Genomic DNA, 144,179 nt, shown 5'->3' with positions numbered 1-144,179 from the left:
CCTTTACCCTGCACAGCCTGTAACCCACTTTTCTCTTCCCTTTGGCTCTGAGGGAGAGATCTCCCCTCTCCCCCTTACGCTTTCCCACAGCTGTTCGGTTTCATCCCTCTTCTGAGTCCTTCAAAGCCCCTGATACAACTCACAGTTATTTCACTTATTGTTTTACATATTCATTTTTGTCTCCATCTCCCACACCTAGATTATAATTTCCTTCAGGACAGGCACCCTGTCTGACTTACGTTCCACAGCACACCCAGCACAGTGCCTGGACATAGCAGGTGGTCACTAAATGTTTACTGCTTAAATGATGACCGGTTTGGCAGTCACTGTGTTAAACCTTTTTTCTTATTCACAGTTCCCTCTACAGTTTGGCCAAGTGATGTTCTCAGGTTTGGTTGTTCGATCTGTGCTTTTTTAAAGGCCTTTCATTCCTCCTGCTTTTTGTTCTCAGTCTCCTGGCCATTTTGATGCTCATTAACAAGCCTTATCATGGAGTGGGTAGAAAAAGACATTTGCTTCTCTTTCACTGAGTCCACACAAGACTTGGTCAGACCAGAGCTCTAATTACTGGCTAAGCTATCATGTGGGGATTATTTATGACTCCAATTATCCATGAGATTTCTGTCCACTCAGAGCAGGCAGTCGTATTGGTCAGAATAGGCCGACTGCTTTAACAAATAACCCCTAAATCTCAGAAGCTCAAATGAATGCCGTAAAAGTTCGTTTCTCACTCATGAATGTCCTCCTCCAAGGAGTGACTCAAGACTCCTTCTATCATGTGGCACTTCCATCTTCAACACCTGGCCTCCCAGGTCACCCTGATGGACAAAAGATCATGGGAAGACACCTGGACACCTCCCCCTCTTGGCCAGTAGTGATGCACACAGCTTGCACTCAGTTCCATTAGCCAGGTGGTCACATGGTCCCACGGCGATACAGGGACTGGGCAGAGGCATCAGAGATGGACCCTGTGGTGGGCAGCCGTGTCCAGCAGTAGCTCTCACAAGGGGACCCTGAGAGTCCCTGCCGTGGCAGCAGATCACAGCCTGTAGGAGAGAAAGCTCCCATAACTCCTTGACCTCCTGCCACTTCTCGTACCCTCTTGGAAGAGCCAAGTGCCCTACCAGCTCCAGGGCACCATCCACACAGCTACCACTCCCCTGGAACTGTGTAACGTGCAGCCCTGCACACGTAAGAGCACGAGAGAATTTTTAGGTACCTTCCACTTCCCTTGTTCATTGTATCCCTCTTCTTGGCTTTTCTCTGGAACGCTCTAGCAGGTAGCAGCGCCCTAACATGGCCCCACTGGCTGCCCCGCGTCCCTCAGTATCCTGCCAGGCCTATCAGCCCCAAGAGGGCTCCATTGGCAAACGGTCCTTTTTGCTCTCTTCTCTCATCAAATTCCCCCTTTTCAACGTGGCTTAAATTGGGTGCTTGGAAGAGAGAAGTCCTACTGGGTTTCCTCCCAGGAAGTCATAAAGGACTGAAAAGGCAACACAACACAACTCAACTCTGAGACACTTGCCTCTAAGCAGGAGGCCAGGGGCAGACACAGATCCGTGCAGACAGAAAGGGAAGGACTTCAGGCTGCCAATGGTGAGGGTCATCCGTTTTGGTGGGGAGGGCTTCCTGGTGCCCCTCAAATAGCACCAGGCAACGCCCTCTGTTTTGAAATGTAAGTTGTATGACTATTCAGGTATGGTGAGGCCAGCAGATCAGGAGACAACTGCTATTGTAAAGTAAGACTCACGGTTTCCAAGGGCAGGGCCACACGGGGAAGTACCAGGTGATCAGGAGGCAGAGACGGAGGCGGGGATGATGGGGAAGGGTCTTCACTATGGTTTACCCGCTGGCGGGGATGGACAAGGCAGGGGAAGCAGGCTTGGGCTTGGCTTTGGGAATAGTTCAGCAGGCTCTGGGGTATAGGCTGTCCTGAGTTGTCTGGTTCCTAGGCCTGGGGTGATTAGGGCCGGGGACTAGTGGCCCCAAGTGTAAGAGCCCGATAGATAAGGGAGGTGGCTAGGATGTGGGTTGTGGGCTCTGGATTGGTTGGTTTGTATTTGAAAAGTGTTCTCACAGGCCAGTTGCTGCTTCTTTCTAGGAACTGCTAACCCCGGGAGGGGCAGTCCCTCCAGGAACAGCAAAGCCCACAGGTCAAAGCACCAGAAAATACAGAAACTCAAAGAGTTGATAAATACACATCCTCCAATTAATAAGCTAATTAATGCAGTTCAATAGATGACAGTCCCGTCTAGTGACAAGAGGCACATTTGGGGATAATGACTTGCCCTACAGTCCTTTGTGCTGACGCCTCCCACCCTTCCTCACACCCCCAGCCCACGAGCAAGTCCAGTGGGCTCCAGCTCCAAAATGCCCCAGACCTACTTCACGTCTTCCATTCCCCCTGCCCCACGGTGCTTGCCTGAACCATTGCAGAAACCCTCTACCTGGATGTCCCCTGCCCTCCATCCCGACATAATCTGTTCACCAGAGTGGCCAGAGAAGGTATTTTGCTATTGCTTGGTTTTGTCCGTTTGCAGTTGAAAGGGTTCTTTTTTCCCACTTTTGTTTCTTCTGCAGTCTAAAGAGTTCTTCTGTAAACTTTCATTATAGCAATTTTCAAGCACACACAAAACAAAAGTGAATGTAATACCCCCCCTGAAACCCCAACACCCGGCTTCAATACTTAGCAACCCACAGCCAGTCTTGTTTTAACTAGACCCTGACCCACTTCTCCCCTCTTCCCACACTATTTTGCAGCAAATCCTTGACAGCAGAGAATCTTTATAAGCAAATCAGATCTCGTCACTTCCTAGTTTAAAAACCTACCAGCGCTTCTCAAGACATTGACAGTGAAGCCCTAACCTCACTGGGGCACTCAGAGCACTGCTTGACCACTCGGATGGCATCTTCTCACTCCGCTCCAGCCAGGAGACCCTTCTGTTCTTGGACTCGCTGAGTGGATGCCTACCTCAGTGCCTTTGCACTTGCTGTCCTTGCTCCCTAGACAGCCTACTGCCCCACATTTACGTGGCTGGCATCCACATCTCAACCCAGACACTCCCCCCCCGAAGGACTTGCCAGTTCTTCCCTCCTGCACACCACTACCATAACACTCAGAAATTAGTTCACTCGCTTGACAAATATGCTTATTCTAAAATCAAAGCTCCAGAAAAGCAGAACCTTTGTCTATTTTGTTCAGTGTTAGAGCCCCATGGCTAGACTAGTGCTTGGTCTATAGTAAGCACTTACAATTTGCTGAGTAAAGCCAACAAAAAAGAATCAAAATGGAAACTAATAACTGTAGGGCAGTTTTATTTTTCTTTTTAAGCAGGAAGTAATAGGCAATCTCTTATATAATCCAATCTACAGGAGGTAGAGCCACATCAGTGAATTATTTGAAGCATGTTGGGCTGATTCTTTTATATTTTTTAAATTTTCATATTTTGGCCATGCCATGTGGCATGCAGGACCTTAGTTCACCAACCAGGGATTGAACCCGTGGTCCCTGCATTGGGAGCGTGGAGTCTTAACCACTGGACCGCCAAGGAAGTCACTAGGGCAGTTTTTAAAAATAAACTTTTCTGGTGTTCTTATAATTAATTTAACTGATTTAATCAAGCATCATTTGTTAGGGAAAATATATTTATACAAATTTGTGTGGGAAAAAAAACACCTCTTATTGCTGTATCTGTAAAAGATGCTAAGTGACCTGAGGTTTTTCGGTTGGGTTGGTTTTTGTTTGTTTCTTTGTTTGTTTGTTTTGGCTGCACTTCACGGCTTTGGGGATCTTAGTTCCCCACCCAGGGATCAAACCCGTGCCCCCTGCAGTGGAAGCACAGAGTCCTAACCGCTGGACTACCAGGGAAGTCCCAAAGTGACCTGAGTTCTGATGCTGCATACAGGGAAAGAAAGTCAGGGGTGGAATGACTATTTGCAGTGCTTGCAAGTAGCTCATGCTTCCAGCTAAAGTGAGAATGGAGGAACCCGTGGCTTATAAAGTTCAATTATATGATGAGACTACACTCTCCAGCTCTTAATGCCATGCCAGGAGAAAAAAAGCCTCTAAGGAGACAAGAGTAATGAACTCTGAAATGAGAAGTAAAAGATTAAAATTTAGGTTCATTCAAGAAAAGCCTCCATTTGGATCCTGATTGATGGCATGCAAATTATAAAGTGAAATTGCATTGTGTTTTTAATTATTTCATATCCTTTTTTAAACAAACACCCACATAATGTATTAATCGGTGAAAATCCATTCCAAAAACCCCTCCTTTCTTCCCAGCCCTGCACCCCACGCTCTACACCTACACAGCCCCGCCCTCATCCACCGCCTCTCCCCGACCTCCCCTGTCTTAGAACCGGGATTCTCTCTTCTTTCTGCCTGTAGGAACTTTTCTGTAGAACTGGGGTTCTGTATTCCTGAATGTGAGTGCCTATTGCTTTACACAAAGTACGTGTAGTAGAAAAGTTTCACGTTGATTAAATTTGTATTCATCAGGGGCTCTTAAACTCCTTAGAAGGGTGTCCTCTTACAAAGCAAGCCGCGCTCCCTGTAACTGCTCCTTTGTTCGAGGCCACAGGCTGGCCTGATGGAAAGCAGGCGGGACCCCGGGCCCACGTGGGCTCTCCCCTCCCGGCTCAGGCCAGCCTTCAGACAGCTGGGTGGGTGACAGGGTCCCCTCAGCCTTCTCCCACATGCCCCTCGTCTCTCAGGGAAACAACAGCATTATTGATTCGGGCACTTGTAGGAATGAGCAGGGCCTGGGCAGGCTCCCAGGACATAAACCCTTTGAAGATAGAGAGCTCCAGGCAACCAGGAGCCCTCGGGGGCCCCGGGCCCAGCAAGGAACCCGTGGGGAAAGATGGGCCTGGCTTCCTTAACTCCATGCCTGCCCCAGGCCTCCTGACCTCAAGGCCCTCTGTGGCTGGGCTGGCCTGGGCCAGCCTGGGAGGTTTGGAACACAAGTTTCTCTGAAGAAGGCACTTTGAGTTCTGTGGTTGGCATACATCCAAGACTTCGTATACATGCAATGTCACTTTGAGCATTTTTCTGAGTGCCAGCAAAAGCCCTTTACAGGACTAACTCATTTAAACCTCACAGATCTCTGTGAGGTGGGATTAATGTCATTTTACACTCAGTTGAGGAAATTGAGTCATGGAGAGGTCTGAAACCTACTGACATCATACAGCTTGTAATAGGGGGAGCTGGGAATGTACTCTAAGCCATTTGACATCAAGGTCCAAGTTCTTGACCACTGTGGAGCACAGAGCCAGCACAGATAGAGATAAAAAACATAGACCCGCCCCCACTCTGTGGGATCAAATCCGAGCTCTGCTGATGTTCAGCTGTGTGACTTTAGCAGGTTGCTAAACCTCTCTGTGCATCAGTGGCCTTGAGTGCAGAATGGGACTCATGATAGGACCTGTCACACGGGTTTATATGAGAACGAAATCAGGTGCTATATGTCAGGGCTTCAATGGTGCCTGGTAGATAATAAGTGCTCTGTGTCTGCCTTTGTAAGTCCTACAACACCACTGCCCAGCTTGCCGAATCCTGTTTTTCTGGCTCCTTTCCCCACCTGCTCATGGAGGACACCTACCCCCTGCAAACCCAGGCCAGTTATTTCAGGCCGGGGGACTTTCTGGAGGAGGTCCTGTTAGATGCAATTTCCGAGCTGCATCTCTTTCTCTCTGGCTGGACATAGTTCAGTGATGTCCACCTTCAAGGATGCTGCCTTCCAAGGTGCCTAGAACCTTTTCTCCAGGGCCTGGTAGACATGGTGGTCTCCCCAGACGACGTGGTGCCCACCCCCATCCCTGCCAGATGGGCGACTGGGCCCTGGCGCTCCAAGGCTGAGCCAGCTCTGTTCTCTGAGCCCTCATTGTGCCAGAGCCATATGGGACCAAGCTGGGCAGCTTGCCTGAGGGGCTTGCAGAGTACTTAAGGGAATTGGCTTCCGATCTGTCCTCACAGAGTCCATGAGCTCATAGGAAGCTGGGCTCAGGGTCACATCCGAGGCAGAAATTAGAATTAAGCCTTCGCTGCAAATGCCTGAAGCTCTCTTGTCAACCCGCACCCCCAACTCACCATCCCCCTCCCCTCCTGCGCCCACACCCTCCCTCAAACCAGGGGTTCTCAACCTGACTCAGAGCCCCCTGGGGTGGCCTGGGAGGTCTGCATTCAGTGAAACTGAGTGTGTGTGTGTACATTTCCTGGGAAGACCCCCAGAGTTATGGTCATGCTCTCAAAAGGGGATCATGATCCCCCAAATGCCAAGGAAGCTGACTTCCATAGGGTAAGTCAATCTGTTAGGTTCGTTCTCCAGGAATGGCCCAGAGATGGAGTTAAGCGTGCAGCCGAGAAACTCCTGTGGGAGGGGAACCATCAGGCAAGAGGAGCATCTCAGCAGGGATTCTGGAGCCCAGCCCGTCCAGGAAAGGAGTCGCGTGTTGGGCAGAAGCACTGGGCCTTTGGACCACAGCCTCGCTCTGAGGTAGGCTTGGGCCGCCCGAAGAAGAGTAGAACCAGGTTTGAAAGCTGAGGCATGTCCTGGAGAAGCTGACAGCTGGAGGCTGTCAGCCAGCCGTGCTCCCTGTAACTGGGCCTCATGCCCTTTCTAGAAGGGGATCTGGGCCGTGCATCTCTGTGCCTGCTGCGTGCTCTGGGCAGCCACTGCACAGTCCATCTGACTTGCCCAGGCAGATCTGATCTGACTCCTACAAGTGGCCCGGCCTAAGCCAAGCTGGGCCCCTAACCCCTGACTTAGTGAATACCGGGTCCCAGAGTCCTGGGCCCTGATCTTGACCTGGGGAAGAGAACTAGGGGGATGAGATGCTGGGTAGGAGAGGTTATAGACAAGGGAAGCCCTTATCTTATGATTGGATTGTATACACACTGGTTGTTTGGAATATGGAATACATTTTCTCATGCAAATTCTATTATAAATGTTTCCCGGGGCTTTTTGTGTGTGTGTGTGCAAAAACCTATTAAATTCATAATGATGTTGAAATAGTAAGGAGGGTCATCGGTCATCCTGAACTCCAAGACCTGGAAGACACCAAGGGAGATATCCTCTGAGTTGCCCAGGGAACCCTGCACAGTAGAGGACAAGGAGAAATGTGCCAGCATTAGGGGGTAGAAGCAGCTGCGGTGCGGAGCCAGGGGCGTCCCAGGGCTTCTGCGGCGAAAGCAGCAGAGAGACGTAGCGCAGGGATGCAGAAGGACCAGTGGTCTGAGTCAGGGAGGAGGTCCCTGCGGCAAAGGCACGCTGCCCTGCAGGGAGGGTACGCCGCATCGTTCTTAACCGGGTTCCTTGCCTACCATCAGCCCAGGCCCCTTTGCGACCACCCTCACGGAAAGGCTCAGCCAGGCTGGAAGGAGAACGCGAGACCCAACAAGCTCTTGGTTAACCTCTGGATTGCCGGGGCCTCTCATGCCAGAGTGCCGGGAGCCTCAGGAGCCCGCCCTTGGGGGACGTTCTGAGAGCGACCACTAGATGGCGCGTCCGCCCTTCCCTACTCCGGGAGCGCGGGAGCCCGGGCACTAGGCGAGGAAACCGGTCGTTTAATTGCCATTTAATGAGAAGGCTGATCCTGATGTGCCCTCCTCCTAGGGAAAGCTCCAGGCTTCTATCAAAGGGAACAGCTTATTTATACTCTAACATGAAGAAGCATCAATTAAACACATTTAATGGGACCAGAGGGGGAAAGCATCTAAGGGATGGAATACAGACTTGTTACCGTTTAAAAATACCAAACCGCCCATTCTGGTCTCCGTGGCATGTAGATTGGACCTGGGATGGGTCTCAAGAGTGCCTGGATCCCACGGAGCCCCGCCCCCTCCCCAGACAGGCTGAAGGTTGGGGGCTTGTCCAATACTCCACACCCATCAGGTGATCTTTGCTTCATACTCAAATTTTCTTATTAGTCCCACTCGGACACTCACATGGTCAGGACGTTCCTTACAACGTGGGGATTGAAAAATACAGTCATTGGTGATATTTTCTGTCTACTTGATCTGTTGGGCAGATTCTGGAAGATGCCATTGTCTGGACCAAAGTACACAGATCCAAACTGAATAAGTGTGTGCCCAGGTATGTGGTATGTAGGAGCGGACTGTGCACCAAGAAAAAACTGAAGTCCTAAGCAAGTTTCACAGTTCTAAACTTGAGGCGATGCTCTTAGGGTGGTGGCTTAGTACATTACACCGATGGGCGGGGAAAGGCCCTCAGGAGAAATGCCTGCCTTTCCTTGGTTTCAAAAATAGTGACCTTGGAAGTAACTGATCCCTTTTATGTTAAACACTCATCTGTTTCCCTTTCTTCGTTAACCCTAGTGCCAAACTTGTGGCCCATTGGAGGGAAGTCTATAACCCTGAAAAGTATATTTTCTATTTTTTCCTTGCTTCACTCCTGGCTCCATTGTATGTCAACCACCCTTATCTTTCCTTTTTCACTTGCTCCTATTTTCGGTGTATATTAAACTTATATTTTGTGTCTCCTCTGTAAACTCCCTTAAATCCTTCCTTTGTGGAACAGAGAAAAATGCAAATAAAATACAATGGACATCAGACGCATTCTTTCTGTGGCACAGCGTTAGGTCAAAGGGCTCCTGAGTATTTGTTGCCTGTACTCCTTTGTAAGAAAAGAGAATTTTAAAATTCTCTGCCAGCCTACCTGAGTGGTGACATTTTCCAATGCTGTTTATTTTACTCACCAGCATCTTTAATTTTGCTTAATCTTTGATTTGGACACCTCCAAGTTGTGTCTTCTAGACTTTTCTCTTTTGTATGTGATACACAAAGCCTAATTTTTCTGATTTTCTAAACTCGGAAAGTATATTCTAACTTCTCAGAGGACTTAGGTAGCAGATTCATTTTTAAACATTTTAGATTGGTTTACAATCCTATTATAAACGATTGCTGAACTTTTTTGCAAATTAAATTAAATTCATAATGATGTTGAAATCATAGGAAGGGTCATTCCAAGCTCCGAGGCCTGGAAGACCCACAGCAATACCATTTCACGAGTCTGCCTGGTGCCGTGGAAACAGGAAGAAACAGAGAGAAAGTCATGGCGGGTTGACTCGAAAACTCAGATATCCCCAAAGTAATACACTTTTTTGGCTGCTGTTGCTATGACAGATATTGAGACAGTCTTTGAAGGTCTCAATTCCTGAATCTCAAAGATTCACCCCCAAAATCTGAACACAGTAAGCACTCAGTACTATTGTTCAAAGAATAAATGAGTTCACACAACCAAACCAAGAAGCTGGGGAAGAATGAATGAATCTCCTGGGTCAGGCCTTGGCAGTTCCATCCCCCAGGTCTCCAAGTGGGACTGGCCAACTTTCAGGGTTATGAGGATTCGCTAAAATGATGTTACCGTGGTTTTCTCAAGGAGGAAGTAACTAGGCAGGAAAAGGCCAGTCTCTGGGAAAGGCAGCTTTGAAGGAGAAAGATCTGGTGGCCCAAGAAGCTTCTCTGGGAAAGGGCCTGGAACATTGCTGTTTTATCAAATGTGCCCCCTCCCTGCCCTCTCCCCTGACCTCCCCTCCCTCGGGTGTTAGTAACTTGCTGTATGGATGCCAGCAACGCATAACACCACCATCCCGATTCCCATGCCTACTTCTGAATGCTTGTCCTGAGAGGTTTTCTGTTTCCAAGGGTTTTATGTCATTGGCCCAGCCTAACCGTTTAAGAGAACAAAGAGGGTAATTAGTCTGCGGGTTTGGGCTGTGTAAACAACTGATTTCTCTAATTCAGCTCAAAAGCTGGACTTGCCAAAGACATACATTTTTACTGAAAATATGCACTTAGATTAGAAAATTTCACCCATTGGTGTTTTTTCAACTCAACAGACGGGTCTCATTCTCCCTGGCTCCTGTTTCTTTTGCTTTCTCTGGGATTCCTTTTTCAGGAGTTTTGAGCCCCCCAGTGCTGTAGGGCTGGATTTTACAAGAAGCAGGCAGTGTTTGGTGTGGAGGCCTCTCCACAGGCTGGAAACATTCACTTTCCCATCCAGCCTCCCTCCCTGCCAAGGAATCAGCAAGCCTGGGGGAAATGCTTTCCCTACTGTGTTTACAAAGCACTAAATTTTCAGTCATTAATTCCCTTCCTCAAGAAGGAGCCTAATGGAGTTTTCTACTAGTCACCGAGATAGCTGTTATAACCCTGAAAGATCAAGAAAGCCAGAAGGGCCTGAAGTGAAGTGAGAGACAGGGGACAGACTTCTCCCACTTCAGAGGGAAATAGTTTGAATATCTCAGTCACTACCTCACGCACTTGTTTATTTTCCTTTCGAGAACGTTCAGAAGTGTTGTGTAGATGGAGCCCCATCCTCCCCCGTGCGTGCGTGCGTGCGTGCGTGCGTGCGTTCTTTGTCCTGGGGCTGCTGGCTAACCTCTTCCCACTGTGGCGGGGAGGCTCGGGGTCTTGACCCCCCAGGGGCAGGCACCAAAGCTGGGGTGCCCAGAGCGCCATACAGAAAGGGCCCTGTTTTCCCGGTGCTCAAATTACTCCTTGGAATCCAGGCTTCCAGGCAGACCCTTAACCCTCTCGGGGCCAGCGGGCTGCAGGGAGCCGTCCTGCTCTGAGCACATGCCTGTCTATCTCTGGGTGAGCCCAGACTGCCCTCTCCGGGCTCTGGGGCAGGAGAGGGACACTATTCTTGGTGGCGACACTGCTCCCTGGGCAGAGTCACAGGAGCAGCCCTGCCCCTGGGCCCCCTACAGCTCTATGATGAGCCCAGGGAAGACTCCTCTTGACTCCAGTGTGGATTCGTCTTCTAGAGAATGCCCTGAGACTCCAGGTGGCTGTAAGTGTTGCTGTGGGCAGACTGGAGGCAGTGGAAGCTGTGTTGGCAGGAAAAGCAGCAGTGTTCAAAATATGGCCCATAGGCCTCCACATCAAAGTCACCAGGAAAATGCAGACTCTCCCCCAGCGTCACCAGCAGCCCCGCCACCTCCAGAATCAGGATCTTCCCAGGGATCGGGGGGTGACGGGCCTTCGACACAGGGCAGAGACCTAAAGGGTGTCTGCACCAGCCTCTGGGTCCCCGAAACAGGCTGCCCTCCTGGGCTCCCGTGATAGTCTGAGCAGACTTTCTTCCAGCTGTAGAAATACCAGGCTCCCCGGGAGGGAACGCTGCCTGGAGGCTGCAAGGGACCTCTGAGGCGTGCCCTCCCAATGCAGCGGTCAGCCGGCTGTGCCTGCCTCCCCTCCGGACTCTGAAATCTTCTTGTGTGCGCTGGTGTTGTTTTCCTCTCCACGCCCCTGGGTGGGATCCAAGAGAGAATTCGAATCCTTCCAGAAATCCCTCGATAGCATGGATTTTGGTTACCCTGGCGATGGCCTCAGTCCCCCTGGCTGCCTGTTTGGCATTGGATCTGGCCCTATCTTGTTCGCATCCCCAGAGACACTGCCATGAACCTTCTCTGGAGGAAATTTACAGAGAGGCCTGAGGATCAGGGCTGCCTTTAGTGGAAGGAATTCCCTACCTCTGACTGCCAAATGAAGCCAGGGCCTCTTGGCCACGGGGGTAGCCCTTGAGACCCATCTCCTCAAGGAGACTTTCGAAAGGATGCTGGGACATTCTTCCTGTGTGAGCCTTTCCTCTGTGCCATGCCTGTAGAAGCAAGGAGCTGGGAGCCAAACCCTGGCTCCTCCTCTCATTCCGCGTGGTCTTAGGTACATTACTCACCTTCTCTGAGCCAGAGATTTTCTTACCTGTAAAAGAGAAATAATAATAACAATAAGGATAATGTTCCTGCAGCTTTGAGATGATGTGAAACATGTCTGACCCTCCCCCCATCTGCCTATAGCATTCGCACCAGGCATCCAAGCCGGGAACTCAGGTACTGGGACACTCAGGGAAATGGTACCAGGGAGCCATTCTAATTGCCTACGTTGACATCCAATCTGTCACACCTGATGTTTATTCCTGAGTTTGAGGGGAGATAATTATTGTTTTGCGGGGAGGTGGTCTGGCTGCGCCGCGCGGCATGTGGGATCTTCGTTCCCCGACCAGGGATCGAACCCCTGCCTCCTGCAGTGGAAGTACAGAGTCTTAACCACTGGACCGCCAGGGAAGTCCCCGAGGGGAGACAATTATTGTTAGATTTTTAAAGCAACAGTTGCCCAGGCTGTTGACGATACCTCCCGTCAAGGCATATGCTCCACCAGGCTAGGGAGCGGATGATAACCAAAGCCGTCTTGCTTCTTGGATTTTCTCCTGAGCCCTGCCGTGCTGGGGTGACTCTGCACATAGTAAATATTTAAGCACGTGTCTTGTGTAACGGTCACCAATCTGGATGCAGAGGGAGCCATGGAGCAACACACTGTCACCTGCCTAAGCGTCCCGGCTTCGAGAGAGACGGTGTTGATGCCAATACCAGGAGTCTCTTGGCTACCAGGGGCTGATAGGTGGCAGAATTCTGTTAATTGTCTTGGAAACAAATCCTTGAATTGGGATAGAGAGAGAGAAAGGAACTGTAATTAAAGCTTCCCTTGGGCAAAATTTCCCAGTGATGGGAATTAACACATTTCTTGTGTGCCCGTTAAGCTCCAGGCTCTAAGCTGAGAACTTTACATATACAGATCTTCCTTGACTTACAGTGGGGTTACGTCCTGGTAAACCCATCGTAAACTGAAAATATCTTAAGTCGAAAATGCGGTAAATACACCTAACCCACAGAACCGCATAGCGTAGCCCAGCCTACCTTCAACGTGTTCAGAACACTTACGTTAGCCTACAGCTGGGCAAACTCATCTAACACAAAACCTATTTCAAAATCAAGTGTTGAATATCTCATGTCATGTATTGAATTCTATACTGAAACTGAAAAACAGAGTCTGGGTCCAGAATGGTTGTAGGTGTATCAGCTGGTTACCTCTCGATCACGTGGCCGGCAGGGAGCTGTGCTCGCTGCCACCGTCCAGCGTCACCAGAGAGGCTCGGGCCACAGATCACTAGCCCAGGAAAAGATCCAAATTCAAAATTTGAAGTTCTTGAAGGTTTCTACTGAATGCAGACTGCTTTTGCACAATCGTAAAGACGAAAAATCATAAGCCGAAACATTGTAAGTTGGGGACCGTCTGTATTGAATCTTTTAATCCTTACAACAGCCAGAGAAGGGGCTCTTATTATTGTCACCAGGAAATGAAGGCTCAGAGAGGTTAAACTGTCTGCTCAGAGGACGAGGGGGCTAGAGGATGAGGCCAGAGTTGGGAGATCTGCCGATGGGGAGAGGGAATCTGTGCTGCTTTTTTAACCCTGCAGCCTTGTCAGTAACTTACCTTCAGAGACTTAGAGAGAAGTCTCGTGTTGCTCGGGACGCCTCCAGGTCTCTCCCAGGCCAATGCTAAACCTCTGATGCCTCCTGGATGCCCACTGGGCCAATATGTTCTGTCTTATCTCAACGTATATATTTATTAAGACTCAAGGGAATGGAAGGACAGAGACAAAAGCAAATAGAACAATGCAGGATTAAGGGACTGGGCGGTGAACAGGACCAGGGAAGCCAGATCGTAAGAGACGTAGAGCCTGCTTTGCCCTCACCTTCCGTCACCCCGGCCCCTGTGCCTGCTCCCTCCTGAGCACCCTCCCTCTGCTCCTCACACAGACCTCAGGGGTCACCAGCCACAGCAGACCCTTCCAGCCTCTGTTCCCTGCATCACTCGCAGCCACAGCTACGTCCGCAGTTCCTTCTCACACAGCTTGGTGCCTGGGCTCCCTAGTCACACCCCCACCGAGGAGTACAGCCTGCTCGTTCCCTGCTGGTTTAGACTCCTTTTGCGTGGCGTCATAATCGCATATTTACACATTTGTCCCCCGCTATGAGCTGCACGCTCTTCAGAGGGTGGATCTTCTTGTGTTCATCTATGCTCTGCGCGTATGTCGTCCAGGGCTTGGTGCCTGGAAGGCGCCCTATAGATGCCGAATGGCAGAGGAATGAATGCATAGTGGCCTGGAAAGAGAAACTACGCATTTCCAGTCCATATTCTGTGACAGGAAGGGTCTGATCATTGCTTTGTTGCAAACTTAATGCAGTACTTTCTCACTCAAAGACAGTCGCTATGACTTTGTTTCCTCAGGTGGTAAATAAGCTTACACTGGCTCATAGATATCTCCTAAGGAATAATCAGGAACTAAATAATAACCTCATGTTCAGAAGATCATAGGAAAATGAGAATAAGAAGACCTCTAGAATTCGAAGATAAAAAAAAATCCTGGAAAAGTAAAGTTTAAAATCTTCAAGCAGGTATTTTAATAGATATTGGGACAATTCATTTCCCTTTTAAAGAATCACTTCAACTCCGAAATGTTTGTTGAATATCTCCCAAGTGCTTGCCACTATGAGGAAAATTATCAAGATCGCCTGCTTACAAAGCGCTTTATACTTCTCAGCACACTTTCACAGAATTGCTTCTGTGTTTCTGAGTTTCCTCACTGTGGCCGGCAGAAGAGTGCCCTCAAGATGCCCACGTCTTAATCCCTGGAAACTGTGAATAGGTGACCTCTCATGGTAAAAGGGACTTTGCAGATGGGATTGAGGATTTTGAGATTGAGATTATCCTGGTTTATCCAGATGAACCCAGTGTCATCACCAAGGTCCTAATAGGATGAAGTCAAGGGGTCAGAGTCCATCCTAAGAGATGAGGTGAGAGAAGCAGATGGTTGGAGTGATGTGGCCGTGAACCAAGGAATGCAGGCAGCCTCCGGCAGCTGAAAAAGACACAGGAAGGACCCTCCCAAGAGCACCCAGAAGGACTGCAGCCCTGCTGACACCTTGACTTTAGACTTTTGACGTCCAGAACTATGAGGTAATGAATTTGTGTTGTTTCAAGCCACTGGGTTTGTGGTAATTTATGACAGGTAATTTAATACACACATCTTTTTTTTAATTAATTTATTTAATTTATTTATTATTTTTGGCTGCATTGGGTCTTCATTGCTGCACGCGAGCTTTCTCTAGTTGCGGCGAGTGGGGGCTACTCTTTGTTGCGGTGTGAGGGCTTCTCATTGCGGTGGCTTCTCTTGTTGCAGAGCATGGTCTCTAGGCGCACAGGCTTCAGTAGTTGTGGCTCGCGGGCTCTAGAGTGCAGGCTCAGTAGTTGCGGCGCACAGGCTTAGTTGCTCCGTGGCATGTGGGATCTTCCCAGACCAGGGCTTGAACCCGTGTCCCCTGCATTGGCAGGCGGATTCTTAACCACTGCACCACTGGGGAAGCCCCAATACACACATCTTTACAAGACGCAGATAACAATAGTACATACTTACCTCATAGGCTGTGCTGTTAGGTGAGACACATGACAAAGACAAGGCCATTTAGTGACTTACTGTTACCAGAGAATTATTATTTTGTTGTTATTTATTTGGGAGGTCTTATCCCGTGACGTCAGCAGATCCACCTTATACTCATGAAATGAACCCGTATTAAGTCCTTACTAGACACCAGGTCCTGCAGTAACGCCAGGGACCCTAGAGGAATCCTGGGAGCTCCTGGCAGGAGGCGAGGCAGACACCTCAGCAAGGACAGCCAGCACGGGTGACAAGACCAGTTAGCAGTATCCCCAAGATGGGAAGGGCCCCAGAGGAAGGAGAGTGGGGCTAACTGGGAGGTCCCTCTCATGAGGAGAGCCTTGAACTAAAAAAGGCAGACAGCAGAGACCACCAGGCAGCCTGGGGGAGGGAGGTGCAGGCAGGGGGAGCCAGGGAGCCCCCCGGGGGTGTGGGAGGGGGTGGGCGGCTGGCCAAGATCCCACAGCTGAGACCTAGACCTTGCGTCCCCTGCACTTTCTGCTGCTTTGGGACACTGCACGTATGACTAAGCTGCTGGCGGCCCTCAAGGAGTATATCGTCTACAAAGGGACCACCAGATGCATGCTGAGGGCACAGTTTAAATCAACCATAGAAGTCCCTGTTTGAGAGAGTTTCAAAGTAAATGGAGGGGAAATTCCACCAGAAAGATGTATAAGGACTGGACGTGGGGAAGAGTTCAAGAGGCAAGGCTGTGAGTCAGAACTTACGAGGGGAAAGGGAGTAGATGGGGGGGGGCTGGGATTGAAGGAGGAACCTTCCTTCTCAGTGTGGAGGCTGGTCCTCCCGGAGGCTGGAGGCTGGGTGAGCAGCCCAGCACAGAGACCCCCCAGCCTCTGGGGACGTGAGGATGACAGGCTGAGTGCACAAGGTCCCATAGGGCCTGAAAGCTACTTCCAGCTGAGACTTTAGGCTGAGGGCGTTTGGGAAGGCCTGCTGAAGGGTTTTTGAGTAACAGGATGAGATCAACGTGTTAGGGATACTTATGGGTCTGTCTGTAAGACGGGGACTTACCTTTCTGCTGCCTGCTCCGTTGTTATTTGTTGGACTGAATTAAGATTTGCAGGATGGATTGAAAGAACGGGGAGATCTGACATCTGATCTAAATCCCACGTGCTCAGTCCTCACGGGAGAGGAAGCTAATGGTTGCCAGCCTCCATAAGGACCACAAACCCTAGTATTCACAAGAGGTTACAGAGTCGTCTCCAGCTTATCTTTTCTTGTTGTTGCCTTTCATCTTTCCTCGCAAATACTAAATGTTTCACTAAGTGCAACATGAAATAACACTTTTTATACTGAGTATTGGCTATTTATAACTGAGTGTCCCTGAGTCTTGACCCAGTTATAAAACAGGAGCTTGAACGTGTTCGTTCAGTGCCAGACTCTGATGGGAAGAAGCAAAGTCCTGCTTGTCTTCTGAGCCTTCGCTTGGGACGATCGCCGCCCAAGCCCACCCCACGTGTCAGGAGCTGCTGAAATGAATGGGTGCTCAGCTGCCAAAATGTGCCCCAACTTGTGCACCAGAAATAATAGTGACAATATGACGCAGAACACTAAGAATCTGTTAACAAGTATAATAGCAAGAAATGCAACTTGAACTTGGACAGAAGGAAGAGCATCGGTTCATAGACCCAAGAGACAGCAGGAGCACGGCGGGGACCACGGGAGCAGGGTTCAAATTCAGACCGAACCTGCAGGCCCCTCTCACCATACGATGCTCTCCGCATTTTGGTTTCATTGTCACCAGAAGGTGGTGGACGCTTTTCTCCAGGAGATGGGGACCATGACCACCAGTGGCCCCCAGACTCTTCTCCTAAAAAGGAGCACCTCTTCCCCACCAGCTGTCATCCAGATGCATCTCAGGGAGGGGCTGGTTCAGACATCCTCCCTTCCAGGGGAGGCAGAGACCTAGAGAGGGAGGGATGACAGCTCCCATTCGGGGACGAAAGTCAGTTCCATCAAAGAGGGGGGGCCGGGCAGCAAGAGCAGGAAGGAGTCATTCTGATCCAGGACGCAAACTTCAGTGTATACACAGCAGCTTGTGGGGAAAGCAGGCCTGGGAGGGCTCTGTCATCTCCCAGATGTCGTCACCGGGGTGTCCAGGTCCTGTCCAGCTGCCTCTGATTTCTGCCAAGAGCCGCCACTTACCCTCCACTCCCCTGAGTCAGTGTCCCTCCCTGTGTGTTAGAAAGTCAACCCACCCCCAACCCCTGCCATGGAGGTCACAGCAGGCACAGCCATGAGAAAAAATGACAGAGACAAATATAGACCTAGCATTCTGGTTAGTCAAAGGATCACGGAAACCTGTAGCTTAAAAATGGCAGGTGTGGGTGAAGTCAGATGAGGAAGGCATCAGTGGTGCTTCAGAAGTTTGCAGACACCTCCCCTAAATGACTATGAATTTGGCACCCATGGCAAAGGGTAAGTGATCCATCGAGTCACTGGTCTTTGTACTGACCAGTGGTTCGACCTTGACCACGGACAATCCCACTTGTTGAGAAAAAGGCCTTGCAGAGGGGTAAAATGTTGATTTATTTTAGGGATAGCACAGTTGTATCTGTGCATTCTGCATTCCACTGCTGTTAACACCAGTGCCTGCCCTGCTGTTTGCAATTGTTTTCAGTCCTCTGGCACCATTGATCCCTAATTGACCCCAGATTCTTGAGTGCCAGGAGCCTGCCCCGACTTGTGTCTGGCTGGCCCGCTGCGCACGTGTCCGTTGGTGGCGTTCCACTGAGTGCAGCCTGGAAGGCCACCCTCCGAGCATGAGCCAGCTGAGCCCTCGGCCGGGAGGTCAGCCTTCTCCAGGCCTCAGCGACAAAAGAAACTCCCTGTAGCTAAGACACATATTTCCTCATACGTAGAGCTATGCAACACACAGGCCTTAATTTCCTGGCTCTCCGGCCAATAGAAATTCCGTCTGAGCTTGATGATTGGATAGCTGTCTGGGCTGGTTGTGACCTAGAGAAATGTGGAAGGTGGGGTGGCCACACTCACACAAACTCTGCCCCGTCACCCCAGGGCGCACCCTGAGCCTCAGCCAGCTGGCTTTCAAAATCTCCCGTGGGTGAGTGGGTGCCTGGCTGGGCACAGCTCTCCCGCCTCCCCATCCCTGATGACGGGTGGCCCTTGAGTCATCTGGTGCACAGAGCAGAGTGGGTTCCTGCATCGAGAACACGCCCTGCACACGGAGAGCAAACTGGAGCCTCCCTGCTCCCAGCTGGCCGTGTTGGAGCAGCCTGGGGCCTCAGGGCGTCATGTTTGCTGGGGACCGCAAGCCGCAGTGTGCTCAAAGGTGCCTTGGCAGCCTGAAGGAGGCTGCATTTAAGCCCTGCATTAAAACAACAGAGACTTGAGGCCCGTGGTTTATTGGGTGTTTCCAATAAAGATGCAGGGCCCAACGTTCCCTGGGGAATCCACACGGCGCACATTCATCTGGCCACATCTGCACTTTTAAGATCTTAGGCAGATCCAGACTGGGGGGCCCCGTGCCCTTCCAAGCATCCTCCTGGTCTGTGTTTGAAATCAAAGCTAGATGGTCCGATCCAGACAGGAGGAGGAGTGGTGCTGAGCCTCAGCAAAGCATTAAACGCTCAGAGAGGCATGGCTCCTTGATTGTAGACAAAAGTTTGTTTTCCTCTTAAACCACGAACCTGGAATGTGCTTTCTGATGATGATTACAGGATGAATCAGCACTCAGGTGATGGAAGCCAGGCCCGCGCTCTGCTCACGGTATCCAGGCTGCGGGGCATCTGTGGCCTAATGAGATCCAGCAGCCCTGCTCAGCTTGCCAGTGGGCGCTTGGGGGAAGGGCGTGCAGGCGCTGTTCTGAGGGGCTCCCTGCCCAGCTTGGGGGCTCAACACTCCCACTGCCTGACCCCAGGGCCCGGCAGGTGTGCGCCAGGGTCAGCCGCTCTCACACATGGATGCCTGGCTCAGGCGATAGGACGAGTGTAGTACCGAGGCCAGAGCTTTCCCCAGCTCAGACCATGACCTAATCATCTGAATCTCTCATCATCACGCTAACTGTCTGCAAAATGCAGGTCAAGTGGGCTCCTTTTGCACCTAGTGGAAACAATGTCTTCATTCCATACACAATGAAGTCCCAAGATAGCTCACCTACAATAATGTAAGATCGGGTGGCTATAAAGTGAGGGGTGATTGATCTCCTGCCCTCTGCACCGAGCTCACCTGGTCATTTCACCTACTCCATTAGGACACAAGCCCACATCTTATGAGACTGAATTTGGGGGGCCCTGCATAGGAATTTACTATATTTATTAAGAACCCAAAGTATGCAGAGAAAAAGGCAAAGCATGCAATACCACCCTCCACCTGCTGTCAGGGTCACTCTGGTGAGATGCTACCATCAAGGGCGTTTCCACCTGAAAGAGTTCAGATTTGAAACGCCCGTGGTCATTGTCTCTAATCAGTGGCCCCCCAGGTAGCGGGTCAACAGGTGAAGGGGATGCACGTGGCCCTGGGGATGACATTTAGCCATCAGAGGTGCACAGGTGAGGGGTGGAAAGACAGCTCAGTGGAGAAGTCGAGGCAGAACGCTGTTCTGGTCCTCACAGGACAGTAGACCCAGACCTGGCCTTGTTAATAAGCTGCCTCATCACACAGCTCCGGGAGGGAAATGTGGCCACTGATGAATTCTCTGCCGTTTTAGATGGCAGGTGAGCGAAGCCGCCAGGCCCAGCTGTTCCTTCCAGCCTCATCTTCCCCATCACCATTATTGGAGCCATTGGTCCTGAGACAAGAAGCGGCCTCGGGAGGCTGGACACCTTCTCATCACTAACCTTGCTTCCTGTCACTGTAGATGCCGTGCTTAAAGGAGCTCTGGCTCCTGAACGAGAAAGAAAAGTGCCTTCTCTGCAGCTTCAGCACAAAAGATGACCTTCAAGAGGAGACATCCAGCTGTAGAGGGCATGGGAGGAAATATTAATATTCACAGTTAATATTCTGCAGACTTTCTGGGAAAGAAATCACAGTACAGTTTCCACCTGGCCACTCTCTTGGAGGAAGTTTGCTTCACTGTCCAGAGTCTTGACCTCTCCAGAGGGGCAGCCATCTCCAGATGTGGCCACACGGCTGCTGTGGTCCTCCTGGAGACATCCTCAAGCAGACAAGTCAGCAAACTCAACCTCCTCCTCAAAAGCAGCATCTTCTCACAAACAGAATGTGAATTTCTCCCTGCCCCCTGGCTTCGCCCACAGGGAGTTCATGCCAGGATATCCTAGAATGTTCCAGAACTCCCTGGGAATTCTGGAATGCCTATTCCCTCCAGCTAGGCAACCCAGCTCTCTGCTCCAGGCACGTGCAGCACGTGCAGGCTTCAGGATCTCCCCCTGCCTGTCCTTGAACGAAACTCGAGACTGGATGTGTTTTTTTGTTTGGTTTTTTTTTGTTTGTTTGTTTGTTTTGCAGTACGCGGGCCTCTCACCGTTGTGGCCTCTCCCGTTGTGGAGCACAGGCTCCGGACGCACAGGCTCAGCGGCCATGGCTCACAGGCCCAGCCGCTCCGCGGCATGTGGGATCCTCCCGGACCGGGGCACGAACCCGTGTCCCCTGCATCGGCAGGCGGACTCCCAACCACTGCGCCACCAGGGAAGCCCTGGATGTGTTGTGTATGTGTTACCTTCTGTGCTCAAATTTTCTTGCTACGCGCTACATCCTCCCGGCCCTGCACTTGCTTTTCCTCTAACTTCTAATCACAGTCCACAGTGGCTGTGGGCAAGGCAGGAGACCCCACCTGCGAGTCTGGTCAGCACCTGGAAGCAACTGCGAGTTATATGCATCTCCTTTACGTCCTCAACATTCTATAGAAAAGCTCGACACAGCTTGTACCACATTATATGGTGACTGTTGCTATGCCTTCGCCTGGAAAATATGAACTGTCATTTACTGAGCACTTCCTACGTGTTAGTGTTTAACATACATTACTACCAAACCCATAAGATAGGTATTCTTTTTTCCCTATAACAGATGCGAAAACAGAGGATCCAAAAGGTGAAGTAACTTCTCTAAGATCACTCAGCAAAGTAGAGAGATCAAGCATCAGCTGGTCAGGCCTGGCTTCGAAGCCAACCTTCTCTCTATGACCCCCACCTGCCCGGCAGCGTCTTAGAAGCCTGAGGTCTGGGCTGAGTCTTTCCTTTCTGTCCTGGAGGTTTGCCCCAGGACTGAGGGGTGTCCTGGGATGAGGGGCTCTGGGTGCTGAAACCGGGACCGTTGGTCACCCCACATGGGGATGTGGATACCTGGACATTACCATGGCCTCAAGCGTAGATGCCGGGCTGCGTGGACCAAGGGGAAAGATCACGGCCCACAGGACGCCCCCTGCAGGGCAGGGACCACAATGTAAAGTTCTCCAACCTCTGAGAAAAGTTCCAGCTGGTCTCCAGGCCAGAATATAATAATCATGATCATTTGGAGGGTGCACACAGGACTTGTCAGTGGACAAGGTTTGCCAAACATTAGAGAAACATCCTGGGGTTTTTCTCTTTTTTTTTCAACGAATCCAAGAAATCTAAATCTAGGTAAAATTTTTGAAAGTATTCATGCATCCTTTGGACTCATCGTCCTCAAGTGCTCATCTCTGAGCAGGCTTCAGGGTCCACAGCCACCTGGAGCTTGATCGAGAGTCCTTAGGTGCTCCTGCTAGAAGGCCACCAGCAGTCCCTGTGCCACTCCCCCCCATCCCCCCCACACACACTCACCCTGCACATGACCTTGTCAAAGCCTCTTTGAGCTTCTGCAGGCGCCGTTTAGACCAAACCTTTCCCCTTCCTCCTGAAACCCTACTCACCCTGCGGCCTCTCCTCCTCCCAGAGCCTTCCCACCACCTCCTTCCTGCCTGGGTCCCATGGGCACTGTCCCTCTGTGTGGATGTTTGTTTCACTCCCCATCCAGGCTGGGAGCCCTGCCAGGCAAGAGCCAGTGACCGTCTTCTTCTGGGGTTCCCAGCATCCACGACAGTGTTTAGCATACAGATGCTCAGTAAATGTTTCTTCCAGTGAGATAGAAACAGAGCTCTTCGGGGCCTGCTGGTGATGGAAACAGCCCAGCTTGAAAGGCGATCTGCTCCACGTTGCATCCACAGGTGGCTCCAGGCTTACTTACAAGCACAGAACTTACTGTCAGCTTCGAGCCAGGGCTGCTGGTTCCTGGCTGTGGTGGAGGCCACCCCACGGTTGCCATGGGAACCAGCCACTCACAAAGCCTCCAGGGAGCCCTGAACTCCACCCCCAACTCCCTGCCGATGATCCGCCTCAGATGCTGCCATGGGAACTTCCCAGGTTCCAGTGCCTCCCTCCAGCCCATCCCTTAGGCCAGAAGATGGGGGCTGGGCTTCGGTGGGGCCCGGACCACGCCACCTACAGCTGCTTTTATGGAAAAAGGCATTCAAAGTTCCAAAGAGACCAGCCAGTAAATGCACTGCTGGGGCACATCCTGTCAGATGAAGTGTCTTCACACTTGGCAGTGAGTTGAAAAGGGCGAGAACCAAGAAGCAGGCAGGATGGGGAAATCGAAGAGGGATCAGTTCTCCTTTACCCACAGGGTGGCTTTTGGGGTGTGTGGGGAGGTCTGATGCTGGGAAAGGGGCACCAGGGAAGGTTGTCAGACCTGCCAATGGTGGATCCCAGCAGAGGTTTTACCAATTGACTTTGAGAAGCGTCTGTGGAGTATTTCACAGATGAAGAAGCTGAGGCTCAGAGAAGTTAACCAAATCCATGTTCTTATCGTCTTGGGCCTCTTCCAGGCGTGGTCTTATAAGTCCCCCGTGCGTGCCTCCATGCTCCCCTGGCCGGCTGGAATGATGAGGACTCTGCGCAACCTTGGAAGTGACCAGTGACCTGGTGAAGAGGAGAGCGCCTCTGCCAATCCAAGCCCCTGAATAACTGTGCCGAATCGGGCTGCCCACCAATTTCCGCCCCTGCGCAGGAGTATGACCCGGATAAGAAATAAACCTCTCGTGTGACTACACATGGGGTCTGTTTGTTACAACAAGTAGCTTTCCTTAACTGAACAATGGGACAGGAAGCTTTCGGCTTCCTTGTACTCCATGTCACAGGACTAGTTCCAGGACAACTGGTGGCATCAGAGGTATGTAGGCTCAGTTGGAAAGGTCCAGAGATGCTGGTATGTTCATCACGATAGCTTCTTCCTGTGCTCTGGAGGATTTCCAAGGAGTTGGCTCCAAGACAGAGCAATAATTGTTCACATAACGTGTTGCCAGAGAGATTATGGCTTTGCTGCATGGTATCTGGTACTTAAAAGGTGTTCTATAAATACTTATTGAATGGATGGATAGATGGATAGATGGATGGATGGATGGATGGATGGATGGATGGATGGTTGGATGGTTGGATGGATCATGGCTTCTACTGCAGGGCAGGGGAAAGAGGGAATGTCCTAAATATAGACATGGGAGTCTAACTGAGACATGAGAAAGAAGGTAAAGAGAGAGAGCTGGTCACTCCAGTGACAGCACCCTCTTAGGGTATGTTGGCAAGTCCCACTGGGTGAAGAAGAACAGGTGACCAGAGGTGGACAGGCCCAAGGAGGCGGCAGATGTGTGGCGTGAGCGAGTAGCCCCTGCTGCTGGAACTGCTTCCCACCCAGCCCCAGCCAGGGCTCGGGATGCCACTTAATCAAATAAAAACACAGACAGTGTGCCCACTTACATTGGAATTTCAAATAAACAGCTCTTATTTGTCCTTGTGATGCTTGGGACATACTTATACCAAAATACTATTCACTTTTTTAAATCTGAAATTCAAATGCAAATGGGTGTTCTGTATTTGATCTGGCAACCCTAATCCAGGCTGCCCAATAAGTGATCTTGTATGGACAAACGGGGGAAACATCTGACACAGGCTGATCAAAGACCACTGTTTCAGGGCTCAGCAGTTGTTTGCTTCTTCTTCTTTTTTTTTTTTTTTTTTGCGGTACGCGGGCCTCTCGCTGCTGTGGCCTCTCCCGTTGTGGAGCACAGGCTCCGGACGTGCAGGCTTAGCGGCCATGGCTCACGGGCCCAGCCGCTCCGTGGCACGTGGGATCTTCCCGGACTGGGGCACGAACCCATGTCTCCTGCATCGGCAGGCAGACTCTCAACCACTGTGCCACCAGGGAAGCACTTGTTTGCTTCTTCTGAATAGCCAGGAGGTAGAAGACCTCTAACAACTTCACTGGGCCTCTTCTCTGCATTTTGGAAAGTATTCTAGGTACAGAAAATGGCAGGTTTGTAAATAGTGGTGTAAATTAGAACAGAAAAAAAAAAAAAAACTCAAAAAAACCAGAACCAAACCAAACCAAACCAAAAAACCCTTTGGCCTTCAGTCTATTAGATCCAGAGAAGAAATTCTTCCAACCCAGTGACAGTTTATTAAATGTGAATCATACAGCCTCATTCAGAATAGAATTTATAGAATGGGGAGAACAAGGGGCCTTTCTGCTTTTAACCTTTGGAAGAAATCTCTGCGTGTTTTTATCAAAATTCTTAAAACAAACATTTTTCACATGTAGTTATTGTCCCTATCAAAAACTTGCTGTTTAATAAATAAATCCATTGTCAGTGCAGAATTCTTTGTCAACATTTGTGAAGATGCTGTTTTTCTCCCTTTAGATTCATTATTTTAGTTTATTTTCCTAATATTCCTGGGAGCCATGGGAGAAAGTTCTAGAAGTAAAGAGAGTCTAGCCTCACCCTTTCCCCCCATACTGATCACATTACAATTTTACATTGTAAAATTTCCAACATTTTCCAACGTTATAAATTGTTCCGGTGAAGCATCACAAAACCTGGTCTACTCATCGCTGCCTTATCTATTTCAGTCTCTCCATTTACTCTGATCAGTAATTAAATTGGATGTTGCACAAGATGCAAAAGTGTTTAATACATACTCCCTGTCCTCATGAAGCTTTCCATCTACTAAAGAAAATACAACATCAACGAACGCTTCTGCCACATAAAAGAAGGAATTAATCTATCAGTATTCACCAGGTGTCTGCTATATTCACAGCCCGCTGCTTGTGGTTGAAAATACACAAGAGAAAGGCAAGACAAAGGTTTTCATCTCATGGAATTTACAGTCTAGGCGTGGAGATTTAGAGGAGACATATAGTGGAGAGTGGAGATGCTCTAGGTGTTTGAAGAAGGAGGAAGCTATTCATTATTGAAAGGTCTTCTTACCGTCCTCCAGCCTGAAATGTCTCCCTTCTGCTGTGGTTCACATATGTATTGGGATTGGGAGTCCCAAGGAAGTTGGGATCAGGCAAGAGGATGTGAGTAGATCAACATGACCATGACAACCTCTGAAAAACGACCCCAATGCCCACTGGCCATGGACTGACAGTAGGAGGAGACTTTTCCTAGGAGCTCAGGCTCAGAGCTCGCATCCCCTAGGATTGGTGGTGGACGGGGAATTAGGGCCAACAGGAAGCTAAGACATCTTGATGTCTCTTCCCGTTCATTAGCTCCCAGCTGTGATTTCCCCAGAAGTAACCAGATAAAAGAGGTTTTGCATTTGCAATGTGGAGGCTTTGGAAAAATCAATTTCCACACCAATTTCTCTCTCAGGTCTGATATTCTAACCCGAAATAGGTTCTCAATTCTGCATACCCCAGCATTATAATGGGAAATTCATGAATTTCTGCATTTATATAACCAAATCCTCATATTATAAGGAGCAAAGCTTCAGTGCTCACAGGAACTCTTTGTATAAGGGGCAGATGAGCCTCAAAGGACAATCAGGCATTTACTTGTTTTAGCCTCATTTCTAGAGTGTAAGGAAGGCAGTAAAGTGGTGGATTGCTGGGCATGTGTACGTAGAACATGGTTCACATTTTTGCAAAATTTATACACCTCTTTCTATAAAAATCTCGGGCAATTCTTAAGATAAATGTGTATGGCTTGAGAAGGGATCAAAGAAACCATCTATTTTCTTTTTCGTACGAATTCCTGAAGTACTCTTCCATGAAGACTCAAGATACCTCAGAAGGAAGATGGAAGGACAAAGTCTTTCCAAAAAAATGTCTACTTCTTCTATCTCTCCTCATCTTCTTTTTCAAGTCAGTTTGCTTTACCGACAGTAAGATATTTCAATTATCCGTTCTGTCAACACCTCACCAAAGCCAAGGTAAACATGATCATTTTGCTTTGGTGTAAATAAATATGGGAGTAGATTATTTTTTCAAACAGCCAAGGACCATAGCGTTAGAGGTCACCTGTAAAGTCTGGAAGGCCTGCAAGGCCATTATCAGGAAAATTCCCTCAAGTCACATTTCTTTAACAAACAAACAGTAAGCAAAAGACCTGGATTTTTCTTTTTCACCGGTGTGGAGCCATCCTGTTCTTTGAGCCCGGTCCTAAATTGGGAAATACCAAGGGTCAATTGATTTCTTATGAATGTGATTTTTCTTACCTGACATATTTTCCATAAATTAGGACAATGATGCTAGGTTTTTAGATTAAAAGACCCAGTTCAATATGTCTGTCCGCCGAAGAGGACATGAAGCATTTGCTTTGTGCCTCCATCAAGAAGATGACTTAACAATGAGCTGCTGTCAGACGAGGCGTCTGGATTCTGGCTGAGCTGATTTAGACCCCCAGGCTGAAAGCCTTCAAGGACCCTTAGCAAGTCCCTTCCCACCCCCCATCCTCAGAAACAACATGAACAACATGGAGACCCACACATGTACGTTTTGAGGATAATTTCGGGGTTTTCAAGCATCCCCACCCCAGAGGTCCAGACCCCAAAACCACATCTGAGCTCTGTGATGCAGGTTACTTACTTGCTCTCTCTAAGGCTCACTCTCCTCCTTCGTGAGCGGGCATGTGATAACGATACCTTGATCATCAGTTGACTTTAAAGATTAAATGAGCAGGGCTTCCCTGGTGGCGCAATGGTTGAGAGTCAGCCTGACGATGCAGGGGACACAGGTTCGTGCCCTGGTCTGGGAGGATCCCACATCCCGCGGAGCGGCTGGGCCCGTGAGCCATGGCCGCTGAGCCTGCGCGTCCGGAGCCTGTGCTCCGCAACGGGAGAGGCCACAGCAGTGAGAGGCCCACGTACTGCAAAAAAAAAAAAAAAAAAAGAAAGAAAAAAAAAAAAGATTAAATGAGCAGATGTATCTGAAGCTCTCAGCACAATGCCTTGCCCATAATGAAAGCTGGTCGTTGTTAGCTGTTATTTTCATGCCTGGGCCATGAGTTTAAGATTCCTTGGTCAAAAAGAATAATATAGGTACTTTATAGTTTATCTGTATCAATATATATATTTATTTATTTATTATTTATTTCTGGCTGCGTTGGGTCTTCATTGCTGCGCACGGGCTTTCTCTAGTTGCGGCGAGCGGGGGCTACTTTTCGTTGCAGTGCGTGGTCTTCTCAGTGCGGTGGCTTCTCCTGTTGCAGAGCACAGTCTCTAGGTGCGTGCGGGCTTCGGTAGTTGTGGCGCACGGGCTTTGTTGTTCCACGGCATGTGGGATCTTCCCAGACCAGAGATCGAACCCGTGTCCCCTACATTGGCAGGTGGCTTCTTAACCACTGGGCCACCAGGGAAGTCCCTGTATCAATTTTTTTAAATCTATATGGCAGGTTTTATGGAGTAACAGTTAAGAGCATTAGTTTACTTTAATGTCCATAGTTTACTTGAAAATAGCTTGACATCGAGAATGGAAACATGAGTTTGTATTATTTGAAGCCTTAACTCTTGGGGCATTGAGTTGCTGTAATAGAAAATTCAGCCTCCGAGAGCGGTCAGCTGGCAATATATCAGAAAGATGTCAGCTCTTCAAATTTCAAGCACCACCTGAGGCTTTGCATATTAAGATAATGCATGTCAGAAATGAGTTTTTATTGGCAAAATGAGAGACTCGTTAGTCTACATGATGAATATCAGAAATAGACTCTCAGTGGTAGAATTAAAGGTATTCAAGTTTGGAGGACTGGGTAAAATACTGTAAAAATGCTCCCCAATGCATGCTGTAGGACCCAGTGCGTCTGGGGTCATGTGCATAGGGATGATACTGAGGCCAAAGACAGTCCTGTGAGCTGCCATTGGTTAAAATTTCTGGTTGCCTAATGCCTGTTCTAGGGCCCTACCTCTGCAATATTGTTGCTTGTGCCTCAGGGGACATTTTTAGTCAAGAGATAGAATCCATCAAGCTCACAGTTGTACGAATTGTCCTGGGCCTGCTTTCTAAAGGAATCCTTGTTTAATAAAAGTCTGTATTTGTGTCCAAATTTGGTCCGAGAATTGCTTTCCTAATATCATGATAATGAGCACCTTCAATGTCTCAGTGATGTCATAAACCCAAATTACCCAAGAGTGGTGCTCAGCCCAAATGGATTAAATCAGTTCACAGTAGCTTTTTTTTTTTTTTGTCTCCTGTGACCCCCACCGCGCAGCCTGCAGGATCTTAGTTCCCTGACCAGGGATGGAACCTGGGCCCCAAGCAGTGAAAGCACAGAGTCCTAACCACTGGATCACCAGGGAAGTCCCCACAAGAGCTTTAAGATAAGATAGACCTGAATTTGACTCTCAGATGTGCTACTTCCTAGCCCTTTGACCTTGGGCAGATGTCCTTACCTGTGGGTCATTAAAGGATTAAATAAGATAAGGCAGACAGAGCACATGCACAGTACCTGGCACACAGCGAGACAGTAATAAAGGCATCATGGTGGTTATGATCAACTGTTTAGGGTTCTCATTTCTCCTAATTGTAATTGGCTTTCCAACGTCTTTAGATGTTTTTGTTTGTTTGTTTGTTTTGTTTTTTGCGGTACGTGGGCCTCTCACTGCTGCGGCCTCTCTCGTTGCGGAGCACAGGCTCCGGACGCGCAGGCTCAGCGGCCATGGCTCACGGGCCCAGCCGCTCCGCGGCATGCGGGATCTTCCCGGACCGGGGCACGAACCGGCGTCCCCTGCATCGGCAGGCGGACTCTCAACCACTGCGCCACCAGGGAAGCCCTAGACGTTTATTTTACATGACAATTTTACACAGAACTGTAAGTCGAAAGTGCCCACTCTTGGGCTCTTGTGACCTACATTGCTCAGGTGCTTCTTTTACCTCTTGGAGTCTTTAAGATCCCCATTGGGATGAACATTCCTTGTGGGCAGGGATCTTGTCTCTTAGTCACTGTTGATGCCCGGCACCTGGACCCAGGCCTGGAATGTGGCAGGGGAATGATAGGGACCTAACTGAACTGTGCATCTTCTCTTATCCAAGCTCAAAACCAGGAGTTCTTTATTCTCCCTCTTCTTTCCCTGCTCTCATTCCACCAACCATGCTTCCCGTTTGTTGTTTATTCATAATGTTACATCTTCCAACCTCTCAGCTGCCCTCTTAGTCCAGGCACCATCTTGCATTTAGACCATTGACATCTTCACCTACTGATTATATCCAGCTTGTTTCTCCTCCCGTGTCTGGCTAGTTCTTTCTTCAAACTGTCTTCTACAAAGCAGCCAGATTATTCTATTAGAACTCTGCACAAATTATCTTTCTCTCAAAAAACAAAAAGAAAAACACACAAAAAAAACGCACTTTCAACAACTCCCTACTGAGACCATCCAAATCCCACAGGCTGGCTGGCAACTGGAGTCTCCACGACCGAACCCATGGACCTTCCTTTCAGGAAATCCTTCACTCCAGTCACAGTGGTTTACTCATTATCTCTGCTGACCCCTGTGTTCACAGACCAGTGTCTCTCAAACATCTCCACCAAAGGCTCCCTAAACTCCAGAAGAGGGTGGCTCAAGTACACAGAGGGAGATGCTGCTTCCAAGTCCTGTGTTTTATATAAAAAACTCATATGAATTTTGCATTCATAGCACATAATAGATCCATCTGTGTTTGTATTAATATATAAACATCTTAGATTATAGCCACTCTGTAAAATTGGATGAGTCCAATCTCCAGGGTCCAAGAAGATGTGCCCAGGTAAGCCGATGGTTTGTGAATCCTCTAGCTTACCACAAAGCACCATTTTCCCCACCATCACAAGCCCACAGTCTGTTCTCCTGGCTTCCCTCCTCCCTACCCTGACTATTTCGGGCAGCAGTCACCGCCTCCTCTGAGATCCTACTCACTGTAGCTTGAACTGGGGACCATCTTTTCATAAACAATTCTGTTCCCCCCAATAAAAGGTAGGCACTTGGAGACAAAGACCCTCTGTTACACCAGTGGCACGAAGCTCTGAGCGCAAACAGCCCTCAGCAACATCTTCTGTGTTCCTCATATGCTTTAAAGTGTCTCTTTAACATTTCCATTTTACATTGACTTCTTTCTTTCTTGTCTTTTCTCCTCTTTCTTTCCCATCCCTTCAATGGCATTTCTTTCTCCTTCTCTCCTATTTCGGGTCTGAGTGAACCAAACACTGAGTTCTCTCTCAATGGTAGGAGTTTTTCTGATGCTATGCTTTAAAATGCTTCCAACAGAACAATATAAAGAGTGATAAGAGTAACACACAATGGCTTATTTATTTGTTTGTTTGTCTGTTTTTGGCATTTTATCAAAGGCAGGCCCTGTGCTCAGAGATTTATTTGGCTTGTTTCATGATAACACACCAGCTGAGAATCCCTCTCTGAAGGAAAGTGGAACATTTCAGAAAAGTACACAAGCAACTCTCAGCTTCCTGGAGACCCACTTCCTTTCTCTGCCCGGCCTCTCCCATTTCATGTTTCAGTAACAGCCCCACCGAACGGAAGAATGAAGTCAGGGAACTCATGGAAGGAGGGGCTTTGAAACAGAAGGTTAAATTGAGATGAGCTTCAGTCATTAGCTCTGCTTTCTGTGGTCCCCATTAACCCAGGTGATTGAAAGGGCAATGGAAGGATGTGTCAGCTGAATCACAGAATGCTATTGAGGTTTTCTTCCACTCAGTGGGCACGAACTATACACACACACACACACACACACACCCCTTTCCCTCCGGCCCCTCCCCCAGCCTTTTTCAGAGGCTGGAAATAACAAGCCTCATCCAGCCGCATGGCGTCAGTCACGCCAGCCAGCACTCTTTTCATCTGTCACTGGCCAGCGCATCCATAAGTGTAAATATAATTGGGTTGAGGGAGGGAGGTAGTGTGCCCAGTGGGCGTGGCCTCCTGGCTCCAGGTGAGAATCGGCCTTTCCAGACAGTGCTGTGGCCACCGTCAGGTTGCCATAGCACTGACGATGAGAACCGAACATACACGCACAGAAGCAAGTAATCACGCACCAAATGTTCATTCTTTTGCTCTCTTGTTGGCTGGCTGAGCAGGTATTTATTCGATGGAATTCTGAGAAGGCTTATGTTTCATTATGTTTATGCAGTGGTTTCCAGTCTATGAATAGCATGTCCATTTTTGCAGCAAACTTCCTCAACCATTAAGGCCAATTTCCATTAAAAATTGTTTTCAAAAATTATCCAAAGAGAGACAGAGTTGTTGCTTTTCTATAGATAGAATTTCTGATTTCTTTGAAGCCTATGCTGACATCTTTTAGGCCAGCAGGAGTGTGTCAATTTGCGGAGCTGCAGGAAATTTTAATACATATGCTGGTTACAATCTGTACTACCTATCAGCACAGCATCTAAGTGCATAGGCCAGGGTAACAAGAAGAAAGGAGGGTAAACTTCTCCTGGGACTCTGGTCTATTTGTGTGCCAAGCGGAATTTTTAATTTGGAGAGCAATTCTGCAGAAATGAACAGAAACTGCTATCTAAACATTTTAATAAGAATAAGCCCCTGAGCCAGTATGCAATCGAGTGCAGTGCTTTCTAGTAATTTCATTTATACAACAACTCCACAAGCTGTTTCTCTCTCCATATTCAGATAACCCTCGCCTCTAGGGTGACCAGAAAAATGATATTTTAATAATGTGCCACATCTGTGATCAGAAATACTTAATGAAACACTCTCATGATCATATGGGTAACAAGCTTCAAAGAACTCTTTTCCAGATTTAGACAGGACCTGTTTCCTTCTTGTGGTAATTTTTCAATTTCGTCTGCAAGGAATCGTTACCCAAAGACACGTGCTTGGCCTGAGGTCCAGCATTTTTTTCAGCTAGAAGAACTTTCTGGCTCCCACAGAACTTCTGGACCTGTGCTGTCCAATGGAAATATCGATACGACGCAAGCTGCATATGGAATTTAAAAATTTCTAGTCATCACATTAAGGAAAGTAGAAAGAACCAGGTGCAATTAATTCTAATTAATGAATGAATGCATTTTGTTTAACACAACATATCCACAAGATTATCATTTGGATGTGTAATCAATATAAAAACATTCTTAATGGGATATTTTACATTTTTTATATTACGTCTTCAAAATTTGGTGTGCATTTTCCATTTACAGCCCATCTCCATTCCGACAAGCCAAGTTCAAGGGCTCCATAGTCACGTGTGGCTGTCATATTGGGTGGTGCAGCCTTAGAGCAAAGTGCTCCTGAAAAGGTGGTCTGCAACCACTCACATCAGGAAAAACCTGAGAATCTGAATAAGAAGGTGCATTCCTGGGCCCTGTTCATGACCTACCAAATCATATCTCTGGGGATGGCACTGAGGGATTTGCATCTTTTAACAGCTCCGTAGCTGGAGCTTTGCTTACTAAAACTTGAGATCATCCGTTAGGCTCCCCGTCCCAACTCATAGTCCTTCAGATGTCACCACCACAACCCTCACTGTTCCCGACCAGGGCTTCTGGCCTTCCCCAGGCAATAGAAATTGACTAGAGGCCAGACAAGAAATTCAGGCAAGGCTTTACCGGGGCCACTGCTGCAGCAGCGGGGAGGGAGAACTAACAACAGGTTCCCTTGCTTGTTCGTTCCCGAGGCGGGGCAGGCTTGTTTCTTACAGGGCGTGAGAGTGAGGTGTGTCCAGGGGTCGGGCCGGAAGGGTGGCTTAGGGAGTTTGCCCACCCCTTAGGTGGTGTTGTGTGCAGGGGGAAGGCTCAATACCCTGCATTTGCTCCAGACTCTTCAAAAGTGGCAGTTGAGTTTTTTTTTTGGTCTCTGTATCTTCTGGGTCCAGAATTTGCCCCAACTGCGCATGCACACAGTTCTTTTTAGTCCCATACAGTTTCTTTCTATTCTGTAGCTCGAGGAGAGGTGTGTCCACGTGCAAGCACTGCAGCAAAGGGTCCAGGTCCCAGGCCTGTCTCACCACCACACGTCATGTAAACCAGGAGATACAACCTCCCACCCCAGTCTATTCTGTTATCGGCTCACAAGCGTCTCTTGAGCACTGATCACGCTCCAGCACTGTTCTCGGCAATAAACAATAGGGGTATTGCTCTGGGGTACTTATTGCTCTGGGGTAGAGCAGTAAACAATAGAGGCAGTGGCGCTGCCCTTTGGAAGCTTACATTCCAGTGGAGGAGGCAAAGAAGAAACCAGGGAAGGGGTAAAGCAGTGGTCTGATTTCTGGTGGTGATGAGCACGGACAAGAAAAGCGGGAAGGCAGGAGGACAGGGGGTGGGGCGGAGGAAGGATGGGCTTCTAGGCAGGCGCAGTGCGGTGGTCTTGGGGGCTCTGGGAAGAGATGACCACAGACACTGAATGAAAGGATGGAGGGAGCCCCGGAGCAGTCTGGGAGGAGAGCTCTGCGTTAGAGCCAGAAGCGCGAGGCCTGTGACCGTCAATGCACTTGACCTTAAACAACGAAGTGTGTGGGATTTCGTTCTGCAGCAACGGAAAACGAATGCAGTAAGATAACGATAATGAATATAATAAATATAGCAATAATAATCTTCAGCACTTATTATCTGCTAAACATATTCAATTGCTTTATCTCTGTTCCTCACAACACCCCGTAAAGCTGGCACTGTTATTAGCCCAGTTTAGCACATGCAAAAGTTGAGGCTGAGGAAGACGGCATACGGGACAGCAGGGGTCCAGCCGAGGCCGGAACTCTGCAGAGAGTTTGGTCACTGCGCAACGCTGCCTCCTATTAGGGGCGGGGTCCCTCGTGCAGGAGCTCTGCGCCTGAGAGCCCCTTATTCACAATGTGGAGGAGGACTGCTCTACGCGGGTCTCATCCCCCCGGTGCCTCAGCCCTGCCCGGCCTGCCCAGGCCACGGCCTGCAGAGCCTCCTCTGCTGGGCCACCACATTGCTTCCTCTCCTGCCCTCTGCAGGCCCCATGGCCAGTTTGGCCTCTGGGAGCTAAGGTGTCCCTGGGCTCCAGTGGGCATATTCTGGCCTAGCCCACCCTTAGGGTGACCGACTCTTCTTGGTTTCCCAGGACTGTCCCAGTTTTAAAAACAAAAGCTCCACCTTCCAGGAAAGCCCTTGGTCCCAGGCAAACTGGGATGATTTCTCACCCTACCATCCTCTGAACCAACCGAGGCTGAGGTAGGCCCAGGGGCCACTTGTATCCTGCAGCTTGCCGTGACCTTTCCTGTCACCAAGAAGAAAAGAAAGGCCCGGCTAGGATATTGAGTCCTGCTCCCGCCCCGAGAGCTGAGAGCAGAAGCAGCTCCACTGAGGCAACTGGCTCCTGCTGGATGGGGGTCCTCAGCCTGGACCCTCAGACGGGCTAGGGAACCATGACCCCGTGAGGACTGTTCCCGTGAATTGAGAGACCTGCTTGCCTTGAGCATCACACATGCAACACATTGATGCAGACATCCCTGAAGCCAGACTCCACGTCTCCGTCCGTTCTGCTCCCAACAGGAGAAAGCCGGGGGGAGAGGTGGCCCCCGTCCTGCCTCGTCCTCCCTGGGATGGTGACCATGATGCAACTCGGCTGGGGGTAAAGGGAACTCATCTACTGCTGGTCACCTCAACTGAGAGCTCAGTCCCGACGAGCTGGCTTCTCTCCATTCATTGGGTGTCCTAGACTCCTGAGAACACCCTGCTGTCTTCCAAATTGTGCTCTTTTTGTCAAGGGACAGCAGGTGCGACAGTGGTTGGACCACTACGAATCTGTACCTGATACGGGCAATGGCTCAACACACATACTTTATTAAGTATTACCAGCCAGTGACTCATGAACTCATGCACTTACTTATTCATTTGTTCTACTAATATTTGGGGACCCCTACGATGGGTCTGGCATCCTCTTAGGCTCTGACACTGAGTTACAGCACATTTTATTTTATTTTATTTTATTTATTTATTTATTTTGCAGTACGCGGGCCTCTCCCGTTGCGGAGCACAGGCTCCGGACGCGCAGGCTCACCGGCCATGGTTCACGGACCCAGCCGCTCCGCGGCATGTGGGATCTTCCCAGACCGGGGCACGAACCCATGTCCCCTGCATCGACAGGCGGACTCTCAACCACTGTGCCACCAGGGAAGCCCTACAGCACATTTTAAACTGAATGATACAAAGAGTGCTGGGCACGATGCAAGCACATAAAGATACCAACCTAGTTCTCATGGGGTGCGGGTAGGGGGCACACGTTCAACAAAAGATTCTTAAGGAAACAAAAGATTCTTAAGGAAGTCTGTTTGTCCATAGGAAGGACTGCTTGTTTGTTTTTGCATTTATCCTCAATTTATTTATCTCATTAAAACCGTTAGAAAAAAAATCTTAATCTCATACGACTCACGCCTACTGTCCCCTACATCACCGTACAGGACGTTAATTTTTGAGTTCCCAAATAGTCTGAGCCATTGGGTGCCTGCTATGTGCCAGCCTCTAAGCTTGGCACAGGAAAAGCAAAATAAATAGGAACATTCAAGAGCTGATGGTTTAGTGGGGATGGGTGGCACATACTAAAAACACCTTGACATTGTGTTATGGATTTGCTGTGGTTGACACGTGCATAGGGTGCTATGCTGGGGGTCAGGGGCAATACTAGACCAACCTGGAAAAGGCAGCCTTCAGTTGTGTCCTGTCTCTTTCTTTGTTTAGTGGTATTTTTTGCCACTTAAATATTTTCAAATAATACATGAAAATATAAATAAGAGATTAACACTTACTCCAAATCTCTTCACCCAGAGATAATCACACTTGACCACTGGTGACCTTCCAGGTGTGTGTGTGTGTGTGTGTGTGTGTGTGTGTGTGTGTGTGTGTGTGTGTGTGTGTGAAGACAGCGTATTTTTTATCATCATCATTAAGGTCAAGGAAAACAAAGCAGTTATTCAACTGTAGCAATTTACCCACGTAAAACTCAACCACCAGCCTCACATATGTGTCTGCATTTTATTTTAGGAAAACATAAATCGGGTCACAAAACATCTTCAGAAAGCAGGATAAGTAAGAAACACACAGACGGGATCTGAAGAGCAAATCTGGTACCACCATCATGTTCCGGGGCGGAGCTGACATGAAGATATTCTCTTCCAGGAAAAGTGAGGTTCACTCAAGCTGCAAAGCCCAGGGGGTCATCAGATTTACAGCATCATTTAAAGGGTTGAGTTATGATGGCTTCTAGGTATTAATTAGCTGAGCACACCCACCCAGAATTCAGTTAGGGGATGAGAAGGAGGGGGGAGATGGTGGTGGTGACTGTCTTGATGTAGTTTTCAAAGTCACTTCCGAAAAAGAGGATGAGGAAATAGTTGACTATCCCAGCCAGGGACATGAGGAACAGGAAGAGGATGATGCGTTTCCCAAATATGTAGCCAGGTGTGCTGGAAAGAAAGTAAATAGAAAACTGTAGAAGCAGCACAAATGATACCAATTTAACAAAAAATATTATCACTTTGAGATACAGGGGGTTTAAATTACAGCTCCTTTTACTCTAGAATGCTCCATTTACTTCATATGAAGGATGGAAGTGTCTTAGCTACTATTAGTCATTGAATCTATTTCAAAACCAAGCTAAAGGGCCTCCCTGGTGGCGCAGTGGTTAAGAGTCCGCCTGCCGATGCAGGGGATACGGGTTCGTGCCCCGGTCTGGGAGGATCCCATATGCCGCGGAGTGGCTGGGCCCGTGAGCCATGGCCGCTGGGCCTGCGCGTCCGGAGCCTGTGCTCCGCAACGGGAGAGGCCACAACAGTGAGAGGCCCGCATACCACAAGAAGAAAAAAAAAAAAAAAAAAAACCAAGCTAAAGGAGCCTCAAACCCATCACCATTAGGGCTCTTCTCTCCGGCTTCTCTGTGCCATCGGAATGCCAGCTCCTGGATGGCATGAAGGAGGTGGCTTCTGCTGGTCAGAGGGGTTCTGACCAGGGACTGGGAACCCATGGGCTGCCTAAGAGGAGCTGTGCTGGCCAGTGTGTGGAATGCAGGACTTTCAGTGCCTCTATGTGAGAAGGATGGTTTCAATGAGCCAAGAAGGCTGGTGGAATCTAAGAGGTGCTTTGGCCTCTGAGGGCTCCATCTAGTCTCCTGAGGCTGCCTGGGAATAACTCACGCTCACACTAAAGAGGGCCGACCCCCAGCGCTGGAAGGCAGGCCCTTACAATCTAAGTGAATCCGGGGAGGGAGACTTTTCCTCGCCTTCTCTCAGAGGCTCGAAATCCTAAGCCGCTTAGACAGAGCATCAGCTGGTGTCAGGAGGCATCTCCCCAGTGACATGTGACCACCTAGCTGTGCACAGGAGCTGCCCTGGCTTCCTCTCTCCCCTGCAGCTTCCTCCTATGACGGCTGTGGCTGGTCCATCTGTGCAGCACTGGCATGTTTGGAAAGTCCAGCCAAGTGAGCTCTAAGGCTGTTAGTAAAGACCCCGGAGAGGGGCCCCTGTGGCAATCGGGAGTGCTCCCCGAGATCAGCCAGCTCAGCTAAACAGATGCCTTAATGCTGCTTGGCCCTTGTTTGCTACAGTCAGAGAGCAGAATGTGGCTTCCATAGGTTCGACGTTAGAAATTTTATCTTTTTGAAAGGGACCCCCAAGGTTCATAAGGCAACTCCTGATATTCCTGTGTCGAGAATTTGAAAATCATTCCACAGTTGAGTATGAACGTCCTCGTTGCCCACAGTGTCCCGTGGACCAGCAGCACGGAAACTTGTTGGAAATGCAGAATCCCAGGTCCCTCCCCAGATCCACTGGGTCAGAGTCTGTGCCACTGACAAGCTCCCTCTGTGACTCCTGGGCCCAGTAAAGTCTGAGACACACTGCCAGCTCCTTAGCCGGCTGTGTTCCTCTCTCCTTGGTTTCCTGTTCACAGTCCTGCTCATGAAGTGACACATTCTAGCTCTTTGTTGGGGAAAAAAAAGTTTGGTCCCAAAAGAGAGTGTCAGGAGCTGAATTGTATCCCCTGCATTCATGTGTTGAAGTTCCTAAACCCCAGTACTGCAGAATGACTATTTTAGAAAGAGGGTCTTTAAAGAGGGGTAATTAAGATCAAATGAGGTCACTGGGGTGGACCCTAACTCACCATAACTGGTGTTCTTATTAAAAGAGGTGAGGACATGGACATGCACAGAGGGAAGACCACTGAAGACAAAGGGAGAAGACGGCCGTCTGCAAGCCAAGGAAAGAGACCTCAGAGGAAACCAACGCTCCTGACATCTTCGTCTTGGACTTCCAGCCTCCAGAACTGTGAGAAAATGCATTTCTGTTGTTTAAGCCCCCCAGTCTGTGGCACTTTGTTATGGTGGTCCTCAAAGACAAATACAGAGAATTGCCTGCTAATGCTGATAAGGAATTGAAAAGAAAGCAAAGGAGTCTATTTTTCAGCCAGAGAATAGAGGCTTCTGAGAAATTAAATTGTTAAAAGTCAAATATTGTAGTGACTCAGATTTATCACATGAATGAGGCCACCATATGCTCATTACAGAAACAAGGAAAAGTGATTTGTGAAGCTATTTCAGAACGTGCTCAAGATAAATCTGTGGTGAAGGATGAAACAGGAGTACCTCCTGATGAAACAGTGGTGTTCTTGATTTGGGTAGGATATTTCTAAGGATTCGAGGCGTATCTCCCCTAAGGAGATGGGTCTATGGTGCTGTAACTCTTCCCAGACAAGAACTCAGCACGTTGCCATGTGCAGGGCTAAGTGTGTACAGGGGTGTCCCCAGCTCTGGCCTTTCATTCACTGCATTTTTAAGTCTCAAGCTTGGAGATAGGCTTTTGAAAACTGTGTCCATTATCATTTCTGTAAGCTCAATATTTGGGGTCCTGCACGGTGCCCCTGACTCTGGGAGGTTGCCAGGTCTCTGCCATGCTTACTGTTATCACCTCACAACTGACACAGTACCTGCTCAGAGCAGGTGGTCAGTAAAGGTCCTGAATGATGCTGAGTGAACGAGGGGGGCGTGGGCAATGAGGAGAAGGTGGGCTTGGGTAACCCGAATTCACAGGCCTCGAGTCGCAGCCAATCTTTGCGCAAACCAGCTCTGAGCTGAGAACTTCAAATTGCAAAGAGGAATTTAGTGGGAGCTCCAACAGGGAACAGGGCTCTGAGGGACAAACAGATAGAGCAGCCTAGATGCAAGGCAGGTGATAAAAGGCAGAGAGTCTTGTAACATCATGCCAACTGCCATTGAGTTTGGGCCCAGATAGTAGCTCAGAATGAAAGGGGAAGAAACTAAAATTCATCCTACACTGCAGTGTCGTTAAGGATGCTACTGATGACCTAATCAGGACAGGGAGAGAGGGGTCACCGTGTCAGGAGAAGGACTGAGAATAAGAGCCATAACTTCTAGGAGTAAAGGAGGGAGATGTAAAATCCTTGCAGGGCAGCTTGAAGCCGGAAGGTGAAGCTTTGGTGAGGGAGATACCTCAAGGAGTGACTTACCTACCCACTGGACCAAAAATGACACTGGAACTTCTGCAGGGAGCAGACCCAAGAGATGATCTAGAGCCCAAGGGAGAAAGTTCTGGGGAAGGAGCTCACTGAGCAGTAACCTCCATGTGTTGGTGAGGCCAAGAACTAAAGCAGGTCCGGAGGGCATTAAGGCGTCTGCAGAGTCCAAGGGTGACACAGCCCAGGGACAGAAGGTGGGGGAAGGAGAGGAGTCTACAACAGAAGAGGGATTAGCAAGTAGTTTCTAAAAGGCAGAATTAAAAACCCCTTGACCTGGGGACTTCCCTGGCGGCCCAGCGGTTAAGACTCTGCGCTCCTAATGCAGGGGGCATGGGTTTGATCGCTGGTCAGGAAACTAAGATGCGGCATGGCCCACGGCACAGAAAAAAAAAAAATCCCCTTGACATGACCACAGAGGCTCACAGCTACCTCAGGCTATATTTTGGTCTAAATTAGGACCAGACAGTTCATCTAGTGTATATCATTTCTGCTGATGACAACTGCCCAGAACACTGTGTTGAGAAAGTATCGTGAGGCCATGCTTGGTCTCGGCGGGAAGGAGCACCATGATGATTAGCAATGCATATGCAGGGGTGGTGAGAAGGGTCCAGAACTGGCACAGACCGTGGGCTAAGCAGCGATGGGATCTTCTTCCTACCACCTAATGGGGGAGACCAGGGAGGGATTTAAGAGCATAGGCCTCATTTCAATGAGGTCCAGAGACGTGTCCATTTTTTTTTTCATTTTTTTTGATGTTGGGGGTAGGAGTTTATTAATTTATTTTTTTGCTGTGTTGGGTCTTCATTTCTGTGTGAGGGCTTTCTCTAGTTGTGGCAAGCAGGGGCCACTCTTCATCGCGGTGCGTGGGCCTCTATCGCGGCCTTTCTTGTCGCGGAGCACAGGCTCCAGACGCTCAGGCTCAGTAGTTGTGGCTCACGGGCCCAGCCGCTCTGTGGCATGTGGGATCCTCCCAGATCAGGGCTCGAACCCGTGTCCCCTGCATCAGCAGGCAGGTTCTCAACCACTGCGCCACCAGGGAAGCCCCCATTTTTAAATCTATATCCTGTTGTTTGTTCTTGTTCATTCCCTAGTAGTGACTACCTTTGAAATGAAAAGAGCCTGTGGGTAAATGGACATATTTCGTCATGTCCCACAGAGTGTCTTGGAATTAAAGCAACTTTAAGGGAATTCCCTGCTGGTCCAGTGGTTAGGACTCTGTGCTTTCACTGCCATGGCCCCGGGTTCAATCCCTGGTCGGGGAACTAAGATCCCGCAAGCCACGCGGCGTGGCCAAAAAAATTTAAAAATTAAAGCAACTTTAAGATCTCAGGCAAGTGGTGACGGATACAGAGGAGACCAGTGACTGGGCTGAATTCCTGGGACTTTGGGGGAGGAAGATGGGACTTTGGGAGAGCCAGCCGGGAGAGCAGGGCCCCTCATTTCACTGATAGTTACTCTGCCGCCTTCGACTCTGGACAACAGGTAAACCTCTGGGGAAAGGCAGAATAGAGGTTTTCCAGGATAAAGAAGGATAAAGAATATCACTGAGGACAGCGTTGATAAGGATGTGAGAGGTAATGGAGTTGTGGGTTTAGAGGATAAATAAAAACGTCGCTAGAGAGGAATGAGGGGGAGGTGAGCTTGGAGGAGACTTGCTGGGGCACCAGCATTCCTCTCCGGCTGCAGCTGACCATCCAACCACCCGAAATCACTCAGCTTCGCAGGCCCCTGGGTTCCCCAGAAGCAGTGTTTTCACCTGGTGACCTTCTGGGATGGCACTGCCTTCATCACCGCCGAAGGAGGCTCTCTGAACGGAGAGTCCCTTATCCACTAGAGGGGGCGCTATTGTGAGAGACAGAGAGAAGTGAAGCCACACAAGGGAGAGACATGGAGCAGGAGGCTGGGGTCAGCATGTGGGCGGAGCTCCCAGAGCATCTTCCCGGCCTTCAGAGCCCATCAGGAATTCTGATCACTCAGGAACTAGTGGAAATTGTAGCTCAAACATTTCTTCTTCAAGTATTATCATTCATTTTACTAAAATCCAGCCTTCCCAACCCAGGTCTAGGGAAAGTACAGTTGCCGCTTTGGGCGACGTCTGTAAGCAGCGCAGGGGTGACTCTATCCACTGGCTCCGTCTGATGCCTGCTAGCGCATCTAACTGTCTCAACATTCTTTCTGCGGGTCCCCGGATGATCTGTTGCTCAAGAGAGCTCCTCACAAGGTGCAAGCTTTCATTCTCGTTTCTCAAGGCAAACAATGAAATGTTTCACTCACTGGAGGCTTTGGGAAGCCAGACAGAGACCGTCATTCAAGCCCCAGACTCTGCAGGGTGGGAGTAGAGGGTGTGGGGTTGCAAAGAATGCATTAAAGCATCCTTTGTGAGCCCAGCACCGAGTGGAGGAATTTTTTAATGGGAAAACTAGTCAAGGGCCCCAGCTGTATTTCAGAACCAGCAAAGCTCAGGGAGAAAAGGACGAGGGACCCTAGTTGACCTCTGCCCTCCCACCCTGAGTGGTCCCACAGGGCCTTAAATGGTAGACAGAATACCGTTGTGAATGATCACTCTTCCAGCTGGAAAAGTACGACTCCCTGCACGGTTCTTAAACAGTCCCAGTGGCCTACCTCTGCGTTCTCTCCCCCAGGTAGCCAACAAAGTACTTCTGCCTCACAAACAGGTACATCAGTCCGGCGAAAGCTGCAGGAACTAAGTGGAGAAAGGAAAACACCTCGCGTTAGTGTCGCTGACCCCAAAGCATGCTAAGTTAACCCAATATTAATACAGTCATTATGCAATCAGTGTTGGTCACCAAATTGAGCAGAGGCCTCAGCTTCTGCCAGTCGGGGCTGATGTGAAGTTCAGCAAAGAGCCTGCAGCTGGAAGAAACCTGAGGTCTTTAATAATAGTCATGTTGTGAAGTAAGTCAGAAACAGAAAAACAAATACCGCATGCTAACACATATATATGGGATCTTAAAAAAAAAATGGTTCTGAAGAACCTAGGGGCAGGACAGGAATAAAGATGCAGATGTAGAGAATGGACTTGGGGACATGGGGAGGGGGAAGGGTAAGCTGGGACGAAGTGAGAGAGTGGCATGGACTTATATACACTACCAAATGTAAAACAGATAGCTAGTGGGAAGCAGCCGCATAGCACAGGGAGATCAGCTCGGTGCTTTGTGACCACCTAGAGGGGTGGGATAGGGAGGGTGAGAGGGAGACACTAGAGGGAGGAGATATGGGGATATATGTATAGCTGATTCACTTTGTTATAAAGCAGAAACTAACACACCATTGTAAAGCAATTATACTCCAATAAAGATGTTAGAAAAAAACTCAACAGAAAAAACAAAACAAAACAATCTAATTAGAAATTTAACAAAAGACATGAAAGATATTTCAGCAAAGGGGGTGTACAAATGGCAAAAAAAAAGCACATGAAGATTATTCTCATTAGACATTATAAGGAAGCACAAATTAAAACTATAATGAGACATCACTACACGCCTATCAGAATGGCTAACAAAAAATAACGATAACACCAAACACTGATGAGGATACATATTGCTGGTGGGAATGTGAAATGTTACAGTCTGGTAAAGACTTCAATAATTTCCTACAAAACTAAACATGGAATTACCATATGGTACAGCAACTGTACACTTGGGCATTTATCTCAGAGAAATAAAAAATTATGTTCACATAAAAAAATAATAATAATATTCATGTTACCCTGTATTGGTATCACGGTGTAGTTTACAAAGTCTTTTCAAACCCTTCATCTAATTTGAATCCTTTTCACATGACTGATATCATCTTTTCTATTTCCAGATGTGGAAACATGGGCTCCATTGGCCAAGGGGCTTGTGTAAGACTGTCAGCTTGTAAATGTGTGTGTGCGTGTGTGTGTGTGTGTGTGTGTGTGTGTGTGTGTTTGGGAGGAGAGCTGGACTTGAACCCAGAGGCCTGCTCTGAAGCTGGTTCTCTTCAAAGTACACCCTTCACCTGTGGGCCTCCAGGAATTGTGATGCGCAACCTTTTCTGAACAATTGCTACAGTTCAGGAAAGATCTCTGGGGAAAGAAATGCCCTTTGCATTCCAGCCAAATAACCCCATGGAGTCCTGAACACTTGGAGCTGAGAGTTAGGAAACCCAGCCCCACCAGGACTATTATGACCTGGAGCTAATGCTTAACTCATTCCACATCTGGACAAAGGGCTGATTCCAGCTTTCCTACCTATCAGGAATTAATATGCGGGTGAAACAGAAGTATGGGTATAAAAGCTCTGTGAAAGCCCCCCAGCATTATTCAAATACCAAATTAAGTGCATTAACCGAGCACTTTTTATGTGTCACCTACTGCCCGAGGCATACCGGGTACTCTGGTCTCCGATCCTCTCTTCTCTGAAGGTCACAAAATTGTCACAATTCACAATTTGCCTTGGACAAAGTCTTTCCTGGTTGGTCCCTTCTGGGTGGCTCTGCTTTAACTTACCGGCCCATCTCTCTTTCACTGGGAGCTAAGGTGAACATGACCTAAAAGAAATCAGGGTGCCAAGTGGCTGAACTCATCACCCATATGCAGGGAATGGCGCCCACCTCTGGTGTGGACCTGGGCTGCTTGGAACACCAGGAGAGGTGTCATGGATTCAAATCCAGGGTCTAAAATTCTCAGGTTTGAGCAAGTTCTCCTGGGGTCTGGGTTCCTGCTCTGTAAAGTGATGGGTTTGGGCTGGGGCTCCTTTCACCTAAAAAATTCTACAATCTACCATATTCATAGGAAGTGATGATTATTGAACAGGGGTGACTGACACTTCTGTCTCCCAGCAATGCCAACACTTGTTTTGGCAGAAAATGCATATTTCCAGGACCTTGAAACCCCTTCCAACTCCCTTTGTATTTAACTAACCAGAACAACTCCAGATTCACCTGTATCAAGTATCGTCTAAGGCATAAAAGGAATCATCACTCCTACTCTAAGTGTAGTTTGACTTGATTTTTCAAGTGATGCCAGACATGTTTCTTGTTAAACTGAGGACAGAAAGTGGGAAATAAAGAGTGAGCTTACTGACAGCCTTACAGCGCACATGATATTCCTGAAGTGGTTTCTGCTACCATCCCTCACCTCTCTTCTCTCTCACTGCATCTTATTCTTTTCCTTCATGGCATGTCTCACTCTTGGCAAAAATTTATCCATTCATTTATTTTCTATGGTCCATCTCGCCAACTGCTGTGTGCTTCACCACCATCTCTGTTTTATTTATCGCTGTGTATCCAGGGACAGGGCTTGGCACATAGTAGGTGTTCAATGTATATTTTTATGGAAATAAATAAAGAGGATACTTGTGAAAAATCCAGGATTTAGCCAGAAAGACCTTGGCTCCCATCCTGGCTCTGTTATTCACCAGCTGAGCAACCTTGAAAAAGTCCCTTTATGTCCCTGAACCAAAGGGTCCTCAAAGGTAACAGGAGGAAATAATATCCATTTTACCTACTTTATAGAATGAGTGAAGGCCAGAGGACACTAGTGGCCTTTTCTCACGCACCGCTGGGCCACAGCATGGAAGCCGGCCAGGTCATGCCGAGCCTTCACCAGACACAGTGCCAGTCTCCAAAGGGGACCAAAAATACCACAGAGGGACTCCCCCTGGTGGTCCAGTGGTTAAGACTCTGTGCTTCCAATGAAGGGGGCGCGGGTTCGATCCCTGGTCCGGGAATTAGGATTCCACACGCCACGTGGCACGGCCCCCCCCCCCAAAAAAAACCCACCACTCGGGTTTCCATTTAATTTTAAATCAACTCTGGGTGTCAACTTGCTGAAGTCAAGACCGTGGGCTGCTAAGAACCGGGGAGGCTGGAGACCTGGACCGAAGAAGGACCACATGCAGGAGCCGATTAGCAGGACCGCCAAGTGACAGCTGGCCCAGAATAGACCCCTCGGGCGCTCTCATTCAGAACGCCCTTGTACCTGAGCTAACACTGCTTAAGGATTCTGAGTCACCTTTAGCCTTAAACAACCCTTGTCAGCTCAGCCACTCTCCACCAGCCACCAGGGGGCCAGCATTAGCGATGCATTACCGCAGGGCTCCGCGCGGGCACCCCGCCCGCTGAAACATGGCGTCCGGAGTGTCTCGCCTCTCCAGGGCTTCGTGGATTGGAGCTGGAGGGCAGGCAAAGCCTTTTCAGCAAAAAGCCTGCACTCGAATCTCCGGGTGATGCATCATGTTTCAGAAAGAGAACACACAAAGAGAAGCCTGGGTTACCTTGGCTGCAGAGGAGCCCGGCGCTCCAGAGCACGACAAGGAAGGTGGGGTACGCATCGACACAGTTCTGGCTGTAGAATAAATACACAAGGGGAAACATCAGAAGACACGTTACTGCAGTGCAGTCTGAAAATTACCTGAAACCCCGAATTAATAATCACTGTAGCGCACAGCACAAACCCCATTCGTAATTCCACTGACCTTTACCTGATAAGACGTCAGAAACAGACAGTGGTGTGTGTAAAGCGGACACGTGTTCGGAATCCATCCGCTCCCTTCCTCGGTGAAGCCGATCGGACACCCACTTTCTTGATGTATTCACCTTGGCAGGATTCCTGTTCCCGGTTACGCCAAAGCGCCTCTTGGAATTGAATAGTGAGCGCCACGGACAGCAGGGCTGGGCGGCAGTCAGGGTCGGGGCAGCAGGTAAGAGGGACCCGACTAAGAAACCTTCAGGTCAGACACACAAGTCAGCCCAGACACGCGGGCCAGGCTGAGGAAGGCAAGGCGAGCCTCAAGCATTAGAGGGACCGGGGTCGGTTCAGCAAAGCTGGTGCTCCCAGCGTTATCTTGCTGCTGGAGCAATGGCTTTGTGCAGGGCTCAGTCCTCACCCTCGTGTTGGTGTCTTACACCCTTGGTCTCCTTTAAACTCAGGCAATCCTGTGAGCACACATGGTGACTGCATGCGTTTCCTGTGGCTGCTGGGACAACTAGCCACAAGCTCAGTGGCTTAAAACAAGACACATTGATTATCTGGAGGTCAGAAGTCTGAAATCGGTCTCATTGGACCAAAACGAAGGTGTCCGCATGGGTGCATTCCTTCTGGAGATGCATCGCTTCTGTTTCCTTGCTTTTCCCAGCTTCTAGAGATGGCCTGCATTCCTTGGCTTGTGGACCCTTCCAACCTCAAAACCAGCAATGTCTGATCATGTCTTCTTTGCGACACCAACTCTTCTGCCTCCTTCTTCCACATTTGAAGGACCCTTGTGATTACATTGGGTCCCACCCAGATAATCCAGAATAATCTCTTAAATTGAACTTCAATTCAGCTGGTTAGCAACCTTGATTCCTCCTTGCCATGTAACATAACCCATTCACATGTTCCCGAGATTAGGATGTGAACACCTTTGGGGGTCATTATTCGGCCTACTACAATTAGTCTCATGTTTCAGATGAGAAACTGAATCTTGGAGAAGTTGAATAACTTGCCCAGGGTCACCCAGCTACAGAGTAGCAAAGCCAGGATTCACAGCCTGGTCAGTACGACTCTAAAACCAGGTGTGTTACCTCTTCGACTCCACAGGCACACCTCAGAAATAGTGTGGGTTCAGTTCCACACCACCACGATGAAGCAAATACCGGATAAAGCAAGTCACAGGAATGTTTTTGTTTCTCAGTACACATAAAAGTGATGTTTATGCTATACTGTAGTCCAATATATGTGCAATAGCATTATGTCTAAAAAACAAGGTACATACCTTAATTTAAAAATGTTATTGCTAAAAAATGGTAACCATCATGTGACAATGCAGGGCTGCTGCAAACCTTCAATTTGTAAAACAAAACAAAACAAAACAAAAAACCCACAGTATTTGTGAAGCACAATAAAAAGAGGTATGCCTGCACTAAAGCAAACAGCAAGTGTTCTCTTGAGTTTACAGCCTAGATCAGAACAATCAATATGCACGTCCATGGAAACACAACACAAGAAGACTCAAAAGAGGAGGGGCAATGCAACAGAGCGGGAAGGATTTGGTGACTAGGATTTCGTCCCCCACCTGACATTAACCTGCTGTTTGGCACTGGCAAAGCAATCTCTCTGGACTTAGTTTCCTTACCAGTAAAACTAAGAGACTAATACAGAATAACTGTGAGATCCACTTAAGCTCTAAGAGTCGATGGTCTAATGTACTGGTTCTCAAGGTGTGGCCCCTGGATCAGCAACGTCAGAATCACCACAGAACTTGTTGGAAATGCAAATGTTAATGCCTTCCTTGGACCTAAGGAATTAAAAACTCTGAGGGCGGACCCAGCAAGAGTTTTAACAGCCCTCCAGGTGATTCTGATACATACTCAAGTTTGAGAACCACTGGTCTAAGGTAATTCGAACTGTATAGGTAAAAGCAAAGATGCAATTTTCAAATTACATTTGGCCTTTTATCCAAATTCCTTCTTTGTATTCTTCATCTGGATCCTTCCTGATCTGTTTCTCATAAAGTTCCCTAAAAATCAGCCTTGAAGCCTCGTTCAAACCAATAGGATCTCATGATTCAGTTGGTACCACTGAGAACCCTGGAATGACCAGCCTTTAGGCTGTCCCCTGCAGAGAACCCAGAGGTTGGGTCACAGGGGCCTTCAGACCTTTCTAATGGTCAAAAAATCCTTTACCAGAGAAGTTAACAAATGGAAAAGGTAAGAAACCAATGTACCCTGTCCTGGATAGACACAGGAGAGCCAGAAGAGCCCAGATGACACTGCTCGGGGCTCTGGATACCCAGGATTTCCAATGATCTATGGACACAGTAAGAACTCCGAAGGGCGGGAGTCCCTTACAAATCTGCCATTTGGGGTGAAGCACTTAGTGAGTAAACAAGCCCGAAAGTGATAACTGTAGCAGCCGCAAAGCAAATGCATCACGTCTATTCTTACACCTCATTAGAGACACAAAACTGCAGACTCAGGACTGAGAAAAGATCCATCTCCCAGTTTCAGAAAACTAGAGAGAAAATTCCTTTATTTAGTTGAATAATGTTCCATGTCTGATGGGATCTAATACCTGACGCTCCAACAGTTTGAAAATCTATTAATATCAAAGCTCTCCCCTGCTTCCTCTCATTCTCAAGCTTCTGTTTTGTTTGTTTTGAAGTTGTGATTTTGTCTGGGTGATGCAAAATTTTAAAAAATTCTTTATTGTCCAAGGGATGTGCTCATAGAGAGAAGTGTCTAGTGATGTGGCATTAGATCAGCCATTCAATCATTCCTGCCTCTTATATCAAGTCACCATGGGCCCTGGTACAACACAGTCTGCCTGGAATTGAATGAAATTCTCCCAACTCTAAGAAAATGGGCTCTTCTCTGGATTTCCAGAATACGCCCAGAGTCCTAACCTCCATTCTGGCTCAAGCCAGTCCCTCTCCCCATCCAGGACCTATGACACATCTTCCATCCACAGCTGCATGCACACATGCCCCTCCTCGCCAGAGGGCTGCTGCTGGGCTGAACTCAAGCAGCTTTTGTCCTTTGGTCAGTGATAGAGCTGCCTTTAGAGACCTTAGAGGTCACTCCTGTGGTCCCTAAAGTCACAAAGCCTGGGTCCCACTCGGGGCTGCCACTTTTTTTTTTTCAGTATTAAAATGTTTAATTTTATATTGTCTTTACCACCTTTTATCTTCTTTTTTTTTAACATAGAGTATAATTACTTTACCATGGTGTGTTAGTTTCTGCTTTATAACAAAGTGAATCAGCTATACATAAACATATATCCCCATATCCCCTCCCTCTTGCATCTCCCTCCCACCCTCCCTATCCCACCCCCTAGGTAGTCACAAAGCACTGAGCTGATCTCCCTGTGCTATGCAGCTGCTTCCCACTAGCTATCTATTTTACATTTGGTAGTGTATATATGGACATGCCACTCTCTCACTTCGTCCCAGCTTACCCTTCCCCCTCCCCGTGTCCTCAAGTCCATTCTGTATGTCTGCATCTTTATTCCTGTCCTGCCCCTAGGCTCTTCATAACCTTTTTTTTTTTTTTTTAGATTCCATGTATATGTGTTAGCATACGGTATTTGTTTTTCTCTTCCTGACTTACTTCACTCTGTATGACAGACTCTAGGTCCATCCACCTCACTACAAATAACTCCATTTCATTTCGTTTTATGGCTGAGTAATATTCCATTGTTATATGTGCCACATCTTCTTTATCCATTCATCTGTTGATGGACACTTCGGTTGCTTCCATGTCCTGGTTATTGTAAATAAAGCTGCAATGAACATTGTGGTACATGACTCTTTTTGAATTATAGTTTTCTCTAGGTATATGCCCAGTAGTGGGATGCCTGTGTCATATGGTAGTTCTATTTTTAGTACTTTAAGGAACCTCCATACTGTTCTCCCTAGTGGCTGTATCAATTTACGTTCCCACCAAAAATACAAGAGTGTTCCCTTTTCTCCACACCCTCTCCAGCATTTATTGTTTGTAGATTTTTTGATGATGGCCATTCTGACTGGTGTGAGGTGATACCTCATTGCAGTTTTGATTTGCATTTCTCTAATGATTAGTGATGCTGAGCATTCTTTCATGTGTTTGTTGGCAACCTGTATATCTTCTTTGGAGAAATGTCTATTTAGGTCTTCTGCCTATTTTTGGATTGGGTTGTTTGTTTTTTTGATATTGAACTGCATAGGCTGCTTGTAAATTTTGGAGATTAATCCTTTGTTGGTTGCTTCAAAATATAGGCAAATATTTTCTCCCATTCTGAGGGTTGTCTTTTCATCTTGTTTATGGCTTCCTTTGCTGTGCAAAAGCTTTTAACTTTCATTAGGTCCCATTTATTTATTTTTGCTTTTATTTCCATTTCTCTAGGAGCTGGGTCAAAAAGGATCTTGCTGTGATTTATGTCATAGAGTGTTCTGCTTATGTTTTCTCCTTAGAGTTTTATAGTGTCTGGCCTTACATCTAGTTCTTTAATCCATTTTGAGTTTATTTTTGTGTATGGTGTTAGGGAGTGTTCTAATTTCATTCTTTTACATGTAGCTGTCCAGTTTTCCCAGCACCACTTATTGAAGAGGCTGTCTTTTCTCCATTGTATGTTCTTGCCTCCTTTATCAAAAATAAGGTGACCATATGTGCATGGGTTTATCTCTGGGCTTTCTAACCTGTTCCATTGATCTATATTTCTGTTTTTGTACTAGTACCATACTATCTTGATTACTGTAGCTTTGTAGTATAGTCTGAAGTCTGGGAGCCTGATTATTCCAGCCCCATTTTTCTTTCTCAGTATTGCTTTGGCTATTCACGGTCTTTTGTGCTTCCATACAAATTGTGAAATTTTTTGTTCTAGTTCTGTGAAAAATGCCATTGGTAGTTTGATAGGGATTGCATTGAAACTGTAGATTGCTTTGGGTGGTATAGTCATTTTCACAATGTTGATTCTTCCAATCCAAGAACATGGTATATCTCTCCATCTGTTTGTATTGTCTTTAATTTCTTTCATCAGTATCTTACAGTTTTCTGCATATAGGTCTTTTGTCTCCTTAGATAGGTTTATTCCTAGGTATTTTATTCTTTTTGTTGCAATGGTAAATGGGAGCATTTCCTTCTTGTTCAGATTTTTCATCATCAGTGTATAGGAATGCAAGAGATTTCTGTGCATTAATTTTGTATCCTGCTACTTTACCAAAATCATTGATTAGCTCTAGTAGTTTTCTGGTAGCATCTTTAGGATTCTTTATATATAGTATCAAGTCTTCTGCAAACAGTGACAGTTTACTTCTTTGCTGATTTGGATTCCGTTTATTTCTTTTTCTTCTCTCATTGCTGTGGCTAAAACTTCCAAAACTATGTTGAATAATAGTGCTGAGAGTGGGCAACCTTTTCTTGTTCCTGATCTTAGTGGAAATGGTTTCAGTTTTTCACCACTGAGAACCATGTTGGCTGTGGGTTTGTCATATATGGCCTTTATTATGTTGAGGTAAGTTCCCTCTATGTCTACTTTCTGGAGGGTTTTTTTATCATAAATGGGTGTTGAATTTTGTCAAAAGCTTTTTCTGCATCTATTGAGATGATCATATGGTTTTTATTCTTCAATTTGTTAATATGGTTTATCACATTGATTGATTTACGTATATTGAGGAATCCTGCAACCCTGGGATAAGTCCCTGCTACTTGGAAGTGAGTCCAGTGGAGGGAGAAGGGACCTCAGGGTGTCATTTACCAAACTGCATCTTGTGAAACACTAAACCTTTGATATGCTCTAGAAAAAAAAAAAAAGGAGGGGTGTCTGTAGTTAAATAAGACCTCCTCTTCTTGTAGAACCAAGAATCACAGTGTCTTAGTACTTTAAAGTTCCTCAAAAGTCTTGCTGTACAGAACTTATTCTTTTCTTTAACACCTGTTAACAGCCCATGAACTTGTAATCTATGGGTCACATTTTGGAAAATGACACATCTGCAGAGACCCATCTTCTCTCCACAACCTGTGCTCACCTGCACTCATGGAGAAGAATCTTAGGTCAGTTAACTGAGACTTTTCTCCAAAAATCAAACTTTGACGGCTCTGGCTGTGCTGGGGACAGGACTTTGATCTATGTTTTAGACACATGAAGACAGAGTCAAGGTCGAGATCCTTTTAACTCTCAAACCCTGACTCAGCTCTGCCCTCGAGGGAGATGGGTGGTAGCGCAGCCCACTAACCGAGGCTGAGTCTGAGCTGAAGGCCTCACCTGGCTGGGACGTCTGTTTACCAACAGCCCCCAAATCTTGAACTCTCTGGATCACTCAACAGTCATACTTTATGCTGAAAAACATGCATCAGCCCTTTCAATCCACCAGCATCATTTATTCTTTCTGCTATTTTTCCCCTTATACAGTCTCTAAATATTTATGATCCCACACGCCATCAACCAAGAGTTTTGATCATGCAACTCTATGACGGGTGTATTTATGTACAAATTATATACACATCCTTCTCTCAATCTGTATATTAAAATTGAGTAAAGTTCAATTTCCTATTTTTTAGATAGCAACATAAACTACATGTTCTTTTCTTCTCACACCCCTAAGGCTCTTCTTGTACCCCTCTTTGGTGCTTTTGGAGGCCCCTGGAGAAGCTATCACTGGGGATGACTTTCTACCGGGCTATCACATAAGGCCCTTCCTGGTAGCTTCCTGGCTCGGGCACGCAGACCGGGGGCTCCTGGCGTCGCCAGCAGGCGGCAGCCTCTGTGCTGATCTTCAGCACCATCCACAACCCACCCCAGACACACACAGGGCGCTGCCAGCTGGGTCAGGGAGGAAGTAGTCTTTGTAACAAAACCACAGCAGTGTCTGGGCAACCTTTTAATTACAGAAAATCCCCCTCCGCTCGCCCCTACCCTCAAAGCTCCGACCTCTCCACAGCTCTCTCTCCCCCCATCCCTCTCTCGGGGGGGTAAGTGGGAAAGTCACGTGGGTTTGGGAGCTGGGTGGCAGCACCCATGCGGTGGGGACCCCCAGGCGGCACCAATCACCCACCACTCTCCTCTAGCGCTTTCGGACGTCAGGGATGCCACCTGGAGGCTGGCAGCGGGAACCAGGCGTCAGCGAGGTGTCTTCTGAGAAGCAGGGCTAGTGCACTCCTGGGGGAGATGGCAGACACCAGGCGGCCTGGCCTGGCCCGGTTCTTCTTCATTTCCGGCAGGATGGAAACTTAGCTTCTCACCCGGTACCGAGAAATTCCGCCGCATGCAGCCCTGCGCCACTTCTCCAGACGGGCCCGGCTGTGCCCCTAAGAACACGGGGCAGCCGGTGAGAATGTAGTGATCTGGGCGGGAAGAAGCTTCTCTTTCCCAACAGGTAGAATGGCATTCACGTTCTTTTGGATTCCATGTGGGGGGAGGTTCTGGCGTTACCCCTGATGGAGGACACTGTCCTTGCCCCTCTTGCACTCTTGCACGTGGGTGTATCTGAGGGGCCCTCTCCCATCTCCCCTGCAAACAGCACAGAGGGGCTGCGGGCACCGCACACACTCTCCTCCACGTCCTGTAAACGTGAACATCTAATATGGCTTAAATTGCATCCTTACGCTTCTTCAATGGATTCTGAGAATTAACCCACTGCAGGTCCGAATCTTAAGATGGAAATCTCCCTGTAAGTAGTTCAGGAACGGATTTCCTCGGAATCAGACTGCGCAGCAGTGCTGGGTCTGAGGGGCTGGGGCCCACGGGAGACAGAGGGGCCTCGAGGGGCTGCATTGGCTTGTGCTATTCCTGCCATTGCTTGTGTGGCCACGACTCCCACTTTGGAAGGATCTCTGGAGACATCCAAGTCACCTCCAAGCCGAGACTGAAGGCCAGCTCAGAGCTTCAGCCTCCCTTTCTCACAGGCCAATCACAGGCTCAGAGAAGCAGGTGACAGGCCGCTGGCTGAACCCTCTGTCTGAATGCTTCAGCAGAGAGGAAAATGGATGTTGGATTTGCATCCCAAATAGCACGCGCCTCCTTCACTGAGTTCTTCAGGTGTTTTCAAACAGCTTTTCATTCAGAAGTAAAGCAGGAGAGGTGGGGAAGCCATTGCATAATTCCCCCATTCTCTCCGTTCTGGTTGCTCCATGAGACCTGGCTTAGGAAACGCACTAGAGTCCCCTCCAGACCCCACCGAGGGGACCTGAGGGGCTGCAGGCAGCTGCCAGCTGGTCCTGCCTGTTGCTTCCGAAGCCGGCTGGTGAGCAATGGCTGGATTTCCCGGCAGCCCCTCTGGACTAACGCCCCAGAAAATCAGTCAACTCCACGACTGAATGACTGGCTGAGAGGTTCCCGAACAGGCGGAGCTCCAACCTGCCATCTCACAGCCCGGCTTCCTCTCTTTACACACCACCACTTGCTAAGATGAGGAAAAGTGCCCCCAGAGTCTCCCAGGTGAAGTTCAAGCTTCCCTGGGAACCCCGCCTCCCCCACCTTTGGAAGGTTGGCCCAGACAGACGTGCAGCCCTGTGCCCAGGCCCCCTCTCTGTCAGTTAGCAGTGTCAGGGTTTGGACTCACTTGGCAGTGTAGACCCGTTCGAAGGCAAGTGTCCCCGTCCTCTGGAAGCTCCACCCATTATGGGTCTTGCTTTCGTGCTCCACCTTGTGGGCAAAGAACCCTGCCAGAGGGAAAGGTTTGGATTTGGTTTATAATGGGGAACATTCACGAGCCTGGTATCCCATTATTTTACTAGAATGTTAGACGGTTCCTTAACTTGACATCTAAAGAGCCCTAAATGTCCTCCATCAAATGTAACTGAGCAAAAATCTACTCAGCAGCTACCCTCCATTAATCACTGCATTTGGTGTTGGCGACTCAATGGTGAGCAAGACACGACCCTCACTTTCAAGGATCCGACAGTCGGAAGAAATAGACAACCAAGTAAAGAAATTACACTACAGAGTGACTCGTGCTAAGATCAGATTCAGTGAGAATACAGAGCCATCGGGGGTCAAAGGGGGCAACTTAATTCAGTGTTTGGGACACAGAAAGATTCCTAGAGGAAGTGATATTTAAGATAAAATCTGAAGAACAAGTGTGGCAAGCAGAGGAGACCACTCGACTCTAGTGTAATGGAACGTGCAAAGGTCCAGAGGCAAGAACCTCTGGGGGTCAGTACATCCAGCTTATTGGTGGTGGGGAATGGGAAGTGGAACCTGGTACAATTACAGATGAGACCAAAGAGGTAGGTGGTGAATTGTTCTTTCAATGACATTTCTCTATTATCACTTGCCATGTGCCAGACACTCAGCTTACGTCTGAGAACAAAACACACAAAGAGCCTTGGCCTGAGGAGCTTACATTCTGGCGAGGATACAAGAAGAGAAGACAGACCACACACAGTAAACAAAATGCAAAAAATTAGAACGACACAGTGTGCCAAGCTGTAGACAAAAGAGAAGGCACAGCACGACAGGGGCCACTGGGGGTGCAGACAGGGTGGCCAGAGGGAGCCCCAGGGAGAAAGCAGTAAATGAACCAAGGCTGAAGAAGACGGTGGCTGAGAAGTGCCTGCCGGACTTGGCAGCAGGACCGTGACCTTGATGAGAGCCACGTTAAGAACTTCTGAATTTACTTCCATCTTGAGAGCAACAAGGAGTTACTGGCAGATGTAAGTTGAGGAGCGGCATCGCCAGAAAGCCACTGTGTCTTTAGCATGGTGAGTGTTTAAAGGGGTGAGACCCAGGACAGGGGAAAGACAGAAGGGAGCTGGTTAGGGTGATGCTTGTGGGATTAAGAGATGCTGAGGGGACCGAATCTGCAGGCTGGATGGTGGGGATGGTGGGGATGGTGGGATAAAGGTCTCTCCCTCTCTCTCTCTCTCTCTCTCTCTCTCTCACCCCTCCTATTTTATTCCTTTCCTCCTATTTCAAGAGTGAGAAAGGGAAAAGGGTGATTGTCAGGGACCCACTCACAGGGTTTCTTTCCATCAACTTCCTCTTAGGCTCCTCAAAAAGACATAAAAAGGATGCCTTATCCATTGTGTACATGAATAAAAGTCTTCACGTGTTCCTTTTTGTCAAAAGTACATTCCTCTCTTAGAACTGTGCCCGTTTTGAGCAGAGCTGCAGGGCTGGCTTGTCTGAAGGCCCTCTGTTAGGCATTGGACATATGCTCCTGTATTGGGCCTGGCACCAGCTCTGTGAAGTGGGTGGTACTGTCCCCACTTTGTAGACAAGGGCCCTATGGCTCAGGGAGGTTAAATAATTTTCTCAGAGTCACTCCACCGGGGAGCAGGGAGGTTGGGACTCAACTCCAGCTGGGCATTCAAGGGTGTGTCACATAGAAGCTCCTACTGTCACATAGAAGCTCACTTCAGGGATTCCATCGACTACACAGGGTTTAAGTATCCAACTGTCCACTCTGGACGTCCCTTCTTACCATAGAATACAGTGGAAAATTCTGATCATTGTCTTTCCAGAACCCAAGGTGGCACCGCTTGCCCCTGAACATGTAAACAGAGACCGTATTAAGAAAGTCTGAGGTTACTTCTGCAGCCAACTGCACGGCGTGGCCGTCCTTCTCCGAGTCTGCCTCTCTTCTTCCTCTCCTTGCCCAAGAACATTTTCCAAGCCTTAGCCCTCCACCTGCAACCCTGACGCTGCTTCTGCCACCCTCTTCGGGTCTTTGTTCATCAGTGTTTGCCCCATTTCCTGACCTTCAGTCTCTGTTTCCCTCCTAATCTTTACCTTTGAAACACACTCAGATCTTTCCTACCCTCAAAACAAAACAAAACAAAAACAGGCGTGCCTTAGTCCTGTATCCCACTAGGGTCTACCTCCCCCTCCTTCTAAGCTAAACGTGAAAGAGTTGGGCCACCTTTGTCCACTCCTCCAAACACTGACACTCCAACTCCTATTTTCCTTGACCACGTTACAGAAACGATGCGTGCAAAGACCACTCACACGCTTCTCTTGGCTGGCTGCTAACGTCAGGCCAAACCAGAGAGACAGAGAGAGACACGGAGAGAGAAGGCTGCAAACGGTGACCAAGAACTTACCACATGGTCTCTGGTCTCTGCTGGCTACTCTACCTGTGTTAATGATCTCAGGCAATACCTTCAACCATCACACAGAGAAGATATTAGTAACTCCATCTCTCTGTTGAGGAAACTGGTGGTCAGAGAAGGTAAATAACTTTCTCAGGATCACATAAAAAGCTCTTGAGATTTTCATTAAGTTAGTATGGGCCAGCAGCGTGATACAAAAGAACAATTCACACATCCATTATTTTAACAGAACTGGTGTCTGAATCTCGGGAACAGTTTCCCTGCATGGAAAACACCCACCTGCATCTTAGAAAGAACATGGCAAGTTGGGGAGTGGGGTAGGAGGGGGAACCCAATGACAAGGGACTCTGGAAACCAAGTCATAGGAGGAATGATACATTGAAGAAGGGATGTTACAGGTGACTTTGTAAACACAGAAGCAGCAGGCACAGTCTCAGCTTTTCCAAAGAACAGACACACCAGTGGATAGAAATTATAAGGCAGCAGATTTCAGTTCCATATAAGAGAGAACTTCCTGAGTAGTGAGCATTTGAATGAATGAATTCGAGACAAAATACACTGTGTAAAGGTCTACCCTTTGGAGTAGGTTTGAATCCCAGTTTCACCATTACTGGCTCTGGAACCTCCAACCAATGGTCTAACCTCTCCAAGCTCCACTTTGCTTACCTGTGAATTAAGCCAGGACATGGAAGCAACCTAAGTGTCCATTGACAGGTGAATGGATAAAGAAGATGTGGCACATATATACAATGAATATTACTCAGCCACAAAAAGAAACGAAATTGAGTTATTTGTAGTGAGGTGGATGGACCTAGAGTCTGTCATACAGAGGGAAGTAAGTCAGAAAGAGAAAAACAAATACCGTATGTTAACACATATATATGGAATCTTAAAAAAAAAAAAAGGTTCTGAGGAACCTAGGGGCAGGACAGGAATAAAGATGCAGACATAGAGAACAGACTTGAGGACACGGGGAGTGGGAAGGGTAAGCTGGGGCAAAGTGAGAGAGTGTCATGGACATATATACACTCCCAAATGTAAAATAGATAGCTAGTGGGAAGCAGCCGCATAGCACAGGGAGATCAGCTCAGTGCTTTGTGACCACCTAGAGGGGTGGGATATGGAGGGTGGGTGGGAGACGCAAGAGGGAGGGGATATGGGGATATATGTTTATGTATAGCTGATTCACTTTGTTATAAAGCAGAAACTAACACACCATTGTAAAGCAATTATACTCCAATAAAGATGTTAAAAAAATTTAAAAATAAAAAACAAAGCAATATAATACTATATATTTCATAGGGTGCAAGGATTAAATGAGATAATATTATGCCCAGCACCATACTTGACACAAAGCAAATTCTCAATACACTTAACAATGGGAAGGGCAAGGCCAGTGCGTTGTGAGCCCTCCATCAGGGGAGTGTTCAGCAGGGGCTCTTGAGGATGCTGTAAAGAAGACTTCTGCTGTCACCATTCAGGCCTCCGCGCACGAGGCCCGGGTCCCTCCCCTCAGCTCACCCTCTCCTCCCAGTCTAATTAGTTTGGCTTCCTATGGAAATCACTTTCTCTAAATCTGTGTTTCCCAAGTTTGCTTCATGGCAAAGCTGCTGGCACCTTGGCCAAGAAGTTGGAGGCCCTCTGGATGCTACGCATAGGAAATCCACCTCTCTACACTCCCTGGGAAACCAGGCTTTGGTAGTTCTGGTCCAGGTCCCTTGGAACGAGGTACTTTAAACTTGGTCTGCATTTCCAAACGTACGTTCTGCTGGATCAAGCTGGAAGAGGGCCACGAGTTCAAAGATCTTGATGACTAACGAGCGTCGGGGAGGCAGAGGAGGAGGTTCCACCAGGCGGGTGGGCTCTGGCCCTGCCCCTGGGGAATCGGGCTCACACAATGTACCGAGAGTGCAGAGCTCTCCAACACTGTCACAGACACGGGGACTGACCTCCTTGTCTTGGGACAAGGACAAAGTGCGCCATGCCTGGCAACAACATGTAAATAGTTCCTAAAGCTAACAGAAAGGGTATCAAATGTAATTGGGGGTGGGGCCAGAGTTTTTGCATATTTTCCGCCCTCAGTAAGGTAGACCTGTGGCTGCGACATCGAGGTTAATTAGGACTGCAGAGAGAAGTTCTGGACCTACAACTGGGCCTTTGTGTTTGCCTAAAAACTCAACGGTGAAAACAGGTAGAGCTGTTACCTTCCAAGTCATTTGCATTGTTCTTGTTCCCCTGCACGGGCACATTTAACAGTTAGAAACAACAAGTCTTCACAGGGTGATGTCTGCATCACACCACGGAGCCCTGGTCTCTGCCTCAGAGGGGAGCAGGGCTGATCCTAAGCCTCTGAGCGGGAGGCAAGGGCTCCTTCTGTGGCTTCAGAAGGGCAGCAGCATGTCTTCTCCCCCGAGCTTGGGTGGGACAATGCTGTGAAAGGGAATTGGGGGGGACTGGATGGGGAGGGACAGAGGTTGTGATGCTGGGGCCGTGCTCGCCACACCGCTGCACGTGCACCCCAATCATCTGTGTGCCCAGGAGGAGAAGTCTCCAGCCCGAAGCAGTAGCTGGTCCACACTTGTCTCTCCCCCACCAGGAAGCCTCTTCAGTTCATGGGACTGTGTCAGGGAGACCACTGTGCCCTGTCGTTATCTATCTGAAATGGCTGGCCGAAAGACTGCGGTTCAAACTCAGACATGTGGCCATCTGTAATCTCTCCTCCCCCCTTGCACCAAAGAAGAAGACTTAATCTCATCTGCCAAAAATAACTAGAAATCTCATCGTCCACCTCAAGTCTGCTCCGGGTTTGCTGTGCTTCTATGGAAAAGCCTAGGACCCCCTGGACAGACCAGGGCCAGGGCCTGGGGCATCTCAGGAGAGATGAAAAGAGTCTGTTCTCACAGGAGGAGACCCTCCAGCTTCCCCCGACTCGGCCTGGACCAACAGGGAGCTATCAAAAGTTTCCTTTTTCTTAGCCTAGAGGTGACAGGTGAAGACAGCCCAGCTGCAATTAGTATAACCCAGTGTCTGGGTGAACATATATCTGATTGTCCCTTTCCAGCCTTCCTGCCCTCCAACTGGTCTCTGGCCACAGTAATTCATAGTTAAAATGCTGATTGCAGACACTCCAGTGACGGGTTTTGTACAGCTTGCTGCCCTGGCCCTACGGACATGATTAATCATCCCCATTAACGTGAAAGGACGATTGGGAGAAGGAAAAACCTAAATTCACGCAGAAAGGCTCAAACCCCTATACATTCAAATAAAGATACAAATACAGATAAAGACAAAAGTGTACATACACACACACACACACAACTGTGTAAGCCTGACTTTCAAACAACTAGAAACAAAATCTACCCTGAGGGAGGGGATTCCCTTACCGTTCTGGACCACACTGATGAGGGTGACGATGGCCAGCAGGACAATATCGCCCAGGGTTTCGTAATCCATGTTTGTTTCAGGCTCCCAGCAAGGACTGCTCAGCTCTGTGGCACCCCAGGCCTGCACTGTGCAGGAAGGGGAAGTGAGGGCTGGACTCTGCCTTTCATCATTAGAATTTCCAAATGTCCCAGCACAATTACAGGGCTTCATCTTCTTCCTTTTTTTTTTTTTTTAAATAGCCACCGAAGTACCCTGGCTCAGCGTGTCCTGCCAGAAGAAGCAGGGCTCGGGAGAGAGGCAGGAAGGCAAGAAAAAGTGAAGCATGTTTTTTATTTATTGAGCACCCAAAAGATCTGTGTCCAGAGTACTGTCATTCTTTCTTTCCTTGAATTCCCAGGAAAAAAATAACTACTTGACACAGGGCAGGGTCCAGAGTAGCAGCCAAGTAATAAGCCCTGGATGAATGAATGAATGATGAGGAGGTGGACGGCTGATGCCTCTGTTTCCACAGGAAACAAGCAACAAGAGAATTAAAACTAAACCAAAGAACTTAGATAAGGAGCAGAAAGGGGGTCTCCCAGGAAAACTTCCACACAGGAAGGGCTGTTAACCACTGCAGCTGGCTTCTCTGAGGTAATTCCTGAGCTACTTCCCTGGAATCTTCACAGCATCATAATAAGAGTCGAGAGAAGGTGTAAGAGGGAACCTGCTGAGGGAGGTAGGTGGTGGCCTGGCATCTTACAGGACAGTTTTCTTCCCTCGGAAGTTACACAGAAAATGCAAGATTCTGCAAACTTCATCCCAGGCTCAACATCTATTTGGCAGTGATGAAGAAGAGCTTTTATCAAAACCTCACTTTGAAAGAGAACATTGGGGGACTTCCCTGGCAGTCCAGCGGTTAAGATTCCACGATCCCAACGCAGGGGGCATGGGTTCGATCCCTGGTCGGGGAACTAAGATCCCCTCATGCCACACAGCCAGAAACAACAACAACAACAACAACAAAAAGAAAGAAAGTAAAAAGAAAGAGAACATTGGCCACTCTACTTAGTGGCAGCAGGATTTGCATCTTGCTGTGGGAGAGGCCAGCACGGGGAAGAGATCACACAGGCCTCATACCTAAAGCAGCTGAGGCCAGCTTGAGTGAAAGAGGCCCATGGGGGTCCATGGAGGACCCAAGCGTCTGGAGCTTGGATGCACAGAGACCAGGAGCAAGGGCAGCCCTGGCTGGTCATGATGCTCTTGAGAACTCCCGCTGGGTGCCTGGGGCACTTCACAACGTGTGGAGTCTTTACAAGATTGGTTAGGGGCTGGGCACTAGCAAGATCTGTGTATTCACCTGAACGAGATCTCATTTGTAAGTGTCAGGGAACGCTTAGGTCCCAGTAGACAAGGGGCCTGGTCCCCATAAAGTGTTAGCCCTTCTAAGACCTCTGCTGTCTTAGTGACAGTGCATCAGAAGTGAAGGCCAGGCCCCTTGAAAAGTACTCTAGGTGCAAACAATAGAAACTTAGCTCAAGCTAGCTTGGGCAAAAAAGGGAAATTTACTGACTCAAAGAATCCAGGGAACTGAACAACCAAACACTGAAAAGAGTGGAGATGAGGCTGGGCCCCTCAAACGGAGATCTCTGTCTCAGTCTCTCTCCTTCTCTCTCCACTTTCTCACAACTCGGCAGCCATGTTCTCTCTGCAGACCAGTTTTCTCCACACAGTGGAAAATACCTCCACCTCCAACTCTGGAGTTTTATGTCTTACAGTTCTGTCACCTGTAAAGGGCTGACTCTTCTCAGTGAACTATTAGGACAATCCCATTGGCCCAGGCTGGTCAGATATCTACTCCTAGGACCACCAGACGGCAGGAAAATGAAAGGACCTGGTGCTTTCCACAGTTGTCACGTGGTTGAGGGACACTGTTCCATAAAGAAAGACTGGGCAGGGTAGGGGCGGGGTGAGGAGTGCCCGATGCATCTGCTGCCATGTTGTGACTGTTCACCACTTATATCCCAGATTTTAAATGCCCAGCTTTAAAGAATTCTCTGTATCTTACAGCCTGATGTCTTTAAGGCTCATCCTGACCTCCTTCTTGCTCCAGTGTTTAGGTCTGTGGCGTCTGAGTTTGCGCCAGGATCTGCAGGCACACAGAAAACAGCATCAGCAGAATCCTACATGGTCAGCCCAGGGCGTCTGTGGCAATCTTGCCAGGTGCCAGGAACGCAGGAAAGCAGGAAGGAGCAAGCCTCTCCGGCTTGTTCCCCGGAGCCCCGCAAGCAGGATGGGGCGCGGAGGCGTGGAGTGCAATGTCCAGCCAGCTCCACTTTAGAAAGCTGAGAAGGCGCCTGGGAAGAAGGTCACTCTTCCCGTGGTGGGACCTCCACGTCTGAGCTCCCAGAGACACGCTGCCCGGGCGGGGCGCGCGTACCAGTGGAGCGAGTCCACTTCACCCAGGAGGAGAGCGTTTTAACAGTCAGCCGAGATGGCCATTAGATTACAGCGCGCACATTAAGATTCTGGCTGCGGCTACAGAGGAACACTTATCAGAGGTGAAGCCTCTGGAAATGCCATTCATCTCAACAGAGAGCTGCTGAGACGGAACAAAAAGAGAGGGAGGCCAGGGCCACGGGGGAGGTGCGCGCAGGGCGCGCGCGGGGCGCAGTGGCCGGCACCCGATGCCGAATTCCTAACAGAACGGTCTCCAGGCCTGGAGCCGGCCCTGGTCCGGCCAACACCAAACCAGACCCATCCTGGACCCAAAGCCCTGAGCAGCTGTGTCCTGGGGCCCTGGCTTGTGCATGTGCTCTTCAACACACCCCTCTGGGGACAGACGATATCGCCCAAAAGATGAGACTGAGCTGCAGAGCGGTTAAACCACAGCAAGCAAGGGGCTGACCTAGGATTCAAACCCAGGCCTGTCTAGCTTCAAATTCTGAGGTTTTAACCACCTCGAATGCTGCTTCTGGAATAGTTTTCAGAGCTTGGGGCCCCTGGTCCTTCTGCATCCGAATCTGGCAATCCCCTCAGGGGCTAGTGAAGTGACCCATGGCCGCTCAGCCCCTAAAGAGATTTTTTTTTTTAAGAAAAGAAAGGAGAAATTAACATATTTCCGGACACCTGACCGTGAGTAAAGGTAGTTGAACGAGAAAGAGCCCACAGATCCCGGCTGTAGGCCCAACACCCTCTCCTCCCGGACCCCTGCTCCCAGTGTCCTCCGTGCTGATGCAAACACTGCACTTATCCATGTGTGACAGGTTAGTTAGAAAAATGTGCTGGGAGTAAGGAAGAATAATTAGCATGTTCATTACTTAGAGTACAGTTAGTTTGACTATGAAGACAACCATTTGTCAACAGAGATCAGGACAGCCGGGGCCAAGCAGCGACGTGGGGGCAGCAATTCACGGAAGGCGGTGGCACTGACCAGCTGCTATTAAAATCCATGGGAGCTGCGGCTCATCCACTTAGCGTCAGCGCGCCTCCATCACCATGGTAACACGGGCCCACTTCAGGCAACAGCATTCATGCATCCTTCATCTCACCACGGGTGGGTGGAGTGTTGCCATTTCATGACGTCTCTTGCCTTCACTTTCTGGCCAAGGAGGATTTCCCCGCACATAAACGTTGGGAGTGAGGGAGGGGGTGCAGAATGCCCCCAGACTGCAGGTCAACTCTAGAGGGGCGTGCAGATATATCCCAGGTCTGTAGGCACACACTGGAGGTGGCTACCAAGCAGTTCCTTTTCATTTCAGTTAATCTAAAGAATATTCAGACTTGGGACTTCCCTGGCAGTCCAGTGGTTAGGACTCTGCTCTTCCACTGCAGCGGGCAGGGGTTCGATCCCTGGTTGGGGAGCTAAGATTCCGCAAACTGCACGGTGTGGCCAAAAAAAAAAAAAGAATATTCAGACCAGTATTGATCTGAATGAGAAGTGATAGGAGCAAAGATCAGGCCACAATTTGTTCCAGATGTCATACATCCGTAGTCTCCAAGAGAACCAATCAGCCTGGTTAAAGTGTCATGTCTTCTTCCCCGACCACAATCAGATGGCTTTTCTTTACATGAACAGCCCGCAGTTCCGAACTGAATTGAGTTAGATAGAGATGAGTCCTCATGCCTTATACAGATGAGGAAATGGAGGGGTAGTGAATACGCTACAACCTCAATGCTACCGATAAAAGTCCACGCACGCTCAGGGCACTGAGCTAGATGCCTCACAAATCAAAATGACATGTACAGATGTGACCTCAGTTCTCTAGAAGCTCAAGTTACAGGCTGATAATACCAGTGCAAGGAAACAAATAGAAGCAGAAATCTGTAGGCTGCAAGAAACGAAGATAGTATATCCGGAAAGCTTCTTTCTCTCTTGTCACAAACACACAACACAGTGTACTGTTATGAGTTTAACAGGAAAATTAAGCAAGTAACCCACAAGTGCAGAAGACATCGCGTTGTGTTCTATGTACAAAAACAGAGGTTAGACATAGATTCCTTCGCCCAAGTACCAGCTTCATCAGCCTTATAGACTCACCAAGGACAGGAGATCAGAGGTGGTATGACCTGACTTGGGAAAGTTCAGTTCTAATAGTAGTAAAAATTGTAATACTCGGGCTTCCCTGGTGGCGCAGTGGTTGAGAGTCCGCCTGCCGATGCAGGGGACACGGGTTCGTGCCCCGGTCTGGGAGGATCCCACATGCTGCAGAGCGGCTGGGCCCGTGAGCCATGGCCGCTGAGCCTGCGCATCCGGAGCCTGTGCTCCGCAGCGGGAGAGGCCACAACAGTGAGAGGCCCGCGTACTGCAAACAAAAAACAAAAAACAAAAAAAAAAACAAAAATTGTGATGCTCATATATGCTCAGCTGATTTTCAACAAAGTGATTCAATGAGGAAAGGAAAGTCTTTTCAATAAAGGGCACTAGAACAACTGGATATTCATATGGGGGGGAAATGAATCTTGAGCCTGCCCCAAAATCACACAAAATATAACTAGAAATGAGTCTTTAACCTAAACATAAAAACTAAAATTATAAAGCTTCTAGAAGAAAATATAGGAGAAAGTCTTTGTGACTATGAGGAAGGCAAAGATTTTTTAGATAAGACACAAAAAGTGTGAGCTATGTAAGGGAAAAACATCAATAAATTCGACTTCATCAAAATTGAAAACTTGTGCATTTCAGAAGACCATTAAGAAAATAAAAATGCAAGCCACAGACAGGGAGAAAATATGTGTAATACATAAATCTGAGGAAGGACTTATAACCAGAATATACAAGGAACTTATTTTCAGCCAGTGATAAGAATATAAACAACTCATTTTAAAAATGGGTAAATGGATATGCGAAGGACTCGTTCGGCCCACGTGGAGGAAGCTGTCTCGAAGCCGAGTCCCACCTAGGTTTCTCGGTCCACGTGGGAAAGGCAGGTGGGCAGTAGCAGAGAATGGGGGCGGGGGCGCGAATACAGGCTGAGTCTTACGCGGTCTGTTGGAAGTGGTATGCCCAGGAGCCGTTGATTAAGCATTGTGGTCCATTTCGGAGCCCGGCTCCTGATACCGAGAGGCAGTAGATGGCACCAAGCATCCCGAACGCCGAGCAGAAGACCGATCGCAGCATCTGGATACAGAGTGCGAGGAGAGCGATTCCCACAGCAGCCTGCACCACAACAGCCTTTGACCCCTGCTCGGACGGCGGAAATTCCTGGACACAGTACCTGTGGGATCAGAGTCGATGTGATAGCGAGTCACCCAGGTCCCCAACTTGGATCAGTGCTTACCCTGTATTGTGACGAGCAATAGCTGACTGACACAGACCCCATTATCTAAGCCACAGCTGATTGATCCAAGAAGGAGTAGCCAACCCAAAAGCAGACATGAAACCAGAGACCTGTGTGGTTGCTTGAGGGATTCTGCAAAACTTTATCAAAACAAGGGAAAGGGCACATCGTCCTGAAGACTGAAAGAAAGAAACAGAACTCTTGAGAAATATTTACTGTAGGATTTGGAAGGAATTTTCAGGAAGGGTTTCACTAGAAGGAGGAGCAGAGTTCTTTAAGGAATGAAAGACTGAGATGAAAAGGCACCAGTTCGTGTTTGGGGAAGAAGGAGAATTGCATGGAAACTCAAAAAATGCACAAAGAGAGCTAAAGTCCACGTGAGAAGCATTAAAGAACAGGACTGAAAGTGGGGCAAAGCGGAAGAGGGATACAGAGGACAAACTTGAGCAAGATGCACAGGAAAAGGACCAAAAGATTAGAAAAAAAGGACCAGCGACTAAAACAGCACAAGGGAAGATAAGAGGCAGAATAGAGACGGAAGGTAAGGAAACAAGCTGCTCCCAAAGATAAGAACAGAGCTGGTGGGAGTGACGTCACAGGTGACAAATCTGTGCTCGGAGAAGTCTTCCCCAGGGCGCGGCTCCACTTGAGTTAGTGGGCTAGAGGGCGTACTGTACCCCAGGTGAAGTATTAAAAGTGAACTGAACCCAGAAAATAAATAAATAAATAAATAAAATAAAAATAAAAATGGGTAAATGACTTGAACAGATATTTCAAAAAAAGAAGATAGATAAATAGCCCAGAAGTTCATGAAGAGATGCTCAACATCATTAGCCATCAGGGAAATGCAAATTAAAACCACAATGAGGGCTTCACTGGTGGCGCAGTGGTTGAGAGTCTGCCTGCCGATGCAGGGGGACGCGGGTTCGTGCCCCGGTCCGGGAAGATCCCACATGCCGCGGAGCAGCTGGGCCCGTGTGCCATGGCCGCTGAGCCTGCACTTCCGGAGCCTGTGCTCTGCAACGGGAGAGGCCACAACAGTGAGAGGCCCGCGTACCGCAAAAAAAAAAAAAAAAAAAAAGGAGCACAGTTATCTTCGGAGGATAACATAGCTTTGCTCCAACATCCTAAGGAGCTATGCTAGGATTCACCTGTCGAGGCCTGCCAAAGGCTCCAGACCGCATCTTCCTACCTACCACTACCAGTGACCTACCCATAGTACTTCAGCCACCACTGACTCGCATTGTATCAGCGGAGTCTCTAGGCTCCGGTGACAGAGCAGCTGTCACAGCAGGCTGGAGTTGTATGCAAAGGAAGACCATGATGCAGTTGGTGAGCTGAAATGTGTTTCATTTAGCTGGAAACTAGATTGAAGAGGTGGTGTGAGAGGGGCCTGGTGAACCCCGTCACAAAGGGCCCTACCAGTGCCATCAAGAAGTCTCAAGGGAATTCTCTGGTGGTCCAGGGGTTAGGACTCCATGCTCTTGCTGCCAAGGGCCTGGGTTCAATCCCTCATCAGGGAACTAAAAGCCCACAAGCTGCGCGGGGTGGCCAAAACTAAAATAAAATAAAATAAGAAGTTTTGAAATGATCCCAGAGGCAAAGAGAAGCCACTCGAGGATATTAAGAGGATTGTCTCGCAATTGTATCTGCATTTTGGAAGATCACGCTGGCTACAGTATGGAGAGCACGTTGGAGGAGCCAGCATGGAGACGGGAGGGCAGTTGGGGGTCCGTTCCAGAGATCTATGGAGAAAAATGGCTTCGGGCACAAGATGGTGGATATGAGGGCTATTAAATAGTAACTATGAGGTTTAGTGAGGGATGGGGGATAAGGAAGAGAAGACAAGTGTGATTCTCAGATTTCTGACAACATTCTGGGTCTGGATGAGTGTGGGCGCAATTCCCTGAGAAGTTCCTCTCGAGATCCTTTCACTATCATCATTCTTATGGTACCTCATCAGGGGTCATTTGGGCACGTAGCTGAAGTCCCCAGTGCTTGATTTTGGCTCTTCTTTTTTTTTTTTTTTTTAATATATTTATTTTCTTTATTTATTTATTTATTTTTGGCTGTGTTGGGTCTTCGTTTCTGTGCGAGGACTTTCTCCAGTAGCGGCAAGCGGGGGCCACTCTTCATCGCGGTGCGCAGGCCTCTCACTGTCGCGGCCTCTCCCGTTGCAGAGTGCAGTCTCAGTAGTTGTGGCGCACGGGCTTAGTTGCTCCGAGGCATGTGGGATCTTCCCAGACCAGGGCTCGAACCCATGTCCCCTCCATTGGCAGGCGGATTCCCAACCACTGCGCCACCAGGGAAGCCCCTAACTTTGGCTCTTCTTGAGTGAATTTTGATAAGCATCATAGCTCCCAAATGATCCACTTGACCGTACTATTGAGATATAGCAAATTTAGACTTGATGGCAGAGGTACGTGTATTAAACAGGAATGCCCATTTCCTATGGTCTCCTGACAGGAGTAGAGGGAGGTGTGCCTGGCTATCAGAAGGAAGGCGTATGGGGTAGACTCAACAAAGAGTCCATGAACCCTGTGTGATGACTGGAGAACTGAATTACAAGCTTCGTTTCCCCCCAAATACATGGCCACAGGGGGTTCCCAGCTCGAGATTAGAGGTGCAGCAACCACACTTAAGTTCAACTCCTACAACCGAAGAGCATCTGTGCCCACAGAGAAGTGGGGAGAGAAATTAGAATGGCAGTTGTGTTCGCTGGAGGATTCCCTCAGGGTGCAGACACCCCATTCTCTTAGGGAGCAGTAAGCAGAAGAGAGAAGAACTCCTGTTTGTTGTTCTGTCTTTATTGACAGAAATTACACAACAAGCAAGTACACAGAACTCAAATCAAATGACCGGGCATTCAAAGATTCAAAAGGGTCTTGGTGCTGAGATGAGGACCTCCGTGAGACCTCACTCTGATGAATATTCCCTGGGATCTGAGGTTTTCTGCTAGTCCAGTGGTTTGGACTCAGAGCTCCACTGCAGGAGCTTCGGACCCATCCCCGACTCGGAAACCAAGATCCCACAAGCCGCATGGGGTGGCAGAAAAAAAAAGAGAACAATAATAAAGTAAAAAATAAAATCAGACTAGGAAACTAACAGATATGTTAGAAAGAATATAAAAATAAAAATATAGATGAATCAACAACTGGAAGGTACATCAGTACCACAATAGTAAAAAAGAGGAGGAAAAAGAAAGAAAACAAAGAGGGAAAGGCCTTGGCTGTGGAGGGCGGGGCCTAAGCAGGGCGAGGTTTGGGCAGTGGGCGGGGCCAATGCTCAGGACCCACAGGGCTGGAAAGGGCCCTGGGGGCCATGGGGGGTGGGGCTTAGGCTCAAGGAACAGAAGGGGCCCAGGCGTGCCCCCCACCCCTGGTCTCAGAGGGCAGGGGACCTCACATGGGAGCCCAGCAGGCTTCCTGGGCTCGAGTGGGTGGGGCTAACCCATGCGCTCCTCTCCCTCTCCTCCGGGAGGGCCCCTCCCTCCTGCCTCTTCTGATCTCCCTGGCCTCCCTCCTATGCCCCCAGGACCCACACGGCCGGGAGGGGGCTTTGGGCGGGGGGAGATACTGGCCTGGGAGCTCAGCAGACTCCCCGGCCCGAGTGGGCTAGGCCATAGCCCTCCGCTCCTCCCGAAGGGCCCCTCCCGCCTGCCTCTCCTGATCTCCCCGGCCTCAGGGGCCCCGATCCTGTCTGGCCTCCACTTCTCCTCCCCACTCAGTCCCCCCACGTCCTACCAGTTCATTTGGTGGTTCCTCCCGTCTCCTTGGGCGTCAGGGTCCCCCACCTTCATCTATTTTTAAGGCGTGTATTTTAATGTATGTGAAGTATATGATACACATAAAAAGGATTTATAAGATATATGCACAGTTTAAAGCTTAATAAAATGAACACCATGGACCCACTACCCCGCTCAAGAAGTATATGTCAGATTATTAGTAATAAGAAGAGTTCACATTTTCTGAGCACTTATGACGTGCCAGGCACTGTTCTAAGCACCTCAGATATTATGGGATGGATCCTCACAACAGCCTTATCAGTCAGGTGGAGGAAGTGGCAGGGAGGAGGGGCAGGAGGCTGTGTACAGAGGAAACCCCCGTTTCAGACTCTGCAGCCGACAGACAGAGGGATCTGGAGAAGAGTGGACACTTTGGTGACTCTTTCTCCCTTTCCTTTCATGGTCCCTCCGTTGACGTCCCAGTTGCTTAGTGACTGTTTCCCATAAAAAGATAAGAGCAATGTTTACTAGTTTGAAAAGCCTATGAAAATTATCCCCAGAGCTTTCTGACTACTTCACCCTTCTGCTCACGGAAATGCTCCACAATACCCTCCTCTTTGCAGATGATGAGAGTATCATGCTCTCCTTCCTGTGGACATAAGAACAAGGAGATTTCCACAGCCACAAGGTGAAGGGAAGGGAAACGAACTTTGGGCAACGTGGCCCATTCACCTCCGTATACTGGCTCACATGTTACAGCACACAGCAATTCAATATAACGTCCACGCCCACATTTCTTCTTTAACATGTTCCCTTCCAAAAACTGAGCCTAAAGATTTATTTCAGGGAACTTGGTCCTCTCCGTTCCCCTCCTTGCAGAAATCACCTTCATGGAAAAAGTCAACTTCAGTTCCTGCAATGGTCAACAGCATCCTCAGAATTAATGTCCAGGCCACACTGCAGCGTGGCAATGGGTTGTGAGAGCAGAGACTCCCCGCCAGGGTCACTGGGGCAGCCCGAGGCAGGGGACCGGGGAGACAGCTTGCCACTGAGCCCCCGTCCAGTCTTCACGACAGTGATTGGCAGGGAGAGTTGCAACATCTTGAGAACTCAGGGCCCAGCGGGAAGCCTTTGCTCAGGAAAGTGATGTCCTCCCTGTTACCAGGAGGTGGGACCCAGACTGGGTCTCGGTCACGAGCTGCACCCTTCTGGACATGCAGAAGCCACTGACTGTCCCCGGGGAGGAGGAGCCCAGCACAAGAGGGAAGCTCTCCTCTGAAACAGGGTGCTGGAGAACAGGAATGGCCGGCCAGAAAACCAGGGGCAGGGCCTGGGGTGGGGGGGATGGAAATGGGGGTGGCGTGGCTGTGAGGCTTCCCGCCAGCATCCAGAGGGTCGCGGAGGACTGCGTGTCTAGGCACCTGGGTCATCTTTAGGAGAACTCAACTCACCTGAACATCCCATGGGGAAGGAGAGAGCAGTTACCTGGGCCACTGAGGGTGGCCACATGCTTTCTGTGGGTTCCTGAGAAGATGAGCTTATGGACTGGTTTCACTCAAGAAAACTTCCTCGGGACACATTTTGACAAATGAGGATCAGTGACTTTATAAAATGTCAAAGAAAATCTTTAGGTTTCTTGATGGGGCTCAAGCCGAGGGGAGAGCAAGTGGTGGCAGTTCACGCCCCAGGCACCTCTGGCCCAGAGGTTACAGCAATGGTTTCCCAGTAAGCCAGCCAGGGGCCCTATCACAGAGCCAAAACCAACTGGCAGTTCATTCCTACAAAAACCTCCTGGGAAACCAGATCCAGGCTGTGGTTGTCAAACAGCAGCAAATTTAAAGGATGTGAAGGCAGAAACACAGGGCAAGAGAAGATGTAATGATAAAAAAAAAAACAAGAAAACTCATTGCCCACATGCCTGGCTAGGTCACGAGACACGTACAGCCGCATATGCATCGTGGTTATTTTGCATCAAATTACAAACCTTACCCCTAAGAGCCAAGAGCAACGTTACAGCCAGAAAGATCATGGGAGTTTTTAATACTACAAAAACCTTTCAAGAAATAAAAATGGTTTATATTGAGGTGTTTCATTTCCTCTTAGTAGGATGGCATGCCATGGCCATGACTTCTTACGGCCAAATGCCCATAATCAGAGTATTGGTGGAAATTAAGCCAAAGATCTCTTTCAATGACCCAGCATTGGAAGGATAGACAAAGAAAGGGCAGGAAGGTCTGAGGCTGAGGTTTTGGGCGTCCGCAGCAAGCAAGCTCCGGCGGGCAGGGCTGAGTCTGGAGCCTGCGCTGCCCCGTGGGCTGTGTCTCCGCTTCCTTCCTCCTTCTCTGCTCACTCACTCTCCGCCCCTTCTCTTCCACTTCCACTTTCTTTCCGCCCACTCACTCTCCACTCCACCAGCTATATTTGTCTTCCCTGCCACACCCGTTCTTAGAATAACCTTCCACTTCCGGCACCCAAATCCCTCTCCTTTCCGCCCTTCAGAATTCTTGGAGAGCTCATGGCAAACGTTCCAGCTTTGACAGCTGGTTTCAAACTCCAAAGCATCCCATATTTGTGCACTGACAGAGGTGGGCGATGTGCAGGTATGAACGAGACAGGGACCTCCTGGCCTTGGAGAATGTCCAGTCCAGAGAAGGAAGCAGACAGAGGTCCACGTAACTGAGATCCAGGCTGAGCCGGCTAAGGTACTAGAAAGGTACTATAAAAATACTAGAAAGGTAGAGTTAAAAATACCAGTCAGCAGGCACAATGGGAAGCCAAGATGAGCTCCGCAGACAGGAAGAGTGTCCCCGGAGGAGGTGGGAAAAAGCAGAAGGCAGGGGCCTGCATCTCTTATCTCCGAGGTCTCTTTGGGAGGATGCTAAATATTAGGTTGGTCAAACGTTTTGTACGGGTTTTTCCACAAGATCTTACTGAAATAGAAAAGACGCGCGTATCTTCAAAGAGTGCTGATGGAGAGTTTCAGCACCTGCCTGCACAACTGCGGGGGGGCCCCCAGCTCTGCACACAACCCCAGCTCACAGCCAGCTTTACATCCTCCGGGACCCCGGCTACAGTTCTGAGGGGCATTGCCAGCAGGGGGGCAGAGATCTCAAAGGTCTCCCTTTCCTGACCTGGAATCCAGACTCAAACCTCACCCAGGACCCTCCTGTGCTTTACGGCTGCCCCATGCCTGTCCGTGTAGGGCTTCCAAGCAGCCTGTCCGCCAGTACTGCCTTGCCACAGAAGCGGAGGTGAGCAAGGGCAGAGAGAGCGAGAAAGCAGATGATTCCTTCCAGGCCGTGCCCTCGTGCGAACCACTTCCCGTCTCGGGCCTCAGTTTCCTCATCTGTAAAATGAGAAAGGTGGTCCTTTCAGAAATCAGGCTGATTTCTGTTTCCCTCTCACCCTCCTTCAGGACATCCTTCTCTTCCAGTAAGATGGGCTCTTTCCCAACTTCTGGAGCCACTTCTCCCCACCTGCTTGTCCTCCTCCCCCCCCTTCCCTCCCCGGGGGCCCTGCTCATGCACTTTTCAATGTTTCCCCTCCTTTGCTCATTCTGTCTCAAAACGTTGGCTCTTCTCTCCCTGCCTGGGTTTTACTGGGGAAGCAGCCAGACAGGACGGTCCACGCGGCTGCTACTTTGGGGCCGACTCTTCTGAGGTTTCCCTCCTCCCTCCCGTGGCCTCCAGTGGCCACTCACACACGCAGGAGACAGGAAGTGAGCCTTTTAAAGGGTCTGCTCAGGGCTTCCTTGGTGGCACGGTGGTTGAGAGTCCGCCTGCCGATGCAGGGGACACGGGTTCGTGCCCCGGTCCGGGAAGATCCCACATGCCACAGAGCGGCTGGGCCCGTGAGCCATGGCCGCTGAGCCTGCGCGTCCGGAGCCTGTGCTCCGCAACGGGAGAGGCCCGCGTACCGCAAAAAAAAAAAAGAAAAAGAAAAAAAAAAAGTGTCTGCTCAACACTGGCGGGAGAGCCCTCGGATTTCTCAGTGGCGGCGAGAAAGAGCCATTAACCCCAGCCTGACTTGCAAAAGGGCATTTAGAATCTCTGAAAGGCCAGCAGACCCAGGTTGAGGCAATTGCCTCCTTTTTTTAAAAAAAAAATCATGGTTGAGACTTCAGGGAAGAGTTAGGCACGCTTGTTGAGAGACAGAAGCCAGGTGGCACCTAGAACAGGGTCTGACACTCAGTGGATGAGGAATGAGAGATGCACGCGTCTGTTGCGAAGGACTGTTCCTCCTTTTAGAGCCGTTGTCAGAGAAATGGGCTTTTTTAGGAGACACTCCATCTGGAAAGACAGCAAAACAATGCTATGCACATAAAGCACATTTCCCTTTGGATCTTTTTGCTGGAAGCTTCCTTCCTGCCTTCTTTCTCCTGGAGTGGCTCCTAAAAGGACGCTGACTGAACAGACCCGTCGTAAGGGCTTGTAAAGGAGAGGAAGAGCCTAAGGTGACCGTTTCCCCCTTCACTGCCCACGACCTCATCTTCCTCAGTCTCCCTGGAAACCAGCCTGAGAAGCCGCTGCCGGTCCCCCACCCCCAAAGTCATACCCCACCACACAAGGGCGGATTCTAAATGCATGCGATAGATTTATCTATTCTTATCACCTGTGTTAGTCTTGCTAAACTTTCCCTGCATGAAACTCCTTCGCATTTGTGTTCTGTGGCCCTCACCCAGCACTTAATAAACACATTTATTACTTTAATCCTTTTTTTTACATCTTTATTGGAGTATAATTGCTTTACAATGGTGTGTTAGTTTCTGCTTTATAACAAAGTGAATCAGTTATACATGTACATATGTTCCCATATCTCTTCCCTCTTGCGTCTCCCTCCCTCTCACCCTCCCTATCCCACCCCTCTAGGTGGTCACAGAGCACCGAGCTGATCTCCCTGTGCTATGCGGCTGCTTCCCACTAGCTATCTATTTTACCTTTGGTAGTGTATATATGTCCATGCCACTCTCTCACTTTGTCCCAGCTTACCCTTCCCCCTCCCCATATCCTCAAGTCCATTTTCTAGTAGGTCTGTGTCTTTATTCCCATCTTACCCCTAGGTTCTTCATGACATTTTTTTTTCTTCAACTCCATACATATGTGTTAGCATAATCCTTTTAACGCGCACGCCCAGTCTCCCAACCAAACTGCAAGTTGCTCTAGAACAGGGACCACATCTCATTCACCTCTGTCGTCCTGGTACCTATCAATAAGTCTAATTCATAGTCAGTGCATTCTTTATTTTTCATTTTGGTTTATTACACAAATAAAACATGCTCACGGTAGGACTACGTGTTTACTGGCAGAGTAGCTCACCACACAACAACATGCACAGCCTCCAAAGCAATGAAAGAGACGCAAACATTACAAAAGGGAAGATATTCTCATACGTGTATCCTATTAAGACTAATCAAGAAAGGTGATAAAATGTTATGTGGGAACGATTACAGGAAAAGAGTGTGCTTAGACAGCACTGGAGGGCTGCTGTCATCCGGTTCAAGACTTTGGGTCACCACCCCGTGACATCTAACAGGAAGTATAAAGATCCTCGTGGCCTTTAAGCTGGGGTGTGAAATTTGAACCTGGCGTGGGGGCGTCCTGACGCGGCTCAGCTGTTCAATATTCTGGAATAACTGTCATTCCAGCCCTTCTCCTGCTGCCCTCTCTCTAACCTCTCTCCCTCCTGCCACCTCCCTGTGCCCTGCGTTTCCTTCTGCTCCTGTGTCTGGGCTCAACTGCATTGCCAAGAGCCAGTCCTCATTCTGCTCCAAAGCAGACTCTTCCCGGAGCTAGACATTGACCGTCTGTCCTCTCAGCATCCTCTCCAATGTCAGATAAGTCCTGATCTCATTTACATTCCTCCTACCAAGGTCTTTTTTTTTTTTTTAATTTTTGGCCGCGAGGCATGCAGGATCTTAGTTCCCTGACCAGGGATCGAACCCGCACCCCCTGCAGTGGAAGCGCAGAGTCTTAACCACTGGACCACCAGGGAAGTCCCGTACCAGGTTTTTCATCGAGCCCTCCAGGGTGAAAGCAGCCACGCTCTGTGAGTCATCACCCATGTCCAAGGCAAGGCGGCTGTCCTTTCCTCCTGGAAGTGACTTGTGCCCCAAAACCCAAGAGCAGAGAGTCAGGGGCTGCCCAGGGAGGCCCCACAGGCCGAGGTCAGCATCCGGGCTGTGAACTACGTTCCCTGCACGGTGGGATGGTTCCAGGGAAAGCAGCCAGGGACAGCCCAAAAGGTGTGGTCTTGGGAAGCAAGATTTGCACTCAGGTTTTTCAATCAAAACTAATGTTTGCAGTTTATCTTTCTGATAATGAAATTGTACATGTTTATTATAGTAAAATTGTAAAGTAGATGTAATCAATAAATAAACAAATGGACAAACACCTATCATCACCCCTTGATTACCTCTGTTATCACGTCAGCACGGAGCCTTCCAGGATTTCTTCTATGTATATACATGTCGGGCGTGCATGTCATACAATTCTACTAATCTGTACATTTAAAAATGGTTAAGGGCTTCCCTGGTGGCAGAGTGGTTAAGAATCCGCCTGCCAGTGCAGGGAACCTGGGATGGAGCCCTGGGCTGGGAAGGTCCCGCATACCATGGAGCAACTAAGCCTGTGCGCCACAACTACTGAGCCTGCGCTCTAGAGCCCACGAACCACAACTACTGAGCATGTGCACCACAACTACTGAAGCCCGTGCACCTAGAGCCTGTGCTCTGCACGAAGAGAAGCCAGCGCAACGAGAAGCCCACACACCACAACGAAGAGTAGCCCCTGCTCGCCACAACTAGAGAAAGTCCGCGTGAAGCAACAAAGACCCAACACAGCCAAAAATAAATAAATAAATAAATTTATTTATTTAAAAAAAAAAAGGGTTTAGATGGTGAAGTTTATGGTATGTGGGTTTTGGGGGTTCTTTTTGGTTTTTGGTGTGTGTGTGTGTGTGTTTTAACCACAACTTAACAAATAAGAAACAGATGCATAGCGTTTTCCCAAATAGGTGCAGTGGAAGGCAGCTGCTGTGAGCCTGAAAGGGTCCCTGCCCAGAGGACTGCCTGAAGTCGAGAAACCCAAGCAGAAAGAGGCAGGAGCTGTCCTGCTGCCAGAAACAGGACCGACTAAAGTCATAGGAGGTCATCTGGAGAGGGATCGCCCACTCGAAGGGACAAACACACAAACTCCCCAGCAGAGGGGTCACCTCAGAGCCGATTCAGGGGGACAGGGCCTGGCCATTTCTGCCCCATGTGCTGCTCCTCTAATGGGCCATCTTTGGTCCAGGGCTCCCCACTGGGCTGGCCTGTGCTCTGTCAGATCTCCATCACAGTCTGAGGTTCCCCGTCCACTCCTGCAACCTCCATCACCTTTTACAGCCATCGCCCCACAAGAAACCTTTTGTACTCATAACTCAATGTCTGTTCCCCAGAGGACCCAAACTGTAGCAGTAATGGAGAATTTCAGAACTAGTTTCCCTAAATCATAGTAAATGCTGCAGGTTAAGCCAGCATCTCTCTTTAGAATGTGTGAGCACATTTGACCCTTTTCCCTCAGCTTTGAAACACCAACACTTAACATCCTGTTCCACATATTTATTTATCCTATTACATATTGTATAAGTCAATTTTCACTAGACAGTACTGTGGTGACCTAAAATCTCTGTAGCTTACAGCAACAAAGGTTTATTTCTAACCCACTTTGTATGTTACTGGTCTCCTCTAGATGTCTTCTCATCACAGAATCCAGGCTGAAAGAACAGCCTCTATCCTGGACATGCCTTCCTAATAGCAAAGGGAAGAGAACAAAAACACTGGTAGAAACATGCTGGTAGAAACATTCAAGTTTCTCCCACTCACATTTTATAGGCCAAAGCAAGTCACATGGCCAAACCTGACAATGAGGCAGGGAAGCATACTCCTCCTACAGTCCCAAAGCAACAGGCAAAAATATCTAACACTCCTATAGGGGAGCAAATATTTGGAAGTATACAGAAATGCCAGGGCTAAGGTTTCTGAGAGTTTCTTGTCTTTTCCCACATTGTGCCAAGATGACTGCTGTAGCTCCAGGCATCACATCCCTATTCCACACAGGAAGGAGAAGGAAGGAGCAAAGACAAGCAGAAAGAACAGCTAGCTGAGTCTGTCTCTTCTAAGAATTTTCTTGGCAGTCTCTCCCATGACTTCCATGGACATGGGATGTATTATTAAGCTGCCACTCTCAACAATACAGGGGTTCTGTTAGGAAGGAAGCACAATAATATGAATATTGGGTGGTCAACTAGTAGTTTCTGCCACTCCCACATAAGAGAGATTATCTATACATTTTTGGAAGATGCAAGACCAATGAAGCAAGTTGACCGACAAAGCCTGAAGAGAAAACACAGTCTAGAATTTTCTGTAGTTGTTGCAGAGATGCTGGCAGCTGATCTATCTAACAGAACCCTGGCATGTTTCTGGGTCTGGAGTCAGCAGCTGGGTTAGAGGGCAGAAGCAAGACGTGGGCTGGAAAGAGAGAGATTATGTGAATGCCTCACATGGACAACTAGCTTTTAGACACCGTCTTCCCCACCGCTGCCCAGAGAGCCAGCATTTACTGGCAGACAGAACAGAACAAAACCCAAAGATACGGAACAAAATATTCAAGGAGAGCTCAGACTCTGGTTAATAGGTTGGAACCCCAAAGTTCAGCCTCTTTGGGCCCTTATTTGGAGGCCCCTGCATCCTGACATCCCTCTTTTTGCCCACCTTACCCAGAGCTCTGAGTCTGAAGTCCTAATTGGTGGAGACACTTTGCCTGAAAATAGACAACGGCTGAGGAAGCTCACATCAGGCACTCACTTTTCCTGTCATATGTAGGCAGACCACTGGGGCTCTCCAGGCAAATGAGGGGCTCCACTTCAGGGCCAGGCACAGCTGCAGCTGGTGATACCATACTGAGAGCCAGGCATTAAGTGAAAAGTCCTGCAGGCTGACCCACGAGACGTCCCAGCCTGCCTGTACCCATGCAACAGTAACAGGTTGCTATAAAAATGGAACATTCAGAGAACCACAAAAGAGTGCTTATAAATTTTAAAAGTCTGCCTACTGAAAATATGAATATTAATAGTGGGAAGGGGATGGTGGACTGGGACATTGCAAAGCAAATCTTCATACTGAAATGTTAAAAGTTAATGTCAAAGCCTTCTAAATAGGTCAATACAGGTGATAACACATATATAGTCTTGAGTTATCCGGGTAACCAGAAGCAGAGGTGAATAAAAAAAACTGTTTTTTTTTTTAAAAAAAAAAAAAAGAAAGAGAGGGAGGGAGGGAGAAAGGGAGAAAGAACATTGTCCCTGAGTTGTGAATTCATGGCGGGAAGGAAAAGTGGGAGACCATGACTTTCCACTATAATCTGCTCTGTATTATTTGCTCTGTCGTCACACACATGCCCTACTGTAACAAAAATAAATGGATGTGACCACCAAGAGGGGTGGGATAGGGAGGATGGGAGGGAGACACAAGAGGGAGGGGATATGGGGATATATGTATATGTATAACTGATTCACTTTGTTATACAGCAGAAACTAACACAACATTGTAAAGCAATTATATTCCAATAAAGATGTTAAAAAAATAAATGGAAAAAATCAAATAGGAGAATTGTGTCTCGAGTAATGAGGTTTGGAAATTCAGTCACAACATAGGCATCAAACACCTGCTTATTAAAACTCAGCAGTGTTTGTCAGTTACTAGGAGACAGGAGCCACCTGGTCAGAAAGTGTCCAGAAGATGCTATAAGATGGGACCACTTCAAGTAATTGTAACAATAAGAGCAAACACTTATTGATGCTTACTGGATGCCGGGACTCTGCTGAGAGTTTTACTTGCCTATTTCTTTTAATTCTCATAACAATTCTAAGGTTTAGGTTTTTTTCTAATCATCATCCCCATTTTACAGATGAGAAAACTAAGGCAGAGAAGTAAAGAAACATGCCCTGGTGCCCAGGGTAGTAAGTGGTGATAGAATTTGAATAGTCTGCCAGCAAGGGTACAACCTTAACCACTGTGCTCTGTTGCCTGTAAGCTAGTGCCCCAAATACTGTCTGAAAAAATACTGGGCCATTACAATACTGGCAGACGAGCCCTACATTCTATCATTACAGTTAAATTCACATAATGGGCACTGACTTTTTTTTTTGCCTCATTGCTTTCACATGGCTGTTATAAGAAATGTATGTTAAAAGGCCTTGGAAACTGTAAACCATTCATTGCAAAATGAAAGATGTTAAAACGCTATTTTCTTTAGCTCACTGTCAGGGTTGGGACTCTTCGCTGGATCCCTTGTAAGCCCCACATAAAGCCCCACCCACCGAGCACACAGGTCCTCCCCACTCACGCTGTTGTATCTCCCACTCAATCTCCTTCTTGTCCCCAGAACTCCTCCTCTTCACTCCTCCCTCCTCCCCACCCAAAGTAAGCTCTCAACCCTCAGCATTTTCTGCCACGTTCCTTGTATGTATCACTTAAACCATCACCTCAATTTTATCATTTAACTCGAGAGGCCCCAACCAAGAGAGGCAAACGTCTGGGAACTTGCCCTTTCCCCAAATGGGAGAGCCTTGTAGCAGATTACAAACCTCAACTTGTACGATCAAGTCAAACATGAAACTCCCAAGAAAGAAAGACAGAATTAGAATAAGGCATTATATCCGCAACAACCGTGTCTTCGATGGTTTTGATAAGGAATTCTCACCTGCCTTTTAAAATACCGTTATGAAATATTTCAAACACAAAAATCAGTTAAAATAATAACAACCTACAGAACGGGCGAAAATATTTGCAAATCATATATCTGATAAAGGGTTAACATCCAGAATGTATAAGGAACTCGTACAACTCAACAACAACAACAACAAAAAGTAACACATTTAAAAAGGGGACAAAGGACTTGAAGAGACAGTTCTCCCAAGAAGATATACAAATGGCCAAAATACATCTGAAAAGATGCTCAACATCATTAATTATCAGAGAAATGCAAATAAAAATCACAGTGAGGTATTACCTCACACTCATTAGGATGGTCACTATCAAAAGAACAAAAGATAACAAGTATTTGCCGAGATGTAAAGAAATTGGAACTCCTGTGCATTGTTGGTGGGAATGTAAAATGGCACAGCTATTATGGAAAACAGTAAGGAGCTTCCACAAAAAATTAAAAATAAAATTACTGTATACCCAGCAATCCCATTCCTGGGTATATATCCAAAAGAATTCAAAGCAGGGTCTCAAAGAGATATTTCCACACGCATTGCAAATTATTCATTGCAGCATTATTCACAACGACCAAGAGGTGGAAGCAACCCAAATATCCATCGACAGATGAATGGATAAAGAAAATGTGGTCTAGACAGATATATATTCACATGTACATACATATATACATATTATATACATATAATGCAGCCTTAAAAAAAGAAGGAAATTCTGACATATGCTACAACATGGATGAATCTTGAGGACATTATGCTAAGTGAAATAAGCCAGTCACAGAAGGACAAATACTGTTATGATTCCACTCATATGAAGAGTCGGAAGCAAATTCATATAAACAGAAAGCAGAGTGGTGGTTGCCAGGGGCTGGGAGGACGGGGAATAAAGAGTTGCTGTTTAATGTCTATAGAGTTTCTGTTTTGCAAGATGAAAAAGTTCTGGAAATCTTCACACAACAATGAGAATATACTTAACACTACTGAACTGTATACTTAGAAATGGTTCAGATGGTAAATTTTTTATGTGTTTTTTTCCACAGTAAAAAAAAATAACAAAAATCTGTGTACCCACCCTGGAACACTATCAAATCCTAAGATTTCACTATACCTCCTTCAGTTTTTTTCCAGGAACAAAAGATGGCAGACAATGGGAGAGCCTTCTGTCTCCATGACCCTACTCTCCTGTTTCCCTCTTCAGAGGTATCTGCTTCCCTGAATTTGGTTTTTATCATTCCTATGCATGTTTCATATCATGACCGCATGTACATGTATCCATAAATAATACATAACATTGCTTTGTCTATTGACTACTTTTATAGAAATGGTAACGTACTGTACCTATCCTTTGTGCAACATCACATTTGAAAATTTATACACACTGGTAAGTAAAGACCCAATTCATTATTAGAACTGCTATATAGTATTGCAATGTTTAAATATACCATGTTTATTTATCCACCATCCTTTTGATGAAGTTGAGTCATTTCAAATGCTTCACTATTATGACAACTCAACAACAACAAAAAACAAACAACCCAGTTGAAAAATGGACACAGGGTCTGAATAGACATTTTTCCAAAGCAGGCATATAGATGGCCAACAGGCCCATGAAAAGATGTCCAACATCGCTAATTATCAGGGAAATGTAAATCAAAACCACAGTGAGATATCACCTCACGCCTGTTAGAATGACTGTTATCAAAAAGACAAGGAATAACAAATGCTGGAGAGGGTGTGGAGAAAAGCGAATCCTCGTGCACTGTTGGTGGGAATGTAAATTCGTGCAGCCACTGTGGAAAACACTATGGAGATTTCTCAAAAAATTAAAAATAGAACTACCATGTGATCCAGATATTCCACTTCTGAGTATTTATTCAAAGAACATGGAAACACTGATTTGAAAAGATACATGCACCCCTATGTTCATTACTCCATTATTCACAATAGCCAAGTTATGGAAACAACCTAAGTGTCCACTGATGGACGAAAGGATAAAGAAGATTTGAGGTATATATATATACACATATATATATGTGTGTGTATACACACACACACACACACACACACATATACAATACAGTGGAATACTACTCGGCCAAGAAAAAGAAATCCTGCCATTTGTGATAATACAGATGGACCTTGATGGCATAATACTAAGTGAAATAAGTCAGATGGAGAAGAGAAATACCTTATAATTTCTCATATGTGGATTCCACTCATATGTAGAATCTAAAAAAAATGAAATAAAATAAAAATAAACTCATAGATAGAGAATAGATTTGGGGTTACCAGGGGGGAAAGGGGTTATGGGGTGGGAAAATGGTTGAAGGGGACCAAGTGCATGGTGATGGATGGTAACTAGACTTGTCCTGTTATCACTCTGAAGTGTACCTAGATGTTGAACTGTAATGCTGTACACCTAGGACTTATAAAAATATTTGAATAAAAATAAACAAAATATTTCACTACTGTGAACAATACTGGATCAAATCATCTCATATGTATCCTTGTTTACGTATATCTCAAGGTGAAACCCGTGTATTGGAGGGAATGAATCTCTCCAATGTCAGCAGGATACTGACAAATCGTTCTCCAGGGCATGTGTTCTGATTTCCATCCACAGCAAATGAAAGTGAGGGCCAAATGCTCCAACCCACACCAACTGAGTTTTTCAGGCTTCCTCAATTCTGCCAATCTGCTGGGTGTGAAATAACATCTCATTATGATTCTATGTTTCCCAGGTTATTAGAAGAGTTTAGTGTCTTCTCATGAGTTTACTGACAATATGGATTTCCTCTCCATTAATGTTTTGCCTGTTTTTCTGTTTTGTTGTTTGTCTTCCGCTAATTGGTAGGCATTCTTTATGAATTCTGGATACTAAGGCTTTGCTGGTTACGTGCATTGCAAATTCTTCACTCAGTCTATGGTTTTGTCTTTTAAATTTATTTTTTGCTTATTCGTTTAACAAAAGTTTTACTACATTTTAAATATAATCAAATACATCAACCCTTTATTTCACGTTTACAGTTATTATGTTGTGTTTATGAAATCATTTCTTACCCCAAGGACATTGTTCTGTCTTCTCTGGGGAACAGAGTAATGATTCAGTAAATATTTGCTGAATGAATGAATTATTTCTAGTTTGTGGGTCTCCAGAAAATTGCACAAATCCAATTTTTATTTTGTATAAGCCCCATGCTCATATAAGCAATTTTTTATTGCAAAATTGGACTTAAATGTAAAAGGGGGTGCTACCATTTGTCCTAATTAGGCCAAGGTGAAGCATGCCTTTTGTAACACACCAGCGAGAATAACTATTATTCTTCACGAAAGATTCAGCTGAGAAACAGGATTTTTAAATATAGCAATATTTAGATTAGAAAGCAGAAAGTAAGCCTTGTTAGTGAGGGCTACAGCAATAGAACAGAGCATCTAGAACAGTCTACAGCATCAAACATTTTATTGAGCATCTGTTATGTAAGGAGAGTTGTAGAACTTCTTTCTTCAAAAACTCAATCATGGGGCTCCCCGGGCACAGTGGTTAAGAATCGGCCTGCCAATGCAGGGGACACGGGTTCGAGCCCTGGCCTAGGAAGATCCCACATGCCGCGGAGCAACTAAGCCTGTGCACCACAACTACTGAGCCTGTGCTCTAGAGCCCGCGAGCCACAGCTACCGAGCCCACATGCTGCAACTCCTGAAGCCCGCATGCCTAGAGCGCCTGCTCCGCAACGAGAGAAGCCACCGCAATGAGAAGCCCGCACACCGCATCGAAGAGCAGCCCCCTCTCGCCGCAACTAGAGAAAGCCCGCGCGCAGCAACGAAGACCCAACGCAGCCAAAAATAAAAAATATAAATAAATAATTTTTTAAAAAATAAAAAAAGTCACCTAAAATCTCAGATACCAGTTCTTTTTAAATTTATTTTATTTATTTATTTATTTTTGGCTGCGTTGGGTCCCCGCTGCTGTGCGCAGGCTTTCTCAAGTTGAGGCAAGCGGGGGCTACTCTTCATTGTGGTGCGCGGGCCTCTCATGGCGGTGGCCTCTCTTGTTGCGGAGCACAGGCTCCAGGCACGTGGGCTTCAGCAGCTGTGGCTCACGGGCCCAGCAGCTGTGGCTCGCGGACTCTAGAGCACAGGCTCAGTAGTTGTGTCACGTGGGCTTAGTTTCTCCGCGGCATGTGGGATCTTCCCGGACCAGGGCTTGAACCCGTGTCCCCCGCACTGGCAGGCAGACTCTTAACCACTGCACCACCAGGGAAGTCCAGATACCAGTTCTTCAATGAAAGCACATTTATTACTGAAGAGTCGCACAGTGTAAAATTTCCATTAGGAGTGGTCTCCATGTCCCTCAGACACCTTTTCTCAGGCGAGTAAAAGAGCTGGAGAAGGGAGAGCAGCGTGACGGGTACACCATGCTTGACAGAGACCCATGTGTGCAGACACGGGACTGCCCTGAGTTACCACCTCACACACTGGCACTCCTCTGCCCCCAGACAGAGATCGGCGGAGACTAACCACCTACCACCCTCTACCTGCAATTTAGGGAAACTGCTTCTGCTGCCTTTCATTGCTGGCCCCTTAAAAGGACAGCTTGCTGCAGATGCTTGAGAAACTAGTGGAAAGGGGAAAGGAAGAAAATTATAATCACCACTCAGAGATAAGCATAAGCACGACTCATGTGTACACACACACACACACACACACACACACAATTTGTGCTCATACCACGTATTTAATGTGAGAGGCTGTGTGGGTCAAGGTTACAAGCCTAGCTGCTGGAGCCTGACGCTAGGTGTGGAGCCCGGCCGTACACTCACAAGTTCTGTAACCTGAACAGATGCTCCGTCTCTGCTCCCATTCCCCCACCTGCAAAATTAGAATAAGAGTAATATTGATAGTATCTGCCCCACAGGCTTGTTATGGGCTTAAATGAGACGTTATGTATAAAGTGTGCAATAATACGGGACACACAGAAAGAAGATGCAGCTCTGAGTTATCATGATGACACAGTTCTCCATCTGACCTTTTAACTTAACATTTCATCATAACCCTGTTGTCAAATATTCTTTGAAAATACTATTTTTAGAATTATAGTGTTCTGTAGCCTACCTTTTTTTACTTAACACTTTACCCTGACTATATGTTTTAAAATATTATTCTTGATGTCTATATTTTAATACTCTATTTTCTAAATATACCACAATTTATCATTTTCCCCTGTTGCTGGATATTTAAGTTGTTTCCTATTTATCACTATTATAAATAATACTGTGATGATATACTTAAAACTTGGGCCACATCCCTGGTCCCTTTCTTAGGGTAAATTTCTAACATCGAATTTCTAAACTGCTATCCAGAAATAATAGGCCAAGTTTACCCTCATCAGTCCTGTGTGCAATGGCCTGTAACTATGCCATTGATAGAATTTTAGTAGTATCTCTTTTTCTTCTTTGCTATTTGAGAAGAGGAAACTTTTTACTTCATTTCATTTTGATTTTGATAACTCGTGAGGTTAAACTTTTATGATTATATTGGTTGTGAGTATTTCTTCTTTTGGGAATCTTCTGTTCATGTCCCCATTTTTGTTTGTCTGATTTTTTTTAGTTGAGTTGTAAAGAGGTATTTTTCCATATTAATTGATAGATGCACTTTATATATTAGGAATTTAATTTTTCCGTCACACTTTATTTTTTCCCAGTTTCCTTTATGGTTTATGTTTTACTTTACTCATCTATTCAGCATGGAGTTACTGAGTGCCTGCTATGTGCTGAGCACTGTGGTAGGTGCTGGGGATTCAGCAGGGAGCAAAGCTGACTAAAATCTCTGTCCCTGGAGGGCCTACATTTTAGTGGGAGCTTCTAGTTGAGGGTGTCATTTCAGTGGACACAATCATCTAGTTCCTGGAATGACCTATAATTGAGAAGGACCTATAATTACTTAAACATAATTGGTCCATTAATGCCATCTTCCTTTCAGAAAAGCACTGTACCCACATGAATATGGAGCAAGAGAGACCCAAGAGCTCAGCCTAACAGAGAAAATTTGATAATATTTTCAGACAAGTATGACTAAAAAGACACCCTTAGACTTTCAGCTGGGACTCAAGCACACTCAGTGGTTATTTCTTTTTCTCCCTTCCACACAAGTGCCTCTTAAAATTTTACAGCCAGACTTTCCTGGTGGCGCAGTGATTAAGAATCCGCCTGCTAATGCAGGGGACAGAGGTTCGAGCCCTGGTCCGGGAAGATCCCACATGCCATGGAGCAACTGAACCCGCATGCCACAACTACTGAGCCCGCATGCCACAACTACTGAAGCCCGCCTGCTTAGAGCCCGTGATCTGCAATAAGAGAAGCCACCACAATGAGAAGCCCACGCACCGCAATGAAGAATAGCCCCCGCTCTCTGCAACTAGAGAAAGCCCGCATGCAGCAACAAAGACCCAACACAGCCAAAAATAAATAAATAATAAATAAATAAGTTTATTAAAAAAATTTTTTTTTGCAACCACTTGTATACCTCACGATCTGGGGCTCGAGAGATGGGGGTGTCCAGGTGGGGTTGATGAGAAGAGGGAAATTTGGGGTCTTACCTCAGGCTACTATACCAAAGTACCATAAACTGGGGGACTCATAGATAACAGAAATTTATTTCTCACAGTTCTGGAGGCTGGAAGTCCAACATCAGGGTGCCAGCAGGGTCAGGCTTCGGTGAGAACCTCTTCCGTGTTGCAGACTGCTGACCTCGTGTTCTGTCCTAATGTGGAGGAAAAACATGGAGCTAGCTCTCCAGCCTCTTCTTAAAAGGGCACTAATCCCACGCCCTTGATGTCCCTACCCAAATACCTCCCAAAGGCCCCACCTCCAAACATCATCACATGGGCGAAGAGATTTCAACATGTGAATTTTGAGGGGATACGAACATTCAGTCCATAACAGGTCCCATAAGTAGAGAAGACTGCGCCAGGAATGACTTTATGGAATGACGGATGCAACAGCCAGTTTCACAAGAGATTCCTTTCCCTCAGTGGGGAAAGGATTGGGACCTGCAATAGGAGCAAAACTACCTCTTCAGCAAGCTGTGTGCACATGTGACTCAAGGACCAGATGAGTGGCCACCCTCCAAAGCTTCAGCACTTGGAAACAACTCGGGGGAAGGAGACTTGAATTCAGGAAGGGAATCCTGAATTGACAGAGATTGCGTTTAGGGCAGCAGCAGAACAGGAAATCGAAACAGAAGTTGAATGGAGTGATAGAAAGATAAGGTTCTATTTCTTATACATCTGAAAGATATCACTGTGTTTTTAAGAGGAATCACAGAAGAAAGAGAAAGAGAGAGAGAGAGATGTCATCATTTAAACACTTAAATTAATCTCCCACAATCCTGGGAATTCCCTGGCAGCCTGGTAGTTAGGACTCTGCTCTTCTACTGCAGTGGGGACGGGTTCGATCCCTGATTGGGGAACTAAGCTCCTGCAGTCCACATGGCCAAAAAAAAAAAAGAATTTCCCACAGTCCTTAAGAAGAAACTGAAAATGCAAATGAAAAATTCCATTAAAGTAGTATAAATTTAAGCTAACTTTTTTTTTTTTTTTTTTTTTTTTTTTTGCGGTACGCGGGCCTCTCACTGTTGTGGCCTCTCCCGTTGCGGAGCACAGGCTCCAGACGCGCAGGCTCAGCAGCCATGGTTCACGGGCCCAGCCGCTCCGCGGCACGTGGGATCCTCCTGGACCGGGCAGGAACCCGTGTCCCCTGCATGGGCAGGCGGACTCTCAACCACTGCACCACCAGGGAAGCCCTAAGCTAACTTTTAAAGGTGCAGTTTGGAAAACCTTATCTGTTCCAGGAATTCCAAGGTGGAGGTCATCAATTCCTTCTTCACCTGTTAGCCACTCATAAGCACCACATGCATAAATAACTCCACAGAACCAGATTAAACATAACTGACTCCAAAAGTTGCCCAGCACAGACGGGCAAGAACCTCCTGACAACAGGATCTCTAGATAGTCCTACTCAGAAGATTCCTCCTTCATCCCCTCTCCTTGCATGGCACAGGCTCATCTCTGCAGCTCCACTTAGCTCTTTCCCTCCCCCCCCTTTATCAGAAGCTGGCCTCCATCACTCTCAGCTTTCTCCTCAGTGAAGCACAGCTGGCTCTTGCTAGGAGGAAGCAAGAAGGGTCGGAGAACCCAGATCCAAAAGAAATTTCAAAAAATATGCTCAACATCAGTAATCACTAGGGAAATGCAAATCAAAACCATAATGAGGTAACACTTCACACGCATCAGGATGGCTGTTACAGACAAGAAGGAAGGAAGGAAGGGAGGGAGGGAGGGAGGGAGGGAGGGAGGAGGGAGGGAGGAGGGAGGGAGGGAGAGGGGGGAGAGAGGGAGGGAGGGGGAGAGAGGGAGGGAGGGGAGGGAGGGAGGGGGAGAGAGGGAGGGAGGGAGGGAGGGGGAGAGGGGAGAGAGGGAGGGAGGGAGGGAGGGAGAGAAGGAGGGGAGGGAGGGGGAGAGAGGGAGGGAGAGAGGGAGGGAGGGAGGAAGAGGGAGGGAGGGAGGGAGACAGGGGGAGGGAGGGAGGGAGGGGAGGGAGGGAGGGGGAGAGGGGGAGAGAGGGAGGGAGGGAGAGAGGGAGGGAGGGGAGGGAGGGAGGGAGGAAGGACAGAAGTAAAGAGGGAAGAAAGGAAGGGGGAAAGAAAATAGCAAGTGTTGGCAGGATGTGGAGAAATAGAAACCTTTGCGCACTGTTGGTGGGAATGTGAAACAGTGCAGCTGCTGCGGAAAATGGTATGAAAAATTAAAAACAGAATTACCATATGATTCATCAGTTGTATTTCTGGATATGTACCCAAAAGAACTGAGAGTAAGGTCTCAAAGAGATATTTACACATCCATATTCACTGCAGCATTATTCACAATAACCAAAATGTGGAAGCAACCCAAGTGTCCATCAACTGATAAAGGGGTAAAGACAATGTGGTGCATACACACAATGGAATATGATTCAGCCTTAAAAAGGGATGCAATTCTGACACATGCAACAATGTGGACGAACTCTGAAGACATGCTAAGTGAAACAAGATAGGACAAGTACTGTACAATTTCACTACATGAGGTCCCGAGAGTCGTCAAGCTCATAGAGACAGAAGGTAGAATGGTGGTTGCCAGGTCAGGGGGATGGGGTGGATGTGGAAGGGAGGAGGTAATGTGTAATGGATGCAGAGTTTCAGGTTGGGATGATGAAAACGTTTTGGAGATGGATGGTGGTGACGGCTGCACAGCAGTGTGAATGTACTTAATGCCACCGAACTGTGCGCTTAAAAAAAAAAAAACGGTTAAAATGATGAGAAAAGAACTAGGAGGAAGGAGACAGGAAGGGGTGAGGGAAGGAGGAGGAGGTGGAGGAGGGTCCCTCACAGGTAAGTTGAACGGAAACAGGGAACACACAGGACTGGATTTAGCACGTGGAGAGCTGGGGTTAATTTCCTATTCTGTGGGCGGAGAAGACAAGGGGAGCGACGCTCAAGAGCTCTGGCTTCGCAAAAGTAAAATGAAAGCCAGGCAGTTCTAAGGGTGTGGTACTAATGCTAAGGCTCCCAGTCCCCACCTCTGGGGAGACGGGTCATCCCAGATCTCAAAGGCCTCAGTGCAGAAGTCAGGGAACGCGGAGGGGTGGAGCCTGCAGAGGCCATTTCAAAGTTAAAGGCACATCTTAACTGCCACTCCCTCCATAGGGCTCTTCTGATGTCCCAAACCGGGCATTCTCAACGCTGGCCCTATCCTCGCCAAGGGGGCAAAAATTGTCTCTTAGAGGTGAAAAAATCTTATTCTTTCTATGCACCTAGCACAGAAGGGCACAGGGCAAATTCACACATACGCGGTGTATCTATGGTATCAAAATTTTATGGTGGGGGGGTTGGTGATTAAGGGGGGAAATATCCAAAGGAGAGGGAGAGGGGCAATAACAACCACGCAAAGGCTGAGAACCACTGCCCTAAAGCTGGGGGGCTCCGGGATGTGGCTCCGTCCTCCAGGTCCACACAGCCCTCTGGGCTTCTCACACAGCTCGAGCGCGTGTAGTCCGGCAGGAGAGCACGCGCGACCTCACCCCTTCCAGCTTCCGCGGCCGGGCACCCAGACGGCCGGGTCGTCGTCACGCTCACTGTCACGGCGCGCGGCCGCCCGGGAGAACCGCTCCAGCGCGCACGGGGCAGGGGAGTGTCCCCCACCCCGGGCCCCCGGGCCCCCGGAGCCGCGACACGCTCCGGCCCCGAGGAGCCCCGCGGCTCCACCCGAGCCTCCGCCCGCAGCCCGGCTCCTCCTCGGCGCGCTCCTCCGAGGTGCCAGCGCGGCTACGCCCAGGGCGGCGAGAGAGCCGCCGCAGCCGGGGAAATCTATACACACCGCAGCGCGGTCCCAGTAGCCCCGTCTCTGTGGCGCAATCGGTTAGCGCGTTCGGCTGTTAACCGAAAGGTTGGTGGTTCGAGCCCACCCAGGGACGAAGGAGCTTGTTTTCCTCTACAGGGATTCATTTTAAAACTACAACTCCGAGATTTTTAATCAAATAGGAGTACGACACTGCTACGTTTCTAGGACAGAGGAGGACAACGTCCTCTTAATAGTATTCGGTGCCCAACGCAGTGAATCCAAGAGCGGCACAGCTGCTGAACTGGGAGCCCATGGATAGCAAATTCTAGTCCTACCGAATATCTGGGGGAAATGTGCATATATGTTTCAGGAGACCTGCCCAACATTGTTCATCAACAGCAGACATTGTTATGGCAAAAACAAACAAACAAAAACCACTCAATTGCCCATTGACAGGTGAATGAATAAATACCATTGGTTTCTCTCAGAAAATCTGATACCACCAAAAAGCAAATGTAGTTATTCAATTTTGCCATATCTGTGGCCAAAAGCATTTGAGAAGCAAATGCAGATGCAAACATGCAAGAGGAGACATCTCAGAGTTCAAAGTATGTGGAGGCACCGTTATACCAAGAAACTATTTGCTGAATTAAGCTGTGTTACAGCTTTTGGATCAAGGACTTGAATCTAGGCAAAGCCTTAACGTTTTCTTTAGATTGCTGGCAGATTTTTTTCTGAAATTAAACTCAAGCAGAAATTGTTTGTATGGGTTCCTGTTAAAACGTCTCAAATGACGTATTTTCAACTCGTCTCACAGAAGACACAAATATTTTTCAAGCAGATGATTTGCATAAGACTTTCTTTTTTTCTGATTTTATTGAGAAATAATTGACATGTATATCACTGTATACATACGAGTTTCTATAAAGATAGAGAACCACATGATAATAGGATAACATGAAGATGTAATTCATTTCTGCCAAGATTGAGGTCATGTGGTAGGTGCTTTTTCTCTGGGTCGTTCTTATCAGGGATAGAATTTTGAGACCTAGAAGAAGGAAGAGTTGACTGTCTCACTAGGGTGTCTCCTAGGGAATGCCTTGGCAAATGCTGGCTGACAATTATTTATCAAATTATGGTTGATAATAAAATATCCTCTACTATCTCGTTAGGACCCCTCAGGAAGGAGACACAATATTGCACTTATGGTGGAATTCCAGGCAGAATGACAGGTAGCCACCCCCAAAAAATGTTCTTAGGTAGGGGCCTTTCTGATGCTTCTCAAAATTCCAAACTTGCCACCTACACTTAAGGATACCTTACAGTGACACAGAGAACTATATTCAATATCCTATGATAAACCATAATGGAAAAGAATATTTTTTAAAAAGTATAAAAAGAAGAATGTATATATATATATATATATATGTATAACTGAATCACTTTGCTGTACAGCAGTAATTAAGACAACATTGTAAATCAACTAGACTTCAATTTAAAAAAAGGATAGCTTATAGTGGAAATAAGAAACGGGGAGGGGGTGACAGTGGAATTATGTCATAAGATCATTTATACACTGTTGAAATTGAGTCTCACATTTCAAGATGAAGAAGGTGTAATATTTGCTATTACTGAAGTGATGGGGACTTAGCATGTCCTTCCACCTTGAAGCTGAGTGTACTTACACTAGGGTATAAGCTCCTTGAGGGAAGAGACCATTTTCTGTTATTAATGATCAATTTAGGGTCCAAAGGATTTCCTTCAGGACACAGTTCAAATTCTTGAGCTTAGTGCACAAGGGCTTTCATGATCCGCAGCTGTGTCTCCTGCCCAGTTTCCGCATGAGAGAGGTTATAAGCACTTACCAGGAGTTCCTTGAATGGCCCAGGATGACCTACACCCCCTTCCCGGCCAGACACCTGTCCCTACACCCCGATGTGCCCCATTCTGCTTACCTGGGTAACATCTGCTGAGGAGCTACCCCCTCAGGAAGCCTCCCCTGACACTACCTCCATCTAATTTAGAGGTCCATCCTCCACGCATGCATCACAGTACCCTGAAACCAGGAAGTTACTTGTCCCCTGCACAGGAATATGACCTCTTCAGAGTAGGCACCATGTCTCCGTTCATCTAGCACAGGCCTGTCCCATGGCACACGCTCAGGACCAGAGCAATCCCTGCCTTCTCGGGGTATGTGTTTAACAGAGACCGACAGTCAGATAAAAATGCATATGATGAAAGGTCGGCATGAGAAACACAGAAAAATGCTCCCAGGCCTTGAAGGAGGAAGTCAGCTTAGATGGGCTGGATGGTGTCTTCATGGAGGATTTGAAATGACCCTGAAAGATCTGGACAGGCCAGAGGCAGAGGAGGCGTGTCTAAGGCTGGGGAAATTTCAGGACAAGATGAGGGCACGATGGGGGTGATGGACAAAGTGTACTTAAATAGGGAGCAGTGAAAACGTTTGTAGCTTGTGGAAGGGCCCTGAAGAGCAAGAGAAGAGGCTGTCCGAGAACAGTATGGAGGTTCCTTAAAAAAACTAAAAACAAGGCTTCCCCGGTGGTGCAGTGGTTGAGAATCTTCCTGCCAATGCAGGGGACATGGGTTCGAGCCCTGGGTTCGAGCCCTGGTCTGGGAGGATCCCACATGCCGTGGAGCAGCTGGGGCTGTGAGCCACACTACTGAGCCTGCGCGTCTGGAGCCTGTGCTCTGCAACAAGAGAGGCCACAATAGTGAGAGGCCCACGCACCACGATGAAGAGTGGTCCCTGCTTGCCAGCAACTAGAGAAAGCCCTCGTACAGAAACGAAGACCCAACACAGCCATAAATAAATAAATTATTTTTTTAAAAAGAGTTATCGTTTAAAAAAAAAACAAAACTAAAAACAGAGCTACCATATGACCCTGCAATCCCACTCCTGGGCATGTACCCAGAAAAAAACATAGTCCAAAAGGATACATGCACCCCAATGTTCATTGCAGCGCTGTTTGCAGTAGCCAAGCCATGGAAGCAACCTAAGTGTCCATCGACAGAGGAACGAGTGAAGATGTGGCACATATATATACAATGGATTATGAGTCATAAAGAAGAATGAAATAATGCCATTTGCACTAACATGGATGGACCTAGAGATTGTCATACTGAGTGAAGTAAGTCAGAGGAAGAGAAATATCGTATAATATCGCTTATCTGCAGAATCTAAAAGAAATGATACAAATGAATGTATTTACAAACCAGAAATGAACTCACAGACTTCGAGAATGAACTTACGGTTACCAGGGGGGGAAGGGTGGAGGGAAGGGATAGTTACGGAGTTGGGGATTGACATGTACACACTGCTGTATTTAAAAAGGATAACCAATAAGGACCTGCTGTATAGCACAGAGAACTCTGCTCAATGTTATGTGGCAGCCTGGATGGGAGGGGAGTCTGGGGGAGAATGGATCCGTGTATATGTATGGCTGAGTCGCTTTGCTGTGCACCTGAGACTCTCACAACATTGGTAATCGGCTATACTCCAATATAAAATAAAAAGTTTAAAAGAGAGAGAGAGAGAGAAGAGGCTGCACTTTACCCTGTAGAGTAAGAGAGTCACTATTAAAGGTTTCTGTTTCACGACAGAATGAAATCTATTTTAGGTGGTTGGGTTGGCAACAATGTCAATAAGAAATAAGAGGGCTTCCCTGGTGGCGCAGTGGTTGAGAGTCTGCCTGCCGATGCAGGGGACGCGGGTTCGTGCCCCGGTCCGGGAGGATCCCACATGCCGCGGAGCGGCTAGGCCCGTGAGCCATGGCCGCTGAGCCTGCGCGTCCGGAGCCTGTGCTCCGCAACGGGAGAGGCCACAACAGTGAGAGGCCCGCGTACCGCAAAAAAAAAAAAAAAAAAAAGAAAAAAGAAAAAAGAAATAAGAGATCAGAGGACAGTTTAGACGCAATTATATTTCAAAGGAGAGGCAGTGACGCTCTGGGTTAAGGTGGGTAAAGGAAAGAAGGCATGGATTGATTCAAGGGAAGCCTGGTCAAGATTTAGGGACTGAAACAGGAGGGAAGTTTGAGGGTGAAGCCCGCATTTAGAGCCTGGGAGACCCAGAAAATGGTGATACCAGTGCTTGATGTGGGACTTTGGAGGGGTCTTAAAGAAACCTTGAAATTAGAAAAATTATAAATTGTCCATACTCTTAGCTTTCCTAACTTGTGGCCTGTTCTCCACCATGGAGTTCATCTAGAACCTAGTCTCAGAAACAATCTTCATTTTAAGTTAAACTTCATTTATTTAAGATAAACTTCCCAAGAGACTACTTAGGGGTCCACAGAGCCCAGTGAAAATCTGAATGGGAAGCTAAGGACCCTCTCCCCAGAATGTACACATTCACAGAGAACATCTTATTTACAATGTCCAAGAGAGTCACAGAGCCTCTGGAGCAGAGAGTTCTTGGCCCCCAGATCTTGAAGGCCCGGCTTTGTATTTTATTTATTGGATTTGTATTCTAATTACTGATAAAGGTCATAAAGCATGTCAAATCCAAAGTGTTTAGGTATGGGAAAATTACTAAACTGAAGATTTTAAGGTAACACAAAGAACTAGAGGAGTCTAATATTATTGACAAGTCACAAAGAGAAGCCAGTAGCCAGTTTCTTTTTCTTTTTCTTTTTTTTTTGCTGAGCAATTAATTACGTATGGAAAATTAGTAATACAGGACTTGAGACAAAAAAACTGCCTTGAGGTTTTAACATTTAATGCTTTATTGTTGTAGTCTGGAGCGACTGGAGGTACTTACTGGTTGTGAAGGGCTTTAATACAGTGATCCTTCCAGGGTCCCTTCTATAGGGATTTACACCATCACCAGATACCAATTTGTATTTCTTTCCTTGGGAGTCACTTTAATGACACCCAGCAAACTATCATATTTTAGTCACCCCCTCATAGGATTTGAGCCCCCCCTTTTTTTTTAGTAAAAACAAACCAAAAATTATTGTCTGTCAGATGACTCAAACTAGTTATTCCTAAACAAGTAAATCAAATACACACTTTAAAATAAGGAGATCTTCAACTACCTTAGTAATAAACTGCAAAGTAGATCATAGATTATTATATGCATGTGTGAGCATAATGATAGTTTATTTATACTTAATTATCCAATATATTCACTGGTACAAGAACATAGGCTGGCTTGATAATTGGAATTCTAGTGAGGTGGATGGACCTAGAGTCTGTCATACAGAGTGAAGTCAGAAAGAGAAAAACATATACCGTATGCTAACACATATATATGGAATCTAAGAAAAAAAAAAAGGTCATGAAGAACCTAGGGGTAAGACGGGAATAGACACAGACCTACTAGAGAATGCACTTGAGGACACGAGGAAGGGGAAGGGTAAGCTGTGACAAAGTGAGAGAGAGGCATGGACACATATACACTACCAAACGTAAAATAGATAGCTAGCGGGAAGCAGCTGCATAGCACAGGGAGATCACCTCGGTGGTTTGTGATCACCTAGAGGGGTGGGATAGGGAGGGTGGGAGGGAGGGAGGTGCAAGAGGGAAGAGATATGAGAGTATATGTATATGTATAGCTGATTCACTTTGTTATAAAGCAGAAACTAACACACCATTGTAAAGCAATTTTACTCCAATGAAGATGTTAAAAAAAAAAAAGGAATTCACTATACTACTACTACAGAGGTGAAAATCTGCAATGAATAAGAACTAAATATAGAACTGAAGTTTTAAATATAGGATTTCCCTATTAGTTACCAAGCACAGGGATGCTTTACAGTAACCACAAGGTCCATATCGGTGGGACTCCAGTTTACAACTCAGATATCTTGACATCCTGCTGAACAGGCCCCGTTTACGTTGCCTTGGGGCTGGGGGAGTTTTAAATATCAGGTGAGTTGTAGACACACTTGAACTTCTCAGCACATTTAGATCCTCTCTGCCTCCAAACCCAGTGGGAAGGTTATAATAACGAGAAAGCCGGCAAGAAGGGTGCTTGATCAAGCTATTAAGTGCCTGCAATAACTAAACAGGAAATGCATTTTCATTTTGAGATTTGAAGTATTTCATAGGAGCTCCTTTTCTCCTGATGACCTCTTGCTTCTGTGGTTACATTTAATCTCTTGATTAAACCTCTCCAGTACCAGATTTATTGTCGCTTTGGCACTTTGCTGTCTTGCAGAAGTTAATAAGCGCCTTTTGTGGGTCTGCTTTACTCAGAAGCATCCTGTAGTGCCTGTCGGCCACCTTTGCCTCTTCTGTGGCTTCCTGAGGGAACACGGGTGGGGAGAAAGGGGAGAGGAGCTCCTGGAGGTGAAAAGCAAAGAAGGGCCAGAAAGACAGTCACAGATAAGCTCACTGAACAGGTCTGTTTCAGAGCCACCAACGGTATGGGGCTCTTTACCTGCGGCAGGAGCGCCCACAGGAGATGCCTCTGGAAACGGCTCAGAAAAAGTCAGTAGTTTAAGGTCACTCCTTTGCGATGCTCCCTCTAACCTGCCAGCTCGATTCCACCCTTCCTCCCCTGCCATAACACATATGGACACGGCTCACTGTTTTTGGCCCCAGATTCTGAGTTTGGAAAAGCTAGTCCATTTTGTGTTGTTTGCATTTGCGGTACCCAGGAAAACACACAGATAACTAAACTTACTGCCATAATCATTTCACAATATAGGTAACTCAAACCATTATGCTGTACACCTTAAACTTATACAGTGCTGTATGTCAATTATATCTCAGTAAAACTGGAAGAAACAAAACTCTAATAAACTGTATCTTCTGCTTTTCATATACTTTTTCTGACTTGCAGAGTGGATGACTGCAATAATGTTAACTGGAAGAAAAATTGGCTAAAATTTGATACTTTCCTCCTAGCCTTTTTACCCCCCCTAGGAAATTGATATTTACACTGTTTAATTGCCTTCTATAATTGATCACTAAGTTTCTTCCCACATAACTTCAATAAACTATAGGAATTGAATATTTGTTAACATAATATGAAAGATATGTGAATGGTGTATTTTGAATGGTTAAAGAACAGTGAGGTGATTCAATAAATGGTATTCGAACAAATATACTGTTGGGGGGAAAAGAAACCTCATGGCACCACATCAAGATACACTGCGAAAGAATTAAAGATTCATGAAAGGAAGGAAGGGAGGGAGGGAAGGAGGGAAGGAGGAAAGAAAAGAAGGAAAGGAAAGAAAGAAAAAGGAAGAAAGAAAGAAAAAGGAAGAAAGAAAGAAAAAGAAAGAAAGGAGAAAGAGAGAGGGAGGAAGGAAGGAAGGGAGGGAAAGAAAGAAGAGATGGAGGGAGGGAGGGAGAGAGGAAGGAAGGAAAGGAAAGAAAAGAAAGAAAAAGGAAGAAAGAAAGAAAGGAGAAAGAGAGAGGGAGGAAGGAAGGAGGAAGGGAGGGAAAGAAAGGAGAGAGAGAGAGAGGGAGGGAGGAAGGAAGGAAGAAAAGGAAGAAAAGAAACCTAGTTCCATTGACACGCCTACTTGCCAAAATTTATTTGTAACCCTAAAAATCAATACTTGCAGTGCTCTTGTGGTCATTTATGGACATGTACACAGCAGTGAAAAATCTGAAACCCTTGCAGTACATTTGGTCCATGCCAAATATCAAGGCTCTTGCTATTTGGTACGGATCATTTGGCATGGACCAAATATGCTCATGGACATTTTGGGTAGGACCAAATTTCAAGGACCATTGGCATGGACCAAATGTCTTATGGACACTTTTTGTCCTTTTTGTTGGTTATTTCACTTGTTTAAAATGGCCCCCAAGTGTGGTGCTCAAGTGCTGTCTAGTATTCCAAAGTGCAAGAAAGGTGTGATGTGCCTCATGGAAAAAAAACATGCGTGGGATGAGCTCCATTCAGGAAGGAGTTACAGTGCTGGTGACCTTGTGTTCAATATTAATAAATCAACAATATATATTACATAAGGTATCTTTAAACAGAAACACACAAAAAACAACATTTGTTGATCAGGTGACAAAAATGTTGTGACCAGAGGCTCACAGGAACCTAACTGTATTCCCCCAGGAGCGGTGGTCCAGTATTTGCTAATTCAGTGTTTGTGGTGACTTGATACAACAGAAGTACCGCAAATAACAGGAGTCAACCGTACGTATCCCCTATGACCACCCAACATTATATATTTACCTCCTTGTTTAGAAGGCAAATTACTAAAAGGCAAGAATTTCCTTTTATTTATTTATTTTTATTGCCTTATGTCTGAGGTTTACAACAGTGCTTGGCACTCAGCAGAAATCTAGAAATAGTTGAATAAATAATTAATAACAAGTAAAGGATGGATAAGCAATTCCTCAAAGAAACTCAACTGGCCAATAAAGTTACAGAAAATATTCAACCTCACTAATAATCATGGAAATGTAACCAAAACCAGCCAAGGTTTCTTCCCCCTTCAATGCTACTACCTGGTGTTGGTGAGGGTTCAGCAAAGCCATGCAAACAATCATTAAAAGACTGTAAAAAAGTGCATATTCTTTGACCCAGAAATTCCACTCCCAGAAAATAAAACTTGGATCTGTGAAAATTTTTATCAATAAGGATAATTAACAATAACAAAACAATACAAATCACCTCAAAATATAAATTGGTGAAACAATGGTAATACACACAAGGTAACATTATATAGCTATCCAAAAGTTGTCAAAAACTAAGATGGAAAAATGCTCATTAAACATTAACACAGATCATTAACAAATAGGTACAACAGAATCTCATATTTATGTCTTAAAGTCTAAATGCATAAAAATATGAAAATGTTTGCAGTAGTTATTACCACTAAGTGTTAAGATGAATGCTCCGAAATCTTCTTGGTGTTTTCCTGTATTTTCCCAGTTTTTCCTTACAATAAACATGACTTTTTATTTTGCAATCAGAAAAAAAGGGAGGGGGAGGTTTGGGAGTAATTTTGACAAATCATTTTTGCAGTACTGAGTCCCTAGCAAAGTATTCTCCCCCAAGACCGCCACCTTCAAACCTTAGTAACCCTGCTACTAACTCAAATCACTAGAGCAGTGGTGCTGTTTGGGCACCCAAACTTTAAATGAAGCTAGAGGTAGAACATATGTTAAGTTCAAGCACTGTAGTAACCACTCTATACTCAATCCCAGCTCTACAACTTACTAGTTCTGTGCTGTTTCCTTATCTGTTAAAAGTGATAAGAGTACCTTGCTCATAGGAATGCTGAGGTTTAAATGAATTAATGTTTCATTTACAGTAGAATCCAACATAGGCAAGCCTTACATGCACTGCTATTTCTCCCAAAATATAACTGTTAGATGGTGTCCCACTTTGGTTACAGAAATAAATGTCTTGGGGGAGAAAGATGATACTTATAATGTAAACTCTTAGCACATCAACACAAAAATAGGTTACTTTTTCCTGTTACAGATCATTTTTTTGATCACCTAACATTATATAAAGTTCTAGTAACAAGTTTCCTGCCATCTTTTGTAAAGAGAGAAAGAGGAAACAAGTTGTATGAGGGGAGCTTACATTCTACACCACTCTACTGGTAGAAGAGACAGGCTTAGGCTCTTATGTAAGACCACAAAACCCTTAGCAAAACAGTCATGTGTTCACGTATCATATACACTGACTTAAGTTTGTATCAACTAGTGTTTTGCCTGAACCAACATAACTAAAATTTAAAATGTAGAAATTTAATGTACCCAACTGTACAAACTGCCAGAAACTATAAACTACTTTTCATTTTTAACATTTTGAAATCCTCATTCTCCTACAAACACAAAATGAAGCCAACAAGGAGAACAAATTCTTCATCATTTAAACTTGTGAAACAGATCATATGCTTTGTGGGCATAACCAAAGGTAAAACCTTCAGTAGCTTACATTTTGTTCATGACAAGGCCAGTGTGTAAACACTACCTAAAAACATAGTAAATTTTTCCAAGAGTAATAATAAATATTAACCTAAAAAGAGTTAACAAGCATTCAACAATTCTCAAACAGATAGTCATCAAAATGAGGGAAGTCTAATGTGTCACTTGCTAAAGAATTTAACGCGGAAGTAGAAAAAAACTCATCAAAAATATCAGTCTTCATGGGATTTTCCGAGTTCAATGTCGTAACATAGGCATTATTTGTGAGTGAGTCTGGCTGAACTTTGCATTGATTTTTCTTGGTAGGGCTGCAGTAATTATGGTCCTGTCTCAGATGTATGTCTTGGGGAATATTGTTTAATTCATTAGGTACTGGTGCTGGGATATGATTATCTCCCATTTCTAAGTATCGAAAGTCAGCCTCCTCATTTTCTGAGAGCTCTGTTGAAACAACAGTTGTAGGGGACAGTAATTCTGCTAAGATTTCTTCATGAGTTTGACTACTGTATGAGGAAACACTAGGAACTGTGGCGCATCCAGATTTACTATCGGCAATATCAATTTGATGTTGTAGTTCTTTTAACAAGTCTTCTATTGATTCACAATCATTTGGAGATTCACAATCATTTGGAGATCCACAATGGGACATAGGTTCTAAATTTTCACTTGGAAGTGTTCCATTTTGGGGGGAAGACATAAGGGCAGCTAATTTCTTCTTTTTTGCCTTAAGTTTTTTAAGAAGTTTTAGACGAAGTTTATGAATCTGACCCTCAACTGAGTCTCCATGGTTTGCTGAAGAAACACCATTTTCATTTCCATGAGAATTGTGGTTGAGGTGAGCTCCATATGAGGCGTTTTCACATTTCTTCAAAACTTCCAAATCACCATAACCATTAGCAGGGAGAGAAGCTGTGCTGACTGGAGATGGATGGCTTGGTGCAGGGTTACTAACTGGAGGAGGCTTACTTGTACACCTATGAGCTTCCCTGGATGCCCAGTTACCCTTTTGTTTTGTACCTTTAGTTTTAAAGCCACCAAAATTACTTGCCCCCTTAACTGGAGGCTGCAAATCAGTCACAGTGTTTCTATTATGAGCTGAAACACGAAACGGCATAAAAGGAACACCCTTGCTTAGTAAGCCTTTAACCCAGCTTCCCACAAATGGTTTTTTCTGATTTTCTTTCAGAAATGGATTCTGTGACGGCTTAGCTGTTATGGTTTGAGAAGATGCTGCAGTTTCTTTTTCCTTCAAATCAGACACCTGAGATGTAACATGTTGTTCTGGTTTTAATTTCTCAGTTTTTGGTAAAAGAAGTTGTTTCGATGGAGCATCCTTCTCTAGGGCAACTGTACCCTCAGTTTCTACTGACTTTACTCTCTGTGTAAGGTCAGTAGCACGAATATCATTCACAGGCTGAGTAACTACAGTATCTTCTGTATTCAGCTGTACTGATGGCACATTTGTATTTACAAGTTGAGATGAAAAGCTTAAATCCACAAACTGGTCTTGGGTAAGCTCGTCCTCGCATGGAGCCGATACTAAAGAAGCCATTAGTGACTCCTGCGATTGCAAAGTATGTGTCTTGACAACCCCTGCATTCTCTGCCACAGGTTTATTTTCTAATAAAAAACCTTCAGAGTTAACCTGTATTTCTTCAAATGCCAAAGGTGAAATACTCTTGTCGACCAAACCTTTCGGACCTGAAAATAAATGATGCTCAAAAGTTACGGCTTCATCCTGTGAAAGAGTATTAGGAGCAACGGACACCTTTGTGGGGTGAGTTCCTGAGGACATTTCAGCTGAGGCAACACCACCTACAGGACACAATGCTGGAGATACTTGATTCTCATCTCCGAAAGCGTGTTGATCATAAGTCTTTTTAAGTGGGCAGCAGGCAGGTGCTTTATCTGTCGTTTGGGATGTGTTTCTTTCCCAGATAACAATATGTATCTCTGAAGCAGGAACTTGAAATTTCTCATGCCTTTCAGACCATGGGCCTTTTAAGTCATCACATTCCAGCCAACTTCCTGGGGGATGGGGAAGGAAAGTGAAAGATGTGAGACATTCAAAAAAACCACCATCCTGGGTTAACTTGCTTCTGGCCTTTTTAACCACTGTATCACTGGATATCCACCAAAGGAGAATGCTTGAAAACATGGCCTGTCCTTATGTCACCATTTTTCTCTGCCAAATGTTAGAAGTCCTTATTCGGATAACAAAAGTTATACACTAACATCCAGAAATGTGAGAAATTGAGGTAGTGTTTACTCTTTTCTAAAATGCCCACAAAAATCAAGACAGAAGTATCTTTAACTTCTGGAACTTAGAAATACAGTACAGTATCATCTAATATATCTAACAATATTAGAAAATAGATTAAGTTTTTCATAATACAATGAATTTTCAAGATAAATGAAGCTTGTTAACTCAAATGCCAACACTTAATTCAATTCTTATTTTATTTCTTTTTGGGGTTAGAAAAAGAAGCTTAGGTTTTTAGGTGTCTGCTCTTATTTTATTTCTGAGCTCCTGTTTTCTCATTTGTCAAGTAGGAATGAGATGATGGATGAAGGGAAAGAGGTTAATGTCCCTCTACACACCGAAAAACCCCAAACAAAACCATCTGTTACGTTTATGTGGATACACCCTTATAAACTATCTGAACCCACCACTTTGTATCCTATACCCATTAAAACTTTGAGAATATTTTCTTTGCCTAGGTCAGTGGTTCTCTACCACACATACACATTAGAATCATCTGATCAATATTTAGGCTGAATTCTCAGAGACTGATTCACTGGTCTAGGAGAGAGCCAGGATGTTTTTTATAAGCTAACCATACAATTTTCATATGCTGTCAAAGTTGGAAACCATCTAACCTCTTCTACCTGAAGCAGACTTTTCATACTCTAGAATGCAATAAAAAAGTAAAATAAATTTTTTCAAAGTTTTTTTATGTTATTGAGAACCACTTCCCCCCCACCCCAAATTCTGAAGTAGGGTAAAACTTTAAGGTAATAACTATATTTATAACATGAGTTTCAATTTGCAAAGTGCTTTTATAAACACGTTATTGTGTCATCTAACCAAACCATCCCCAGGAAGAAAACATCAAATATGAAAAATTTCTTAACAACTGTAAATGGAAAAATAGAACAAAATCAAAGTGACCCCTTATCAATGAACTGATATAACACTTTAAGGAGACTGAGTTATCTTGTCTAAGACAAAGTGAACATCGTGAGGGGAAACAAACTCAATAATAAACCACATTAAATATACAGAAGGGAAAAAGCAAAATTCATGAGCTGTACTAGTTAACCTTGTATTGAAAAGCTTAATTATTTAAATAAAGGCTTTACCTTGACCGTAGCTGTTAGCAAACTATGGATTTCAGATATTCTATTTCACAGTGAGAGAAGGTTACATAGTCTGCAATGTCTAATAGTCTTAGAAATAGATGTTTACTTTTACTTATATTACTAACAATTGCAAACTCAGCAAAACTTATTTTATTTTTGTTCTCAACTAAAAAACCTCCGGAACAATGCACTTTCTTTTTAAAAGAAATACAAGGTTATAGATCTAAAAACTCAAAATTGCCACCATTTTTTATACTGAACATATATGACTCATATAATAAAAAATGAAAGCAAAGGCATTAAGTGAAAAATAGCAAACTGTAAAGCAACAGTAGTATTATCACCTCAATCTCTGTCTAAAAAAGAAAGACGCATATGCATGTGTATACCCATAAATATGCTAATATAAATAAGCAAAGTTAAAAGTTAGGAGTGATTCTAAAGCATAGTGACGGAATAGAGGAGAGGGGCGGAACAGTAACAGGCAAGGACAAGAAGAGAGAAAAAAGAGCCAAGGCCAAGTCTGTCTTAAAAGAACAAACTACAGTTTAGTCTCCATGCCTATTATTGTAAAAGAAAAACGTTTAAACACTTACCATCAGCATCTAAAATCCATGTTATAAAATGATTATTTGCTTGGTACTGAATTACAGAAGTTATTTGATAAAGACAGCCTTCAGAATGAAATGAATAGTGCTGCAAGTCATTATGCGGTAAGCCTTCCACAAAGTGCAACATGAATATGAGAGAGACTCTGTGGGAGAGAAAGGTAAGAGAAGTCAAACAAATGTAATACCATGTGTCTGGTTGTACAAAAGATGGTCTAAAGTGAGTAAGTCACACATAACATTTTCAAGGCCAACTGCACTGATTTTTCTTGAGAACCTCCAGATGTGTGCCTTAATTAGAAATGGAGAACTCACTCTAAGAAGAATGTAACAGTAAACCCTTCTCAGAATGGTGTCACTGACAGTTGGAAGCCATCATGCAATAAGGCTCTAACACAGACCATTAAACAAAAATTGCTCTGTGAGCCGCGATGCTGCTTTGGCTTAAAGAAGATCTCTCGGAAACTACTTCACAGAATCAAAAGAAAAAAATCCAGACCTTTGAGAATTCTCCTTGGCATCAAGTGCCCAAATTAATTGCCTTTGTTAGATGGGACAGGTGATATGTGAAACAAAATAACAAACCTAAGATATTCAAACAAACATTTAAAAAACCCCAACATGCTAATGCTTTGGCCTATTTCTCTCAGTTTTCTCAGGAAGTAGAGAGACCCATCAAACTAAATTTTCTACTTACAAAAAGTTTATTTGTGAGGAAGTAGAGAAGAAAATACAACATGATGGTTGATTTACTATAAACTTCAAGACATCCATAATTTCAAAGATACATTTTATTATTACAGTAACATAACAAACCAGAAAATAGAACCCAGAATAGGCCTCAAATAATTAAATTTAACAAAGCTCTCAGGATTTACAAAAAATGTTGAATACCTCTTCCCAATATTTAAACAGCTGTCAAAACTTACTTAGCTTACCAAAATTTATTCAGCTGAAATAAACTTGAATCAATGTCCAAAATGAAGATTATTCAAACTGACGAGAGATAATTTGTAAATTATCCCTTGTCAATCTTTCTGTTAGAGAATAATCAAGTCTTTAAAACTTAAGTACCAATAAATAAAAAGTCCTGCAAAACCGTCCATAACACTAAATTCTCCTTGCTTTTTGCCACACATTGATCTGAGATGCCACTGATTATATAAAATGTACCATTATGAAAGAAGACTGCCAATTAAACTGTACCATGCCATCGATTTTTAGATGTATTCCCATTTCAAACATGTTAAAAGGTGAAACTGTGTCTCTGCATCAGTGATCCACAGTAAAACCAGAGATTTATTCTCACAGCTGGACAGGCAGGCTTCAGGCCTCTTCAAGTACTAATATTTAGTTCTTCTGGCCTCAAATGTTACCTTTTCAATATATTTGCTGAGGCTAGTTACTAAAACATTCTCTTGTTGATCCCTAGACTACACAATCTTACTAGTTTCTATGTGAGTTTACGCGTGGAAAATGTTCAATAGGCAGCATTTATTTCTTAATGGCATAATTTTAAAACAGTACAACTTAGAAACGTTGGCTTCTTGGAGTCAACAAAATAAAGCATAGGCCTCCTCCTTTTCTAGTTTATTTTCCTTTCTACGTCTCCTAAACCCTAAAAGTCATGGTATTTTCCTACCCATAATTCCAGCTTGTCTCATTTCCAGCCTCTCAGGTGAGGGTTGAAGTTTACCTCTAGCTTGGCAATAACAGATTTTGTTCTCACACTTCTTCCTACCCACAGTACCCTGAGTGTCAAAGACAGTGCTCAGAGCTGAAGAGAGCAAGTCAGGTTCTGACTCAACCATAAAAAACTGGATGGGACAGGTTAATAGAACTGGAACCAAGAGTCACAAGAGATTTCAAGCTACGATCCATTTGTACTCACCTCCCTAACATGAGATTCAACTCCTCCTATTATAAGGATCTACCCTCAGGAAGAGAAGAAAAAATAGGAAAGAGAGAAAGCAAGCACAAGGGAACTGTGCTAACTGCCCTGCTATGCAAGTCAGCAAGGCACACTGAGTCAGCTCCACAAAAAGTAGCCAGTCTTGTGCTAATGGCCTGGAGTACAAGTTTTTGATTTTCATCCAACTAATGTAACATAATCATTCATATTTTAGAAAAAGAATATTTAACAATGTGCACATATGTACTTCTGAACTGTAATAATGTAGGCTTTAGGCAGAAAAAAATCTGCAAATGTAATTTTTAAACCTCATTACATTTTAGATCTATTATACCATTGTTTGAATTTGCAATATGACAAAAAATGAAAAATATGAGTAAAATTAGGTATAATTCAAAGAATTAGAATTCGTTCATGTTAATTGTAAAAAAGAAAATACATCTTTAGAAAAAATTCAACCGTTCAGGAATTCCCTGGCTGTCCACTGGTTAAGACTCCATGCTTCCACTGCAGGGGGTGTGGGTTCAATCCCTAGCTGGGGAACAAGAATCTCACATGCTGCGTGGCCAAAAAAAAAAAAAACTCAACTGTTCAACAAAGGTTTACAAACTGTTTTCTGAAGGTGGTTCAAGGATCTCACAAATAATGAAATATTTCCTGCCAGACAATGAAGACTTAAATTAAGAAACATAATTTTAACTATTTTTTATATCAGTATTCCATCCAAAATTTGTAGGGGAGAGTGTACTTTATCTGTTTTTAAAAAGTCTGAAAATCATTGTATTAGACAGTTTAACAAAGCTCTCTCTCTAAGCACAGAGCAGAAATGTCTTATTTCCATTCTCCCTACTCCCCTATCCTTTAGAAATAGTTGTTGAAAAAACAGATCATTGTTAAAACTTTAAGTAAGTGAGCTTTTCAAATGACAATCCAGGATAGTGTATGACCAGATTCCTAAAGGAGATCATGGCAGTAATGAGAGGTTCATTTCAAGAGTCTGTGAAGTAAAATTAAATCACATTCTAAGTCTATGTCACCATGCTCTGGATATAATTCCTAAACAATTTACTCAAATTTACTTAAAGAAAAGTAGCAGATTTGGACTCACCAGATTTATCAATGGACTCTTTTTCCAATGGGAACATATAGAGATGGGGATTACCTGAGATAAGGTGTTCAGGGAACACTATTAGTTTTTAGAATGCTACAAGACTGAGTTATGCACGACATCATGATGGACCCAATTACTTTTAAGTTATCCCTAAAAGCTATATTAAATTTGCTTCTAAATTACATTAGATACCAACAATCAAGTTACACAAATTTCAAAGTAAAAAAATTACCAGGGACTTTATAGACCTTGTCATTTAAAATTTAAGTGAAATTTTACATACTAGTTCAATTTACTTTTGAATACAGTCAATGTCCAAATTATAAATTCTGCTTTTAAGTTGGCCCATTCATTAGAACGCTAAACACATTTCCCATTGAAACACTGTCTGGATACATTTCCAGATCAGAGCATGAATCTTTAATGTAAGTAAAGCAACATATTTGTATAATTAAAAATTATATGTTGCAATACAACAAATTAATCGATCAAACAAAATAGTAGTGAGTTTATCTTCAATGTTAGGGCTTGAGAAAAAGCACTATACACTGTGATAATGATATATACCAAAAAGCCTCCAGTGACCCAATGACCCAGGGCAGGACGACAGACTTCCACTCCTGCAGCCCTTCTAACTCATCACTAAGGACAGCACTTCAAAAAAAAAGGATTCCCTGGGAATTCCCTGGTGGTCCAGTGGTTAGGACTCTGTGCTTTCACTGCCGAGGGTGTGGATTCAGTCCCTGGCTGGGGAACTAAGATCTCACAAGCCATGCAGCACAGTCAAAAAAATAAAAGAGTGGGGTGGGGGTGGGGATTCCCTCAAGACTTAAATCTCAAAGCTTGGACCCCAGACAGCCTATGGACTTTTGGTTAAAGATATCTCCACTGTCTCCCCAATCAAATGCTATCCAATGATAGTAAAGGACAAGAAAAGGTAATAAACCAAAAGGACAAAAAAAGGGAAAGGAGACATGGGCAAATGAGAAGACAATAAATACTTAGAAGACAAAAAGCAAACAGAAATATGGTAACTTAGCAGAATGAATGAAGTGATGAAATGACTGCTACAGAGTGGGGATACTGATGAGAAGAGCTTATATGCCCCCAAAGAACCCCTAAAGACTCAATATTGATAGGCAACAGATGCTGAAGAAGGTAGGGGTAAGGCTCTGGGCTGAATACTGAGATAGTGACCACAAGTGTGTATAAAGAAGACTCCCAGGACTTCCCCGGTGGCGTAGTGGTTAAGAATACGCCTGCCAATGCAAGAGACACGGGTTCGAGCCCTCGTCCGGGAAGATCCCACATGCCGCGGAGCAACTAAGCCCGTGCGCCACAACTACTGAGCCTGTGCTCTAAAGCCCACACGCCACAACTACTGAGGCCCACGCGTCACAACTACTGAAGCCCACCCGCCTAGAGCCTGTGCTCCGCAACGAGAAGCCACCACAACGAGAAGCCCGTGCACCTCAAAGAAGAGTAGCTCCCGCTTGCCGCAACTAGAGAAAGCCCACGCGCAGCAACAAAGAACCAACGCAGCCAAATATAAATAAATAAAATAAATAAATTTATTTAAAAAAAAAAAGAAGACTCCCAAGCAGCAGACCCAGGGAGGAACCAGTATAGATTAGAACCCTGGAGCAGAAGGATAAAAGGTAGCCAGAAGAGAGGTTTCCAGAAAAAAAGGGGGAGGAGAACTTAAAAAACTGTGAAGCATTTGAGTGTTTAGAAAATTTATTAACGGGTATTTGAAGAATTTGGAAAAAAAAATCTCAATGTATATATAACAAAGTAAGTGAAAACACAGGCAATTAATAATTCCACGAAAACTAAAGAGTTATAAAAGAAATGAAACATAACCACGTATCCTGCTTGGCTGGAGAGGGAATATATGCATATTCATAATAAACAATAAGTACTGAAGCACTGATTTAACCAAAAATGTAATCATATTGGAAGGACAGGGAGAGGTTAAATAGAGATGGGGCCCAGGTGTTGGTGTAAGAGCCCTTAGTCCTCAACTACTATAAAAGAAGACTATATAAAGGTGGAATAAGTACACTGTTTTGAAATCTCAAAGTAAATACTACCGTAAAGGTTTAAAAAGCAGGTGCCTGGGGCTTCCCTGGTGGCGCAGTGGTTAAGAATCCGCCTGCCAATGCAGGGGACATGGGTTCAAGCCCTGGTCTGGGAAGATCCCACATGCCATGGAGCAACTAAGCCTGTGTGCCACAACTACGGAGCCTGCACTCTAGAGCCTGCGAGCCACAACTACTGAAGCCCGGGCGCCTAGAGCCTGTGCTCTGCAACAAGAGAAGCCATCGCAACGAGAAGCCCACGCGCCGCCCCAAAGAGTAGCCCCTGCTCGCTACAACTAGAGAAAACCCGTGTGCAGCATCGAAGACCCAATGCAGCTAAAAAATTAAATAAATGAATAAATAAAATTAAAAAAAAAAATCAGATGCCTGGAGATGGGGTAGGAGTGCCACTGCTCTTTTTTCCTTTTAAGTCTTGGCACTATTGGATTAACTGAGAATTTATTACTTGGATGATAATAAACCTTTAGGAAAGATTCTAAGAGGTTTCTTGGCACATCCAAGGGCATCAGCAAAAGGTTAAGGAAAGGTTCATGTCACTGGTTCTTTATTACATCAAATTAAACCTCAAAACATTTCCTTTATGTAGAGATAAGGGCAACTGAAAGCAAAGGTTAAAGAGGAGGTATGTGTGTGAGTGTATTAACAAAAGAGAGACAAACTGCCTAAAATGGAATTTACCTGTGAGTTTTTAAAGATATGGGGCTTCTGATAATACTGGAAAAGATAATTCTGATCAGTCCTCCCACTGAGGAAAAAATAGAAGAGCTGGCAAAATATAAAAATGATACATCTGCTCAAGGGCAGCAGAAAGCTTACAAAAGGATGAAGAATTAGCAGGCCGAGGTCTGGAAGAAGAGGGAAATTCAGACCGATGCGCCTATGGCTCATCTTTGAACCATCTTAGTTCTTGAAATTAGATTAAGGACATTCCAGAATTCTAATGACTCCAGGCACTTAGCAGAGGTGAGAAAGATGGAAGTTTAATATCCTTAAAAAGAGAAAAAGGCAAAAGAAGGTAAGACAGTAGGACAGTGGGGTCAGACAATCACCCTAAGTCAGCTCTGCAGTGGTATGTCGCCTGAACAGCTTGCTTATTGGCCAGAGTTCCTGATAGAGAGAAGCATTTTGGCAATTCACAGACATACATTAACTCAAACTTCTGAAAGTAGGTTGTAGTCATCACTTTCAATTCTATGCATGAAAAAAAAAAAGTAAATCCACTTTCATTTTGTTCTAAAAATAGTAGCGCAATTTAAACTCACTTTTCTAATACCATTTTTCTTATCTGTGACTTATTGTTGCAATTATTACATGGACCAAAATGGGCAGCATTAACTGGGTGCCACTCAGGGATGACGTTTGTAAAGGTGACCAGATTCTTCATACATCTATAAAAAAAGAAGACAAAACTCTGATTAAGTTAAATACATTCATGTTAACTCAATCAACACCTAAAATAAAAGGTGCTTTCCTTTATTTGTTTATTCATACTTTTCTATTACCTCAAATCAGTGTATCAATGTTCCTCCCGAACCCTACTCTAGTAAAGCTCTCGTAAGGACTCTCCACATTAATTACCTGTAGTTTTTCAGCTATGAGATGAAGAATATGTTAAGGCAGAGTGTCTCAAGAGCAGTACCACTGCTATTTTGCACTGGGTTATTCTTTGCTGTGGGGCACAGTACTCTGCATTGCTGGATATGTGGCCTCATCCCTGGCCTCTACCCACTAGATGCCAGTAACAGCCTCCAGCTGTAGCAGCTAGTTATCTCCAGACGTTGCCAAATGTCCCATGGGACAAAAACAGCCCCCCCAAAAAATATTTTTCTCAAAAAATAGTTGAGAACCACTGTTCTAAGGCTTTCAAATTTATTAAGAGCTCATCCCTTACTCAAAAACTTCACATTCTGGCTATCTATTATTGACAACCTAAAACAAAAAGGGGCGCTTACAAATATATACAATCAGGAAGAGAGACAACTTAATTATCTTCATCCTTAAAATATAAGAATATCAGCTGTGAAAGAATATTGTTTTCACAGTTTACACAAGTTCTCAATTTGCACTTCAGCCTGAATACTTGATAGCAATAGGCATCTAAAAAGATGATCTTTACAGATGCACACTGTACCTCAACTAGATTCGCTTTAGTAATATCTTGAAAAGAGCAATTATTTATTATCTAGGAGACACCACCTTCTTCTCTAAACAGTAACAAATACTGGTAAATCATAAGTGAGATAAGCACAGGCCGTTAAAAATAGATCAGGGAAGCTAACATTTTAAAAGCAAAGCCACATAGAGGTATCAACAAATACACTGATTATATTTCTGCTAAATTCTTAGTTCTCAAAGATAAACGTGAAGTAAAGGCTCCTATTTTTTAGTTAACAAAAGGGAGTTTGACTCAGCAAATAAGTGTTAATGCTCCACATGACATCTAACATTTCTGAGCACTTACTATGTACAAGTCACTGTGCTAAGCACTCATGTACCAAACAAATCGAAGCGGCACGTACTATTCTTATCTCCATTTTACAGATGAGGAAAGTGAAATACATCAGATGATAAATGACAGACTTGAGATAGGAATTCAGGGAGTCCAACTCCAAAGACCATGTTTTTAACTGCCTCCAGAACATATCTTCTAAATTAAGTAAAAGCTGTTCAACTGGCACTAAAAACAGCAGCACAAAAATGAATGAGTTTGCTGGGTATTCTTCCACCAGATTAAGTGAAAATAGTTTTAGTAAAATGCCACTTCATTTTAGCTTTTCCTCTATAACTCTTTTTACTTTTAGAACAAAGAACTTAAAAAAAAAAAAAGAAAAAGGCAAACCCAAGTGGTTGGTGGCTTCTGCGCCTTGAGCTCTCAGAGTTTTTTCTATACAGCTCCAAAATGCACTTATCAACTCGTATTCAAAGCCAACAGATCAAAATAATGACTAAGTCACTGGTCCTCTATTATGTTCATATGTTATTTCCCTAACTAACTGGTCTGAATTTGGCCAGAATAAAGGTTACTTCTGTTAAGTTCCTGGCACATCGGATATGCTCAATGAAAAGCTGTCAAACAACTGAGATGGGGATTTTGGAAAAGCTATAATGAAGCTGATTTTAATCATCAGACTTGTATATGTTATTTATATTATTTAAAATCCAGGTGGTGATTAGGCAGTATACCACAGTGAGCAGGAAAGTCTTAGAGAACAGAAAACCGAAGACTGAATTTTGCCATTTACTAGCGTGTCACCTTGGGCATCAGTTTAACCCCTTTAAAGCTTCAGTTTTCACATTGTCAAATGAGGAGAAAGTCAGATAATTTACAGAAATTAATGACAGAAGACCTAGAAGCAGGTATTTGTTCTCATACTCACACAAAATTATTTAAGTCCTAGGTATGAGTGAAATGCTAATTCTTACTCTGTTCTAGTACTTTCGAGCTAACTGTTGAAAAAACAAATGTTTCCTGGTTCTGTAGCTTGGATTCCCTAGAGTGTTCTCTCAATCCCAGCTCTCCTCAACTGATCCCTAAATACCTAAAAATAATCTCAATTAAGATAATGCATATCTAAAGCAATACTTTTCTCTCATAGTTTTACTTAATAACTTGGAGAGACTCCAAATTTTCTAGTTTACTAATAGTTGACTTTCAGAAAAGAGGAAAGGCCAGCCAGCCAGAGACTTTCTCATACATGGAGAAAGTGAGGGTATCATGCCTGATGAAGTTTCTCTCCCTGACTCCTCTTCTAAAACCTAATTTCCCTCCTTATTTATGTGGTAGGTGTATGGAGGCAAAATAAATCTGCAGCTTCTTTCTTCTCCATGCTTCCTCCCAAGTACCAATCTCAGGGTCATGTACAACAGTCATGACCCCTCTAATCCTCACCTAGAGGCATCAGGGGAGTAGAAAGGACGGCTGGGACAGCTCACGTGTGGAAGGCTGATGGAAGGTGATGGCTGGTCTTTCATGGGACTAAGGGAAGGAATGGGAAAGCGTAAGTCACCTCTGAGGACCGCTACCAGACTCTGGGAGCCTCAAATCAAGTTTCCATGATGTTAAAAACAAGCAAACAAAAGCCCTAGTCCCTAATATTGGAGTAAACAAAACACACATAGTTTTTCAAAGAATTCTAAGAGGTATTCTGACTCGGCAGGGAATCCAGAGGGGAGGGGAGGACAGGGGAACATGCTACGTTCCCATTTGTCCCCCTTCCCACTAAAGAACTTCTTAAGAAAATGCCTTCTAGTAATCTATCAAACCATTTTTTTTTTGTACTCTTCTAGTATGAAGAAGCAAGCAAATTGCAATTTCTGAGGCTCAAAATTTTCCTTTTAACCTTAATGGTGGAAAAACGTCAATATATGGTGGGAAATTTTATGAAGGGTAGAGGGAGCAGTGCTACAAGTGGAAGCAAGTTTTCTTCAAATTTTATTACTTGGAGCCATTTTCAATAGAATGAATCCATTTTAAAAAATAGAAAAACTAACCTGTTTTGATATTTGTGTCCACACTGTGAACATTCAAAATTCCAAGAAAAAGAATATGTGAAGAGCTTCTCAACGTGGGGTTCTGTTTTTAAGAGCAGGGGAAATGCAAACACAGGGCTTTCCATATCACCTTGAAGAAGAAAAAAAAAATTATTGCTCATAATTAACTGAAAAAAGATAAACCAAGATTACAAATTGTTGTCTTTTCTCACTATATTCACAGTGTGAATATATGTGAATATGTATGTATGACAGAGTAAGTTATTCGCAGTTGGGCAAGGGAAGTTTTCAAAGCATTTTCTAAAAATGTCCATCATAAAGATTTAATTAACACTCAGTATCTTTCATTCGTCTTGGTGGACACTTATGAAAACTTCTTAAGACAAAAGATAGAAAAGGCTCAATACTGTCTCCTCAGATCTTTTTAGGTTTTCTCAGGGAAAAAATATCCTCAGAACTATAACAGCCCTAGAGTATTATAAAAACAAAGCAAAAATATATACAGGTTTGTTTGGTACAGATACTAAAAGTAATATGACTGGTGACACTGTACGGTAATAATTTCAGAGCTGGACAAAACCATTAAAAAGCCATCTCTGTTCTGACTCTCTTGTTCTACATGTGGTGAGGGCATGGCAAACCAGGCTGAGAGGACCAGATTCAAATCTCCAGACTCCTTACCTACTACTCTTCTTAATCTTTTAACAATTAAAATTAAATGTCAACAACTTTAAGGCTAAAGAAGATCTGAATTTTGTTGTCATTAAAACAAAAACCCAACTGTGGATTCTGTTTTCCAATTTAGAGACCAGCAAGCAAGTTCGTAGGAGGATTTATATTCTCCTCTTAACATTCATCCTCCAATTGGTTTCTCTCCTTCCTATCCTCTGGGGAGCTTAGATGCTGCCTTACTGATTTGGCCTGAGAAAGAACCTGAGTCCTTCTAGCCTCTCCGTCCCCTGGGACAGTCTCACTTCCGTGGTTCAGTTCTCCCCCTGGCCTGGAACTACAGTTGCCTGGAACACAGCCAGGAGTCACCTTGGCAGGACCAAAAGGCAGAACAGTGGGTTTTATTGCCTAAGCACACTCTATAAATATCGGTGGTCACAAAGGCTATTTTAATAGTCACCTTTGTGGTATAGTCCCACAGCTATTTTTGTACAAAAAACATAAAACAAAATATTTTTTATAAACAGAAATAAATACAAATCAATCTCCTAAAAATGAACATATGCAACATCATACACATAAACAGTGCACAGTATAGCATGAGTTTGTAATTAGTTATCAGCCTTTAAATGCTTACTCTATTGTAACTAAATATTAAGTGAAAAAGTAAATAATTTATATTTTATGACTACATAGAATCTTTAGGTCTAAAAATACATGAAGTTTTCAATGAATCAAAATATCATGAAAGAGCTCAAAACACAGTTAAATAAGTTACATGATTACAGATCATTTTAGATAATTTACATAGCTCCTAAATTGATCTTAATTATTTTTCCTTTGATTATAAGTTTTATGGGTATAAAGCATCCTATTAGAGAACATATAATGCCAATACCTAATTCTAATTTTTAGAACCTCCAGCCTAAATTAGTTAAGTGGTTTATTGATTGATTGATTGACTTATGGCTGCGTTGGGTCTTCGTTGCTGTGCTCGGGCTTTCTCTAGTTGCGGCGAGCGGGGGCTACTCCTCATTGCGGTGCATGGACCTCTCATTGTGGTGGCTTCTCTTGTTGTGAAGCACAGGCTCTAGGCTTGCGGGCTTCAGTAGTTGTCGCACACGGGCTCAGTAGTTGTGGCTCGCGGGCTCTAGAGCACAAGCTCAGCAGTTGTGGCGCACGGGCTTAGTTGCTCCACGGCATGTGGGATCTTCCTGGACCAGGGCTCGAACCCATGTTCCCTGCATTGGCAGGCGGCTTCTTAACCACTCAGCCACCAGGGAAGCCCTAGATAAGTGGTTTCTTTGCCTGTAGTACCTTATCGCCAACTCCTACCCAACTACAGATCTTCCTCATCTTATGATAGGGTTAGGTCCCAATAAACCTTTATGCTGTAAGCTGAAAATATCATTAAGTCGAAAATGCATTTAATACACCTAACCTACTGAATATCACAGCTTAACCCAGCCTAACTTCAATGTGCTTAGAAAACTTAACATTAGACTACAGTTGGGCAAAATCATTGAATACAAAGCCTATTTTTAAATAAAGTATTGAATATCTCATATAATTTATTGAATACTATAATGAAAGTGAAAAACAGAACGGTGGTCTGGGTCCAGCATGGTTGTAAGTGTATCGGTTGTTTACCCCATGACTGCATGGCTGGCTGGGAGCTGCAGCTCACTGCCACTGCCCAGCATCACAAGTATCATACCACTTACCACTAGCCCAGGAAAAGATCAAAATTCAAAGTGCAGTTTCTACTGAATGCATTTATCTCTTTAACATCATTGTAAACTCAAAAAGTCAAACGTCAGACCATTGAAAGATGGGGATCATCTGTACCTAGTTTGCATATTTCCCTAAAGTACCTTCGTTTACTACCAGGATGCAAACCTTTCAGGGACTCCTTGCTGTCTAGCTATTCAAGTTTCCTCTTCTGTTAATTTCTCATTAATGTCTTCTGGCCATTTTTCTATCAGTTTTTGTCTTTTTTTTTTTTTAACCGATGTACAGGAGTTCTTTGTAAGATATCCTGGGTATTATTTCTTTGTTCTATCTTTGCCCAGAGGTTTTAAACCTTAATGTAATCACAGTCACCAATCTCTTCTTTTATGTATCTTATTTAGGAAATTCTTCCCCACTGAGTGGTAAAATATTCACCTGTATTTTCTTCCAAAGTTTTACAACTCTGCTTTTCATGTTTAGGCTTTTAAATATGCTGAAGTTTCTTTCTAATTATGGTGTGAAGTAGGGATCTAATTTTCCCCCTGTATCAGGAAACTACTGTCCCAAGCACCGTTTCCTGGATGGCCTTTTCTTTCCCCACCTACCTGCATCAGTACCTCCATCATGGTTATGAAGTAACCAAACGGGGAGGGTTCTGATCTGGACTTTCTATTCTGTTCTAGTGGTCTGTCTGTCCTTACACTGGTACACAACACTCAAAGGCTAACTTACTCTTTACACTTACATAAATAAGTAGAAACCATAACAATAACAGCTTTTTCCTTTTTTAAAAAAAAAAGAAAGAAATATACACATTAGAGGGAAAGAAAACACCAAACTGAAGATAGTAGTTACCTTTGTGGGGAGGTAAGGAAGAATTGGGGAAGAGTACAAAAAGGGCTTCAGTTATATTTGTAATGTTATATTTCTTAAACTGTGGGGAGGGAGAGCAGAGAGGACAGTTTACAATGCGTTTTTTAAAAACAATAATCAAAACGAGGAAGTAGCTGGCTGACCTTAAAAATTTAACAAACATTCTGGGTCAATACAGATTCCACTTCTCTTTCTTTAGTACTTTAAAATACACGTTAATATTCAGAATGAGGACACATACATTGTAAGACTCTAAAGTGCTCCCTGAAACAAAGATTTCATTAGTAAGATCTTAGCCTCTAATGCAGCACCTCTCACTGCTGACTGAGTAGTACAAACACAAATGAGAGGATTCTACTGGATTGGAGGAGTTGTATGCATGCCCAATGGCTATGAGTGCACAAATTTACAAATCCCAGACCCAAGGTAGCAATGGAGCAAGACGCCACCTTGTAAATACAATTAGCAGGGATAAGAAGAGTGATGATTCAGACTGGGGAAGAAACCACTCTTTAATTCAATTGGGAACTGGAGTAGGGAACCTGAATAAAACATCTCAGGTCACTCTAGGAGGGAAATGATACCTGCAAAATGCAACACGGGAGCCCCTCAGTCTACACTCTGGCAATCTTATGAAAAAGGCTCCTTTGAAATGAGTATCCACCCAACAGATCAGTGATCGGGGGTAAGGAAAGGGGCTGACCATAAAGGAGCCAGGGGAACATTTTCATGGTGATAGAACTGTTCTATATTTTGATTGTGGAAATGGTAACACAACTGTATACATCTGAAAAGGATTTTACTATATGTAAATCATACTTTGATAAAAAGAATAAAAGAATATTCATCCCATCTGAGATCCCACCTGATGATGAATTAGAATAGCCCTTCAGTCCTAGAGGAGGCAATGCCAAAGATCTGGCATATGGAAAATCAGTTTATAAGAACAGAGTAAACTTATATATGTAGGAGTTCATAAAAAACAAAATAGTAAAACTAGGGGACAAAACTGTGGGACAAAGAAATAGGGGATACAACCATGCAAAAAAGACACTGCTTCCAGCTACACTATCTGGGTCTGATGAAATAAATGCCACTTGTTGAGAAAAAAACTTGAAGGCATTGATATTTTACATAATTTAACAGGAGTATTATACTAATAGGAGTATCATACATTCAGCTACTATAACACAATGTTAATTGAAGAGTTAATACAAGGATAAAGAGAGGGACTTCCCTGGTGGCGCGTTGGTTGGGAATACGCCTACCAATGCAGGGTTCGAGCCCTGGTCCGGGAAGATCCCACATGCCGCGGAGCAACTAAGCCCGTGCGCCACAACTACTAAAGCCTGCACGCCTAGAGTCCATGCTCCGCAACAAGAGAAGCCACCGCAATGAGAAGCCCACGCACCACAACTACTGAGCCTGCAAGCCACAACTACTGAGCCCACGTGCCACAACTACTGAAGCCCGCGTGCCTAGAGCCCGTGCTCCGCAACAAATGAAGCCATTCAATGAGAAGCCCACGCACTGCAATGAAGAGTAGCCCCCGCTCGCTGCAACTAGAGAAAGCCCACATGCAGCAACGAAGACCCAACACAGCCAAAAATAAATAAAAATTTAAAAAAATAGACTTTAAAAAAAAAGGATAAAGAGAAATATGGTAATTCCCTGGCGGTCCAGTGGTTAGGACTCAGCTCTTTCATTGCTGGGGCCCTGGGTTCAATCCCTGGTTGGGGAACTAAGATCCTGTGAGCCGTGTGGCGGGAAAAAAAAAAAAAAAAAGATAAAGAGAAATAAAACATAAAGAGAAATAAAACAAAAGGCACCCCCTCAAAAAAAATCACTACCAGCTCCTTTTTGCAATACAAAAAAATTTATAAAGACCTGGAGACTCTAGCGCCCCTGTTCCACTCGGCTCCCAGAGGCCAAAAGACAATTCATAAAGGACAAAGCGGGTCTCATTCTTATGCCCTTTTTAAAAGTAAGAAAACTTTCCCAAAAGGTCATCAGGATATATCTCCTCATATTCCATTGGCTAAAATTGTACCATATGTCCATTCCTAAACCAATCACTAGCAGGGGAAATAGAATTACTATGGTTGGTGTAGACCAGAGATTCTCAACCCCATCCGTCCATAAGAATCACAGGGAGGCTTCTAAAAATTACTGATACTTGAACTCCATCCTGAGATTCTTATATAATGGGCCCCCAGCACTAGTTATTTACTTTTAAACTTCCTAGGTGCTTTTTTAATGCACAGTCAGTCAAGGTTGAAAACGCTGGAGTAGTCTACTGGGGGACAGTATTGGGAAAGCAACTGAGGGTGTATCCCGTGAGTATTCAGCTGGGTCTGAGAACTGCATCCATGCTGAAGGGGTGGGACACATGCCGGCATATTTATATAGAACACCTCCATCCACGAATGATTTAACCAGTGATGAAATGATCAGATTCCAAGAATCTGATCATCCCAAGTAGTAAAACAGTATTATATTTCCTTTTGATATAAGTATGTCTTTATGGTAGATGAGTAATACAATTAAATTCCATAAATTACTTACCTAATGTACACCTAAGCTGAGGCTGAAGCCTAATAAAAATATCATCTCTGACTTCATTCAGACAGGTCTCTATCTTTGCAAATATTTCAGAAGGAAGTTTTTTACAATCTCCATCTGATAATAGAATACAGAACATTATCAATTTCTCATCAACCTATTTCTTTCTACAGACAATTAAGACATTACCAAAATGAAAGTTTACCAGAGTCAACAAATTTTGCAGAGACAAAAATGGAAAATACAAAATTCCTTCATTCTTCTTCCTCTCTCTGTGGTATACCATATATTCCCTCAATGTGTGTGAACAGCACAATATCATTAGTACCGACTGCCTGGCTCAACATCATTCTGCCTGAGTAAAATCTCAGTGCAAGTCTTTCTCATCCAAATAATCACAGGCCTAGCTAAAGAGCCACACTTTCAGATACTTTGCCCATCTCTGAAACAGCTGAAGCTCTCTCTTCTCATGAAATTATTACTTACGCTAGAGGCAAAATCTAACCATTTAATCCTCTCTGTTTAACTTTTACTGAACTTAACTAGATCACAGGAGCAGACAAATTTATAAGGAGTCTCAATAAAGTCATGATTATTTCCCAATGAAGGGTCTTCAATGACATCATCGCATTTCATACAATTCTACATTCTGCTTTTTTTTTTTACACAAATCTGCTTCATTAAAAAATTTGCAGGCTAGTAATTACACTCTGACTGAACCATAGTTTTATTAGCCATTCCCTATTGCTGGACATTTAAGTTGTTTCTTTTTTTACTATTATAAATATTATCATGTTAAACATCTTTGGGCACACACCTGTCCATGTTTTTCATCATTTCTTTAGGGTAAAAGTCCTCAAGATGCAATTACTCTGGCAGGAAACTACCTAAGTTTAATAAGAAAATTATTTTGAATAAAAACCGCCATATGCATCTGACTCTAGTTACTTTTAAGCTACAAACAGATCTTTTCACTCAAATCTCTTATGAATAAATAATTCATACAGCCTGATCACACTCTGCTTATATGTTTCACTATGAAAACATCCGGAGTCTTCTGTAATATGAAGTAAGCATTAACCAGAATTTTTGTTATTTGACCACACTGAAGAAAAGAGAAAACTTACAATCCAAAGTAATGTAGCTTGAACAAATGTAATTACAACTATATTGTAAAAACTACAATTATCTTGTAAAAAAGTAATATAATATTAAAATAAAAAGTTAATACTAATTTAATATTCAAGTCAAAATTTGAATGAGGTATGTTCTTCTACAACAACCAACTGTCAACAACTCAGTACTGGGGTTTCTATAATTATAGAAAACAGAAATAAAGAGAAAAGGCGAAAGCAAATATGCTGGTGAGAAACTGAATTTTAAAATTGCAAAAAAATTCAATCTCAAAGAAACTCAAATGGAAACAAAATATTTTTTATCTAAAAAACTTACAACTTTTTAAACGTTTCTATGCAAAGGTGATTAGAGTGTTCTGGGATGTTTATTTCTACATATGAAAATGGAATTATTATGTTGGTATGACCCTTCCGGAAAGCCATTTAGAAAGACTCTTTTTTTTTTTTAAAGGATCCCCAAGGGGATCCCCTTCTTTTTTTTTTAATATAAATTTATTTATTTTATTTATTTACTTTTGGATGTGTTGGGTCTTTGTTGCTGTGCGTGGGCTTTCTCTAGTTGCAGCCAGTTGGGGCTACTCTTTATATAAATATAAATATTTTAACATCCCTTCTAGGGTATAATCAGCAATAGATTCAAAGAATACACGGATATCTGCCATGGTATTTACACATAATAGCAAAAAAAAAAAAATGGTAAGTAGCCTGAATGGTTACCAATGGGGAAACAGTGTATAAGAGTATACTAATAAAGTAAAATGTTGCACAACCAAAGTCAAACTGCATAAAGGTTAGGATTCTCCACCTACCAAAACCCCAAAAGCCATAATAATTAAAGAGTATGGCATTGGTACAGAGACAGAAAAATAGTCAACAATGGGGAAACAATGTATAAGATCTATATAAAAGATTGCATGGGGGGCTTCCCTGGTGGCGCAGTGGTTGAGAGTCTGCCTGCCGATGCAGGGGACACGGGTTCGGGCCCCGGTCCAGGAAGATCCCACATGCCGCGGAGTGGCTGGGCCCGTGAGCCATGGCCGCTGAGCCTGCGCGTCCGGAGCCTGTGCTCCGCAACGGGAGAGGCCACAACAATGAGAGGCCCGCGTACCGCAAAAAAAAAAAAAATTGCATGATCAAAGTCAAGTTGAATAAAGATGAGGATAGCAAGACCTAAAATGCCCTAATAATTAAAATAGTGTGGTACTGGTGCAGGGACAGATAAAGTGACCAAGAAAACAAAACAGAGTTCAGGAACAGCTGCACACATACATAGAATGTTATATGACAAAGGGGGCATGGCAGATCAATTGAGGAAAAAGGTGGAGCTAGAAAAACTGGCTATGCAATGGAAAAAAATGAACTGTTACCACATACCAGACACAATTACCTCCAGTTGAACTAAGAATTTCAATGTAAAAAGGAAAGCTCTGTGACTTCTCAGTGAAAACAGAGGTAAATGACTTTCTGATCTTGGAGAAAAGAAACATTTCTTTTTAAAACCACAGACATTACTAGCTATACAAGGAAAGATTAACAATTTCTGTCATCAAAAGATATCTTTAAAAAAGTAGAAACATGAGATACAAACCGGGAGATTCAGTAACCTGTCTGAATAAATAGAGCAACAAGGACATATAAAAACTCACACAAATCAATAAGAACATGACAATACAACAAACAGGGATAAGACACAAACAGGCTTCACAGAGGGAACAGAGGGCCACAAACCATTTTATATCATTCAAATTGCAAAAATCACCACGTGTGAAAAAAACCAACAGAGGAAATATGGATTAGGAAGATCTCTTCTACATTGCTAATGGGAGTAGACTGGTACAACCACTTCGGAAAAAAAACCATTAGCCATTATTTAGTAAATCTGAACTCAGAGCCTATCCTATGGTATATCCAAGAAAAACTCTTGTGCCCCAGGAGACTTGCCTAAGAATAGTCACAGCAGCAGTATTTACAATTGCAAAAAAACAACCCAATGACAGATGAATAAATACACTTATGTACTTACAAACTGATACACTTACGAACTGGAAATATTATATAGCAATAAAAATCAATGAAACACACACAGAAGCAGCAGCATAGATAAATCTTTATAAAAAGAAAAGAAAGTCCCAGAAGAAATACTGTACATATGTCTTTTTTTATAAAGTTCAAAATATTAAATTAGGCAATATATTGCTTAGCCATATATATGTAGGAAAAACTATTAAAAAACAAGAAACGATATAACACATTTCAGGATAATGATTAACTTTGGGGGAGGTAGATGATGGGATGTGGAGGAACACATAGGTAGATGCAAGTCACTGGAAATATTTTAATTTATCTTGGGTTCACGGGTATCCTATTTTATAGAAAATAAAAATACAGCCCTCACTGTGAAAAGAGATTTTTGGGGAGTTGTGGGATTATGGATTGTTTGTATTTACTTCTTTATTCTGCTTTACGGCAACTCAGAAACTTAAAGTTGTACTTTGATGGACTCTATGTTGACCACCATTACCCTGACAGCTAAGATACAGCCATAGCCTCTTTATTCTTTACTCTTAGTTTTTGAAAAAGACTGCCTTTTGGGAAGTCATGATAACACAACTGGTGTTCACTCAAGCTTCAAGACAGACTCGGTCCCTGTGCTCCTTGCTCCGAGGTTCTACGTAAAACAAAAGCTACTGATGGCATCTTTTCGTGTGCTACAAGACAACGTTCAACATTAACCTCTTTAAAAATTAAAGAGAAATAAAATGTTATTACTAACCTTTAACTCCATCCAACTGACTGGTGTGCAGAAACTCATTGGCTTGATTATACCTGGTAAACAACCGACCGAACACAGACTCCTTTTTAGAGCATAGGTCAGTCACAGTGTTTTTCAGCCCTTCCAAGTGCACCAATGCTGACAGGATACAGTCTAACCAACAGAGAGCATGTGCATTTTTCCATTGGACACATGAAGTCTGGCAAAATGAGGTATGCTTGCTCTCCAACGGCATTTCCAGTTCAGACGTGCATCCTTCATTTTGAGGGGAAGTCCCTCCAGTTCCAGAAACATCAACCATAGTAGAATCTTCTTCAGCAGGCATGTCAACAATATCAGCTTCCAAAATCTCATTCTGCTCCAAGGAATCAGTTGTCCTAATTGGATTCTGTTGACCACCGTGTAGTAAACCAGGTAAGTCTGATGAGGTTTCATCATACTCTTCTTCATTATGTTTACTGTTCAAAACTTGTTCACCATCAATACCATTATGATTTTTAGTCTTTTTGGAATTTGCTAAAAGAGATGAATCTTTATAGTTGGTTTCCACGATCTTTCTTTTTTGAGGCTTATTTGGAGTGTGACAGTCTTCTAAATCAGGAGTAATTAAGTTATTAAGTGATTTAGAGCCCAAGGGATAGATGCACTAGAAAGAAAAAAATAACAAAAACTAAAAATTCAAATAAGCTCAAGCTTTAACTTCACAGATTCTATATCATGAAAAATACGTATAAAATTTTAGCATTAATTTGACATGAGAGGGTATATATTATCAATCTAAATTTGAAGGAACCAGGGATAAACAGCTTTTTTTTTTTTTTTTATGTTTTGTTGTTGTTGTTGTTTGCGGTACACGGGCCTCTAGCTGTTGTGGCCTCTCCCGTTGCTCCATAGCTCACGGGCCCAGCCACTCCGCGGCACATGGGATCCTCCCGGACCTGGGCACGAACCCGCGTCCCCTGCATCGGCAGGTGGACTCCCAACCACTGCGCCACCAGGGAAGCCCTAAACAGCTTTTTAATCAAAAATTTCATCCCCAAAAGAGTAATTTTTCCTAGTTAATTTGAACAATCAAGGGTTTAATCTGAGTTACTCTAGAGTAAGCTAGCAAGGAAAACATACATAATTTTGCTTTAATAAAGAATCTAATGTTGAGTGAATTAAAAATTCCAACATTTTATGAGTGTATTATTCTTTTTAAGACAGGTACACTGCATAGCATTAAAAACTAGAAAAGTATTTTCAAACCAATAAAGTCGCACAGAGTAATCTGTATTGTTTCTCAGTTTTGAGACTGAGTATTAATCTGAGAGCACATCAGCATATCAATTTTACACCATATTGTGTCTAAGAATCAAACTGGCTGAATTTTAATAACTTCACCATGCATGAACACAATTGCAGGCAAATATCAAGAGTAAACAAATCACTAAAATAATCAATGAATTTCCCCTAAGTTTGAAAACTAGTAAAATATTTTACAAGACAACCGCAAGAAATCTACATACTGTGTGCCCTCATTTAAAATATGCTTTCTTCTACACAAGTATGGTAGATTGCTCCCTTGGTGGCCTCTAGTGAACTAAAGAACTATACCTCCAGATACTCATGCCCTTGTACAGTCAGCCCCCTGCCACACAGCCTCAGGCTTGGCCACGTGACTAGCTTTAATGGGACATTAGCAACCAGGATGCACATGCTTCATAAGCACTGGCTTATTGGGCTTGCCCTCTGGGAGCCCTCTTTCTGAACAATCTTTCTTAGTCCCAGCCATCACACTGTAAGGATCCCAGTTAGCCTCACCGAGAGACCCTCATGGAAAAGAAGTGAGATCCTGGCTGACTACCTGAGTTGAGTTCCCAGCTGGCAGCTAGCATCCACAGCCTGCCATGTGTACATTTTAGTTGTCCCAGCCAACAGTATGTGAAGTGTAAGAACTGCCTTGTCAACCCACAGAATCATAAGTGAAGCCATTAAGTTACTCTAGTGACTAAGTTTTGAGATGGTTCACTTCACAGCAACAACTAACTGAAATGCTCTCATTTAAAGTATGGCATTTTCTATACAAGCGAACACTATATGCATAATATTGTACTTACTTTGAAATTCTTTAGTTTAACAGGACAAGTTCTTGATTTTTCTGTTACCAACTAGCTGTGCAATCACCATCAACTAACAACTTGACCCTCAACTTTATACCGAGGTTATTTCCTTAGTCTTACCACACGTCAGAAGACAGAGAACACTAATCAATAGCAGTAATTTTGTATTCAGAGTCATCCAAAAAAATTGAAAACAAAACCTCAAAGAGATATTTGCACACCCATATTCACTGCAGCATTATTGACAATAGCCAGGAGGTAGAAGCAAACCAAATGTCCACGGACAAACAAATGGATAAAGAAAACGTGGTATATACATACAATAGAATATCATTCAGCCTTAAAAAGGGAAATCCTGTCATATGCGACAATAAGGATAAACCTTGAGGACATTATGCTAAGTAAAATCACAAAAGACAAAAACTGTATGATTCCACTTATATGAGGTACCTAGAGTAGTCAAATTCATAGAGACAAAGTAGAATGGTAGCTGCCAGGGCTACAGGGAGAAGTTGTTATTCAACGGGTACAGAATTTCAGTTTCGCAAGATGAAAAGGTTCTAGAGATATGTTATACAACAATGTGAATATAGCAAACACTCCTGAACTGTACACTTAAAAATGGTTAAGATGGCTTCCCTGGTGGCACAGTGGTTGAGAGTCCGCCTGCCGACTCAGGGGACACGGGTTCGTGCCCCGGTCTGGGAAGATCCCACATGCCGCGGAGCGGCTACGCCCGTGAGCCATGGCCGCTGAGCCTGCGCGTCCGGAGCCTGTGCTCCGCAGCGGGTGAGGCCACAACAGTGAGAGGCCCGTGTACCGCAAAAAAAAAAAAAAAAAAAAGGTTAAGATGGTAAATTTTATGTTTTTTTTAACAAAAAAATTTTTACTTTTTTTTTTTTTTTTTTTGCGGTATGCGGGCCTCTCACTGTTGTGGCCTCCCCCGTTGCGGAGCACAGGCTCCGGACGCGCAGGCTCCGGACGCGCAGGCTCAGCGGCCATGGCTCACGGGCCCAGCCGCTCCGCAGCATATGGGATCCTCCCAGACCGGGGCACGAACCAGTATCCCCTGCATCGGCAGGCGGACTCTCAACCACTTGCGCCACCAGGGAGGCCCAAAATTTTTACTTTTTTTTTTTAAAGGCAAAAAATAAAAAAAAAAACCTTTACCATTCTCAAGCAGAGTCAAAATCATGGTGTGCACATCCCACCAGCACCCCTACTTAATTAAAAACAACAACAACAACAAAAAATCACTCTTAGCCAGTGGGTAATATACAAAGAGTTTGCTGACTCCTTGTGTAAACCAATGTACTTCATAAAATACACTGGGCTCTTACTGATGATTAGAACATTTTCTAAAAACTAGATCAATAATTACTCTAAAGTTCTTTTTTTACATTTGCAAAGTATATACTTGAAACTCTTGGTTATTTTTTTTCCTCATTGATTAAAAAAGAATGCTTCAAAAACTAAAAATGCAAAAAAACCACATTTAACCATAATAGTTAAAACCACTGTTCTGAGAACAGAGACTTCTCTATTCTGGTAGTCCTTGGTTAAAGAACTCTACTGAAATATTACGTATTGTTCAGAAGAGGGAAAAAAGTAATTTTCTTCTAGAATCAGTAAGTTTTATTTTTCTCTCTTTCCAGTGCTCACAATTCTATAACTTTATTCTGAGCTAGTTAATTAGTAAACTCTGTAGAGTCTGGTGTTACAGATGAGCTGAGCTGTCAAGTCTCCTAAAGTCAAGCCCTCCCCTTGTGCAATAGAGCCTGTCATTTGCTCTAGGGATATCCCTCCAGCAATTCTGTGACACTTTCTCCTATTTTTCCCTCTCCATTGGATATAACCAGCATACAAACATGCTGTTGTTTTTCCCAACTTAAAAACAAACAAAAGTATAACTGTTCCCTCCGGGTACTACCCCACGTCTATATTTCTCAATTCTTCCTCTCCCATTTTCCATCACTCAGTCCAATCAGGCTTTTACCACTACTACTTTACCAAAACTACTCTAATCAAGGCCTGCAAAGACCCCCATGACACTCCAGTCAATGGTGAGTTGAGTCCTCAGCCACCTTGAGTTCTCACTGGAATTGACAGTAAATCATTCCTTCCTTCATTAAGTATTTTTTCACTTGACATCCAGGACAATATACTTTCCTTTCTGAGATTACGCCTACCTCACTCTCCACGTCTCTCACTTCTTTGCTGGCTCCACTTCACCTCTCAAACTTTTTAATGCTGGAGTGTTCCAGGGTTCAGTTTTGCAACTCTTTATCCACACTCTTGGTAAACTCACCCAGCCTCATGGTTCAATTACTTACTGAACCATGTAAGTTCATGTAAGTTTGCTGATGACTCCCAAATGTATATATCCAATCTTAGACTCTCCACCTAACACCAGACACATAGATCCAACTGTTTACTCCATATACCCAGTTATTAGATAGATGCCTCAAGCTTGATTGCTCCTGATCTCCTGATCTTTCCCCCAGATCTTCCTCTTCCCAAAGTCTTTCTCAGTTCAGCAACCGGCAGCTCCATTCTTCCAGTTATTCAAGCCAAATATCTGGGGATCATCCTTGATTCCTCCCTTTCCTACCATGTACCCCACTCTTTCAGCATATCCTTTTAACTATCAAAATACTTATAGAATCCAACCATGCCTCATCAACCTGGCCGCTACTTGTTCTCCCTGGAACACTACAACTGCCTTCCAACCATTTCCCTGCTTTAGATCTTGCCCATCACATTTTTTTCAACATGAAAATCAGATCATGTCACTCCTCTGCCAAAATCCCTACTATGGTTCTTTATTTCATAGTAAAAGCCAGCAAATGGCCTACAAGGCTTTACTGGATCCATCCCATCTTCCCTTATTCTGCTTCACTCACTCCAATCCAGCTCTGCTGGTTTCCCTGCAGTAGCACGAATGTGGACAGGCAGCCTCCGCTCTCTCAGGACCTTGTATCTGCTACTCTCCCCACCTGGAAGGCTCACTCCTCAGGTATCCGCAGGACTTGTTCCTCTTCATCTCTTTCAGATCTTTGCTCAAATGTCACTTTCTCAATTAACAGTTTCCTCCTATACTTTATTTAAAATTGCAAATTACCCACTCTCTGATACTCCAGTCCCTGTGGCTTTATTTTTCTCTACAGCACTTTTCATTACCTCACACAAAAAAGTATGCTTTCCTTTTTTATTTTCTTTCCCAATCTAGTATATAGCCTTGTTGAGAGCAAGAAATTTTTGTTTTATTCACTGTATCCTAGCATCTGGAACAGTGCCAACATGGTGACACACAAATAAATATTTATTGCATAAATGCAAAAAAATAATTTATTTCTATTTGTAAGAATACCTGAAATTTTCTTTAAGTGTTACCCAACAAAAGTATCTATCACCAACAATATAATATAGTCTAGTATTTTCCAAAACTGGCTGGTCATCAGACAGTTTATAAAAGTTATAAAACTACAGAACTCTGGGCCAACTCTATGCAATAAGCATCTAGGTGAGACCCAGAAATTTTTAAAAAGCTTTCCAAGGATTCTGATAAACTGCTAGTTTACCTGGAATAATACATATCTGAAATTAGATGACTGTATTCCAATCACTGCTCTGCTGCTTTATGAAGATGTGGTGTTCCTAAACCCTCTGCATCTGTTTTCTTATTCATAACATGGAAATACCTACCTTGCAAAGTTTTGAGAATTAAGTATGTATATGACAGTTTCATAAGTTGTCAAGTACAGTAAGATATAGAGCATTATGGAATTTAACGAGCTCCTGTGTAAAAAGTTGTGCCAGTGGGTACAAATTACTATAATTCTAAGATATTTAGAGCCTTATGTACATAATACTTAGAGATTAATAACCTTTTCAGTAAGTCCCAAAGTTAATAAACAACACATGAGAATAACAACAGCTAAAAGGACCTCCACAAGGTTTAAAAAAAAAATCTTGAAATATATTCTCTCTTCTCACAAGTCTAATGACAATAAAAACAAACATCTTCATGTAATGACTCAGGAAATCAAGTGGCAAAATAAAATATTTAAAATTACATACCAGACAGATCTAGAGACTAACTACATATTAAAAACATACAGTCTAAAAACTACAAAATGAGTACAAATTTAAACACTGAAGAAAAAAGCAAAAGGCGAAAACTTCAATACTATCTAAGATTAATACTTTACCTGCAGATCCTCACACAAAAAGACAGATTCTTGAAAACTAATTCGGTAAGTCTTTAAGGCTTTTAACTTTCCCTTCGTCCTACAAGCAGGGCAATACCCATCTGACGGCACTTTAGATGAATCATAATTCTAAAAGAGAAAAAAAGTAAATTAAAATATAGACATTCCTAGATTGTATAAAATTACAAAAAGTTAAATGGAAAAGTAACCAGAAAAAAAATGTACAATTTTCACCTAGAAGTGTCCTGGCAAGATAGCTTAAAGATAGCAAATAAAAGAAGTGCATATAGGCTTTAATACAGCTATTGTTCCAAAAAGAATATATTCTAGTTTTAAATATTAAATTAAGTATTAAAGATAGCATCAGTTTTATCTGCAAGAAAAAAAGTAATGTCAACTGTCACTGAAAATACATTCAACATTTTCAAATAGTAAACTATACGGTCTATGTTTTATTTCTACTTTTACATATCAATAAAACATAGAGAGGTAAACAGAGAACAATCTTTCGCCATTACTGTAAGATTTCCGTGGAAGATACAGTTTTTTTTAAATTAACTGGTAAAGTTAAAACCAAATTTAAGTCTTAAAAATAGGAGAGAAAAAAACCAATTTTGCACTGAGGCAAAAAATAAGTTCACTAACTTTTCCCAAATACCCCACCATGTGGAGTGAAGATATCCCTATATCAGTCCCTGGTCCAATCACTGGCAAACCATTTCCAATCTTCGGGGAATCCATCATTCCGAGTCATTGGCTAATTTATGTCACTTGAAACATGTCAATATCACTAAGGATTTTTCAATGAACCCTGGAAAAAAAAAAGTTAATAGACAATTTTTATAAGATGTATGCATATTAAGTATATTTTGAGAACTATATATCTTATGTTAAACATATTCTGAAATTGTAATCTTGAAGTGAAAACAAAATACCTAAATTTATTTAAAGATCTAGCAAATTTGTGGAGAGAGGGCAAAAACTGGCAATAGGACCAGTCTTCACAGTAGACTAATTTGTAAGCAAATTTATCAAAACTTGTAATAGAGATAGCTATTTCTTAAATATATTGACGAGAGCTTGAAAACCTAAGTTTTTAGTCTACGCGCAACTTGAAACAAATATGTAAGCATTATACCAAGAAAATATTTAAATAAAACACAGATCCGTTGTGCCATTACTTAACAAGGACAAACGAACCCTATACATTCCTATTGCTTTCAACTGCCAAGAATACATCACCAACTGAGAACAGTGCCACTTTTTAAATAAAAGCTACCAACAAAATACTATTTTACATTAAAGTAAATAATCTGTAATGGAACACTGTCAATCGTACAATGTTTTGAGTGTAGACCCATGGAGTAGAATCACATTTAGTAAAGTTGAAGTTATGAAACTGGAGCTCAGTGTAAGGGAAAAGTAATTGTTAACAGTGGTTCAGATATGGATTTCAAATACAACGAAAACAAGATAAAGGAGAACTTTAAGCAGAGTGAATCACCACTTCACAGGGATGTTGTAAAACACTTTCAAGCAAAAGTCTTTCCCAAATCTAAGAATCCATGATTCTATGACAACCACTTCCTAGGAAACTGGGGCTCACAGATTCACTTTAAAAACTAGTTATGTGGGCCTCCCTGGTGGCGCAGTGGTTGAGAGTCCGCCTGCCGATGCAGGGGATGCGGGTTCGTGCCCCGGTCTGGGAGGATCCCATATGCCGCGGAGCGGCTGGGCCCGTGAGCCATGGCCGCTGGGCCTGCGCGTCCGGAGCCTGTGCTCCGCAACGGGAGAGGCCACAACAGTGAGAGGCCCACATAACGCAAAAAAAAAAAAAAAAAAAAAAGGAAAAAAAAAAAAACTAGTTATGCTATTGTTTCCTGCTGTATAAACTTTACACACCTTTCAAGCCAAGGAATAATTTCAAAAATAAAAATGCTTTTTAGAAAAGTATCAGTGGAGGATAGCCTCATCCACCAGAGGGCAGACAGCAGAAGCAAGAAGGACTACAATTCTGCAACCTGTGGAAGGAAAACCACATTCACAGAAAGAGAGACAAAACGAAAAGGGAGAGGACTTTGTACCAGATGAAGGAACAAGACAAAACCCCAGAAAAACAACTAAATGAAGTGGAGAGAGGCAACCTTCCAGAAAAAGAATTCGAATAATGATAGCGAAGATGATCCAGGACCTCGGAAAAAGAATGGAGGCAAAGATTGAGAAGGTGCAAGAAATGTTTAGCAAAGACCTAGAAGAATTAAAGAACAAACACCTAGAAGAATTAAAGAACCAACAAACAGAGATGAACAATACAATAACTGAAATGAAAAATACACTAGGAAGGAATCGATAACAGAATAACTGAGGCAGAAGAATGGATAAGTGACCTGGGAGACAGAATGGTGAAATTCACTGCTGCGGAACAGAATAAAGAAAAAAGAATGAAAAGAAATGAAGACAGCCTAAGAGACCTCTGGGACAACATTAGACACAACAACATTTGCATTATAAGGGTCCCAGAAGGAGATGAGAGAGAGACAGAAAGGACCCAAGAAAATATTTGAAGAGATTATACTCAAAAACTTCCCTAACATGGTAAAGGAAACAGCCACCCAAGTCCAGGAAGCGCAGAGAGTCCCAGGCAGGTTAAACCCAAGGAGAAACACGCTGAGACACATAGTAATCAAATTCGCAAAAATTAAAGACACAAAAAAATTATCGAAACCAACAAGGGAAAAAACGACAAAAAACATACAAGGGAACTCCCATAAGGTTAACAGCTGATTTCTCAGCAGAAATTCTACAAGCCAGGAGGAAGTGGCACGATATATTTAAAGTGATGAAAGGGAAGAACCTACAACCAAGATTACTCTACCGGCAAGGATCTCATTCAGATTCAACGGAGAAATCAAAAGCTTTACAGACAAGCAAAAGCTAAGAGAATTCAGCACCACCAAACCAACTCTACAACAAATACTAAAGGAACTTCTCTAAGTAGGAAACACAAGAGAAGAAAAGGACCTACAGAAACAAACCCATAACAATTAAGAAAATGGTAACAGGAACATACATATTGATAATTACCTTAAACGTGAATGGATTAAATGCTCCAACCAAAAGACACAGGCTTGCTGAATGGATACAAAAACAAGACCCATCTATATGCTGTCTACAAGAGACCCACTTCAGACCGAGGGACACATATAGACTGAATGTGAGGGGATGTAAAGCTATTCCACGCAAATGGAAATCGAAAGAAAGCTGGAGTAGCAATACATGTATCAGATAAAATAGACTTTGACATAAAGAATGTTACAAGAGACAAGGAAGGACACTACATAATGATCAAGGGATCAATCCAAAAAGAAGATATAACAATTACAAATGTTTATGCACCCAACATAGGAGCACATCAATGCATAAGGCAACTGCTAACAGCTATAAAAGAGGAAATCGACAGTAACACAATAGTGGGGGACTTAAACACCTCACGCTAATGGACAGATCATCCAGACAGAAAACTAATAGGAAAACACAAGCTTTAAATGACACAGTAGACCAGATAGATTTAATTGATATTTATAGGACATTCCATCCAAAAGCAGCAGATTACACTTTCTTCTCAAGTGCACATGGAACATTCTCCAGGATAGATCACATCTTGGGTCACAAATCAAGCCTCAGTAAATTTAACAAAATTGAAATCATATCAAGCATCTTTTCTGATCACAACGCTATGAGATTAGAAATCAATTACAGGGAAAAAATCATAAAAAACACAAACACATAGAGGCTGAACAATACATTACTAAATAACCAAGAGATCACTGAAGAAATCAAAGAGGAAATCAAAAAAATACCTAGAGACAAATTACAATGAAACACAATGATCCAAAACCTATGGGATGCAGCAAAGGCAGTTCTAAGAGGGAAGTTTATAGCAATACAAGCCTACCTCAAGAAACAGAAAAATCTCCAGTAAACAATCTAACCTTGGGCCTCCCTGGTGGCGCAGTGGTTAAGAGTCCGCCTGCCGATGCAGGGGATACGGGTTCGTGCCCCGGTCTGGGAGGATCCCATATGCCGCGGAGCGGCTGGGCCTGTGAGCCATGGCCGCTGGGCCTGCGCATCCGGAGCCTGTGCTCCGCAACGGGAGAGGCCACAACAGTGAGAGGCCCGCATACCGCAAAAAGAAAAAAAAAAAAAAAAAAAAAAACAATCTAACCTTACACCTAAAGGAACTAGAGAAAGAAGAACAAACAAAACCCAAAATTAGTAGAAGGAAAGAAATCATAAAGATCAGAGCAGAAATAAATGAAATAGAAACAAAGAAAACAATAGGAAAGATCAATAAAACTAAAAGCTGGTTCTTTGAGAGGATAAACAAAATTGATAAACCTTTAGCCAGACTCATCAAGAAAAGAGGGAAAGGACTCAAATCAATAAAATCAGAAATGAAAAAGAAGTTACAACAGACACCCCAGAAATACAAAGCATCATAAGAGACTACTACAAGCAACTCTGCCAATAAAATGGACAACCTGGAAGAAATGGACGAATTCTTAGAAGGGTATAACCTTCCAAGACTGAACCAGGAAGAAACAGAAAATATGAACAGACCAATTGCAAGTAATGAAATTGAAACTGTGATTAACAATCTTCCGACAAACAAAAGTCCAGGACCAGATGGCTTCACAAGTGAATTCTATCAAACGTTTAGAGAAGAGCTAACACCCATCCTTCTCAAACTCTTCCAAAAAACTGAAGAGGAAGGAACACTCCCAAACTCATTCTATGAGGCCACCACCATCCTGACACCAAAACTAGACAAAGATTCTACAAAAAAAGAAAATTACAGACCAACATCACTGATGAATATAGATGCAAAAACCCTCAACAAAATACTAGCAAACAGAATCCAACAACACATTAAAAGGATCATACACCACGATCAACTGGGATTTATCCCAGGGATGCAAGGATTCTTCAATATATGCAAATCAATCAATGTGATACACCATATTAACAAATTGAAGAATAAAAACCATATGTTCATCTCAATAGATGCAGCAAAAGCTTTTGACGAAATTCAACACCCATTTATGATAAAAACTCTCCAGAACGTTGGCAGAGAGGGAACCTCTGCTAACCTCAACATAATAAAAGCCATATATGACAAACCCACAACAAACATCATTCTCAATGGTGAAAAACTGAAAGCATTTCCTCTAAAATCAGGAACAAGACAAGGATGTCCACTCTCGCCACTATTATTCAACATCGTTTGAAAGTCCTAGCCATGGCAATCAGAGAAGAAAAAGAAATAAAAGGAGTACAAATTGGAAAAGAAGAAGTAAAACTGTTGCTGTTTGCAGATGACACGATACTATACAGTCTTTAGAGAAATACTATTTTCTTTAGAGAATCCTAAAGATGCCACCAGAAAACTACTAGAGCTAATCAATGAATTTGGTAAAGTTGCAGGATACAAAAATTAATGCACAGAAATCTCTTGCATTCCTATACACTAACAACAAAAGATCAGAAAGAGAAATTAAGGAAACAATCTCATTCACCACTGCAACAAAAAGAATAAAGTACCTAGAAATAAACCTACCTCAGGAGATAAAAAGACCTGTACTCAGAAAACTATAAGACACTGATGAAAGAAATCAAAGATGACACAAACAGATGGAGAGACATATCATGTTCTTGGATTGGAAGAATCAACATTGTGAAAATGACTATACTACCCAAAGCAAACTACAGGTTCAATGCAATCCCTATCAAATTACCAGTGGCATTTTTTACAGAACTAGAACAAAAAAGTCTTAAAGTGTGTATGGAAGCACAATAGACCCCGAATAGCCAAAGCAGTCTTGAGGGAAAAAAATGGAGCTGGAGGAATTAGACTCCCTGACTTCAGATGATACTACAAAGCTACAGTAATCAAGATAGTATGGTACTGGCACAAAAACAGAAATATAGATCAATGGAACAGGACAGAAAGCCCAGAGATAAACCCACGCACCTGTGGTCAACTAAGCTATGAAAAAGGAGGCAAGGATATACAATGGAGAAAAGACAGCCTCTTCAATAAGTGGTGCTGGGAAAACTGGACAGCTACATGTAAAAGAATGAAATTAGAACACTCCCTAACACCATACACAAAAATAAACTCAAAATGGATTAGAGACCTAAATGTAAGACCAGACAGTATAAAATTCTTAGAGGAAAACATAGGCAGAACACTATGACATAAATCACAGCAAGATCCTTTTTGACCCACCTCTTAGAGAAATGGAAATAAAAACAGAAATAAACAAATGGGACCTAATGAAACTTAAAAGCTTTTGCACAGCAAAGGAAACCATAAACAAGACGAAAAGACAACCTCAGAATGGGAGAAAATATTTGCATATATTTTGAAGCAACTGACATAGGATTAATCTCCAAAATTTACAGGCAGCTCAATATCAAAAAAACAAACGACCCAATCCAAAAATGGGCAGAAGACCTAAATAGACATTTCTCCAAAGAAGATATACAGATTGCCAACAAACACATGAAAGAATGCTCAACATCATTAATCATTAGAGAAATACAAATCAAAACTACAATGAGATATCATCTCACACTGGTCAGAATGGCCATCATCAAAAAATCCAGAAACAATAAATGCTGGAGAAGGTGTGGAGAAAAGGGAACCCTCTTGCACTGTTGGTGGGAATGTAAATTGATACAGCCACTATGGAGAACAGTATGGAGGTTCCTTAAAAAACTAGAAATAGAATTACCATATGACCCAGCAATCCCACTACTGGGCATATACCCTGAGAAAATCATAATTCAAAAAGAGTCATGTACCAAAATGTTCACTGCAGCTCTATTTACAATAGCCAGGAGATGGAAGCAACCTAAGTGTCCATCATCGGATGAATGGATAAAGAAGATGTGGCACATATATACAATGGAATATTACTCAGCCATAAAAAGAAACGAAATTGAGTTCTTTGTAGTGAGGTGGATGGCCCTAGAGTCTGTCATATAGAGCGAAGTAAGTCAGAAAGAGAAAAACAAATATCGTATATGAACGCATATATGCGGAACCTAGAAAAATGGTACAGATGAACTGGTTCGCAGGGTATAAATGGAGACACAGATGTAGAGAACAAACGTATGGACACCAAGGGGGGAAAGTGGTGGGGCGGTGGGGGGGGGATGAACTGGGAGATAGGGATTGACATGTATACACTAAAAGGTATAAAATAGATAACAAGAACCTGCTGTATACAAAATAAATAAAATTCAAATATTCAAAAAAAAAGTATCAGTGGATGTCAATATGCTATTCCTAAAGAAATATCCAAAAGCAGGGTTTCTCAACCACAGGATTATCGACATTTTGGCCCAGATAATTCTTCTGTTGTGAGGGCTGCCCTGTGTGTTAAGAGGATGTTTAGCAGCATAAATGACCGCTATGTGCTAGATGCCAACAGCACCCACCCCTCAGCTGTGACCATGTCTCTAGACATTGCCAAATGTCCCTCCCTCCTCTCCCCTCCCAGGGGGAGGGGGGGATCACCCCATTGAGAACCACTGCCAAAAGGGTAAAAACAAGTGTGGTGATAGCCTTTTCTTTTTAATCTCCTCACAGACAATACTAATTGGTTAACTTTGGCTGGCTCTATTTATAATCTACTTACAAAAGGGAACTATATAGTAAAGTGCCAAACTTCTGGTTCCAGAGTGGATAAAAGCATGAGCTTTAGGTTCAGAAATTTATTTGTGACGTTAGTTTGTTCTAAGAATTAAATGTGATAATACACGTAAAATGCTTAGCACCTGACACAGAGTAAATTGCAACCACTATTTGGTGCTATTTTATACTTTATGCAGAAAATATGCAGCACTGCTTGGATCATTATGCAGTATTCTCAAAAGAGAAGTTGGTAAGCTATGTATCTGGAACAAATTTTTTTTGATGAAAATTTCCATCCACCTGAGGGATTAAGAAAACTTTTCCAGCTGTTCTCTCTCTCTCTTCTCTCTCTCTCTCTCTCTCTCTCTCTCTGTTATAAATAAAACATGAGGAGCCTTCAAATCTGCTCTCCTGATCCTATCACCCAACATTTCAATGGGAAAAACAGGCAGGTTGGTGGTTGAAATTCTTAACATGCAGAACATCCAAAAGAAAATTCACTTAAAAAATACCCTATGTACAAAACCTGGGGTGATTCGTACAACTTAACTTGTTTCTAAATGACCGCCTTCATTGTCCTCCCTTCAAAATTACCTGTTCCTGCTCCTCTTGTTTGTATCTCACCTAGACTTTGGCATCTCCATCCTTACACACACAAACTAGAACATCTGAGTGGTTCTCGGGACTTCCCTGGTGGTCCAATGGTTAAGACTCCGTCCTCCCAATGCAGGGGGCACGGGTTCCATCCATGTTCGGGGAACTGGGGAACTAAGATACCGCATGTCACACGACGCGCACAAAAAAGAAAAAGAAAAATTTGAGTGGTTCTCTACTCTTTCACTTCCCTCTTCTTTACTTAGTGAAAGTCATCAAATCCTACGGACAGTTCTTTGGAAGCATCTCAAATCCCCACCTCTCTTTCTATCCCATTCCCACTCAGTATCATGCCAAAGTGATGCTTCTATAAAACAAGTCCGAGTCTGTCGCTACTCAACTGAAAATCCTCTGCTGACTCCAGTGTGATTATAGGAAAGTTCAAACAGCTCCGTATGACCTAAAGCTCACTGCACTCTGAGACCACTGGTTTTCCAGCCTTACCCTCCTCTACATTTCAACTTCCCAAAAGCCCGAATGTCAATTACTAACCCAGTAGGGACCCAGGTACGGCACAACCAAAGTGTGAAGTTGTCTCTGGGGACAGCGAAAGAAGCAATTAAGCTTAATTTACAGCCCCATGTGCAAAATGGGGAAACCCAGAGAACCAGCTGTTCGAAGAAGGCCTTATACCCGTTAGAGCTTTCCCTCCAAGACCAAGTGGGCTCAGCACGCGAACTGTCAAAGGTAAGGCCACAACAGACTTGAAACCGAGGAATCGGGTCGGCTTTCGGCGCCCAGCCCTGTCTGGTACCCAACCCAGCCGTCCAGAATCACAGACTAAGACACGTCACTTACAAAACCCAACCTTGGAAACCTAGGAGGAGCAGGGTTCCGTTAATCCTCCCCATCTCCACGCTCCTTGGGAAAGCGGGGGCGGGGGAGACTCTGGTTTCTCTTCAGCATTTACCTCTCTGAGTCCAAACGAATGAATCTGTGACTCCATTCCAATACCTTAACCACCAAGCCTTCCCACCTGAACCTACTCCCATCCTTTCCCCCTCCCAGCCGAGCCCCTCCTTTCAGCGAGCAACTATCCCATAGATCAGCCCAGCTCTGTCCCCCTTCTCTATTTCAGGAGCTGAATCAGGAAACTACTCCGTCTTCTCCCTTACCTGCCGCGGGTTCTCCCCTTCTTCGCGCCGGATCGCTCCGAACTGCTCCACACCAGAGTGCAACGTTCAACACACGTTCCCCTCAGCCTGCTCCTCCCCCACCGGCCCCTCCGCTGGAAAAGCAGCTTCCGGTTTGAGTCCGCGGCTAAAGAGTTCCCCTTCCTGCCCCGCGCGGGGCCTGAAAGGACGTAAGCGTGGTGGGGAAGGCAAAGACTGAAGCACTTCCGTCAGGCCTCCGCAGAGAGGCGTGGCTGTCCGCCCGGCTGCCGCAGTTGTAGTTTCAGCTGCGGCGACGACTAGGGGCGGGGCCGGTGGCTGCAGAGCCCGCCATATGTGAGTGGCGGGGTTTGGGGTGGCGACATTTCTGGAAGCTGCTGGAAAGCGCTCGAGTGGCGGAGGTGACGCCGGCGGCCAGTGGGTGGGGCGTGATTAAAACTAGTGCGCGGTCGGCAGCGGAGGGATTACGCTGAGGAAAGAAACCGGAACGCATCTCGTTGCGCTCTGGCCGCGCGAGCCCGGGTCGGAAGGCGACGCGCCCCTGAGTGACTTGGGTGGGTGGGCGGGTGGCCGGGGAGGGAAGGGCTCCCCATCCGGCGGAGGGTGCGATGGAGGCTCTTGGCCGGCGCCTCCTTGCAGCGCCGAGGTCACCGCGACGGCGGGCCGCGCGAGGCCCCCTTAGTCCGCTCTCCTAAAGCTTCGGTGAGAGCCGAGCTGCCACAGAGCGTGTTCACAAAGGGTCACCACACACGGAGCTGCCCCTCCCTGTCTCCCTAAACCCCATCTGCGAGGCCAGGGGCTTTTCCACCAGGATTCTGGGTGTTTCTCCTTTCCTCCCTCCCAGATCTTCTAACGGTAAGGGGAGTAGCCGAAGCACAGGGACTCTGCTCTCCAGGACCCATTCTTACTAGGCAGTGGCCGACGTGTCCCTTTTGCGCTCATTTCAGCTGCCCTGCCTTGTTTTAACTTCAGAGGAGGGGGGAGTTCTCATGGAGTTTCTAAGTTTAAGGCTCTGCTTTCGTAGGAAGGTCATGTGGTTTAAGGGACATCGTGACCGCGCGTGCTATTTCTGAGTCTGCGTTCTGAATCTTGGGGGCAGCATATTCCAGACGTCCTTCGCTCGATTGAGTTGTGTCCTGGATTAACAATGTGTAGTTTCTGGCCATTTCTTTACAGAATAATCACCATGGGCATTTTGGACTGTGGCTTTTTTTTTAAAGTGGTCTCAAACTAATTATATTCTGGAATAATGCTGATAATTTTGATAGGGTGGTATAGAGGAAGGAAGTCCCGTGTACCAAGAAATTCTTCAGTGAGAAGGAATTTTAGTTTTCGGTTCTTCTGAATGCAAGTGGCCAAGAGTCCAACAGAGTTTGTTGTTTTGTTTTTCTCCAGAAAACTGAAAACTAGGCTGGTTGGGTTTTGTTTACCTTTTTTGTGGTTGTACTAGATACCTAACGTGCCGGTGTATTGGTTGTCAGATCTAGCTAATTAGATTTTCTTTTATTTTAATGAATTATGATGAAAATGCGAGGATGTAGTAAGTGTTTCTTCCTGAAATAGTAGCGGTAATTCAGAAGGTTTTTCTTTTTCACCCTTGGTGTTTCCATTTTTAGAATGGAATACACTTTTTTGTAATGAACACTCTCTGAATGTTAACGTCATACATTGAACAAATAATTGATTCAGTTAAAATGTCGCTAAAAATTTTAAGGTTGAAAGTCAACATGCCCAAACTGAATCATATCAGTCATTGTTGTCTGCAAAGTTGATTTATAGTCTTTTAGTGCAAATTTGATTTTTTTACCAGGAGAAATTCTGTAATAGTAACAGAAACAAAATGGAGGTGGGACTTGAGTTGTGGAAAGAAAAGAATAGATTTTAGTGTGTGCTGTGTTTTGATTCCAGACCTCTTCCTCTTGTAAAAAGTAGGAAAAGGCATAAAAGAGTTTATACGATTAAGGAGAGGTTGACTAGAAAACTCCCCTTTCGTTTATATTAGAGTAATGGTCCGAAGGTGAGAAAATTTGTGTACATTTCTGCTTATTTCTCACCAATATATTTGGAATGCCTCTTTCTATGAACATTGGTCCCCAAGAGTGCAGTTACCATCCAGTAGGATTCAAGCTCATTGCCTCCATACCGTTGTTAGCAATGTATAAAACTCCTGTCAGGAGGAGTTTTATTTACCTATTTTCATTTAAAAAATAACGTGATTTAATCAAATGGAGTTTTTTATTAAATTAATAATGAATAAGCAGCCCCAATAGGAATACAGTGTTGTACAATTAGGATTCTTTTTTTTCCTCTTCTCACATTGTCAGCTTTTGCCCCCCTCTGCTAGATTGGATTCCTTAATAACAAAACAAGTCTGCCCAAACGTGGGATATAAAAGCTGCCTGCTATAACTGCTTGTTCCGGGCTCATCAAAAAGATGAGCGTCGAGGTGACTAACCATATTTTCTAGCAGCACCGTTGTGAGTACAGTCTGTAGTCTCGTATCTAATTCCAACATTCAGAAGGCTTTGAGAACCAGAAACGTTTTAAGCTTGGAGACAAAATTCATTTGGTAGCAAAACACAACCTGAACTAATGAAAAGTTATATATATTCTGTATTTATCCCCTATGTTTTGCTGAAGAAATATTAATATGTTTGATTCTGGGGTGCTATTCTTGGCCACTGGTATATGAGGTGTTACATAATGGGTTGTGTGCCTTGTGACATTTTTTAATTCCCGAAATTTCTTATTTCTAGAACACGTTCAGCCCCTGGGTTTTGGTTAAGGAATGTGAACCTATATTAATATTTTTGGTAGTACACTTGTGCTAGGCATTGGCATATTTTATTTATTTTTCGTTTTGTTTTTGTTTTTTTTTTGCCATGTTTCTTAGTTTATTTTTTTTAACATCTTTATTGGAGTATAATTGCTTTACATTGTTGTGTTAGTTTCTGCTGTATAACAAAGTGAATCAGCTATATGTATACATAGATCCCCATAATCCCTCTTTCTTGCGTCTCCCTCCCACCCTCCCTATCCCACCCCTCTAGGTGGTCACAAAGCACCGACTGATCTCCCTGTGCTATGCAACTGTTTCTCACTAGCTATTTTACGTTTGGTAGTGTATTTATATGTCCATGCCACTCTCTCACTTTGGCCCAGCTTACCCTTCCCCCTCCCCACGTCCTCAAGTACATTCTCCATGTCTGCATCTTCATTCCTGCTCCTAGGTTCTTCGGAACCCTTTTTTTTTTTTTTTTTAGATTCCATATATATGTGTTAGCATATGGTATTTGTTTTTCTCTTTCTGACTTACTTCACTCTGTATGACAGACTCTAGGTCCATCCACCTCACTACAAAGAACTCAGTTCCATTTCTTTTTATGGCTGAGTAGTATTCCATTGTATATATGTGCCACATCTTCTTTATCCATTCATCTGTTGATGGACACTTCGGTTGCTTCCATGTCCTGGCTATTGTAAATAAGGCTGCAATGAACATTTTGGTACATGACTCTTTTTGAATTATGGTTTTCTCAGGTTATATGCCCAGTAGTGGGATTGCTGGGTCATATGGTAATTCTATTTCTAGTTTTTTAAGGAACCTCCATACTCTTCTCCATAGTGGCTGTGTTAATTTACAGTCCCACCAATAGTGCAAGAGGGTTCCCTTTTCTCCACACCCTCTCCAGCATTTACTGTTTGTAGATTTTTTGATGATGGCCATTCTGACTGGTGTGAGGTGATGGCCTCATTGTA

General features: G+C 44.7%; 2 protein-coding genes, 1 long non-coding RNA gene and 1 other non-coding gene across 7 annotated transcripts; 1 reads left to right on the top strand and 3 right to left on the bottom strand.

Moving 5' to 3' along the window:
• Positions 1 to 36,730: 36,730 nt before the first annotated feature.
• On the bottom strand, positions 36,731 to 60,906 carry ALOX5AP (arachidonate 5-lipoxygenase activating protein). The gene is made up of 5 exons (XM_060080057.1): positions 60,828 to 60,906; positions 54,954 to 55,053; positions 46,215 to 46,285; positions 42,577 to 42,658; positions 36,731 to 36,893 (listed from the first exon to the last, which is right to left on the bottom strand). The coding sequence occupies exons 1-5, from the start codon at positions 60,895 to 60,897 to the stop codon at positions 36,731 to 36,733; spliced, it is 486 nt and encodes a 161-aa protein (XP_059936040.1). The 5' UTR covers positions 60,898 to 60,906.
• A 5,376-nt stretch (positions 60,907 to 66,282) lies between these two features.
• LOC132477614 (uncharacterized) lies at positions 66,283 to 87,784 on the bottom strand. Its single transcript, XR_009530296.1, has 3 exons — positions 87,728 to 87,784; positions 83,255 to 83,295; positions 66,283 to 66,524 (listed from the first exon to the last, which is right to left on the bottom strand). It is a non-coding gene; the product is annotated as an uncharacterized LOC132477614 (long non-coding RNA).
• Positions 87,785 to 91,497: 3,713 nt separating this feature from the next.
• Positions 91,498 to 91,571, top strand: TRNAN-GUU (transfer RNA asparagine (anticodon GUU)). Its single transcript has one exon. It is a non-coding gene; the product is annotated as a tRNA-Asn (tRNA).
• Positions 91,572 to 99,667: 8,096 nt separating this feature from the next.
• Positions 99,668 to 140,528, bottom strand: USPL1 (ubiquitin specific peptidase like 1). 4 transcript variants are annotated; one of them, XM_060080112.1, is made up of 10 exons: positions 140,424 to 140,528; positions 131,598 to 131,763; positions 130,953 to 131,081; positions 124,640 to 125,285; positions 120,734 to 120,847; positions 114,896 to 115,025; positions 114,294 to 114,380; positions 111,667 to 111,792; positions 105,268 to 105,425; positions 99,668 to 103,336 (listed from the first exon to the last, which is right to left on the bottom strand). In XM_060080112.1, the coding sequence occupies exons 2-10, from the start codon at positions 131,694 to 131,696 to the stop codon at positions 101,421 to 101,423; spliced, it is 3,405 nt and encodes a 1,134-aa protein (XP_059936095.1). In that variant the 5' UTR covers positions 131,697 to 131,763; positions 140,424 to 140,528; the 3' UTR covers positions 99,668 to 101,420. The 4 variants fall into 4 exon arrangements, with proteins under 4 accessions (XP_059936095.1, XP_059936096.1, XP_059936097.1 ...); XM_060080113.1 differs by lacking the exon at positions 140,424 to 140,528 and adding an exon at positions 139,249 to 139,380; XM_060080114.1 differs by lacking the exon at positions 114,294 to 114,380.
• Positions 140,529 to 144,179: the final 3,651 nt, after the last annotated feature.

This window comes from Mesoplodon densirostris, chromosome 17 (genome assembly GCF_025265405.1).
Source record: "Mesoplodon densirostris isolate mMesDen1 chromosome 17, mMesDen1 primary haplotype, whole genome shotgun sequence".
Classification (NCBI taxonomy): Eukaryota; Metazoa; Chordata; class Mammalia; order Artiodactyla; family Ziphiidae; genus Mesoplodon; species Mesoplodon densirostris.
The sequence above is the reverse complement of the archived record's forward strand: the minus strand, read 5'-3'. Positions and strand labels throughout refer to the sequence as shown.

Excerpts from the sequence above, each read along its gene's own strand:
- ALOX5AP (XM_060080057.1), bottom strand. The coding sequence starts at position 60,897 with ATGGATTACGAAACCCTGGGCGATATTGTCCTGCTGGCCATCGTCACC. Across the intron at positions 46,286-54,953 it reads GAACGGGTCTACACTGCCAA|CCAGAACTGTGTCGATGCGT; the intron begins GTGAGTCCAAAC and ends TTTATTCTACAG. Across the intron at positions 36,894-42,576 it reads CTGGGGGAGAGAACGCAGAG|CACACCTGGCTACATATTTG; the intron begins GTAGGCCACTGG and ends CTTTCTTTCCAG.
- USPL1 (XM_060080112.1), bottom strand. The coding sequence starts at position 131,696 with ATGATGGATTCCCCGAAGATTGGAAATGGTTTGCCAGTGATTGGACCA. Across the intron at positions 114,381-114,895 it reads GGACACAAATATCAAAACAG|TCCCATGAAAGACCAGCCAT; the intron begins GTTAGTTTTTCT and ends TCCTTCCCTTAG. Across the intron at positions 111,793-114,293 it reads TACTCCCCTGATGCCTCTAG|ATGTATGAAGAATCTGGTCA; the intron begins GTGAGGATTAGA and ends CTTTTTTTATAG.